A 144,179-nucleotide genomic window follows, 5' to 3' on the forward strand; every position below is an offset into this window, starting at 1 on the left:
ACTAAACAGTGCAACAGAAACACATACTTTCAAAAGTGCACCCCATAGGACACACCTATAAATACTCCACTAAGCCCCTTAGGAATGAAGCTGATGCTCCAAAATCCCCATTCATATACAATGCTATGCAATTTAACATATACAGTACCTCTTCCTAGAAATAATTCCTTTTGCAAATGTAACTAATCTATTTGGCAAGTGAAATTACTGTGACATTAACACACATATGTACTATCTCCCTTCTTTCACAATTGCAGTGAAAACCACACTCCTGAAACCAGCAGTATCTGTAGTACAAGACAGAAACCAGAAGAAACCTACTAATTGTTTCCAACAAAGTAAGTGCAATGCTGTCATAATGTTCTAACTGTTACTCAAACACTATAAAAGTCTAATATTGTAGAACAAACAATTGTATCAACCCTACAGCATCAAATTTAGTATTACTAATTGCACCCCAACAGGTGCACACATTGTATTGTTATCTCAACACCAGTATAGTAATACACAAATACGAGAATAGCCTTCCCAAACCTGAAGTACCAGCCCATTCAACAATCACACACTTCTACATACATCCCTACCATCATACTCAGACACTCATGCACAATGCACACATACATTGCACAACGTCCCAACCCAGACTTTCTGTTTTTCTCCAACTGACACTAAAGAATGCCTACCAAAAAGCAACTATGTAGAAAGCAATGCAAAAATAGAGCAAATCAAAATAAAGTGTAAAAAATAGGCATCCACCTCTAGCAGAATGTATTCAAAAAATCAAACAAAACAGCTAATACAATCACTAAGCGAAACTAAAGCAGCTTGTAATAAAGACACTTTGACGCCTCTTTCAAAATGTAAAACTAAACAGAGAGTTGTTAAAAAGACTGCAGTAACCACTAGTGCTAACACTACACCTAGAAATCAAAAATGTTCTGCCACAGAGTCCTTCAGAACCTTATAAAAACAGGAGAGAAATCATGCTCAACCCTAAAAACCTATCACAGAAAACTAATCCTGGAAGCTCTCTTAGACAGTGAAATCCATCTCAAAGGGAAATTATTTATTATAGTTTCAAACAAAATTAAACCACTAACAAATCTAACTACTAAACTACAAGAAGGACCTTTCAACAAACGGATTATCAACAAAGATAGCTTCACAAACATTTGTGTGGAGTCACACCACCAGCACAGAACCATATTTAAATGAAGAAGCATACAAACAAAAGCAAACACACACAATTGCCATACATAGCAGTGGACAAGGGTATGAAAAGATTAATAATACCATCAAGGAACAAGAAATGCTGCTCACACAAATATCTCCAGCAAACTTAGCATCAACTCTCCATTCCTCTGAACCTATACGTCCAGTCTACAAATGGCCATGCACATCAATGTGTAACATAGGCTAAAAATCCTTCACATCTTTACGCCAGTTCCTCAATCAGTATGTGAAACGCAAAGACAAATTGCAAATAAAACTATTACAAACTATGGACTCCTGTCCATTGCGCAAATACACAGGACTACAAGGACATTCATTAGCCTGCATTTCTGGACCTATTTGCAAAAGCACCTTCCACCATATCAAAATGATAGCAACACACCATCCAACTGTAAGAAATCTCATTCATGAACTGTACTATGCCAATAGTCCTGCTTCAGCACTGTCCAATTTAAATAACAATCATCTACATGGTACAGTCAAAGAACTACTCGAAGAAATAGAGCACATCCAGAGAAAATATTTTGGAAGTGAATACCACTTAAAAAATCCAATATCTTTAGAACAGACTAGCAACAACTTTACAGATGGCAACCTTCTACTACACACATACAAAAAAGAAATAGTATAGTTTAAAAGCACATCTGTTGAAGTACCAAACCATGTGTGTGTGTGTGTTGCCGCAGGACTTTTTATGAAAAATAGCACACAAACTGTAGACATAATATAGAAAATAGAAGACAATGAAGATTCCAAATGGTTCCAATTGGCTCTCTATATTATTGCAGAAAACAAATATGAAATTACTAACTCCTGCACCGCAAAACGTGACAACAACCAAATACCTTCACGTGCTATCACTAATAACTTGGAACCATTCCCACTACCAAAACCACTGCAACAACTTAACTTGTATGAGAGCATTATAATTCAAACAGTGCACCAATTTCAAGCAGTAATACGCCTTCTACCAAAAACAGCAAAACTACCTCCCTCTGAATTACTAAAACACATTCATAGCAAAGTAGTTTATTGGCCATTAGATCTTAAAGAAAATGTACACACTCTGGGAGCAACAGCCAATAGAACAATCTTTGATTATCCTAGTAAATGGCATACCTACAAAAGTCAAATAAATTTGGCAGCAACTAGTGGACTGACATAAAAGTTAGAAAAGCCCTGCAATATCTAAAAGACAGCACTCAATACTACACAGAAATAGAGATTGAAGAAAGCCTGAGGGAAACCACCGAAATAATTCACGACTCATCAGAAACTGGCCGATTTCAACTTTTAGATCTTACGACAGAATCCAATATTTTAGACCATTATACAATTCACCCATTGCACTCTAAAGACACCATAGATGATGCACTGGAAACTTACCAAATGTGGCAAGCCAAAGGATCTCCAATCGGCATATGGGAATAAAAGTGTAGAAGCACAAGCCTTCCCTCTTCTCTATCCGACTGGAAAAGGAGGAAGGTATGATGAAAGACCCACATAAATAACAGCATCAGAATACCGCTCTTTACGAATATATTCCGAAGACCCCAGATTCAGACAAAACATGGAATACATATTCCACCTTCTCTTTGAAAGTGAACCAGCAACTCTATGCTGGGGAGTTGCACACACATTGAAATCAGGTACCCATTTTCAAAATATATCTGCTAGGCAATTACTACAAAAAGTGCAAGACAAAGACAAAGTTTTACAATCAAGCATTACAAACCTTTCAGCAAACATGCTTGGTGCAAAGGAATACTGGTTCCGATGACACGCAGAAGTACAGTGTATGATAAGAAAACTTGGCCCACCCACATGGTTTGTGACATTAAGTTGTGCAGAATATGCATGGGACGATTTGCACGATTTCCTACGCATAGCAAACAAAACCAAAACAAATACATATATAAAAACACCTGTAGAACTCTGCTCTCTAGATCCTGTAAATGTATCAAGATATTCCCATCGTCGCTTTATTGCCATGCTACACTTCATTTGTAATAAAACGGTGCCTCCCCTGGGAGAAGTGCAGCACTTCTTTTGGAGAAAAGAACACCAAGCCAGAGGAGGACCACACATCCGCATGCGTTTGTGGATTAAAGATGCTCCTAAATTTGGTCAGGACAGTGATGCCACTGTTTTGCAGTTCATTCAGAAACATGTCACTTGTGAAATCCCTTCACAAATTACACATAGTGACCCACATGAACACATTTTACAATTTCAAAGAGACAAGTGTGGGAAGTATTGTAGGTATACATATTTAAACAAAGGGAAATACTATACCCAATTGTCGCTTTGGTTTCTCTAGAACAGTTTCAACAAGAGGTCAAGTGAACAACTTCATGTCTTCAGTTAGACATAGTGTCAAAGGTAAATCACCTTAGAACACCTACTGCATAAAAAGAACAGAATGATCAAAGTACATCAATGATTACAATGCAATCACTGGAATGCAACTATAGATGTGCAATACATTGCAGACAATTCCACTGCAGTTGCACGATATGTCACAGCCTACTTAACCAAAGCAGAAAAAACAGAGCTCAAAGACCTCTGGGACGACATATCATCTGACAAAACACTGTCACAGAAATTGTACAGCTTAGGCATAAAAATGCTCTCCCATAGAGCATGTGGCTTCTACGAAGCCGCAGGCCGTTTAACCCGTACTACCTTGTATGGAAAATCTGAAAACATATTATGGCTAAGCCTTGGTCCTGCTAAAACCAGAAAAAGAGTTCTCAAATCATATGAAGACATAGAAACAATAGCCAGAAATGATCCCAACAGCCAAGACATTTTGAATAACAATTTACTAGACACATACTACCCAAACAGGAGTATCACTTTGGAAACCATGTGTCTATACCACGTAGCCCAAAGTTCACAAACAAAAATAATAATAAACCAGATGTAAAAGAAAGGTAGATACAAAGCCAAAAATTGTGAAGGCAGTCTAGTGAAACTTACCAAGTGAAGCTTAATGTAACGCTCATCCACGGGGACGTCACTCAGCCTGTTCTGACCTCTTACGACCTCAAACCCTTCCCTGGAGTCTACTCAACTGGAGACTGGGCCTAAAACACAGGATTGGTAGAGTGTAACTTCCTATTGTCTCTGTGTGCTTGAACCCTTCTTCCCCGGGGTCCAACCCTTCCCTTTGATCCACAGCTCACCTTGTTTTCTTGGAAAGTGTGCTCTCCGTCCTGCTTTCAGCGCAGGGGCACGTTGAGTGATGCGGGCTCGTTGCTGCCTATTTACTTTACTGGCAAGAGTCCGACAGGTAAGTATAATGAGTCTTTTGAACAGTTCTCTAACTTCTTTCCTTTCCTTCCTTAGATGATGGCCGGCGTCTGGGGATGGCGACCTGCTCCTGAGATGAGTAGCGCTGAAGGTGAGTGAGAGCGCGATGCGACCCTTTCGTATTTGTGTTGAACTGAGTTCTTTTTCTGTGTCTTTTAGGTGCCGCGACGTTTTCAGCGTGGATGCCGGTTATGAAGAAGAAATGCGGTGAGTAAGCGGGGTATGTGGCGCCTCTAGATGTTTCCACGCTAACCTGGAGTGTCTTTTCCCTCTTGCAGATGGATGAGAAGTTCCAGAGACAGAGTTCCACCAGAGCGGCTGGGATTCAGGTAAGCGTTTGAAACTCGTACAGTCTTTAGAAATAAGCGAAGATTTGCTGAATGCTTACTAATGCCTTTTTTTCTGTTCTTTTCCCTTTTCCTTAGGAAGCGGCGTGCTGGGATGGGAATGACACAGCTGAAGATGCCTGCAGAACAGAAGGAGAGATGAATGATGGGCAGAATTGTCGCAAGGTAAGGCTGTTCCTAACGGTGTTCTTGTTCTTGCAGGAGCTGAGCGCAGAAGAAAGATGCAGGCCTACTGGAGACTGATCCGAACATGGTGAGTGTCCACTGCATGTGCAGAAAACACAAAGCATGTTTCTCAGCCTGGGCGTGGCTTAAATAGTCTCTGGGTATCCCAGGTGTCTCTGGGCTGAAAAACACCCAAAAGACTAGACTGCACATGCAGTTCTGGGAACCGAAATATGTGGAGGCATCCATCTTGTCCCCATCAATGCACTACAAGTCCAATCCCCAATGTTATCCTATGGGAGTGAGTGAGTCTGGTGCCACAAGCGCCAAGTCTGACTCCAAGTGGGTCTTTTGGAGGGATGGAGAGGCCCTTGAGGGCCATGTAGGTGATTGTGGCCTGGCTCCAGCCTGACATCTTGGAGGGCTGGGGACATGAGGGGCAGGAATCATGACACTTAATTTAATCATATGAAATTTTCATTAAAAAGTCCTCAACATAAAGAACTGTATTACATGTCTCTACTACAACTTTTTAAACCATGGAGAAAAGAACATTTATTAGATATCCATGTCTCCTATGAAGATGCTTTCAAAGCAAATGCAAGCACTATAACAGACATAAACTTTACGCAATACAAAACCATCTTAGGCAATGAACAGCAACAAGAAGAACTCCAAGCACAACAAAATATAGACACTCCTGACAGCAGTCTACCTTCTGTAACAGGAAGCCAAGAACCACTTCTACAACCACTCATAGCAAATGAGGCTGAATTAGCCATGACTGAAGTAGAAAACACCATGTACCAGTTTGAAGAGTCTACAGAAGACTTTGCTATACTCAAATCACAATTAAACAATGAACAGCATAGCATTTTCCTAGAAATAACAAATCAAATTGAACATGGTATGCAGCACAAAACTAAAACTTGTACCTGCCAAGACTACAAACCTATACTTCTATATGTGAGTGGTCAAGCTGGTTCAGGGAAAACATTCTTAATAAAAATCATCAGCAAGTTCCTCCAACAATTGACAAACAACAAACTGTCAGCTGTTGTAAATGCCCCCACAGGTTTAGCTGCCTACAACATAGGCAGTGTCACTTTACACCAGGGGTGCACAACTGATTTTGACAGAGGGCCGAAAGTACCTTACATGAGGGCTATAGTGGGCCGAAAAGTAAAAGTGGGCGGGGCGGTAGGCGGGACATGTCGGGAGGCTTTTTCAACCCCCAATTTGTATTAAACACATGGAAAAACATATGTTTTTGAGGGGTAACGATTTTTATTGCATTTCAAACTTACATTTTGTACTACACATTTTCCATTGCTATCATTTATTTCGATTTAGTTATTGTATATCGTCTGTTTAATTAAATTATATATATTTTATTGACCCTTGATTGGACATTCTGTTATTTTGGACTGCTATAGTTTGCTGTTTGGGTTATCCAAGAGGAGTATGGCCTTCGTTGAGTCAGGTTTCCTCAAAAAAGCAAAGGATGTACATCTCCTAACTGTGCCTGTTTTAGCTTTATTATTGAGTTCACTCTTGGAGTGCAACACTATGCCCCATGGCCCCCTCACCTCCAACCAAACACTATGCCCCATGGCCCCCTCACCCCCAACCAAACACTATGCCCCAGGGGCCCCTCGCCCCCAACCAAACACTATGCCCCATGGCTCCCACCCCAACCAAATACTATGCCCCATGGCCCCCACCCCCAACCAAACACTATGCCCCCTGTCCCTCACCCCCAAGCAAACACTATGCCCCCTGTCCCTCACCCCCAACCAAACACTATGCCCCATGGCCCCCTCACCCCAACCAAACACTATGCCCCATGGCCCCCTCACCCCCAACCAAACACTATGCCCCATGGCCCCCTCACTCCCAACCAAACACTATGCCCCCTGTCCCTCACCGCCAACCAAACACTATGCCCCATGGCCCCCTCACCCCCAACCAAACACTATGCCCTATGGCCCCCTCACCCCCCTAATCCCCAACCAAACACTATGCCCCATGGCTCCCACCTCCAACCAAACACTATGCCCCCTGTCCCTCACCCCCCAAGCAAACACTATGCCCCCTGTCTCTCACCGCCAACCAAACACTATGCCCCATGGCCCCCACCCCCAACCAAACACTATGCCCCCTGTCCCTCACCGCCAACCAAACACTATGCCCCATGGCTCCCAACCCCAAACAAACACTATGCCCCATGGCTCCCACCCCACCCAAACACTATGCCCCATGGCTCCCAACCCCAAACAAACACTATGCCCTGTGGCCCCCTCACCCCCAACCAAACACTATGCCCCATGGCCCCCTCACCCCCAACCAAACACTATGCCCCCTGTCCCTCACCGCCAACCAAACACTATGCCCCATGGCCCCCTCACTCCCAAACACTATGCCCCATGGCTCCCAACCCCAAACAAACACTATGCCCCGTGGCCCCCTCACCCCCAACCAAACACTATGCCCCATGGCCCCCTAACCCCCAACCAAACACTATGCCTCATGGCTCCCACCCCAACCAAACACTATGCCCCATGGCCCCCACCCCCAACCAAACACTATGCCCCCTGTCCCTCACCCCCCAAGCAAACACTATGCCCCCTGTCTCTCACCGCCAACCAAACACTATGCCCCATGGCCCCCTCACCCCCAACCAAACACTATGCCCCATGGCCCCCACCCCCAACCAAACACTATGCTCCATGTCCCTCACCGCCAACCAAACACTATGCCCCATGGCTCCCAACCCCAAACAAACACTATGCCCCATGGCCCCCTCACCCCCAACCAAACACTATGCCCCATGGCTCCCACCCCAACCAAACACTATGCCCCATGGCCCCCACCCCCAACCAAACACTATGCCCCCGTCCCTCACCCCCCAAGCAAACACTATGCCCCCTGTCCCTCACCCCCCAAGCAAACACTATGCCCCCTGTCCCTCACCCCCAACCAAACACTATGCCCCATGGCCCCCTCACCCCCAACCAAACACTATGCCCCCTGTCCCTCATCGCCAACCAAACACTATGCCCCATGGCCCCCTCACCCCCAACCAAACACTATGCCCCATGGCCCCCTCACCCCACTAACCCCCAACCAAACACTCTGCCCCATGGCCCCCTCACCCCCAACCAAACACTATGCCCCAAACACACTCAAGCATGCACCCATACAGACCTGAACCCCCCACCCCCCAAATCAACACACACACAAACATGCACCCATACAGCCCCGAATCCCCCACCCCCAACTCAGCACACACACACACTCAAGCATGCACCCATACAGACCCGAACCCCCCACCCCCCAAATCAACACACACACAAACATGCACCCATACAGACCCGAACCCCCCACCCCCAACTCAGCACACACACACACTCAAGCATGCACCCATACAGACCCGAACCCCCACCCCCCAACTCAGCACACACACAAACATGCACCCATACAGACCCGAACCCCCACCCCCAACTCAGCACACACACACTCAAGCATGCACCCATACAGACCCGAACCCCCCACACCCCCAACTCAGCACACACACAAACATGCAACCATACAGACCCGAACCCCCACCCCCCAACTCAGCACACACACAAACATGCACCCATACAGACCCGAAACCCCCACCCCCCCAACTCCAAACCCCCACCCCCAACTCAGCACACACACACTCAAGCATGCACCCATACAGACCCGAACCCCCCACCCCCCCAACTCAGCACACACACACAAACATGCACCCATACAGACCCGAACCCCCCACCCCCCCAAATCAGCAAACTCTCAAACAAGCACCCATACAGACCCGAACCCCCACCCCCCAACTCAGCACACAAAAAACATTCAAATCAAAACATTCATACACATCCGACACCCCCCGACCCCCGCATCTCAACATACACACAAAATACATTCAAATACAAACATTCACACCCCCCCACATCTCAACATACACACAAAATACATTCAAATACAAACATTCATACACATCCGACACACCCCCCCACCCCCGCATCTCAACATACACACAAAATACATTCAAACACAAACATTCATACACATCCGACACCCCCCACCCCGCATCTCAACATACACTCAAAATCAAAATACATTCAAACACAAACATTCATACACATCCGACACACCCCCCCACCTCAACATACACTCAAAATACATTCAAACACAAACATTCATACAAATCCGACACACCCCCCACCCCCGCATCTCAACATACACTCAAAATACATTCAAACACAAACATCCATACACATCCGACACACCCCCTCACCCCCGCATCTCAACATACACTCAAAATACATTCAAACACAAACATTCATACACATCCGACACACCCCCCCACCCCCGCATCTCAACATATACACAAAATACATTCAAACGCAAACATTCATACACACAAACATAAAGCAAAACAAACCCGACACACAAACACAAACAGACCACTTACCGGAGACGTGCTGGAAGGCAGGCAGGCAGGCAGGCAGGTAAGCTGGAAGTCGCTGGAATCGCACTACGGCTGGCATGGTCCAAGGCTGAAATGCCTTCCAGCATCAAGCCTTATGGGCCACGCCAGCCGTAGTGCTGGCCCTCCATTGGTGCAGCACACACGCATTACGTGGCTCGTAGGAGCGACGTGATGCTTGTGTGTGCTGAGCCAATGAGGGCCAGTGTTTTCACCGGCCCGGAAGACAACAAAGACTTTCCTAATGGAGATGCCAACTCTTGCAAGCTCTGCACAATTTAATGAAACAATGTTGAACAAAGAAATGCAACCAATAGTTCAAATTTGCTCCACAGACAAACTGGACATGCATGATATGACACTACCCATGTGTGAACAAGCCACAGCATGACTAAATACCATAGAAAACTCTATCTCTAACGCAGCTGGTTTAGGGAAAATATTAAAATTATCTTTAAACTGTAGAGTAATGCTCAAACGTAACCTTGACGTGGAGCAAGGACTAATTAGTGGAGCACTTGGTACAGTTGTTGGCTTTCAAACATACCCACGCGACAACATTCAGTTTGTCAATATTCACTTCGATAAACTAGGATAGGATGCTCAACAGCCCGATTCCTTCTTTTCAAAGACATGTATGTACGCAGAGAACAATTTCTCTATCTCTAGCATATTCAGTCACCATTCATAAATCACAAGGTCTTACCCTATATCAAGCATTGATAGATATTAGCAGCACAGTGTTTAAAGAAGGCATGAGCTGTATAGCACAATCACACCTATGTACACTTGAAGGACTATTTCTAGTCAACTTTGATGCAAGTAAAGTAAATGCTGATATTCCTTGCATTCTAGAATACAACAGACTACGTGCACTCTACGCACCCCATCTCAAAACCTGTCCCATTCCCCAAAAAGCAAAGGTTTGTAAAAGAAAACTAGTTCAGACTCAAATTATACAGGATCTAACAACCATACTTCCAAATAAATTGGAAGAAGCTCCACAACCAAAGAAGGATCTAGTTCACAAACAAAACCAACATCTGTAAAGAAACAAGGCACAGTTCCAATAAATGACTTAGACACTGGACTGCCTGGTCCATTCAAATTTACCATGAAGCATGGTTGCACCAACACTGTTTATAACGGTGCTGGTGCAATCACGAGTTCTGCTTGCGGGTGCCGCTCTGCACACCTGGTCTGGCCAGGCGTGCAGAGCGGCACCCGCAAGCAGAACTCATAATATTGCAGTATGGTAATAATGGTGCCGGTAGCACTACCGGCGCCGTTGTTGCCTTACTGCCACATTCGTAATGAGGCCCAATGGCTGCTCCAATTTCCCATACCATGAAAAAACTACATACAACGTCAACAAACTAAACAGTAAGCATACAATGATTGGAGTCACAAACATCGCAACATAACACAGCCATAACAGCAAACACCTATCCATTCACCATAACCCAAAATGCTTGCTTGAATGGGTGTTTTATGCTGCAATAGTTGTGACCAGTGCCTACAGTCTTGGGTTCATTGCGTGACAAAAAACTGCATAAGCCTAAACAAAGCAAACAGGAAGTATACAATGATTGGAGCCACAACCACTACAACATAAAACCCCCATGCAAGCAAACACCTGACCACTAACTACAATCCAAAAAGCCTAGAGTCTTAGATACCAAAATTCTAAACACAGTCCAATAAACCAACTACCACACAACATGTCCACTGTCCTATAAATACTATTACAGTGCTGGCAACCAATACACAAATGTGTGAAAACATACCCCCTATGCAGCCCACATACCACTGTCAAAATATTTCCTTGCATGGGTGTTTTATTCTGTGGTGGTTGTGGGCAGGGCCTAGTGTCTTGGTGCATGGATGGAGGCTCTGGCCACAACCACCACAGCATAACACACCTATGCAAGCAAACACCTGCCAATTTACCACAGCCCAAAAACATAACACAAGCACCTCAAACCCTATCTACTTCACTTAACACACTGATATAGTACTTGCAGCCAATGCACAAACTCTTCAATGCATGCCCTTTCCACCCAATCCTCAACTAACTTCCCAAAACCAATACATCAGAGCATAATAAAATACCCAGTAGTGCAGTTAATGGTTTGCCAGTATGATCTTTTTAAGCCTGTGTACCCCCTCCTCCCCAATTTATTGAAGTAAAAGCTGGAGAGGGGGAGAGAAAGAAAGAGACAGTGTGGGTGTGTAAGAGAGAGTGAAAGAGAATGTCTTTGTGTGATAGAGTGAGAGAGAGAGTGTGTGTGTGTGTGTATGTGTGTGTGCTAGTGAGAAAGTGAGAATGTGAGAAAAAGAATGACTAGTTGTACGGCACTGCCCTGTTTGGCTAATAAGTGAGAACTCACAACAATAAAGATTCAAACCAATATCTAGAGGGAGGGGGATAACGGCCCAGAGAAATGATGCCTAGGAAAGTGCAGCAAAAGAAGGAGCCAGTGGGAGCATGAAGAAGACCTAGAACTGAGAAACGTACTCACAGGACACAGGTTCAAATGCCAAGATCCTCTCTGCACCCCTGCTGCATCTCACACTGCTCACCCAGCCCCCAGCAGACTGCTGGGCCCTTCTCAGCATGTCCATGAACAGCCGTGGTGACCACGGACACCGCGATCACAACACAGCCTTTTCCCACCTAAACAAATACAGCAGTTAGCCCATCTCTCACTTCCCAACCCTCTGCAGCCATTCTTCCACACCAACACACTGCCCAAAATTTAATTCCAGCTCTGTTCCATGCTGCGCTGTCTGCGGATGTCTGCAGATCCAACATGGTGGGTGCATCGAGAAAATGTGACGCTCCTCACGCTTCACTCCAACCAATCACCGAACACATTGCCTGTCCGCGGACATGACACACACCCACCAACCAATTGGTGTGGGTCCACAGACTGGACACAGATATCCCTCATTTCTTTGCACCTACTCTTTTGTCTTTTTTTTAAAAAACTACTGGACGGATTTCCACCAAATTTACAAAAGCGTTCTTTCGAGACCAAGCTGCCGCTCCTGTAGCAAATTTGGTGAAAATCCGTCCAAGGTTTCAGATGTAGGCGTGAGCAAAGTTTTTCTCCATTCAGTCTATGGGAAAAAAAGAAATTTTGGGACCCTCCTATAACTTTGCCCCCCCCCTAACGAAACCTCACCAAAGAAATTCAGAGCCGGCCATGTCATTTTTTTTTGCAAAGTTTGGTGTGGATTCATCCAGATGGAGCAAAGTTATAAGCCACCCAAAAAGTGCTCTTCCTATTAGATGAGCAACTTAACCATAACTACTGGGCCGCTACTGCAGGCCCAGTAATTTATCTATCTATATCTATATCCATATCTATATCCATATCTATATCTATATCTATATCTATATATATTCAGTAAAAAAAATCTTTGTTAAAGGGACGTTACGGTTAAGTTGTGCTACTAAAAACCTATGAAATTCAGTAAAAAAACATTGTTAAAGGGACGTTACTGTTCCAAGTAAAACCGAAAACCCCCTGAAATTCGCCAGTTATGGTAAGGTAAACAACCATAACTCGCGCCACCACTGTGCACTGCTAAGACTAACACCCAGGACATCAAAGATGACATCACAAATGTCCCTGATAACATCACTGATGACATCACATGTCTGGCTCCCCTTTTTTCCTTTACTGACATATCTAGGACACATGGTTTTCTTCACTAACAGTCGTCAAATAAAAATTGAAAAGTTACTGTATTTGTAGAGTTATCCCTCAAGTATGTTCTTACAGTAATTCTCTTAGGGTCCAGTCATATCATATGAAACATATACATAAGGGAAGACACAGGCTTGAAAGACAGCAATGGTTTCTGTGCATGAAGATACTCAGTAGGGTTATCAGCACTTTCTGATAGTTCATTTTTTTTATTACTGTACTTTCCCCTTATATATTCATATTTGTATACATTGTACTCACACTACTTTCCTTAGGGTGCAGTCACAGCATGTGATACATATACATAGGGTAAGTAGCTCCTTTGAAACAGAGCAATCATTTCTCTGCATAAAGATAATCAGTTAGGTTATGAACACTTTCTGCTACTACTGCTGCTTTTTTTGCTTACATCACTTTCCCTGTATATACTCATATTTGTATTTGTTGTTATCTTTTTGTGTTTTGTCTGTAATAATGCAATTATGTAGTAAGTAGGTTTTATTAGCTACTTATTACATGCTTGACAGTATGCAAAACTGTAATAAGAAAGTAGTTATCATTTCAGTATTCAATATGGCAAATTTATGAATATTGCACCTCCATCATATATGCTGCATGCAATGCCTATGTTTCTACATGAGTAGTTCAGTATACTTGATAGAATGTCATAATAGAATGCTATTTATATCAATGTTTTGATTAATGCACTAAGTAGCTCATGATATTTATTCCAATGATCCTTGACACTTTATTGTGAACATTATAATAAGAAACCATTGGAAAGACTTTTTATGAAAAGTAAATGAACATGTGATGTCATCAGTGATGTCATCAATGGCATTTGTGAGGTCATATTTGATGTCCTGGGTGTTAGTCTTAGCAGTGCACAGTGGTGGGGCGAGTTATGGTTGTTTACCTTACCATAACTGGCGAATTTCAGGGGTTTTTCGGTTTTTTTTTTACTGAATTTCATAGGTTTTTAGTAGCACAGCTTAACTATAACGTCCCTTTAACAATGTTTTTTTTACTGAATTTCATAGGTTTTTAGTAGCACAACTTAACCATAATATCCCTTACTTTATATACATGTAACATAGAACATACTGAACCCCTGCTACTGAATTTGATGTCCGCGGACACTTTGTATGTCCGCGGACAGACGCGGACAACAGCAACAGTACCCAAAAAGTCAGGGGTATCTTAAATTGTTATATCATTCTATATGAACACTGCACAAGCTCACAAACCAGCACACATACACATTATATGTAGTTATAAATAAGAAGTATAATCTATATATGTAACACATCAACCATTCAATTAAATACAATATGTACTAAAATGGGATATACCAAAAGAAGAAAGATAGGCTTCCAACATAATTACCTCACAGAAACTGCACAACTAAGAGCAACAGCAGAGCTACAAACCAGTAAGAACACTATTTACCAGAAGCTAGTAAGTGTACTTTATTTTTATTATATATGTGTACAATTTCTGTATTAGATATAAAAAAAGTGATATAATTTTCTTTTCTCACAGAAATGTCCAGTACTTTGGAGTGGCTTGAGGAGAATTTCCCACGTGAGGAAATGTCTGAAGGTAGTGAACCTAATGGTAGAATTACTAAGCATTACTTTATATACACTTAACATATATATTTTTTTTTTGTACAGACCGTACAAACATTGAAAATAGTACACCAAAAGATATATTGGATAAGACTCTCCAGCGCATGGAAGAAAAAATTGACATGCTCTTGGCAAACTTCAACAATTTGAAAAACTTTGTGGAGGATCACTTGAAAGAAAACATTAGATAACATTGTCCCACATGTACCTGTCCCCCCTCTCCATTTCCTAGTCATTTATCCCCAAACCCTCTCCATGAACAAAAACATTTGGATGAAACTGCCATCCCTTCTTCACCTATCAATCCTCTTGAAACCCCCAATTCTCCTGTGTTTGTCTCAGTTTCTGCTTCTCCTTCTCTTTCATAAATTTTACATCTATATATAATAAAGCAAAATTATAATTTTGTGTCCTAATTCAGTTCTTCTTTTTCTTTTTTGGTTTTTGAAAAGCAGTTGAGGTGTCCGCGGACAGCGCAGGTGTCCGGAATGTCCGTAATCAAACGAAAATGGGGGCGTCCTAAGGACACTATACCTGTCTGTACAGTTTGCAGGCAAGTTGAAACTGTTCTAAGAACACACAAGGTGTCCGGGATGTCCGCAATTAACCAAAATGGAGGTGTTCTAAGAACATGATGCCTGTCCGTAATGTTCGCAAGCAAGTCAACACTGTTCTAAGAACACTCTCGGTGTCCGAGATGCCCACAACTAATCAAAATAGATGTGTCCTAAGGACACTATACCTGTCCGTACTGTTCGCAGGAAGTTGAAACTGTTCTAAGAACACACAGTGTCTGGGATGTCCGCAATTAACCAAAATGGAGGTGTTCTAAGAACATTATGCCTGTCCGTAATGTTTGCAAGCAAGTCGAAACTGTTCTAACAAAACTCTCAGTGTCCGGAATGTCCACAATTAATCAAAATGGAGGTGTCCTAAGGACACTATACCTGTCCGAAATGTTCGCAGGCAAGTTGAAACTGTTCTAAGAACACACTCAGTGTCCGGGATGTCCGCAATTAATCAAAATGGAGGTGTCCTAAGGACACTATACCAGTCCGTACTGTTTGCAGGCAAGTTGAAACTGTTCTAAGAACACACTCGGTGTCTGGGATGTCTGCAATTAACCAAAATGGAAGTGTTCTAAGAACATTATGCCTGGCCGTAATGTTCACAAGCAAGTCGAAACTGTTCTAAGAACACTCTCAGTGTCCGGGATGTCTGCAATTAACCAAAATGGAGGTGTTGTAAGAACACTATACCTGTCCGCACTGTTCGCAGGCAAGTTGAAACTGTTCTAAGAACACACTCGGTGTCCGGGATGTCCGCAATTAATCAAAATGGAGGTGTCCTAAGGGCACTATACCTGTCCGTACTGTTCGCAGGCAAGTTGAAACTGTTCTAAGAACACACTCAGTGTCTGGGTTGTCCGCAATTAATCAAAATGGAGGTGTCCTAAGGACACTATACCTGTCCGTACTGTTCGCAGTCAAGTTGAAACTGTTCTAAGAATACACTCGATGTCCGGGATGTCCAATTAACCAAAGTGTAGATGTTCTAAGGACACTATACCTGTCCGTACTGCCTAAAGAACATCTACGCACATGCGCATCACACCCGTAAATTCTCCGAACATTGCGGCTGTCCGTTAGTGTTCGCGTTGCTTGTGTCACACTTTTAATTAATTTCAGGACTCGAACACTGTCCGTAGAACACCTGCGTGCATGCGCACAACCGTTCCCGTGCATTTGATGTCCTGCAAAAACCTCTTCCGTTCGCGGACATGTTCGCAACACCATCATGTGACCGCACCCACGCTGAGCGTGTGTCCTGAATTGCGGACACTGTCCGGGTCCCCAAACATTTTAAAAGTACCTTTTCGGGCAATCCACAGTATTTTATACTAAAAATGCATCATAGCACATGTCCCAGACAATAACCCTGACTTTCTACATATTTTTTAGAACTTTTTGAGCACTTTTGGGGTGTCCGTCCTGTCTGTGGACAGCACGGGTGTCCGCGAAACCGCACACCATCACCCCTATAAAAGGCCACACCCCAGAGCTCATCCTCATTGTGTTTCTGGCTACCTTACAGAACACAGGGCATTTTGCTGCCAATTTTCCAGATATTCTTCTGAAACTTGATATCATCCACGGCTCCTCTACTGCCACTTGGTGCTACATCTGCCTCAGCACCACCCCCACCGCCTCCACCACCACCACCTCCCCAAGGGCCTGAAGAGGGGAACAGGCGTGATGATGCAGAGGAGGATGAAGAGGATGACGAGGATGAGGTAGTGGAAGTCTCTACTACTAGCACTCGCTGTGAGTCTTGGGTGTGGCGGTTATTTACCATTCATGGTAAGGTATCCAAGGCACTTGCGAACAAAGTCACCTGCAACGAGTGCAAAATGGTACTGAGTCACGGGAGGCTTGGTTTGTACAGCTTTGGTACGACTACTATGAAGCAACACCTAAAATCATTCCACGGTGGGGCCGTTCGTAGGATGTACCTTGCAATGAGCGTAGTAGGTTGAGTTCCTCTACTTCATCCTCTGTTCCTGCTCCTCTCACCACAAGAGACACTCCTGTGGGAGAGTGCATCGCTCCAGCTGCCTCACAGGCCATTCACAATGCTCATGAACCTTACCTTTCAAGGGTCACAGTTTTGTGTATGTACTGCGACACAGTACTCTGCTGGGGGGAGAGACTTCGAAGTGCTTTTGAGACTCTGGTCTCAGAGCACGAGAAGACCTGCTCACTACCTAAGTAAGGCCCACCCTACATCTTCCTCTCTCCACCCGCCCTTTCTTATCCCTGTGGTTGGTGTCCCCCCTTACTCTCCTTTCCCCTCGTCTCCTAGTGTGTCGTGTGTAAAAAAACAAAAAAACACAAAACAACAAAAATAAAGGCTCTTTTCAGAGCCGCCTTTCACAGTCAAAAAAATAGAAGTGGGAAATAAATTGAGCAGGCTTCTGTGTTTCTTTTTTTTTTTAGAAGTCTGCGGACAGTTCGCCAACATCAAAAAGTTTGGGGTGTTGCCCTATCAAAATTATTGCACTTTTCTCTGGGAGGAAGTGGTGGCTCTGAAAAGAGCCTTTTGTGGTATTTTTTTGTATTTGAAAAACTTAAATAAATCAACACCTACTGCAAAAAAGCTGACTGTAATTTCACAAAAGGACGCAATGCATTTTGTACATTTCTCAGAAAAGTTTGATTACCAGCATAAGTAAAATGGACTCCATCTCTACCAGAAATATTTGTGCTGCGAAACATAATATTTTCATTGTGAAAAGTGGACATGCCAACATCTTTTAGAAAGGCACTAACAGCCTTATAGATATTGTGCCCCGCTTTCTCCATTTGTGGACCAAAAGAAGAAGCACACAGCCACATTTGTCAAGTTCTTCTTTCATCGCAAATTGTAAAGATATTCCTGACACATGTCCCAAACTCTTTCCTCCACAATGAATTATAATTATGTCTGGATGATGCTCTGTCTCAAAGCTAGCACAGATAGGTAGCAAGTCTAGCCACTTCATTCTACATACTCCATGCCAGTGCACTTCCACATGAGGGAATCCAAGATCTGCAGCTACTCCACAGCGTTGTGCATGCACCTCCAACCAATGTATCCATGAGTCTCCCAAAATCCAGACAATCTGTTTTCTGAAACACACAGCCATAGCTAACTGTTCTTCTCTCAGGAAAAAGACCTTCTGACAAACTGTCTTCTTACACAACACACCCACCAAACTTTACTGACCAATCAATTCCTCTGCTCATACCCATTTGCATGCCTCTCCACCCCAAAATCCACGTATGTAATACGCGGTGTCCGCGGACTTCCGTTATGTCCGCGGACATATCGTAACCTAGACAGCCCTTCTACCATTTCCACTTCAATCTCTGTGCCATTCCCTCATTGGATAAAGCTGAACAGCCACACAACCATCCACCAAACACATTCAAGACCTCTACATCTAACTGCATCATTAGAGTTCAGCACTTCAAATGTACTGTAGATTACTCTGAGTACAAGTCTCATATCACTGGAAAGCACCTACTACAAAAAATACTCTACACGTCTTCAAGATTTCTACTTGCAGCTGCATGCATATCCATATGCATGAATACAAACTACAGGTATGCATATTTTCTGCACAGTACAAGTACAACTATTATGAATGCATATAAACAGAGTAACTGTCACTTAATCTGTATAACCTATAAAAATTAATTTACTGTCATTTTACCCTTCTGTTATAATCAACTGTAACATCCAAACATGTCTGCTATCTAAACAAATTTTTACACACACAGCTATCTAAACAATTATAATATTAGAAGATGGGAGAAATATCAGTATAATTGTAGAAAAACACTAAGTAGTGTATTATAACATTACACACAGCCAGGATAAGGTGAAGCACCTTCATACACTCACACATATAGACACTAACATTGAAAAACTCCCGACTGCAATAACACCACTACCTGTAAATCACATCCTTCTGATTTATGACCCACACCTTTACAAATGTATACATTCCATGCTTTTCTATACAGTATCTGCCATTTACATTATAAAAATTGCAAAATAAGTATATCATTATTTCTTCTGTCTCCTAACATCCAATAACACAGCCTTAAGAAACCAAACATGTTTCATACACTTTCTAGTCTACTCATTTGCATAGCATGCTGAACTAACATATTTTAAATAAAATATAAAGACTGCACATAGTCAAAGGAAACTACATACTATATACACACAAAATTGCTAACTTATTTCCTTTACAATTACAGTGAAGACCACACTCCTGAAAAGCAGCAGAATCCAAAGTACAAACAACAACTCAGAAGAAACCTAATCTTTCCACACAAAAAAGTAAGTACAATACTACCATAATATTCTTACTGTTACTGAAACACGCTGTGCGGTTGATTCATGATATTTGTGCACCAAAAAAAAAAAAGATTATTGCACCATTCTGTCCACAAATCCCCATTTGTTAAATAGGGATTCACAGGCAGAATGCCACACAAATCCCTGTTTTTCGGTGCACAAATGACATAACTCAGCCTCTAGAATGTTAGTATTGCAGAACAAAGAACTATTTTAATTCTATACCATTAGATTTAGTATCTGTGCTTCTCCTCACTACTAGCTTAATTTTTACTGTCATCTGAACCCCAGTATAATAACACACAAATTTGAAGAATAGCCTTCCCAACCAGGTGTAGCTACCCAATACACAACCACACACCATCACATACATCTCTACCATCATACTCAGACACTCATGCACACAGCACACATGCATCGCAAAACAACCCAACCCATGCCTTCTTTATTTTTTTCAACAGACTCCAAAGAATGCCTACCAAAAAACAAGTCCATAGAAAATAACGTAGAAATAGAGCAAATGAAAAAAGAAGTATCCAAAATAAGCATCCATCTCTAGCAGAATTTGTACAAAAAGTTCAAACAAAACAGCTAATATAGTCATTTAGCAAAACAAAACATGCTTCAAGTACAGAAACTTTGCCTCCTCTATCAAAATGTAAAACGAAACAAAAAACGACTATCAAGAATTCAGCTACCAATACTGCTAAAACTGCTCCTATAAATCTTGATATAATGGCAAGTAAGCATACCAAAAAAAAAACATTTTAGCAAAAATGTTCCGCCACAGAGTCCTTCAAAATCTTATAAAAATCCTACTCAAAAGAAAATTATTTATTTTAGTGTTAAAAAGAATGAAACCACTAACAAAACAAATTACTAAATTACAAAAAAGTCTTCTCAATAAAAAGAATGTCAACAAAAATAACTTCTTAAATATCTGTGGAGGTGAATGGAGTCACACCACAAACACAGAACCATATTTTAATGAAGAAGCATACAAATACAATTACATACAATACATAGCAGTGGACGAGGTTATGAAAAAAATAATAATACAATAATGGAACAAGAAATACTGCTTACAAAAATATCTCCTGAAAACTCAAAATTACCTCTCCATTCGACTGGACCAAAACATCCAGTATACAAATGGTCATGCACGTCAATGTGTGACAGTCCCAAAAAATGTTTCAAATCTTTACGCCAATTCCTCAATCAATATGTTAAAGGCAAGGACAAAATCAAAATGAAACTGCTGCAAAATATGGATACCTGTCCAGTGCGTAAATACACAGGGCTACAAGGACATTTGTTAGCCTGCATTTCAGGACCAAGTTGCAAAAGCACCTTCCATCATATCAAAATGATATCAACACATCATCCAAATATAAGAAATATAGTCTATAAACTGTACTATTCATTTGTGATGTCATCTTTGATGTAGTGGGTGTTAGTCTTAGCAGTGCACGGTGGTGGCGTGAGTTATGGTTGCTTAGCTTACCATAACTGGCGAATTTCAAGGGTTTTTCAGTTTTACTTGGAACCATAACGTCCCTTTAACAAAGTTGTTTCACTGAATTTCATAGGTTTTTAGTAGCGCAACTTAACCATAACGTCCCTTTAACAAAGTTTTTTCATTGAATTTCATAGGTTTTTAGTAGCGCAACTTAACCATAACGTCCCTTTAACAAAGTTATGTCATTGAATTTCATAGGCTTTTATTAGTGCAACGTCACCATAACATCCTTTTCAATAGATGAAGACCACTAGCATCTTAGGTCCTCAAAGTGGGAACCCCGGGTGGTAAAAAAAAAAGATTTTCCTTCCTACACAGAGAACACAACAGGGCATGAGCGGGGGTGGGGGGGAACAGGGGAGACACGTGGGCATGAGCGAGGGGTGGGGGGGAACAGGGCACACGGGGCGGGGGGGAATGGAGGTAGACACGGGGCATGAGCGGGGGTGGGGGGAAAAGGAAGGAAACACGGGGAATGAGCGGGGGTGGGGGGAACACGAGAGAAACACAGGGCATGAGCAGGGGGTGGAGGGGAACAGGGGAGACACGGGGCATGAGCGGGGGGTGGGGGGTAACACGAGGGAAACACAGGGCATGAGCGGGGGGTGGGGGGAACATGAGGGAGACATGGGGCATGAGCGGGGGGGTGGGGGCAACAGGGGAGACACGGGGCAAGAACGGGGGTGGGGGGAATGGAGGGAGATGCGGGGCATGAGCAGGGGGTGGGGTGAAACAGGGGAGACAAGGGGCATGAGCGAGGGGTGGGGAGAACAGGGAAAACACGGGGCATGAGCAGGGAGAGGGGGGAACAGGGGAGACACGGAGCATGAGCGGGGGGTGGGGGGTAACACGAGGGAAACACAGGGCATGAGCGGGGGTTGGGGGGAACATGAGGGAGACATGGGGCATGAGCGGGGAGGTGGGGGCAACAGGGGAGACACGGGGCATGAGCAGTGGTGGGGGGGAATGGAGGAAGACACGGGGCATGAGCAGGGGGTGGGGTGAAACAGGGGAGACAAGGGGCATGAGCGAGGGGTGGGGAGAACAGGGAAAACACGGGGCATGAGCAGGAAGTGGGGGGAATGGAGGGAGGCACGGGGCATGAGCAGGGGGTGGGGTGAAACAGGGAAGACAAGGGGCATGAGCGAGGGGTGGGGAGAACAGGGAAAACACGGGGCATGAGCAGGGGGTGGGGGGAACAGGGGAGACACGGAGCATGAGCGGAGGGTGGGGGGGAAAAGGAGAGAGACACAGGGCATGAGCAGGGGGTGGGGTGGAACAGGGGAGACACAGGGCATGAGCAGGGGGTGGGGGAACAGGCAAAACACGGGGCATGAGCAGGGGGTGGGGGGAACGGGAGGGAGACACAGGGCATGAGTGGAGGGTAGGGGGGAACAGTGCCGACACGGGGCATGAGAGGGGGTGGGGGGAAAAGGATGGAGACACGGGGCATGAGCGGGGGGTGCGGGGAACATGGGAGACACAGGGCATGAGCGGAGGGGTGGGGGCAACAAGGGAGACACAGGACATGAGCGGGGGTGGGGGGAAAGGAGGGAGACACGGGGCATGAGCAGGAGGTTGGGTGGACAGGGGAGACAAGGGGCATGAGCGAGGGGTGGGGAGAACAAGGAAAACACGGGGCATGAGCAGGGGGTGGGGGGGAACAGGGGAGACACGGAGCATGAGTGGGGGGGTGGCGGCGAAAAGGAGAGAGACACGGGGCATGAGCGGGGGGTGGGGTGGAACAGGCGAGACACAGGGCATGAGCAGGGGGTGGGGGGAACATGCAAAACACGGGGCATGAGCAGGGGGTGGGGGGAACAAGATGGAGACACGGGGCATGAGCGGGGTGGGGGGGAAAGGAGGGAGACATGTGGCATGAGCGGGGGGTGGGGGGTAAAGGAGGGAGACATGGGGCATGAGCAGGGGGTGGGGGGAAAAGGAGGGGCACACAGGGCATGAGCGGGGGGTGTAACGGGGGAGACACGGGGCATGAGCAGGGGCTGGAGGGAACAGGGAAAACACGGGGCATGAGCGGGGGGTCGGGGGTAACACGAGGGAAACACAGGGCATGAGCAGGGGGTGGGGGGTACATGAGGGAGACATGGGGCATGAGCGGGGAGGTGGGGGCAACAGGGGAGACATGGGGCATGAGCGGGGGTGGGGGGGGAATGGAGGGAGACACGGGACATGAGCAGGGGGTGGGGTGAAACAGGGGAGACAATTGGCATGAGCGAGGGGTGGGGAGAACAGGGAAAACACGGGGCATGAGCAGGAAGTGGGGGGAACAGGGGAGACACGGAGCATGAGCGGAGGGTGGGGGGGAAAAGGAGAGAGACACAGGGCATGAGCAGGGGGTGGGGTGGAACAGGGGAGACACAGGGCATGAGCAGGGGGTGGGGGGAACAGGCAAAACACGGGGCATGAGCAGGGGGTGGGGGAACGGGAGGGAGACACAGGGCATGAGTGGGGGGTAGGGGAGAATAGTGCAGACACGGGGCATGAGCGGGGGGTGTGGGGAACATGGGAGACACGGGGCATGAGCGGGGGGGTGGGGGCAACAGGGGAGACACAGGGCATGAGCGGGGGTGGGGGGAAAGGAGGGAGACACGGGGCATGAGCAGGGGGTTGGGTGGACAGGGGAGACAAGGGGCATGAGCGAGGGGTGGGGAGAACAAGGAAAACACAGGGCATGAGCAGGGGGTGGGTGGGAACAGGGGAGACACGGAGCATGAGTGGGGGGTGGCAGGGAAAAGGAGAGAGACACGGGGCATGAGCGAGGGTGGGGGGAAAGGAGGGGGACATGTGGCATGAGCGGGGGGTGGGGGAGAAAGGAGGGAGACATGGGGCATGAGCACGGGGTGGGGGGAAGGAGGGAGACATGGGGCATGAGCGGGGGTGGGGGGAAAGGAGGGAGACATGGGGCATGAGCAGGGGGTTGGGGGTAACACAAGGGAGACAAGGGGCATGAGCGGGGAGTGGGGGGTAACAGGGGTGACAGGGCATGAGCGGGGGTGGGGGGAAACAGGGCACACACGGGGCATAAGCGGGGGGTGGGGGGAACAGGGCACACACGGGGCATGAGCGGGGGTGGGGGGGAACAGGGCACACATGGGGCATGAGTGGGGGTGGGGGAACAGGGCACACAGGGCAACAGAGGGGGTGGGGGCAACAGGGGAAGGACACAGGGCATGAGCGGGGGGTGGTGGTACAGGAGGGAGACATGGGGCATGAGCGGAGGGTGGGGGAGTAACACGAGGGAGACACGGGGCATAAGCAGGGGGTGGGGTGGAACAGTAGACACACGGGGCATGAGCGGGTGGTGGGGGGTAACACAGGAGACACGGGGCATGAGCGGGGGGTGGAGGGTAACACAAGGGAGACACAGGCATGGGGGTGGGGATAACACAAAAGAGAAACAGGGCATGAGCGGGGGGTGGGGGGAACAGGAGAAGGACACGGGGCATGAGCGGGGGGTGGGGGGGAAAGGAGGGAGACACAGAGCATGAGCGGGGGGTGGGGGGAACAGGGGAGACACAGCGCATGAGCGGGGGTGGGGTAACACAAGGGAGACATGATGCATGAGCGGGGGGAACAGGGGAGACACAGGGTGTCGGGGTGGTTATCCCGGGGTCGGCTGAGCCGTCCGCGGACCTCCGGGCTGGGAGGCCCCAACTCCTCCCGTGCTTCCCAAAAATGAGTATAAGACACACACAAGAAGCAAGGCGGTTCTGCTGTTTATTAAAACAATGGCAGGGATGGGTCTAGGATCATTCGCGTCCGTCCAGACTCTCAAAATTCATGGGGCTCGCAGGCCCTTTTTACCGTAGTATGACGCGCTACTTGCGTCACCTGGGAAAGGTAGCGAAAAAACCTATTGCCACTTTGGATTGGTTCCTCGAGTGGTAGGGTTAGTATAGTATACATATAGAGAGCAACATTAGTGGTTAAGGATGAGTCAGGTGGTATACTTGGGTTGTCCCTTCTATTAGATACTTGAAAATTGTTACACGAAGACCCCTAATGATTGGCTAATGTTAGTGACGTCAGTGATGAGTCCCCTCATGTTCTGATTGGTCCTCCCGCGAGCCCCCAAGTCTGGGACCATCGTCGTTCCCAGCTCGCGGTGTACCTGTCACTAGTAACAATGTGTAACTATGTGTTTGTGCAGACAATGTGCGGGTTTGCTCACAGGCCTGAGAGCAGGCCAATTCCATCGCCGTAGGTGTCCATCTTGTCATTTCACTGTTGCAACCTGTGTTCCAGACGTGGGATCCAGGCGACTTCTTCCGCGTGGGTCTGGCACCTTGTCAGGTCGGCTTGGTCACGTGTGGAGAGACAGGAGTTGGGGCGGTATTCTGCACATTGAAAGTTGTGTTTTGCTTCTGTGTGCTTGGCTTTGCTTACAGGTGTGACCTTGGTGCCGGCTGGTAGCATACAAGTTGCAACATCGCGCCCTTGGCTATGAGCTCTCGCTGGGCTCGTTCTGCGTGATCAGCACTTGTACTCTCATTCATGCAGTGTTCATGGCAGTTCTTGCTTGCGGCCTACTTGGGCCTGGTTCATGGGTGGGGATGTGTAATGCACAGCACCTGTGTTGCGGTTTGACATGGCTTCATAAGCAATATTACGTCTTCTTTATGTTCTCATCACGATGCGAGGGGTGGGAGAAGCGTCAGCAAGCATATACACGAGTGCTTTAGGCGTCTTGCGTTTTTGCATTACTATAAAGGGGCCTATGTGAAGAATAATAAAGATGCGCGTCAGTGGGTGTATCCGTCACCTAGGTCATAGCACTGAATGTATTCTTCGTGTAGGCTGGTGCGTGAGTGACCAGTGTGCATGGTGGCATGTGTGTTCTTGGCAGTTGGCTAAGTCGTTATGGCATCTCTAACAATGTGGGTGCTCGTTGTTAAAGTCTTAGTCGAGTTCATCCATGCCGCATGTGTCGGCTTGAGTAGGACAGGCTGGTGGGCATATCCTTATGTTCTTGAACCAGGGTATTTTGTCATCTGGTAGATAGACAAACTCATCTTGTGGTGGATGTCTGGGCCGCGATCCTCTAGGCCAGGGGTGCACAACTGATTTTGACAGACGGCCGAAAGTACCTTACATGAGGGCTATAGTGGGCCGAAAAGTAAATGTGGGCGGGGCGGTAGGCGGGGCGTGGCAGGAGGCTTTTTAAACCCCCAATTTGTACTAAATACATGGAAAAATAATGTTTTGAGGGGTAACGATTTTTATTTGCATTTCAAACTTACATTTTGTACTACACATTTTCCATTGTTATAATTTATTTCTATTTAGTTATTGTATCTTGCCTGTTTAATTAACTTATATATATTTTATTGACCCTAGATACACTATGCCCCATGGCCTCCTCACCCCAACCAAACACTATGCCCCATGGCCCCCTCACCCCCAACCAAACACTATGCCCCATGGCCCCCTCACCCCCAACCAAACACTATGCCCCATGGCCCCCTCATCCCCAACCAAAAACTATGCCCCATGGCCCCCTCACCCCCAACCAAACACTATGCCCCATGTCCCTCTCACCCCCAAACAAACACTATGCCCCATGGCCCCCTCACCCCCAACCAAACACTATGCCCCATGGCCCCCTCACCCTCAACCAAACACTATGCCCCATGGCCCCCTCACCCCCAACCAAACACTATGCCCCATGGCCCCCTCACCCCCAACCAAACACTATGCCACATGGCCCCCTCACCCCCAACCAAATCCCCCAACTCAGCACACACACAAATATGCACCAATACAGACCCGAACCCCCACCTCCCAACTCAGCACATACACAAACATGCACCCATACAGACCCGAACCCCCCACGCCAGCACACAAACATGAACCCATACAGACCCGAACCCCCCACCCCCCAACTCAGCACACACACAAACATGCACCCATACAGACCCAAACCCCCCACCCCCCAACTCAGCACACACACAAACATGCACCCATACAGACCCGAACCCCACACCCCCCAAATCAGCACACACTCAAGCATGCACCCATACAGACCCGAACCCCCACCCCCCCAACTCAGCACTCACACAAACATGCACCCATACAGACCCGAACCCCCATCCCCCCAAATCAGCAAACTCTCAAACAAGCGCCCATATAGACCCGAACCCCCACCCCCCAACTCAGCACACAAAAAACATTCAAATCAAAACATTCATACAAATCCGACACACATCCGACACCCCCCCACCCCGCATCTCAACATACACACAAAATACATTCAAATACAAACATTCATACACATCCGACACCCCCCTACCCCCGCATCTCAACATACACACAAAATACATTCAAACACAAACATTCATACACATCCGACACACCCCCCCACCCCTGCATCTCAACATACACACAAAATACATTCAAATACAAACATTCATACACATCCGACACACACCCCACCCCCGCATCTCAACATACACACAAAATACATTCAAACACAAACATTCATACACATCCGACACCCTCCCACCCCCGCATCTCAACCTACACACAAAATACATTCAAACACAAAAATTCATACACATCCGACACCCCCCCGCCCCTGCATCTCAACATACACACAAAATACATTCAAATACAAACATTCACCCCCCCCACATCTCAACATACATACAAAATACATTCAAATACAAACATTCACACACACCCCCACATCTCAACATACACACAAAATACATTCAAATACATTCATACACATCCGACACCCCCCCACCCCCGCATCTCAACATACACACAAAATACATTCAAACACAAACATTCATACACATCCGACACACACCCCCACCCCCGCATCTCAACATACACACAAAATACATTCAAATACAAACATTCATACACATCCGACACCCCCCACCCCCGCATCTCAACATACACACAAAATACATTCAAACACAAACATTCATACACATCCGACACACCCCCCCACCCCCGCATCTCAACATACACACAAAATACATTCAAATACAAACATTCATACACATCCGACACACAACCCCCCCCGCAACATACACACACAAACATAAAGCAAAACAAACCCGACACACAAACACAAACAGACCAATTACCGGAGACGTGCTGGAAGGCAGGCAGGTAAGCGGTAGGTAAGCTGGAACGCTGGAATCGCACTACGACTGGCGTGGTCCAAGGCTGAAATGCCTTCCGGCATCAAGCCTTATGGACCACGCCAGCCGTAGTGCTTGCCCTCCATTGGTGCAGCACACACGCATTACGTGGCTCGTAGGAGCGATGTGATGCGTGTGTGTGCTGAGCCAATGAGGGCCAGTGTTTTCACCGGCCCGGAAGACAACAAAGACTTTCTTAATGGAGGGCGGCCAGAGGCCGCCCTCCATTAGGAAAGTGTTTGTGCCTCGCGGGCCGGTCAAAAGGGCATGGCGGCCCGCAACTGGCCCACAGGCCGTATGTTGTGCACCCATGCTCTAGGCCATGGTCGCGAAGAGATTGGGGGGGAGCTTTTTCTCCCATTCTCCCACTTCAGTCCCCCCTCTAGTCGACTTGTCGACCACAAACATATTCTTCTCTTTATCTCCTCTTACTCTCCATATTTTAGTTATTCCTCCCAGGTGTCCATAGTGGTTGACATGGTCTTCAAATGACCAATACATATAATCACAGCTCACTCCCGGTTTGCAGTGTGCCCATCCTCCACCATAGCTCCTCGGGTTTCTTGGGTTCTCCAGCTTTACAGATGGTGGGTCTAAGTGATTGGTGATGATCTGTTTGCGCAGTTTCTCTCTTTCCTTTATTATCACGTCGGTGTGCTGGTCATCATCTGTTGGCATCAAGGGGTGCATGCCAACCATTTCGATCATTTCGTCTGTAGTGCGTGCCTTCCTGGCCTTCCAGAACCTTATTACAATCAATACTGCTGCAGCCAGTATTATGCATCCAACAATTACCTTCAGCCCATCTGACAGCCATGATGGCATCCATGACCATAATAATGAAAAACAGCTATTATCCTTCTTTACTCCTTTACTTCCTTCCATCATTTTGGAGTGCATCTGGGCCAGTTGTGATACTGCTTCAGTAAGTGTTCCATTATCTGCATCGTTAGCAGGAATAAATGTGTAGCATGATTGTCCTATTTTTGCACAAACTCCTCCTTCCATTGCTGTGAGAAGATCCAGTACATATCTGTTCTGCAGTGCTAAAATTCTTACCGCTCGCAGCTCCTCTTTTATGACATTGAATCCGTTTACTGTTGAATTAATCGTCATCATTAGTTCCCATCGGGTGATCTGGAGCCATTTCGCATTCGCATTTGCTTGTAGTCCTGGGTGTATTATTGACGAGAAGAACATTGCAGCCCTGCTGAATAATCTATGTTCTGGTGGAGTGGAAGTGAATGCTGTTTCCGACCTTCCCCACAGATAGTTTCCTGTCAGGGGTTCTCCTTGTCTCTTGTTAGGACGTTATTGTTGTTGTTGTTCTCTCCCTCTTGTGATTGTACGGATCTCCTCTTGTTTCCTTCATCCATTTTGGGGAAATTGGCCATGTTCACATGTTTTTGGGACACCACTAGTGATGGTACATTGATGTGTACCATTGTGCATATACCATTCCACAACGGAGGCAAGGTGTGGTATGCCTTATCTCCGCAGGCCCAATAGTGATCCATTATTACTGCCGTTCCAGCACCCCCCTCTGATAGTTCTAACACGCTTCCGCAGTTGGTGTTATATCCCTCTTCCACATCTCCTCTGTGTTGGTAGCATAACTTGGGTGCAGTCAGCGGTAGTATGCTTATTGGGTCTTCATCCTTCTCCATCCATGTCAGCATGGGTACGTATTTGCCCCATGTCGTCCAACATCTGTCGTTGTGTTCCTGTATGGTGGTAATATTTTCCCTTGTTATCATGTTGCTACCGACCACTCCTATTTCCCATTTATTGTTCATGTATACCTTCCCTGTTATTGTTATCAGTGGCCTTTCCCAACTTCAGTGGCGTACCAATCACATGGTAGGTATTGTAGTGTTATCCTTTTTGTTTCACCCTTGTCAGGGCCATTCGTCATGTATCTGAATGCTTCAGCGTGTTAGCTGCTCTTATGGTAACTCAAATATGACTTGAGGAAATTGTTTTCGTATGGGTATGTGTCTCTTGTTTCCCACTGCATTCTCACCACCGTTCCTTGAAATCGTCCTCTCGTTTGAAATAGTGCCAGATGTACTATACATCGCGCCGTCTTTTCCTATATTTCTGTGGCGACGAATGTCCGTGAAGCGCTCATGGCGTACGGGATCAATGAGCACACATAACAGCTATCTTCTGTTGTCTGCTTACCAATTTGGGTCATGTGCTGGTACCACATGTTGTATGAGACGTGTGCTGAACCTGTTATGTAATTATCAATACCTTTGTTATCAGTATATGTGCTGCGTTTAACTCTACTTCCCTTATCCTTAGGGTTGCTAGTACCACCTGACGTCATACCTGTTGCAGCCGTGGGAGGGGGCATGTTTGTTTTGGGTGCAGCCATAATATTGATAGCATAACTTTTCTGCCATACAGAGGCAGCCAGCAGACCAGTGATGACCAATACTCCTATCATTTTTATTACAAGAGCTAGTCTCACCGGCATTTTGCTCTTACCTTGCTGCAGTCCGGCAGCTTATTCTTGCAACGTTAAAGGTGCCCGCCTGAAAATCCTCAAACAACCAATTGGTGTGTGTCCACAGACTGGATATCACTCATTTCTTTGCACCTACTCTTTTGTCTTTTTTTTTAAAAACTACTGGACGGATTTCCACCAAATTTACAAAAGCGTTCTTTCGAGACCAAGCTGCCGCTCCTGTAGCAAATTTGGTGAAAATCCGTCCAAGGTTTCAGATGTAGGCGTGAGCAAAGTTTTTCTCCATTCAGTCTATGGGAAAAAAATAAATTTTGGGACCCTCCTATAACTTTGCCCCCCCCTTAACGAAACCTCACCAAAGAAATTCAGAGCCGGCCATGTCATTTATTTTTGCAAAGTTTGGTGTGGATTCATCCAGAGGGAGCAAAGTTATAAGCCACCCAAAAAGTGCTCTTCCTATTAGATGAGCAACTTAACCATAACTACTGGGCCGCTACTGCAGGCCCAGTAATATATCTATCTATATCTATATCCATATCTATATCTATATCTATATCTATATCTATATATATTCAGTAAAAAAACTTTGTTAAAGGGACGTTACGGTTAAGTTGTGCTACTAAAAACCTATGAAATTCAGTAAAAAAATATTGTTAAAGGGACGTTACGGTTCCAAGTAAAACCGAAAAACCCCTGAAATTCGCCAGTTATGGTAAGGTAAACAACCATAACTCGCGCCACCACTGTGCACTGCTAAGACTAACACCCAGGACATCAAAGATGACATCACAAATGTCCCTGATAACATCACTGATGACATTACATGTCTGGCTCCCCCTTTTTTCCTTTACTGACATATCTAGGACACATGGTTTTCTTCACTAACAGTCGTCAAATAAAAATTGAAAAGTTACTGTATTTGTAGAGTTATCCCTCAAGTATGTTCTTACAGTAATTCTCTTAGGGTCCAGTCATATCATATGAAACATATACATAAAGGAAGACACAGGCTTGAAAGACAGCAATGGTTTCTGTGCATGAAGATACTCAGTAGGGTTATCAGCACTTTCTGATAGTTCGTTTTTTTTATTACTGTACTTTCCCCTTATATATTCATATTTGTATACATTGTACTCACACTACTTTCCTTAGGGTGCAGTCACAGCATGTGATACATATACATAGGGTAAGTAGCTCCTTTGAAACAGAGCAATCATTTCTCTGCATAAAGATAATCAGTTAGGTTATGAACACTTTCTGCTACTACTGCTGCTTTTTTGCTTACATCACTTTCCCTGTATATACTCATATTTGTATTTGTTGTTATCTTTTTGTGTTTTGTCTCTAATAATGCAATTATGTAGTAAGTAGGTTTTATTAGCTACTTATTACATGCTTGACAGTATGCAAAACTGTAATAAGAAAGTAGTTATCATTTCAGTATTCAATATGGCAAATTTATGAATATTGCACCTCCATCATGTATGCTGCATGCAATGCCTATGTTTCTACATGAGTAGTTCAGTATACTTGATAGAATGTCATAATAGAATGCTATTTATATCAATGTTTTGATTAATGCACTAAGCAGCTCATGATATTTATTCCAATGATCCTTGACACTTTATTGTGAACATTATAATAAGAATCCATTGGAAAGACTTTTTATGAAAAGTAAATGAACATGTGATGTCATCAGTGATGTCATCAATGACATTTGTGATGTCATATTTGATGTCCTGAGTGTTAGTCTTAGCAGTGCACAGTGGTGGGGCGAGTTATGGTTGTTTACCTTACCAAAACTGGCGGATTTCAGGGGTTTTTCGGTTTTACTTGGAACCGTAATATCTCTTTAACAAAGTTTTTTTTACTGAATTTCATAGGTTTTTAGTAGCACAACTTAACTATAACGTCCCTTTAACAATGTTTTTTTTACTGAATTTCATAGGTTTTTAGTAGCACAACTTAACCATAATATCCCTTACTTTATATACATGTAACATAGAACATACTGAACCCCTGCTACTGAATTTGATGTCCGCGGACACTTCGTATGTTCGCGGACAGACGCGGACAACAGCAACAGTACCCAAAAAGTCAGGGGTATCTTAAATTGTTATATCATTCTATATGAACACTGCACAAGCTCACAAACCAGCACACATACACATTATATGTACTTATAAATAAGAAGTATAATCTATATATGTAACACATCAACCATTCATTTAAATACAATATGTACTAAAATGGAATATACCAAAAGAAGAAAGATAGGCTTCCAACATAATTACCTCACAGAAACTGCACAACTAAGAGCAACAGCAGAGCTACAAACCAGTAAGAACACAATTTACCAGAAGCTAGTAAGTGTACTTTATTTTTATTATATATGTGTACAATTTCTGTATTAGATATAAAAAAACTGATATAATTTTCTTTTCTCACAGAAATGTCCAGTACTTTGGAGTGGCTTGAGGAGAATTTCCCACGTGAGGAAATGTCTGAAGGTAGTGAACCTAATGGTAGAATTACTAAGCATTACTTTATATACACTTAACATATATTTTTTTTTTGTACAGACCGTACAAACATTGAAAATAGTACACCAAAAGATATATTGGATAAGACTCTCCAGCGCATGGAAGAAAAAATTGACATGCTCATGGCAAACTTCAACAATTTCAAAAACTTTGTGGAGGATCACTTGAAAGAAAACATTAGATACCATTGTCCCACATGTACCTGTCCCCCCCTCTCCATTTCCTAGTCAATTATCCTCAAACCCTCTCCATGAACAAAAACATTTTGATGAAACTGCCATCCCTTCTTCACCTATCAATCCTCTTGAAACCCCCAATTCTCCTGTGTTTGTCTCAGTTTCTGCTTCTCCTTCTCTTTCATAAATTTTACATCGATATATAATAAAGCAAAATTATAATTTTGTGTCCTAATTCAGGTCTTCTTTTTCTTTTTTGGTTTTTGAAAAGCAGTTGAGGTGTCTGCGGACAGCGCAGGTGTCCGGAATGTCCGTAATCAAACGAAAATGGGGGCGTCCTAAGGACACTATACCTGTCTGTACTGTTTGCAGGCAAGTTGAAGCTGTTCTAAGAACACACAAGGTGTCCGGGATGTCCGCAATTAACCAAAATTGAGGTGTTCTAAGAACATGATGCCTGTCCATAATGTTCGCAAGCAAGTCAACACTGTTCTAAGAACACTCTCGGTGTCCGAGATGTCCACAACTAATCAAAATGGATGTGTCCTAAGGACACTATACCTGTCCGTACTGTTCGCAGGAAGTTGAAACTGTTATAAGAACACACAAGGTGTCTGGGATGTCCGCAATTAACCAAAATGGAGGTGTTCTAAGAACATTATGCCTGTCCGTAATGTTTGCAAGCAAGTCGAAACTGTTCTAACAAAACTCTCAGTGTCCGGAATGTCCACAATTAATCAAAATGGAGGTGTCCTAAGGACACTATACCTGTCCGAAATGTTCGCAGGCAAGTTGAAACTGTTCTAAGAACACACTCAGTGTCCGGGATGTCCGCAATTAATCAAAATGGAGGTGTCTTAAGGACACTATACCAGTCCGTACTGTTTGCAGGCAAGTTGAAACTGTTCTAAGAACACACTCAGTGTCTGGGATGTCCGCAATTAACCAAAATGGAAGTGTTCTAAGAACATTATGCCTGGCCGTACTGTTCGCAGGCAAGTTGAAACTGTTCTAAGAACACACTCGGTGTCCGGGATGTCCGCAATTAATCAAAGTGGAGGTGTCCTAAGGACACTATACCTGTCCGTACTGTTCGCAGGCAAGTTGAAACTGTTCTAAGAACACACTCAGTGTCTGGGTTGTCTGCAATTAATCAAAATGGAGGTGTCCTAAGGACACTATACCTGTCAGTACTGTTCGCAGGCAAGTTGAAACTGTTCTAAGAATACACTCGATGTCCGGGATGTCCAATTAACCAAAGTGTAGGTGTTCTAAGGACACTATACCTGTCCGTACTGCCTAAAGAACATCTACGCACATGCGCATCACACCCGTAAGTTCTCCGAACATTGCGGCTGTCCGTTAGTGTTCGCATCGCACTTTTAATTAATTTCAGGACTCGAACACTGTCCGTAGAACACCTACGTGCATGCGCACAACCGTTCCCGTGCATTTGATGTCCTGCAAACACCTCTTCCGTTCGCGGACATGTTCGCAACACCATCATGTGACCGCACCCACGCTGAGCGTGTGTCATGAATTGCGGACACTGTCCGGGTCCCCAAACATTTTAAAAGTACCTTTTCGGGCAATCCACAGTATTTTATACTAGAAAATGCATCATAGCACATGTCCCAGACAATAACCCTGACTTTCTACATATTTTTTAGAACTTTTTGAGCACTTTTGGGGTGTCCGTCCTGTCCGTGGACAGCGCGGGTGTCCGTGAAACCGCACACCATCACCCCTATAAAAGGCCACACCCCAGAGCTCATCCTCATTGTGTTTCTGGCTACCTTACAGAACACAGTGCATTTTGCTGCCAATTTTCCAGATATTCTTCTGAAACTTGATATCATCCACGGCTCCTCTACTGCCACTTGGTGCTACATCTGCCTCAGCACCACCCCCACCGCCTCCACCACCACCACCTCCCCAAGGGCCTGAAGAGGGGAACAGGCGTGATGATGCAGAGGAGGATGAAGAGGATGACGAGGATGAGGTAGTGGAAGTCTCTACTACTAGCACTCGCTGTGAGTCTTGGGTGTGGCGGTTATTTACCATTCATGGTAAGGTATCCAAGGCACTTGCGAACAAAGTCACCTGCAACGAGTGCAAAATGGTACTGAGTCACGGGAGGCTTGGTTCGTACAGCTTTGGTACGACTACTATGAAGCAACACCTAAAATCATTCCACGGTGGGGCAGTTCGTAGGATGTACCTTGCAATGAGCGTAGTAGGTTGAGTTCCTCTACTTCATCCTCTGTTCCCGCTCCTCTCACCACAAGAGACACTCCTGTGGGAGAGTGCATCCCTCCAGCTGCCTCACAGGCCATTCAGAATGCTGATGAACCTTACCTTTCAAGGGTCACAGTTTTGTGTATGTACTGCGACGCAGTACTCTGCTGGGGGGAGAGACTTCGAAGTGCTTTTGAGACTCTGGTTTCAGAGCACGAGAAGACCTGCTCACTACCTAAGTAAGGCCCACCCTACATCTTCCTCTCTCCACCCGCCCTTTCTTATCCCTGTGGTTGGTGTCCCCTCTTACTCTCCTTTCCCCTCGTCTCCTAGTGTGCCGTGTGTAAAAAAACAAAAAAACACAAAACAACAAAAATAAAGGCTCTTTTCAGAGCCGCCTTTCACAGTCAAAAAATAGAAGTGGGAAATAAATTGAGCAGGCTTCTGTGTTTCTTTTTTTTTTAGAAGTTAGAAGTCTGCGGACAGCTCGCCAACATCAAAAAGTTTGGGGTGTTGCCCTTTCAAAATTATTGCACTTTTCTCTGGAAGGAAGAGGTCGCTCTGAAAAGAGCCTTTTGTGGTATTCTTTTGTATTTGAAAAACTTAAAAAAAATCAACACCTACTGCAAAAAAGCTGACTGTAATTTCACAAAAGGAAGCAATGCATTTTGTACATTTCTCAGAAAAATCTGATTACCAGCATAAGTAAAATGGACTCCATCTCTGCCAAAAATATTTGTTCTGCGAAACATAATATTTTCATTGTGAAAAGTGGACATGCCAACATCTTTTAGAAAGGCACTAACAGCCTTATAGACATTGTGCCCCGCTTTCTCCATTTGTGGACCAAATGAAGAAGCACGCAGCCACATTTGTCAAGTTCTTCTTTCATCGCAAATTGTAAAGATATTCCTGACACATGTCCCAAACTGTTTCCTCCACAATGAATTATAATTATGTCTGGATGATGCTCTGTCTCAAAGCTAGCACAGATAGGTAGCAAGTCTAGCCACTTCATTCTACATACTCCATGCCAGTGCACTTCCACATGAGGCAATCCAAGATCTGCAGCTACTCCACAGCGTTGTGCATGCACCTCCAACCAATGTATCCATGAGTCTCCCAAAATCCAGACAATCTGTTTTCTGAAACACACAGCCATAGCTAACTGTTCTTCTCTCAGGAAAAAGACCTTCTGACAAACTGTCTTCTTACACAACACACCCACCAAACTTTACCGACCAATCAATTCCTCTGCTCATACCCATTTGCATGCCTCTCCACCCCAAAATCCACGTATGTAATACGCGGTGTCCGCGGACTTCCGTTATGTCCGCGGACGTATCGTAACCTAGACAGCCCTTCTACCATTTCCACTTCAATCTCTGTGCCATTCCCTCATTGGATAAAGCTGAACAGTCACACAACCATCCACCAAACACATTCAAGACCTCTACATCTAACTGCATCATCAGAGTTCAGCACTTCAAATGTACTGTAGATTACTCTGAGTACAAGTCTCATATCACTGGAAAGCACCTACTACAAAAAATACTCTACACGTCTCCAAGATTTCTACTTGCAGCTGCATGCATATCCGCATGAATACAAACTACAGGTATGCATATTTTCTGCACAGTACAAGTACAACTCTTATGAATGCATATAAACAGAGTAACTCTCACTTAATCTGTATAACCTATAAAAATGAATTTACTGTCATTTTACCCTTCTGTTATAATCAACTGTAACTTCCAAACATGTCTGCTATCTAAACAAATTTTTACACACACAGCTATCTAAACAATTATAATATTAGAAGATGGGAGAAATAACAGTATAATTGTAGAAAAACACTAAGTAGTGTATTATAACATTACACACAGCCAGGATAAGGTCATGCACCTTCATACACTCACACATATAGACACTAACATTGAAAAACTCCTGACTGCAATAACACCACTACCTGTAAATCACATCCTTCTGATTTATGACCCACACCTTTACAAATGTATACATCCCATGCTTTTCTATACAGTATCTGCCATTTACCTTATAAAAATTGCAAAATAAGTATATCATTATTTCTTCTGTCTCCTAACATCCAATAACACAGCCTTAAGAAACCAAACGTGTTTCATACACTTTCTAGTCTACTCATTTGCATAGCATGCTGAACTAACATATTTTAAATAAAATATAAAGACTGCACATAGTCAAAGGAAACTACATACTATATACACACAAAATTGCTAACTTCTTTCCTTTACAATTACAGTGAAGACCACACTCCTGAAAAGCAGCAGAATCCAAAGTACAAACAACAACTCAGAAGAAACCTAATCTTTCCACACAGAAAAGTAAGTACAATACTACCATAATATTCTTACTGTTACTGAAACACGCTGTGCGGTTGATTCATGGTAATTGTGCACCAAAAAAAAGATTATTGCACCATTCTGTCCACAAATCCCCATTTGTTAAATAGGGATTCACAGGCAGAATGCCACACAAATCCCTGTTTTTCGGTGCACAAATGACATAACTCAGCCTCTAGAATGTTAGTATTGCAGAACAAAGAACTATTTTAATTCTATACCATTAGATTTAGTATCTGTGCTTCTCCTCACTACTAGCTTAATTTTTACTGTCATCTGAACCCCAGTATAATAACACACAAATTTGAAGAATAGCCTTCCCAACCAGTTGTAGCTACCCAATACACAACCACACACCATCACATACATCTCTACCATCATACTCAGACACTCATGCACACAGCACACATGCATCGCAAAACAACCCAACCCATGCCTTCTTTATTTTTTTCAACAGACTCCAAAGAATGCCTACCAAAAAGCAAGTCCATAGAAAATAACGTAGAAATAGAGCAAATGAAAAAAGAAGTATCCAAAATAAGCATCCATCTCTAGCAGAATTTGCACAAAAAGTTCAAACAAAACAGCTAATATAGTCATTTAGCAAAACAAAACATGCTTCAAGTACAGAAACTTTGCCTCCTCTATCAAAATGTAAAACGAAACAAAAAACGACTATCAAGAATTCAGCTACCAATACTGCTAAAACTGCTCCTATAAATCTTGATATAATGGCAAGTAAGCATACCAAAAAAAACTATTTTAGCAAAAATGTTCCGCCACAGAGTCCTTCAAAATCTTATAAAAATCCTACTCAAAAGAAAATTATTTATTTTAGTGTTAAAAAGAATGAAACCGCTAACAAAACAAATTACTAAATTACAAAAAAGACTTCTCAATAAAAAGAATGTCAACAAAAATAACTTCTTAAATATCTGTGGAGGTGAATGGAGTCACACCACAAACACAGAACCATATTTTAATGAAGAAGCATACAAATACAATTACATACAATACATAACAGTGGACGAGGTTATGAAAAAATAATAATACAATAATGGAACAAGAAATACTGCTTACAAAAATATCTCCTGAAAACTCAAAATTACCTCTCCATTCGACTGGACCAAAACATCCAGTATACAAATGGTCATGCACGTCAATGTGTGACATTCCCAAAAAATCTTTCAAATCTTTACGCCAATTCCTCAATCAATATGTTAAAGGCAAGGACAAAATCAAAATGAAACTGCTGCAAAATATGGATACCTGTCCAGTGCGTAAATACACAGGGCTACAAGGACATTTATTAGCCTGCATTTCAGGACCAAGTTGCAAAAGCACCTTCCATCATATCAAAATGATATCAACACATCATCCAAATATAAGAAATATAGTCTATAAACTGTACTATTCATTTGTGATGTCATCTTTGATGTAGTGGGTGTTAGTCTTAGTAGTGCACGGTGGTGGCGTGAGTTATGGTTGCTTAGCTTACCATAACTGGCGAATTTCAAGGGTTTTTCAGTTTTACTTGGAACCATAACGTCCCTTTAACAAAGTTTTTTCACTGAATTTCATAGGTTTTTAGTAGCGCAACTTAACCATAACGTCCCTTTAACAAAGTTTTTTCATTGAATTTCATAGGTTTTTAGTAGCGCAACTTAACCATAACGTCCCTTTAACAAGGTTTTGTCATTGAATTTCATAGGTTTTTATTAGTGCAACGTCACCATAACATCCTTTTCAATAGATGAAGACCACTAGCATCTTAGGTCCTCAAAGTGGGAACCCCGGGTGGTAAAAAAAAAAGATTTTCCTTCCTACACAGAGAACACAACAGGGCATGAGCGGGGGTCGGGGGGAACAGGGGAGACACGTGGGCATGAGCGAGGGGTGGGGAGAACAGGGAAAACACGGGGCATGAGCAGGGAGTGGGGGGAACAGGGGAGACATGGAGCATGAGCGGGGGGTGGGGGGTAACACGAGGGAAACACAGGGCATGAGCGGGGGTTGGGGGGAACATGAGGGAGACATGGGGCATGAGCGGGGAGGTGGGGGCAACAGGGGAGACACGGGGCATGAGCGGGGGTGGGGGGGATGGAGGGAGACATGGGGCATGAGCAGGGGGTGGGGTGAAACAGGGGAGACAAGGGGCAAGAGCGAGGGGTGGGGAGAACAGGGAAAACACGGGGCATGAGCAGGAAGTGGGGGGAATGGAGGGAGGCACGGGGCATGAGCAGGGGGTGGGGTGAAACAGAGAAGACAAGGGGCATGAGCGAGGGGTGGGGAGAACAGGGAAAACACGGGGCATGAGCAGGGAGTGGGGGGAACAGGGGAGACACGGAGCATGAGCGGGGGGTGGGGGGTAACACGAGGGAAACACAGGGCATGAGCGGGGGTTGGGGGAACATGAGGGAGACATGGGGCATGAGCGGGGAGGTGGTGGCAACAGGGGAGACACGGGGCATGAGCGGGGGTGGGGGGGAATGGAGGGAGACACGGGGCATGAGCAGGGGGTGGGGTGAAACAGGGGAGACAAGGGGCATGAGCGAGGGGTGGGGAGAACAGGGAAAACACGGGGCATGAGCAGGAAGTGGGGGGAATGGAGGGAGGCACGGGGCATGAGCAGGGGGTGGGGTGAAACAGGGAAGACCAGGGGCATGAGCGAGGGGTGGGGAGAACAGGGAAAACACGGGGCATGAGCAGGGGTTGGGGGAACAGGGGAGACACGGAGCATGAGCAGAGGGTGGGGGGGAAAAGGAGTGAGACACAGGGCATGAGCAGGGGGTGGGGTGGAACAGGGGAGACACAGGGCATGAGCAGGGGGTGGGGGAACAGGCAAAACACGGGGCATGAGCAGGGAGTGGGGGGAACGGGAGGGAGACACAGGGCATGAGTGGGGGGTAGGGGGGAACAGTGCAGACACGGGGCATGAGAGGGGGGTGGGGGGAAAAGGATGGAGACACGGGGCATGAGCGCGGGGTGCGGGGAACATGGGAGACACAGGGCATGAGCGGGGGGGTGGGGGCAACAGGGGAGACACAGGGCATGAGCGGGGGTGGGGGGAAAGGAGGGAGACACAGGGCATGAGCAGGGGGTTGGGTGGACAGGGGAGACAAGGGGCATGAGCGAGGGGTGGGGGGAACAGGGGAGACACGGAGCATGAGTGGGGGGTGGCGGGGAAAAGGAGAGAGCAACGGGGCATGAGCAGGGGGTGGGGTGGAACAGGCGAGACACAGGGCATGAGCAGGGGGTGGGGGGAACATGCAAAACACGGGGCATAAGCAGGGGGTGGGGGGAACAGGATGGTGACACGGGGCATGAGCGGGGTGGGGGGGAAAGGAGGGAGACATGTGGCATGAGCGGGGGGTGGGGGGGAAGGAGGGAGACATGGGGAATGAGCAGGGGGTGGGGGGAAAAGGAGGGGCACATAGGGCATGAGCGGGGGGTGTAACAGGGGAGACACGGGGCATGAGCAGGGGGTGGAGGGAACAGGGAAAACACGGGGCATGAGCGGGGGGTCGGGGGTAACACGAGAGAAACACAGGGCATGAGCGGGGGGTGGGGGGAACATGAGGGAGACATGGGGCATGAGCGGGGAGGTGGGGGCAACAGGGGAGACACGGGGCATGAGCGGGGGTGGGGGGGAATGGAGGGAGACACGGGACATGAGCAGGCGGTGGGGTGAAACAGGGGAGACAAGGGGCATGAGCGAGGGGTGGGGAGAACAGGGAAAACACGGGCATGAGCAGGAAGTGGGGGAACAGGGGAGACACGGAGCATGAGCGGAGGGTGGGGGGGGAAAGGAGAGACACACAGGGCATGAGCAGGGGGTGGGGTGGAACAGGGGAGACACAGGGCATGAGCAGGGGGTGGGGGGAACAAGCAAAACACGGGGCATGAGCAGGGGGTGGGGGAACGGGAGGGAGACACAGGGCATGAGTGGGGGGTAGGGGGGAACAGTGCAGACATGGGGCATGAGCGGGGGGTGCGGGGAACATGGGAGACACGGGGCATGAGCGGGGGGTGGGGGCAACAGGGGAGACACAGGGCATGAGCGGGGTGGGGGAAAGGAGGGAGACACAGGGCATGAGCAGGGGGTTGGGTGGACAGGGGAGACAAGCGGCATGAGCGAGGGGTGGGGAGAACAAGGAAAACACAGGGCATGAGCAGGGGGTGGGTGGGAACAGGGGAGACACGGAGCATGAGTGGGGGGTTGGCAGGGAAAAGGAGAGAGACACGGGGCATGAGCGAGGGTGGGGGGAAAGGAGGGGGACACGTGGCATGAGCAGGGGTGGGGGGGAAAGGAGGGAGACATGGGGCATGAGCAGGGGGTGGGGGGGAAGGAGGGAGACATGGGGCATGAGCGGGGGTGGGGGGAAAGGAGGGAGACATGGGGCATGAGCAGGGGGCTGGGGGGTAACACAAGGGAGACAAGGGGCATGAGCGGGGAGTGGGGGGTAACAGGGGAGACAGTGCATTAGCGGGGGTGGGGGGGGAACAGGGCACACACGGGGCATAAGCGGGGGTGGGGGGAACAGGGCACACACGGGGCATGAGCGGGGGTGGGGGGAACAGGGCACACATGGGGCATGAGTGGGGGTGGGGGAACAGGGCACACGGGCAACAGAGGGGGTGGGGGAACATGGGAAGGACACGGGGCATGAGCGGGGGTGGTGGTACAGGAGGGAGACATGGGGCATGAGCGGAGGGTGGGGGAGTAACACGAGGGAGACACGGGGCATAAGCAGGGGGTGGGGTGGAACAGTAGACACACGGGGCATGAGCGGGTGGTGGGGGGTAACACAGGAGACACGGGGCATGAGCGGGGGGTGGAGGGTAACACAAGGGAGACACAGGCATGGGGGTGGGGATAACACAAAAGAGACACAGGGCATGAGCGGGGTGGGGGAAAGGAGGGAGACACGGGGCATGAGCGGGGGGTGGAGGGGAAAGGAGGGAGACACGGGGCATGAGCGGGGGGTGGGGGGAACAGGGGAGACACAGCGCATGAGCGGGGGTGGGGGTAACACAAGGGAGACACGGGGCATGAGCAGGGGGTGGGGGGAACAGGGGAGACACAGGGTGTCGGGGTGGTTATCCCGGGGTCGGCTGAGCCGTCCGCAGACCTCTGGACTGGGAGGCCCCAACTCCTCCCGTGCTTCCCAAAAATGAGTATGAGACACACACAAGAAGCAAGGCGGTTCTGCTGTTTATTAAAACAATGGCAGGGATGGGTCTAGGATCATACGCGTCCGTCCAGACTCTCAAAATTCATGGGGCTCGCAGGCCCTTTTTACCGTAGTATGACGCGCTACTTGCGTCACCTGGGAAAGGTAGCGAAAAAACCTATTGCCACTTTGGATTGGTTCCTCGAGTGGTAGGGTTAGTATAGTATACATATAGAGAGCAACATTAGTGGTTAAGGATGAGTCAGGTGGTATACTTGGGTTGTCCCTTCTATTAGATACTTGAAAATTGTTACACGAAGACCCCTAATGATTGGCTAATGTTAGTGACGTCAGTGATGAGTCCCCTCATGTTCTGATTGGTCCTCCCGCGAGCCCCCAAGTCTGGGACCATCGTCGTTCCCAGCTCGCGGTGTACCTGTCACTAGTAACAATGTGTAACTATGTGTTTGTGCAGACAATGTGCGGGTTTGCTCACAGGCCTGAGAGCAGGCCATTCCCATCGCCGTAGGTGTCCATCTTGTCATTTCACTGTTGCAACCTGTGTTCCAGACGTGGGATCCAGGCGACTTCTTCCGCGTAGGTCTGGCACCTTGTCAGGTCGGCTTGGTCACGTGTGGAGAGACAGGAGTTGGGGCGGTATTCTGCACATTTAAAGTTGTGTTTTGCTTCTGTGTGCTTGGCTTTGCTTACAGGTGTGACCTTGGTGCCGGCTGGTAGCATACAAGTTGCAACATCGCGCCCTTGGCTATGAGCTCTCGCTGGGCTCGTTCTGCGTGATCAGCCCTTGTACTCTCATTCATGCAGTGTTCATGGCAGTTCTTGCTTGCGGCCTACTTGGGCCTGGTTCATGGGTGGGGATGTGTAATGCACGGCACCTGTGTTGCGGTTTGACATGGCTTCATAAGCAATATTACGTCTTCTTTATGTTCTCATCACGATGTGAGGGGTGGGAGAAGCGTCAGCAAGCATATACACGAGTGCTTTAGGCGTCTTGCGTTTCTGCTTTACTATAAAGGGGCCTATGTGAAAAATAATAAAGATGCGCGTCAGTGGGTGTATCCGTCACCTACGTCATAGCACTGAATATATTCTTCGTGTAGGCTGGTGCGTGAGTGACCAGTGTGCATGGTGGCATGTGTGTTCTTGGCAGTTGGCTAAGTCGTTATGGCATCTCTAACAATGTGGGTGCTCGTTGTTAAAGTCTTAGTCGAGTTCATCCATGCCGCCTGTGTCGGCTTGAGTAGGACAGGCTGGTGGGCATATCCTTATGTTCTTGAACCAGGGTATTTTGTCATCTGGTAGATAGACAAACTCATCTCGTGGTGGATGTCTGGGCCGCGATCCTCTAGGCCAGGGGTGCACAACTGATTTTGACAGACGGCCGAAAGTACCTTACATGAGGGCTATAGTGGGCCGAAAAGTAAATGTGGGCGGGGCGGTAGGCGGGGCGTGGCAGGAGGCTTTTTAAACCCCCAATTTGTACTAAATACATGGAAAAAGAATGTTTTGAGGGGTAACGATTTTTATTTGCATTTCAAACTTACATTTTGTACTACACATTTTCCATTGTTATAATTTATTTCTATTTAGTTATTGTATCTCGGCTGTTTAATTAACTTATATATATTTTATTGACCCTAGATACACTATGCCCCATGGCCCCCTCACCCCAACCAAACACTATGCCCCATGGCCCCCTCACCCCCAACCAAACACTATGCCCCATGGCCCCCTCACCCCCAACCAAACACTATGCCCCATGGCCCTCTCACCCCCAACCAAACACTATGCCCCATGTCCCTCTGACCCCCCAAACAAACACTATGCCCCATGGCCCCCTCACCCCCAACCAAACACTATGCCCCATGGCCCCCTCACCCCCAACCAAACACTATGCCCCATGGCCCCCTCACCCCCAACCAAACCCCCCAACTCAGCACACACACAAACATGCACCAATACAGACCCGAACCCCCACCCCCCAACTCAGCACATACACAAACATGCACCAATACAGACCCGAACCCCCCACGCCAGCACACAAACATGAACCCATACAGACCCAAACCCCCCACCCCCCAACTCAGCACACACACAAACATGCACCCATACAGACCCGAACCCCCCACCCCCCAACTCAGCACACACACAAACATGCACCCATACAGTCCCGAACCCCACACCCCCCAAATCAGCACACACACAAACATGCACCCATACAGACCCAAACCCCCCACCCCCCCAACTCCAAACCCCCACCCCCAACTCAGCACACACACAATCAAGCATGCACCCATACAGACCCGAACCCCCCACCCCCCCAACTCAGCACACACACAAACATGCACCCATACAGACCCGAACCCCCCATCCCCCCAAATCAGCAAACTCTCAAACAAGCACCCATATAGACCCGAACCCCCACCCCCAACTCAGCACACAAAAAACATTCAAATCAAAACATTCATACACATCCGACACACATCCGACACCCCTCCACCCCTGCATCTCAACATACACACAAAATACATTCAAATACAAACATTCACACCCCCCCACATCTCAACATACATACAAAATACATTCAAATACAAACATTCACATACCCCCCCACATCTCAACATACACACAAAATACATTCAAATACATTCATACACATCCGACACCCCCCCACCCCCGCATCTCAACATACACACAAAATACATTCAAACACAAACATTCATACACATCCGACACACACCCCCACCCCCGCATCTCAACATACACACAAAATACATTAAAATACAAACATTGATACACATCCTACACCCCCCACCCCCGCATCTCAACATACACACAAAATACATTCAAACACAAACATTCATACACATCCGACACCCCCCCACCCCCGCATCTCAACATACACACAAAATACATTCAAATACAAACATTCATACACATCCGACACACAACCCCCCCGCAACATACACACACAATCATAAAGCAAAACAAACCCGACACACAAACACAAACAGACCACTTACCGGAGACGTGCTGGAAGGCAGGCAGGTAAGCGGTAGGTAAGCTGGAACGCTGGAATCGCACTACGACTGGCGTGGTCCAAGGCTGAAATGCCTTCCGGCATCAAGCCTTATGGACCACGCCAGCCGTAGTGCTGGCCCTCCATTGGTGCAGCACACACGCATTACGTGGCTCGTAGGAGCGATGTGATGTGTGTGTGTGCTGAGCCAATGAGGGCCAGTGTTTTCACCGGCCCGGAAGACAACAAAGACTTTCTTAATGGAGGGAGGCCAGAGGCCGCCCTCCATTAGGAAAGTCTTTGTGCCTCGCGGGCCGGTCAAAAGGGAATGGCGGCCCGCAACTGGCCCACAGGCCGTATGTTGTGCACCCATGCTCTAGGCCATGGTCGCGAAGAGATTGGGGGGAGCTTTTTCTCCCATTCTCCCACTTCAGTCCCCCCTCTAGTCAACTTGTCGACCACAAACATATCCTTCTCTTTATCTCCTCTTACTCTCCATATTTTAGTTATTCCTCCCAGGTGTCCATAGTGGTTGACATGGTCTTCAAATTACCAGTACATATAATCACAGCTCCCTCCCGGTTTGCAGTATGCCCATCCTCCAACATAGCTCCTTGGGTTTCTTGGGTTCTCCAGCTTTACAGATGGTGGGTCTAAGTGATTGGTGATGATCTGTTTGCGCAGTTTCTCTCTTTCCTTTATTATCACGTCGGTGTGCTGGTCATCATCTGTTGGCATCAAGGGGTGCATGCCAACCATTTCGATCATTTCGTCTGTAGTGCGTGCCTTCCTGGCCTTCCAGAACCTTATTACAATCAATACTGCTGCAGCCAGTATTATGCATCCAACAATTACCTTCAGCCCGTCTGACAGCCATGATGGCATCCATGACCATAATAATGAAAACCAGCTATTATCCTTCTTTACTCCTTTACTTTCTTCCATCATTTTGGAGTGCATCTGGGCCAGTTGTGATACTGCTTCAGTAAGTGTTCCATTATCTGCATCGTTAGCAGGAATAAATGTGCAGCATGATTGTCCTATTTTTGCACAAACTCCTCCTTCCATTGCTGTGAGAAGATCCAGTACATATCTGTTCTGCAGTGCTAAAATTCTTACCGCTCGCAGCTCCTCTTTTATGACATTGAATCCGTTTACTGTTGAATTAATCGTCATCATTAGTTCCCATCGGGTGATCTGGAGCCATTTCGCATTCGCATTTGCTTGTAGTCCTGGGTGTATTATTGACGAGAAGAACATTGCAGCCCTGCTGAATAATCTATGTTCTGGTGGAGTGGAAGTGAATGCTGTTTCCGACCTTCCCCACAGATAGTTTCCTGTCAGGGGTTCTCCTTGTATCTTTTTAGGACGTTATTGTTGTTGTTGTTCTCTCCCTCTTGTGATTGTACGGATCTCCTCTTCCTCTTGTTTCCTTCATCCATTTTGGGGAAATTGGCCATGTTCACATGTTTTTGGGACACCACTAGTGATGGTACATTGATGTGTACCATTGTGCATATACCATTCCACAACGGAGGCAAGGTGTGGTATGCCTTATCTCCGCAGGCCCAATAGTGATCCATTATTACTGCCGTTCCAGCACCCCCCTCTGGTAGTTCTAACACGCTTCCGCAGTTGGTGTTATATCCCTCTTCCACATCTCCTCTGTGTTGGTAGCATAACTTGGGTGCAGTCAGCTGTAGTATGCTTATTGGGTCTTCATCCTTCTCCATTCATGTCAGCATGGGTACGTATTTGCCCCATGTCGTCCAACATCTGTCGTTGTGTTCCTGTATAGTGGTAATATTTTCCCTTGTTATCATGTTGCTACCGACCACTCCTATTTCCCATTTATTGTTCATGTATACCTTCCCTGTTATTGTTATCAGTGGCCTTTCCCAACTTCAGTGGCGTACCAATCACATGGTAGGTATTGTAGTGTTATCCTTTTCGTTTCACCCTTGTCAGGGCCGTTCGTCATGTATCTGAATGCTTCAGCGTGTAAGCTGCTCTTATGGTAACTCAAATATGAGTTGAGGAAATTGTTTTCGTATGGGTATGTGTCTCTTGTTTCCCACTGCATTCTCACCACCGTTCCTTGAAATCGTCCTCTCGTTTGAAATAGTGCCAGATGTACTATACATCGCGCCGTCTTTTCCTGTATTTCTGTGGCGACGAATGTCCGTGAAGCGCTCATGGCGTACGGGATCAATGAGCACACATAACAGCTATCTTCTGTTGTCTGCTTACCAATTTGGGTCATGTGCTGGTACCACATGTTGTATGAGACGTGTGATGAACCTGTTATGTAATTATCAATACCTTTGTTATCAGTATATGTGCTGCGTTTAACTCTACTTCCCTTATCCTTAGGGTTGCTAGTACCACCTGACGTCATACCTGTTGCAGCCGTGGGAGGGGGCATGTTAGTTTTGGGTGCAGCCATAATATTGATAGCATAACTTTTCTGCCATACAGAGGCAGCCAGCAGACCAGTGATGACCAATACTCCTATCATTTTTATTACAAGAGCTAGTCTCACCGGCATTTTGCTCTTACCTTGCTGCAGTCCGGCAGCTTATTCTTGCGACATTAAAGGTGCCCGCCTGAAAATCCTCAAACAACCAATTGGTGTGTGTCCACAGACTGGACACAGATATCACTCATTTCTTTGCACCTACTCTTTTGTCTTTTTTTTTTAAAACTACTGGACGGATTTCCACCAAATTTACAAAAGCGTTCTTTCGAGACCAAGCTACCGCTCCTGTAGCAAATTTGGTGAAAATCCGTCCAAGGTTTCAGATGTAGGCATGAGCAAAGTTTTTCTCCATTCAGTCTATGGGAAAAAAAGAAATTTTGGGACCCTCCTATAACTTAGCCCCCCCCCCCCTTAACGAAACCTCACCAAAGAAATTCAGAGCCGGCCATGTCATTTTTTTTTTGTTGCAAAGTTTGGTGTGGATTCATCCAGAGGGAGCAAAGTTATAAGCCACCCAAAAAGTGCTCTTCCTATTAGATGAGCAACTTAACCATAACTACTGGGCCGCTACTGCAGGCCCAGTAATATATCTATCTATATCTATATCCATATCTATATCTATATCTATATCTATATCTATATCTATATATATTCAGTAAAAAAACTTTGTTAAAGGGACGTTACGGTTAAGTTGTGCTACTAAAAACCTATGAAATTCAGTAAAAAAACATTGTTAAAGGGACGTTACGGTTCCAAGTAAAACCGAAAAACCCCTGAAATTCGCCAGTTATGGTAAGGTAAACAACCATAACTCGCGCCACCACTGTGCACTGCTAAGGCTAACACCCAGGACATCAAAGATGACATCACAAATGTCCCTGATAACATCACTGATGACATCACATGTCTGGCTCCCCTTTTTTCCTTTACTGACATATCTAGGACACATGGTTTTCTTCACTAACAGTCGTCAAATAAAAATTGAAAAGTTACTGTATTTGTAGAGTTATCCCTCAAGTATGTTCTTACAGTAATTCTCTTAGGGTCCAGTCATATCATATGAAACATATACATAAGGGAAGACACAGGCTTGAAAGACAGCAATGGTTTCTGTGCATGAAGATACTCAGTAGGGTTATCAGCACTTTCTGATAGTTCATTTTTTTTATTACTGTACTTTCCCCTTATATATTCATATTTGTATACATTGTACTCACACTACTTTCCTTAGGGTGCAGTCACAGCATGTGATACATATACATAGGGTAAGTAGCTCCTTTGAAACTGTTACACTCACGAAGCGCTGGTCCCTTTGGTCTAGAAGCCGGCTCTGCGGTTCCGTTCGGAATGGTACCACCAAGATGGTGGATCGCAGTACGAACGGTTCCGCTATTGCCGTTCCAGTCCTCTCACGTTCGCCAGAGGTACGGCGTACCGCTCACGTGACTCTTCATAGGCCATGGAGACTTCCAGCTCTTCGCGTCGCTACTGTGCTAGCGGATGCTCCGTGAGTTCGCAACTAGGCAATCTCAATCCTTCGTAAAGCCTCTACCTCTACCGTTACTAACCCCTCTTCTCTTGACCTTCCAGATCCTCTATCCAGCATTCTTGGCAGATACATATTCCCCGGATTCATCTAGCGTCTCATTCTGATACGCTGCCTCAGAGTTCTCGAGTTACTGCATTCTGGGTATTAACAAAAACTCTCGTCCAAGTCCCTTCCTTCTTCGAGTATTTTAGGATCTGATTCTACTTACCTTTACTTTCTTCTTACAGACTAGTGTTCCAGTTACCACTCTCTGTGTCCCGTATTCTCGGCTTCTCTCCTGGTATTTCTAATCCGGCTGGTTAAGAGGTCAGGGAAATCAGTCTCCTGCCTGTTTTTACCCATTTCCCTTCCTGTACTGCTACTATTCATCTCTTCGCTTCTCATCTCTCCCCTCTCCAGAAGCAGTCTTCCGATACTCAACGCCATGATCGAATAGGAGTCATCAGCCTGCGAACCACACTCAAACCACACTCCAATCTTCGGATCCTGCGCTCGACCAGGGTTTTCTTCCCCAGAGGGTTTCCCTGACTGGTGCGTACCTCTCACGCTGAGTTTCCCTACCGGTTGAGAGGTTGACGCATTGGTCGGGGAGATTCTTGAGCTCCGCATTTGCTTTCCCGTTGAACATATCAGTCTGCTCAGGTAAGACCTCCAAACCTATTCAATCGGGAGTTATTGTAACTAGCCTAAGGTTCTAGTATTGCATAACAGTTAGCGACGCCCAAAATAAAAATATAAAATAAGGCTACGGCAGACTGTGATTCAATGGAACAGCAAATGCAACAACTAATTGCCGCCATGCAATCAATGTCCCTAGAGATACAAGCTCTTAAACAGGATAATGCCCAATTACGACAACAGGTTACTCGTGCCTTCTCAGACTCTCCTCCAGTATGTTTGAATACAGGCAAGTTTGACGGAGACCCACACAAACTCAAGGAGTTTCTTGATAGCTGCACGGTGCAATTTACCTTCAAGTCCCGCTTCTTTCCAACAGACAAAGATAAGATTGGCTTTGTGATTTCTCATTTGGCCGGACCTGCTTTGGCCTGGGCTACACCTTTAGTGACCTCTAATAATGTGATCTTGGACTCTTATTCTGCTTTCACCAACAGTTTGAAAGCAATGTTTAGTAGACAAGAGATCTCGGTATCCACGCAAGAAAGACTGTTAGATCTTAGACAAGGTAACAAAGACCTACTTACCTATATCACTCTCTTCAAACAGCTTTCCTCTGAGTCAGGATGGCCAGACGATGGGTTGCTCACCTTATTCCGACGAGGACTTTCAGACGAATTAAAGGATGAGGTAGCTAAGGTTCCGCGTCCGGCAAATCTAGCGGATATGATCACACTCATCATGCAAATCGATTACCGCTTACATGAACGTTCTTTTGAAAAGAAGAAAACTAGAGGCATACGATCTCAACTCGATTATCCCCCCGTAACAAATAAAGCTATCACTTCAGACGAGCCTATGCAAATAGGAACAGTGAGAGGGCCCCTATCGATAGGTGAGAAAGAGAGAAGGAAGAGTATGGGACTATGCATGTATTGCGGAGCTTCGTCTCATAAGTTACGAGATTGTCCTTTAGTTCCCCCCCGACGCACTCCAGCCAAGGGGTCGGGAAACTTCAAAGCCCTACCGCAGGGGGAACAACGGTAGGGGCGCAAGATTCTGATTCCCCGAAGAGAATCCCTGTAAATCTGGACTCAGTAGCAACCACTCAAAACATGGTTATTATTTCTGTTACTCTTGTTTTTCACACTCAGATGGTACAGAACATACCTGCTCTGATAGATTGCGGTGCTGCAGGGAATTTCATTGATGACCAATGGGCCAATAAACATGGAATTAACTGTATACCCAAAGCGATGGTCACTCCTATTCAAGGAGTGGACGGACATCCACTAAGTTCTGGTCCTATCCGAGAACAGACAGAACCTGTGGTCTGTCAAATTGCCTCTCATAAAGAGACCTTATCTTTCGATTTAATCAAGGCAGCCCATTTCCCCATTATATTGGGTCTCCCCTGGTTAAGGAGACATAACCCCTTTATAAATTGGACAGCAGGTACTCTTTTCCTCGGCTCGGAATACTGTGTCAGCCATTGTTTAGCCAAGGAATCAGTTGGCATCTACATCCCGACTGAAAACTCGATCCCTTCACCAGTATCCTCAATAAACAACTTGGAGATTGTTCCGGAATGCTATTCTAAGTATCAGTCTGTCTTTTCCAATCCCCAGTTCCCTACTCTACCGCCTCATAGAAGAGATGACTGTCACATTGAACTTCTTCCGGACAAACCTATCCCGTTTGGGAGGATGTATGTCCTTTCCCAACAAGAAAAGGTAGTCCTCAAAGAATATCTCCAAACCAATTTAAGGAACGGGCTCATTACTGAGTCGGTTTCCCCGGCCGGAGCCTCTCTCTTCTTCATTCCAAAGAAGGAGACTAATGAACTTCGACCTTGTATTGACTACAGGGGTCTTAACAAAATCACAGTGGCAGATAAATATCCTATGCCTTTAATCCCTGACATCTTGGAGGCAGTCCGAGGAGCTTCCTTTTATACTAAACTGGACCTTCGCGGAGCATACCATCTCATCCGGATTGCCCCTGGAGACGAATGGAAGACAGCATTTCGAACCCCATTTGGGCATTTTGAGTATCACGTCATGCCTTTTGGATTGGTGAACGCACCTGCTGTGTTCCAGCGTTTCATGGACCATCTGTTCGCAGATATTCTATTCCATTTTGTAATCATCTACTTAGACGACATCTTAGTATACTCCTACTCTCAAGAAGAACACCTGATACATGTAGAAACTGTACTCAAACGACTGCAGTCAAATCAGCTGTACTGTAAAGCATCTAAATGTGAATTTCACCAAAGACAGGTAACCTATCTCGGGTTTGTGATGTCAGCCCAAGGCATTTCCATGGATCCAAAAAAGATCTCCGCTGTGGTTGATTGGCCCATACCTTCTAACGTTAAGGAGATCCAACGGTTTTTAGGTTTTGCTAATTTCTATAGGAAATTCATCCCTAACTTTTCGGATATTATTCTGCCCCTGACTCGACTGTTAAAGAAGGGAATTCCGTTTGTTTGGGATAAATCCACCGATTCTGCATTTCAAACACTTAAATCCTTGTTCACTTCTGCATCCTGTTTGATTACCCCCGACCAGAATAAACAGTTTTTTGTGGAAACTGATGCATCTCATCATGCTCTGGGCGCGGTCTTACTCCAACAAACCGACCAAAGAGATGAAAGACCAGTTGCATATCTTTCTAAAACCTTCAATGCTTCGGAACAGAACTACTCTGTGCTCGAAAAAGAATTGTTGGCTATAAAAAGGGCGTTTGAAGAGTGGAGACACTTGTTACTAGGTTCACCCTTTCCTGTAGTGGTACGAACAGATCATCAAAATCTCAGGGTCCTACAGAATGCACATACAACCAACAGCCGACAAGCACGTTGGGCGTATTTCTTCCTTCCCTTCCGGATCGAATTCACTATTCTTCCAGGAAAACAAAACCAGAGGGCGGATGCTCTCTCTCGTAAGGACGTTCCTGTCTCCCAATTCAGCTCTGAACAATTGTTCCCCAAAGCAAGATTCATCGCTGTCATCACCGACTTCTTAAGCGAATTGAGGACTGCATCGGTTTCTAACCTTGACGCCTGCAAGAAGACAGCCAGTACTTACCATCTTTCCCAGGACGATTCCTTTTTCTTTCACAAATCGCAAGTCTTCATCCCTACTTCAGAGTTGCAGCATGAAGTATTACGAATGTGTCACGACTCTCGGGCCGCTGGGCATCGAGGCGTTCAAGGCACTTTGAACCTAGTGCTAAGATATTTTTGGTGGCCGGAAGTCCGCAAGGATGTACAGGACTATGTAGCAGCCTGCATCGTTTGTTCCCAATCCAAGAATCCCAGAACTCCACCTTTGGGGCTGCTCACCCGGATGCCGATTCCAGAGAAACCTTGGCAAGTGATCTCTACCGACTTTATAGTAGATCTTCCTCCCTCACGCAACAAGACCGCCATAATGGTCACCATTGATTATCTTACGAAATTGGCACATTTTACTCCCATGAACAAGCTGCCTGGGGCTGGGGAAATGTCTAAGATTTTCCTTTCTGAAATTTTCTCCAGACATGGCCTACCGGACACAGTGGTCTCCGATAGGGGCCCTCAATACACCTCCAAGTTTTGGGAAAAGGTTTGCCAAGTCTTAGAAATCAAGCGGGCTCTCAGCTCGGGATATCACCCACAGACGAACGGACAGACGGAACGCCTTAACCAAACCTTGGAGGCCTATCTACGGTGTTTCACATCAGCCGCCCAAGACAATTGGTTGGACTTGTTGCCTTTAGCCGAATTTGCATATAACAATGCCCTTCATTCGGCCCTTCATACTAGCCCTTTCCATTGTACTTATGGATTCCATCCTTCCTTTGTTCCTTCTGTCCCTTTATCCCCTTCTAGTTGTCCAGGAGTGGATGGCCTTATTTCCGAAATACAAGAAGGACATAAATCGGCTAGAGTCTCATTACGAATGGCTCAAGATAGGGCCAAGCGGACTGCTGATAAACATCGCCAAGACGTCCCACCTTTGAGCCCGGGAGATACTGTTTGGTTGGCTTCTCGCTTTCTTCCCCGGCATCTGGTCCCTTCCAAGTTATCCCCTAGGTTCTTCGGTCCATTCAGGATCTTATCGATGGTGGGTTCTGCGGCAGTCAAGCTCGATTTGCCCTCGTCATGGTCCCGGATTCATCCTGTTTTTCACCTCTCCCAGATTCGGTTGACAGTACCGGATCGATTTCACCGGTCGGATTGTACCCCTCCTCCTCCTATCTCTACCGATACTGGTCCAGAATATGAAGTCGCCAGTATCTGTGATTCCCGTTATCGGAGGGGGAGGCTACAGTTCTTGGTGGACTGGAAGGGGTACTCCCCTGCAGAAAGAACGTGGGAGCCGGCCTCTGGAGTTCATGCTCCACGTCTGGTCCGACGATTCTTTAGGTTGCATCCAGGGAAACCAGGGTCGCCCCCCAGGAGAAGGGGGCATACTGTTACACTCACGAAGCGCTGGTCCCTTTGGTCTAGAAGCCGGCTCTGCGGTTCCGTTCGGAATGGTACCACCAAGATGGTGGATCGCAGTACGAACGGTTCCGCTATTGCCGTTCCAGTCCTCTCACGTTCGCCAGAGGTACGGCGTACCGCTCACGTGACTCTTCATAGGCCATGGAGACTTCCAGCTCTTCGCGTCGCTACTGTGCTAGCGGATGCTCCGTGAGTTCGCAACTAGGCAATCTCAATCCTTCGTAAAGCCTCTACCTCTACCGTTACTAACCCCTCTTCTCTTGACCTTCCAGATCCTCTATCCAGCATTCTTGGCAGATACATATTCCCCGGATTCATCTAGCGTCTCATTCTGATACGCTGCCTCAGAGTTCTCGAGTTACTGCATTCTGGGTATTAACAAAAACTCTCGTCCAAGTCCCTTCCTTCTTCGAGTATTTTAGGATCTGATTCTACTTACCTTTACTTTCTTCTTACAGACTAGTGTTCCAGTTACCACTCTCTGTGTCCCGTATTCTCGGCTTCTCTCCTGGTATTTCTAATCCGGCTGGTTAAGAGGTCAGGGAAATCAGTCTCCTGCCTGTTTTTACCCATTTCCCTTCCTGTACTGCTACTATTCATCTCTTCGCTTCTCATCTCTCCCCTCTCCAGAAGCAGTCTTCCGATACTCAACGCCATGATCGAATAGGAGTCATCAGCCTGCGAACCACACTCAAACCACACTCCAATCTTCGGATCCTGCGCTCGACCAGGGTTTTCTTCCCCAGAGGGTTTCCCTGACTGGTGCGTACCTCTCACGCTGAGTTTCCCTACCGGTTGAGAGGTTGACGCATTGGTCGGGGAGATTCTTGAGCTCCGCATTTGCTTTCCCGTTGAACATATCAGTCTGCTCAGGTAAGACCTCCAAACCTATTCAATCGGGAGTTATTGTAACTAGCCTAAGGTTCTAGTATTGCATAACAGAAACAGAGCAATCATTTCTCTGCGTAAAGATAATCAGTTAGGTTATGAACACTTTCTGCTACTACTGCTGCTTTTTTTGCTTACATCACTTTCCCTGTATATACTCATATTTGTATTTGTTGTTATCTTTTTGTGTTTTGTCTGTAATAATGCAATTATGTAGTAAGTAGGTTTTATTAGCTACTTATTACATGCTTGACAGTATGCAAAACTGTAATAAGAAAGTAGTTATCATTTCAGTATTCAATATGGCAAATTTATGAATATTGCACCTCCATCATATATGCTGCATGCAATGCCTATGTTTCTACATGAGTAGTTCAGTATACTTGATAGAATGTCATAATAGAATGCTATTTATATCAATGTTTTGATTAATGCACTAAGTAGCTCATGATATTTATTCCAATGATCCTTGACACTTTATTGTGAACATTATAATAAGAATCCATTGGAAAGACTTTTTATGAAAAGTAAATGAACATGTGATGTCATCAGTGATGTCATCAATGGCATTTGTGAGGTCATATTTGATGTCCTGGGTGTTAGTCTTAGCAGTGCACAGTGGTGGGGCGAGTTATGGTTGTTTACCTTACCATAACTGGCGAATTTCAGGGGTTTTTCGGTTTTTTTTTTACTGAATTTCATAGGTTTTTAGTAGCACAGCTTAACTATAACGTCCCTTTAACAATGTTTTTTTTACTGAATTTCATAGGTTTTTAGTAGCACAACTTAACCATAATATCCCTTACGTTATATACATGTAACATAGAACATACTGAACCCCTGCTACTGAATTTGATGTCCGCGGACACTTTGTATGTCCACGGACAGACGCGGACAACAGCAACAGTACCCAAAAAGTCAGGGGTATCTTATATTGTTATATCATTCTATATGAACACTGCACAAGCTCACAAACCAGCACACATACACATTATATGTAGTTATAAATAAGAAGTATAATCTATATATGTAACACATCAACCATTCAATTAAATACAATATGTACTAAAATGGGATATACCAAAAGAAGAAAGATAGGCTTCCAACATAATTACCTCACAGAAACTGCACAACTAAGAGCAACAGCAGAGCTACAAACCAGTAAGAACACTATTTACCAGAAGCTAGTAAGTGTACTTTATTTTTATTATATATGTGTACAATTTCTGTATTAGATATAAAAAAAGTGATATAATTTTCTTTTCTCACAGAAATGTCCAGTACTTTGGAGTGGCTTGAGGAGAATTTCCCACGTGAGGAAATGTCTGAAGGTAGTGAACCTAATGGTAGAATTACTAAGCATTACTTTATATACACTTAACATATATATATATTTTTTTGTACAGACCGTACAAACATTGAAAATAGTACACCAAAAGATATATTGGATAAGACTCTCCAGCGCATGGAAGAAAAAATTGACATGCTCATGGCAAACTTCAACAATTTGAAAAACTTTGTGGAGGATCACTTGAAAGAAAACATTAGATACCATTGTCCCACATGTACCTGTCCCCCCCTCTCCATTTCCTAGTCAATTATCCCCAATCCCTCTCCATGAACAAAAACATTTTGATGAAACTGCCATCCCTTCTTCACCTATCAATCCTCTTGAAACCCCCAATTCTCCTGTGTTTGTCTCAGTTTCTGCTTCTCCTTCTCTTTCATAAATTTTACATCTATATATAATAAAGCAAAATTATAATTTTGTGTCCTAATTCAGTTCTTCTTTTTCTTTTTTGGTTTTTGAAAAGCAGTTGAGGTGTCCGCGGACAGCGCAGGTGTCTGGAATGTCTGTAATCAAACGAAAATGGGGGCGTCCTAAGGACACTATACCTGTCTGTACTGTTTGCAGGCAAGTTGAAACTGTTCTAAGAACACACAAGGTGTCCGGGATGTCCGCAATTAACCAAAATGGAGGTGTTCTAAGAACATGATGCCTGTCCGTAATGTTCGCAAGCAAGTCAACACTGTTCTAAGAAAACTCTGGGTGTCCGAGATGTCCACAACTAATCAAAATGGATGTGTCCTAAGGACACTATACCTGTCCGTACTGTTCGCAGGAAGTTGAAACTGTTCTAAGAACACACAAGGTGTCCAGGATGTCCGCAATTAACCAAAATGGAGGTGTTCTAAGAACATTATGCCTGTCCGTAATGTTTGCAAGCAAGTCGAAACTGTTCTAACAAAACTCTCAGTGTCCGGAATGTCCACAATTAACCAAAATGGAGGTGTCCTAAGGACACTATACCTGTCCGAAATGTTCGCAGGCAAGTTGAAACTGTTCTGAGAACACACTCAGTGTCTGGGATGTCCGCAATTAATCAAAATGGAGGTGTCCTAAGGACACTATACCTGTCCGTACTGTTTGCAGGCAAGTTGAAACTGTTCTAAGAACACACTCAGTGTCTGGGATGTCCGCAATTAACCAAAATGGAAGTGTTCTAAGAACATTATGCCTGGCCGTAATGTTCACAAGCAAGCCAAAACTGTTCTAAGAACACTCTCAGTGTCCGGGATGTCTGCAATTAACCAAAATGGAGGTGTTGTAAGAACACTATACCTGACCGTACTGTTCGCAGGCAAGTTGAAACTGTTCTAAGAACACACTCGGTGTTCGGGATGTCCGCAATTAATCAAAATGGAGGTGTCCTAAGGACACTATACCTGTCCGTAATGTTCGCAGGCAAGTTGAAACTGTTCTAAGAACACACTCAGTGTCTGGGATGTCTGCAATTAATCAAAATGGAGGTGTCCTAAGGACACTATACCTGTCCATACTGTTCGCAGGCAAGTTGAAACTGTTCTAAGAATACACTCGATGTCCGGGATGTCCAATTAACCAAAGTGTAGGTGTTCTAAGGACACTATACCTGTCCGTACTGCCTAAAGAACATCTACGAACATGCGCATCACACCCGTAAGTTCTCTGAACATTGCAGCTGTCCGTTAGTGTTCGCGTCGCTTGTGTCGCACTTTTAATTAATTTCAGGACTCGAACTCTGTCCGTAGAACACCTGCGCGCATGCGCACAACCGTTCGCATGCATTTGATGTCCTGCAAACACCTCTTCCGTTCGCGGACATGTTCGCAACACCATCATGTGACCGCACCCACGCTGAGCGTGTGTCCTGAATTGCGGACACTGTCCGGGTCCCCAAACATTTTAAAAGTACCTTTCCGGACAATCCACAGTATTTTATACTAAAAATGCATCATAGCACATGTCCCAGACAATAACCCTGACTTTCTACATATTTTTTAGAACTTTTTGAGCACTTTTGGGGTGTCCGTCCTGTCCGTGGACAGCGCGGGTGTCCGCGAAACCGCACACCATCACCCCTATAAAAGGCCACACCCCAGAGCTCATCCTCATTGTGTTTCTGGCTACCTTACATAACACAGTGCATTTTGCTGCCAATTTTCCAGATATTCTTCTGAAACTTGATATCATCCACGGCTCCTCTACTGCCACTTGGTGCTACATCTGCCTCAGCACCACCCCCACCGCCTCCACCACCACCACTCCCAAAGGGCCTGAAGAGGGGAACAGGCGTGATGATGCAGAGGAGGATGAAGAGGATGATGAGGATGAGGTAGTGGAAATCTCTACTACTAGCACTCGCTGTGAGTCTTGGGTGTGGCGGTTATTTACCATTCATGGTAAGGTATCCAAGGCACTTGCGAACAAAGTCACCTGCAACGAGTGCAAAATGGTACTGAGTCACGAGAGGCTTGGTTCGTACAGCTTTGGTATGACTAGTATGAAGCAACACCTAAAGTCATTCCACGGTGGGGCCGTTCGTAGGTTGTACCTTGCAATGAGCGTAGTAGGTTGAGTTCCTCTACTTCATCCTCTGTTCCCGCTCCTCTCACCACAAGAGACACTCCTGTGGGAGAGTGCATCCCTCCAGCTACCTCACAGGCCATTCACAATGCTGATGAACCTTACCTTTCAAGGGTCACAGTTTTGTGTATGTACTGAGACGCAGTACTCTGCTGGGGGGAGAGACTTTGAAGTGCTTTTGAGACTCTGGTCTCAGAGCACGAGAAGACCTGCTCACTACCTAAGTAAGGCCCACCCTACATCTTCCTCTCTCCACCCACCCTTTCTTATCCCTGTGGTTGGTGTCCCCCCTTACTCTCCTTTCCCCTCGTCTCCTAGTGTGTCGTGTGTAAAAAAACAAAGAAACACAAAACAACAAAAATAAAGGCTCTTTTCAGAGCCGCCTCTCACAGTCCAAAAATAGAAGTGGGAAATAAATTGAGCAGGCTTCTGTGTTTCTTTTTTTTTTTAGAAGTCTGCGGACAGTTCGCCAACATCAAAAATGTTGGGGTGTTGCCCTATCAAAATTATTGCACTTTTCTCTGGGAGGAAGAGGTGGCTCTGAAAAGAGCCTTTTGTGTTATTTTTTTGTGTTTGAAAAACTTAAAAAAATCAACACCTACTGCAAAAAAGCTGACTGTAATTTCACAAAAGGACGCAATGCATTTTGTACATTTCTCAGAAAAATCTGATTACCAGCATAAGTAAAATGGACTCCATCTCTACCAAAAATATTTGTGCTGCGAAACATAATATTTTCATTATGAAAAGAGGACATGCCAACATCTTTTAGAAAGGCACTAACAGCCTTATAGACAACGCGCCCGCTTTCTCCATTTGTGGACCAAATGAAGAAGCACGCAGCCACATTTGTCAAGTTCTTCTTTCATCACAAATTGTAAAGAAATTCCTGACACATGTCCCAAACTGTTTCCTCCACAATGAATTATAATTATGTCTGGATGATGCTCTGTCTCAAAGCTAGCACAGAGAGGTAGCAAGTCTAGCCACTTCATTCTACATACTCCATGCCAGTGCACTTCCACATGAGGGAATCCAAGATCTGCAGCTACTCAACAGCGTTGTGCATGTACCTCCAACCAATGTATCCATGACTCTCCCAAAATCCAGACAATCTGTTTTCTGAAACACACAGCCATAGCTAACTGTTCTTCTCTCAGGAAAAAGACCTTCTGACTAACTGTCTTCTTACACAACACACCCACCAAACTTTACTGACCAATCAATTCCTCTGCTCATACCCATTTGCATGCCTCTCCACCCCAAAATCCACGTATGAAATACGCGGTGTCCGCGGACTTCCGTTATGTCTGCGGACATATCGTAACCTAGACAGCCCTTCTACCATTTCCACTTCAATCTCTGTGCCATTCCCTCATTGGATAAAGCTGAACAGTCACACAACCATCCACCAAACACATTCAAGACCTCTACATCTAACTGCATCATCAGAGTTCAGCACTTCAAATGTACTGTAGATTACTCTGAGTACAAGTCTCATATCACTGGAAAGCACCTACTACAAAAAATACTCTACACGTCTCCAAGATTTCTACTTGCAGCTGCATGCATATCCATATGCATGAATACAAACTACAGGTATGCATATTTTCTGCACAGTACAAGTACAACTCTTATGAATGCATATAAACAGAGTAACTGTCACTTAATCTGTATAACCTATAAAAATGAATTTACTGTCATTTTACCCTCCTGTTATAATCAACTGTAACTTCCAAACATGTCTGCTATCTAAACAAATGTTTACACACACAGCTATCTAAACAATTATAATATTAGAAGATGGGAGAAATAACAGTATAATTGTAGAAAAACACTAAGTAGTGTATTATAACATTACACACAGACAGGATAAGGTCATGCACCTTTATACACTCACACATATAGACACTAACATTGAAAAACTCCCGACTGCAATAACACCACTACCTGTAAATCACATCCATCTGATTTATGACCCACACCTTTACAAATGTATACATTCCATGCTTTTCTATACAGTATCTGCCATTTACCTTATAAAAATTGCAAAATAAGTATATCATTATTTCTTCTGTCTCCTAACATCCAATAACACAGCCTTAAGAAACCAAACGTGTTTCATACACTTTCTAGTCTACTCATTTGCATAGCATGCTGAACTAACATATTTTAAATAAAATATAAAGACTGCACATAGTCAAAGGAAACTACATACTATATACACACACAATTTCTAACTTCTTTCCTTTACAATTACAGTGAAGACCACACTCCTGAAAAGCAGCAGAATCCAAAGTACAAACAACAACTCAGAAGAAACCTAATCTTTCCACACAAAAAAGTAAGTACAATACTACCATGATATTCTTACTGTTACTGAAACACGCTGTGCGGTTGATTCATGGTATTTGTGCACCAAAAAAAAAATGATTATTGCACCATTCTGTCCACAAATCCCCATTTGTTAAATAGGGAGTCACAGGCAGAATGCCACACAAATCCCTGTTTTTCGGTGCACAAATGACATAACTCAGCCTCTAGAATGTTAGTATTGCAGAACAAAGAACTATTTTAATTCTATACCATTAGATTTAGTATCTGTGCTTCTCCTCACTACCAGCTTAATTTTTACTGTCATCTGAACCCCAGTATAATAACACACAAATTTGAAGAATAGCCTTCCCAACCAGTTGTAGCTACCCAATACACAACCACACACCATCACATACATCTCTACCATCATACTCAGACACTCATGAACACAGCACACATGCATCGCAAAACAACCCAACCCATGCCTTCTTTATTTTTTTCAACAGACTCCAAAGAATGCCTACCAAAAAGCAAGTCCATAGAAAATAACGTAGAAATAGAGCAAATGAAAAAAGAAGTATCCAAAATAAGCATCCATCTCTAGCAGAATCTGTACAAAAAGTTCAAACAAAACAGCTAATATAGTCATTTAGCAAAACAAAACATGCTTCAAGTACAGAAACTTTGCCTCCTCTATCAAAATGTAAAACGAAACAAAAAACGACTATCAAGAATTCAGCTACCAATACTGCTAAAACTGCTCCTATAAATCTTGATATAATGGCAAATAAGCATACCAAAAAAAAAACATTTTAGCAAAAATGTTCCGCCACAGAGTCCTTCAAAATCTTACAAAAATCCTACTCAAAAGAAAATTATTTATTTTAGTGTTAAAAAGAATGAAACCACTAACAAAACAAATTACTAAATTACAAAAAAGACTTCTCAATAAAAATAATGTCAACAAAAATAACTTCTTAAATATCTGTGGAGGTGAATGGAGTCACACCACAAACACAGAACCATATTTTAATGAAGAAGCATACAAATACAATTACATACAATACATAGCAGTGGACGAGGTTATGTAAAAAATAATAATACAATAATGGAACAAGAAATACTGCTTACAAAAATATCTCCTGAAAACTCAAAATTAACTCTCCATTCGACTGGACCAAAACATCCAGTATACAAAAAGTCATGCACGTCAGTGTGTGACATTCCCAAAAAATCTTTCAAATCTTTACGCCAATTCCTCAATCAATATGTTAAAGGCAAGGACAAAATCAAAATTAAACTGCTGCAAAATATGGATACCTGTCAAGTGCGTAAATACACAGGGCTACAAGGACATTCGTTAGCCTGCATTTCAGGACCAAGTTGCAAAAGCACCTTCCATCATATCAAAATGATATCAACACATCATCCAAATATAAGAAATATAGTCTATAAACTGTACTATTCATTTGTGATGTCATCTTTGATGTAGTGGGTGTTAGTCTTAGCAGTGCACGGTGGTGGCGTGAGTTATGGTTGCTTAGCTTACCATAACTGGCGAATTTCAAGGGTTTTTCAGTTTTACTTGGAACCATAGCGTCCCTTTAACAAAGTTTTTTCACTGAATTTCATACGTTTTTAGTAGCGCAACTTAACCATAACGTCCCTTTAACAAAGTTTTTTCATTGAATTTCATAGGTTTTTAGTAGCGCAACTTAACCATAACGTCCCTTTAACAAAGTTTTGTCATTGAATTTCATAGGTTTTTATTAGTGCAACGTCACCATAACATCCTTTTCAATAGATGAAGACCACTAGCATCTTAGGTCCTCAAAGTGGGAACCCCGGGTGGTAAAAAAAAAAGATTTTCCTTCCTACACAGAGAACACAACAGGGCATGAGCGGGGGTGGGGGGGAACAGGGGAGACACGTGGGCATGAGAGAGGGGTGGGGGGGAACAGGGCACACAGGGCTGGGGGGAACGGAGGTAGACACGGGGCATGAGCGGGGGTGGGGGGAAAAGGAAGGAAACACGGGGAATGAGCGGGGGTGGGGGGAACACGAGAGAAACACGGGGCATGAGCAGGGGGTGGAGGGGAACAGGGGAGACACGGGGCATGAGCGGGGGGTGGGGGGTAACACGAGGGAAACACAGGGCATGAGCGGGGGGTGGAAGGAACATGAGGGAGACATGGGGCATGAGCGGGGGGTGGGGGGGAAAGGAGGGAGACATGGGGCATGAGCAGGGGGTGGGGGGAAAAGGAGGGGCACACAGGGCATGAGCGGGGGGTGTAACAGGGGAGACACGGGGTATGAGCAGGGGGTGGGGGGAATGGAGGGAGACATGGGGCATGAGCAGGGGGTGGGGTGAAACAGGGGAGACAAGGGGCATGAGCGAGGGGTGGGGGGGAATGGAGGGAGACACAGGGCATGAGCAGGGGGTGGGTGAAACAGGGGAGACAAGGGGCATGAGCGAGGGGTGGGGAGAACAGGGAAAACACGGGGCATGAGCAGGGAGTGGGGGGAACAGGGGAGACATGGAGCATGAGCGGAGGGTGGGGGGGGAAAGGAGAGAGACACAGGTCATGAGCAGGGGGTGGGGTGGAACAGGGGAGACACAGGGCATGAGCAGGGGGTGGGGGAACAGCCAAAACACGGGGCATGAGCAGGGGGTGGGGGGAACGGGAGGGAGACACAGGGCATGAGTGGGGGTAGGGGTGAACAGTGCGCACACGGGGCATGAGAGGGGGGTGGGGGAAAAGGATGGAGACACGGGGCATGAGCGGGGGGTGCGGGGAACATGGGAGACACAGGGCGTGAGCGGGGGGGTGGGGGCAACAGGGGAGACACAGGGCATGAGCGGGGGTGGGGGGAAAGGAGGGAGACACGGGGCATGAGCAGGGGGTTGGGTGGACAGGGGAGACAAGGGGCATGAGCGAGGGGTGGGGAGAACAAGGAAAACACGGGGCATGAGCAGGGGGTGGGGGGAAACAGGGGAGACACGGAGCATGAGTGGGGGGGTGGCGGGGAAAAGGAGAGAGACACGGGGCATGAGCGGGGGGTGGAACAGGCGAGACACAGGGCATGAGCAGGGGGTGGGGGGGACAGGCAAAACACGGGGCATGTGCAGGGCGTGGGGGGAACAGGATGGAGACACGGGGCATGAGCGGGGGTGGGGGGGAAAGGAGGGAGACATGTGGCATGAGCGGGGAGTGGGGGGGAAAGGAGGGAGACATGGGGCATGAGCAGGGGGTGGGGGGAAAAGGAGGGGCAGACAGGGCATGAGCGGGGGGTGTAACAGGGGAGACACGGGCATGAGCAGGGGGTGGAGGGTAGCACGAGGGAAACACAGGGCATGAGCGGGGGTTGGGGGGAACATGAGGGAGACATGGGGCATGAGCGGGGAGGTGGGGGCAACAGGGGAGACACGGGGCATGAGCGGGAGTGGGGGGAATGGAGGGAGACACGGGGCATGAGCAGGGGGTGGGGTGAAACGGGAGACAAGGGGCATGAGCGAGGGGTGGGGAGAACAGGGAAAACACGGGGCATGAGCAGGAAGTGGGGGGAATGGAGGGAGACACGGGGCATGAGCAGGGGGTCGGGTGAAACAGGGGAGACAAGGGGCATGAGCGAGGGGTGGAGAGAACAGGGAAAACACGGGGTATGAGCAGGGGGTGGGGGGAACAGGGGAGACACGGAGCATGAGCGGAGGGTCGGGGGGAAAAGGAGAGAGACACAGGGCATGAGCAGGGGGTGGGGTGGAACAGGGGAGACACAGGGCATGAGCAGGGGGTGGGGGAACAGGCAAAACACGGGGCATGAGCAGGGGGTGGGGGGAACGGGACGGAGACACAGGGCATGAGTGGGGGGTAAGGGGGAACAGTGCAGACACGGGGCATGAGAGGGGGTGGGGGGAATAGGATGGAGACACGGGGCATGAGCGGGGGGTGCGGGGGAACATGGGAGACACAGGGCATGAGCGGGGGGGTGGGGGCAACAGGGGAGACACAGGGCATGAGCGGGGGTGGGGGGAAAGGAGGGAGACACGGGGCATAAGCAGGGGGTTGGGTGGACAGGGGAGACAAGGGGCATGAGCGAGGGGTGGGGAGAACAAGGAAAACACGGGGCATGAGCAGGGGGTGGGGGGGAACAGGGGAGACACGGAGCATGAATGGGGGGGTGTCGGGGAAAAGGAGAGAGACACGGGGCATGAGCGGGGGGTGGGGTGGAACAGGCGAGACACAGGGCATGAGCAGGGGGTGGGGGGAACAGGCAAAACACGGGGCATGAGCAGGGGGTGGGGGGAACAGAATGGAGACACGGGGCATGAGCAGGGGGTGGGGGAGGAAAGGAGGGAGACATGTGGCATGAGCGGGGGGTGGGGGGGAAAGGAGGGAGACATGGGGCATGAGCAGGGGGTGGGGGGAAAAGGAGGGGCACACAGGGCATGAGCGGGGGGTGTAACAGGGGAGACACGGGGCATGAGCAGGGGGTGGGGGGAATGGAGGGAGACATGGGGCATGAGCAGGGGGTGGGGTGAAACAGGGGAGACAAGGGGCATGAGCGAGGGGTGGGGAGAACAGGGAAAACACGGGGCATGAGCAGGGAGTGGGGGGAACAGGGGAGACACAGAGCATGAGCGGAGGGTGGGGGGGAAAAGGAGAGAGACACAGGGCATGAGCAGGGGGTGGGGTGGAACAGGGGAGACACAGGGCATGAGCAGGGGGTGGGGGAACAGGCAAAACACGGGGCATGAGCAGGGGGTGGGGGGAATTGGAGGGAGACACAGGGCATGAGTGGGGGGTAGGGGTGAACATTGCAGACACGGGGCATGAGAGGGGGTGGGGGGAACAGGGGAGACACGGAGCATGAGCAGAGGGTGGGGGGGGAAAAGGAGAGAGACACAGGGCATGAGCAGGGGGTGGGGTGGAACAGGGGAGACACAGGGCATGAGCAGGGGGTGGGGAAACAGGCAAAACACAGGGCATGAGCAGGGGGTGGGGGGAACGGGAGGGCGGCACAGGGCATGAGTGGGGGGTAGGGGTGAACAGTGCAGACACGGGGCATGAGAGGGGGTGGGGGGAAAAGGATGGAGATACGGGGCATGAGCGGGGGGTGCGGGGAACATGGGAGACACAGGGCATGAGCGGGGGGGTGGGGGCAACAGGGGAGACGCAGGGCATGAGCGGGGGTGGGGGGAAAGGAGGGAGACACGAGGCATGAGCAGGGGGTTGGGTGGACAGGGGAGACAAGGGGCATGAGCGAGGGGTGGGGAGAACAAGGAAAACACGGGGCATGAGCAGGGGGTGGAGGGGAACAGGGGAGACATGGAGCATAAGTGGGGGGGTGGCAGGGAAAAGGAGAGAGACACGGGGCATGAGCGGGGGGTGGGGTGGAACAGGCGAGACACAGGGCATGAGCAGGGGGTGGGGGGAACAGGCAAAACACGGGGCATGAGCAGGGGGTGGGGGAACAGGATGGAGACACGGGGCATGAGCGGGGGTGGGGGGGAAAGGAGGGAGACATGTGGCATGAGCGGGGGGTGGGAGGGAAAGGAGGGAGACATGGGGCATGAGCAGGGGGTGTGGGGAAAAGGAGGGGCACACAGGGCATGAGCGGGGCGTGTAACAGGGGAGACACGGGGCATGAGCAGGGGGTGGAGGGAACAGGGAAAACACGGGGCATGAGCGGAGGGTGGGGGGTAACACGAGGGAAACACAGGGCATGAGCGGGGGTTGGGGGAACATGAGGGAGACATGGGGCATGAGCGGGGAGGTGGGGGCAACAGGGGAGACACAGGGCATGAGCGGGGGTGGGGGGGAATGGAGGGAGACACGGGGCATGAGCAGGGGGTGGGGTGAAACAGGGGAGACAAGGGGCATGAGCGAGGGGTGGGGAGAACAGGGAAAACACGGGGCATGAGCAGGAAGTGGGGGGAATGGAGGGAGACACGGGGCATGAGCAGGGGGTGGGGTGAAACAGGGGAGACAAGGGGCATGAGCGAGGGGTGGGGAGAACAGGGAAAACACAGGGCATGAGCAGGGGGTGGGGGGAACAGGGGAGACACGGAGCATGAGCGGAGGGTGGGGGGGGAAGGAGAGAGACACAGGGCATGATCAGGGGGTGGGGTGGAACAGGGGAGACACAGAGCATGAGCAGGGGGTGGGGGAACAGGCAAAACACGGGGCATGAGCAGGGGGTGGGGGGAACGGGAGGGAGACACATGGCATGAGTGGGGGGTGGGGGGAACAGTGCAGACACGGGGCATGAGCGGGGGGTGCGGGGAACATGGGAGACACAGGGCATGAGTGGGGGGGTGGGGGCAACAGGGGAGACACAGGGCATGAGCGGGGGTGGGGGGAAAGGAGGGAGACACGGGGCATGAGCAGGGGGTTGGGTGGACAGGGGAGACAAGGGGCATGAGCGAGGGGTGGGGAGAACAAGGAAAACACGGGGCATGAGCAGGGGGTGGGGGGGAACAGGGGAGACACGGAGCATGAGTGGGGGGTGGCGGCAAAAAGGAGAGAGACACGGGGCATGAGCGGGGGGTGGGGTGGAACAGGCGAGACACAGGGCATGAGCAGGGGGTGGGGGGAACAGGCAAAACACGGGGCATGAGCAGGGGGTGGGGGGAACAGGATGGAGACACGGGGCATGAGCGGGGGTGGGGGGGAAAGGAGGGAGACATGTGGCATGAGCGGGGGCTGGGGGGGAAAGGAGGGAGACATGGGGCATGAGCAGGGGGTGGGGGGAAAAGGAGGGGCACACAGGGCATGAACGGGGGGTGTAACAGGGGAGACACGGGGCATGAGCAGGGGGTGGGTGGGAATGGAGGGTGACACGGGGCATGAGCAGGGGGTGGGGTGAAACAGGGGAGACAAGGGGCATGAGCGAGGGGTGGGGAGAACAGGGAAAACATAGGGCATGAGCAGGAAGTGGGGGGAACAGGGGAGACACGGAGCATGAGCGGAGGGTGGGGGGAAAAGGAGAGAGACACAGGGCATGAGCAGGGGGTGGGGTGGAACAGGGGAGACACAGGGCATGAGCAGGGAGTGGGGGAACAGGCAAAACACGGGGCATGAGCAGGGGGTGGTGGAACGGGAGGGAGACACAGGGCATGAGTGGGGGGTCGGGGGGAACAGTGCAGACAAGGGGCATGAGCGGGGGGTGCGGGGAACATGGGAGACACTGGGCATGAGCGGGGGGTGGGGGCAACAGGGGAGACACAGGGCATGAGCGGGGGTGGGGGGAAAGGAGGGAGACACGGGGCATGAGCAGGGGGTTGGGTGGACAGGGGAAACAAGGGGCATGAGCGAGGGGTGGGGAGAACAAGGAAAACACAGGGCATGAGCAGGGGGTGGGTGGGAACAGAGGAGACACGGAGCATGAGTGGGGGGGTGGCAGGGAAAAGGAGAGAGACACGGGGCATTAGCAAGGGTGGGGGGAAAGGAGGGGGACATGTGGCATGAGCGGGGGGTGGGGGGAAAGGAGGGAGACATGGGGCATGAGCAGGGGGTGGGAGGGAAGGAGGGAGACATGGGGCATGAGCGGGGTGGGGGGAAAGGAGGGAGACATGGGGCATGAGCAGGGGGGTGGGGGGTAACACAAGGGAGACAAGGGGCATGAGCGGGGAGTGGGGGGTAATAGGGGAGACAGGGCATGAGCGGAGTGGGGGGGAAACAGGGCACACATGGGGCATAAGTGGGGGGTGGGGGGAACAGGGCACACACGGGGCATGAGCGGGGGTGGGGGGGAACAGGGCACACATGGGGCATGAGTGGGGGTGGGCGAACAGGGCACATGGGGCAACAGAGGGGGTGGGGGCAACAGGGGAAGGACACGGGGCATGAGCGGGGGGTGGTGGTACAGGAGGGAGACATGGGGCATGAGCGGAGGGTGGGGGAGTAACACGAGGGAGACACGGGGCATAAGCAGGGGGTGGGGTGGAACAGGAGACACACGGGGCATGAGCGGGTGGTGGGGGGTAACACAGGAGACACGGGGCATGAGCGGGGGGTGGAGGGTAACACAAGGGAGACACAGGCATGGGGGTGGGGATAACACAAAGGAGAAACAGGGCATGAGTGGGGGGTGGGGGAACAGGAGAAGGACACGGGGCATGAGCGGGGGGCGGGGGGGAAAGGAGGGAGACACGGGGCATGAGCGGGGGGTGGGGGGGAACAGGGGAGACACAGCGCATGAGCAAGCAGGGGTGGGGGGTAACACAAGGGAGACACGGGGCATGAGCGGGGGGTGGGGGGAACAGGGGAGACACAGGGTGTCGGGTGGTTATCTGGGGGTCGGCTGAGCCGTCCGCGGACCTCCGGGCTGGGAGGCCCCAATTCCTCCCATGCTTCCCAAAAATGAGTATGAGACACACACAAGAAGCAAGGCGGTTCTGCTGTTTATTAAAACAATGGCAGGGATGGGACTAGGATCATACTCGTCCGTCCAGACTCTCAAAATTCATGGGGCTCACAGGCCCTTTTTACCGTAGTATGACGCGCTACTTGCGTCACCTGGGAAAGTTAGCAAAAAAACCTATTGCCACTTTGGATTGGTTCCTCGAGTGTTAGGGTTAGTATAGTATACATATAGAGAGCAACATTAGTGGTTAAGGATGAGTCAGGTGGTATACTTGGGTTGTCCCTTCTATTAGATACTTGAAAATTGTTACACGAAGACCCCTAATGATTGGCTAATGTTAGTGACGTCAGTGATGAGTCCCCTCATGTTCTGATTGGTCCTCCCGCGAGCCCCCAAGTCTGGGACCATCGTCGTTCCCAGCTCGCGGTGTACCTGTCACTAGTAACAATGTGTAACTATGTGTTTGTGCAGACAATGTGCGGGTTTGCTCACAGGCCTGAGAGCAGGCCATTCCCATCGCCGTAGGTGTCCATCTTGTCATTTCACTGTTGCAACCTGTGTTCCAGACGTGGGATCCAGGCGACTTCTTCCGCGTGGGTCTGGCACCTTGTCAGGTCGGCTTGGTCACGTGTGGAGAGACAGGAGCTGGGGCGGTATTCTGCACTTTTAAAGTTGTGTTTTGCTTCTGTGTGCTTGGCTTTGCTTACAGGTGTGACCTTGGTGCCGGCTGGTAGCATACAAGTTGCAACATCGCGCCCTTGGCTATGAGCTCTCGCTGGGCTCGTTCTGCGTGATCAGCACTTGTACTCTCATTCATGCAGTGTTCATGGCAGTTCTTGCTTGCGGCCTACTTGGGCCTGGTTCATGGGTGGGGATGTGTAATGCACGGCACCTGTGTTGCGGTTTGACATGGCTTCATAAGCAATACTACGTCTTCTTTATGTTCTCATCATGATGCGAGGGGTGGGAGAAGCGTCAGCAAGCATATACACGAGTGCTTTAGGCGTCTTGTGTTTCTGCATTACTATAAAGGGGCCTATGTGAAAAATAATAAAGATGCGCGTCAGTGGGTGTATCCGTCACCTACGTCATAGCACTGAATATATTCTTTGTGTAGGCTGGTGCGTAAGTGACCAGTGTGCATGGTGGCATGTGTGTTCTTGGCAGTTGGATAAGTCGTTATGGCATCTCTAACAATGTGGGTGCTCGTTGTTAAAGTCTTAGTCGAGTTCATCCATGCCGCATGTGTCGGCTTGAGTAGGACAGGCTGGTGGGCATATCCTTATGTTCTTGAACCAGGGTATTTTGTCATCTGGTAGATAGACAAACTCATCTCGTGGTGGATGTCTGGGCCGCGATCCTCTAGGCCAGGGGTGCACAACTGATTTTGACAGACGGGCGAAAGTACCTTACATGAGGGCTATAGTGGGCCGAAAAGTAAATGTGGGCGGGGCGGTAGGCGGGGCGTGGCAGGAGGCTTTTTAAACCCCCAATTTGTACTAAATACATGGAAAAAGAATGTTTTGAGGGGTAACGATTTTTATTTGCATTTCAAACGTACATTTTGTACTACACATTTTCCATTGTTATAATTTATTTCTATTTAGTTATTGTATCTCGCCTGTTTAATTAACTTATATATATTTTATTGACCCTAGATACACTATGCCCCATGGCCCCCTCACCCCAACCAAACACTACGCCCCATGGCCCCCTCACCCCCAACCAAACACTATGCCCCATGGCCCCCTCACCCCCAACCAAACACTATGCCCCATGGCCCCCTCACCCCCAACCAAACACTATCCCCCATGGCCCCCTCACCCCCAACTAAACACTATGCCCCATGTCCCTCTCACCCCCAAACAAACACTATGCCCCATGGCCCCCTCACCCCCAACCAAACACTATGCCCCATGGCCCCCTCACCCCCAACCAAACACTATGCCCCATGGCCCCCTCACCCCCAACCAAACACTATGCCCCATGGCCCCCTCACCCCAACCAAACACTATGCCCCATGGCCCCCTCACCCCCAACCAAACACTATGCCCCATGGCCCCCTCGCCCCCAACTAAGCCCGCCAACTCAGCACACACACACAAACATGCACCAATACAGACCCGAACCCCCACCCCCAACTCAGCACATACACAAACATGCACCCATACAGACCCGAACCCCCCACGCCAGCACACAAACATGAACCCATACAGACGCGAACCCCCCACCCCCCAACTCAGCACACACACAAACATGCACCCATACAGACCCGAACCCCCCACCCCCCAAATCAGCACACACACAAACATGCACCCATACAGACCCGAACCCCCCACCCCCCAACTCAGCACACACACAAACATGCACCCATACAGACCCGAACCCCACACCCCCCAAATCAGCACACACACAAACATGCACCCATACAGACCCGAACCCCCCACCACCCCAACTCCAAACCCCCACCCCCAACTCAGCACACACACACTCAAGCATGCACCCATACAGACCCGAACCCCCCACCCCCCAACTCAGCACACACACAAACATGCACCCATACAGACCCGAACCCCCCATCCCCCCAAATCAGCAAACTCTCAAACAAGCACCCATAGAGACCCGAACCCCCACCCCCAACTCAGCACACAAAAAACATTCAAATCAAACATTCATACACATCCGACACACATCCGACACCCCCCAACCCCGCATCTCAACATACACACAAAATACATTTAAATACAAACATTCATACACATCCGACACCCCCCACCCCCGCATCTCAACATACACACAAAATACATTCAAACACAAACATTCATACACATCCGACACCCCCCCCACCCCCGCATCTCAACATACACACAAAATACATTAAAATACAAACATTCATACACATTCGACACACCCCCCACCACCACATCTCAACATACACACAAAATACATTCAAACACAAACATTCATACAGATCCGACACACCCCCCCACCCCCGCATCTCAACATACACACAAAATACATTCAAACACAAACATTCATACACATCCGATACACCCCCCCACCCCCGCATCTCAACATACACACAAAATACATTCAAATACAAACATTCATACACATCCGACACACAACCCCCCCCGCAACATACACACACAAACATAAAGCAAAACAAACCCGACACACAAACACAAACAGACCACTTACCGGAGACGTGCTGGAAGGCAGGCAGGTAAGCGGTAGGTAAGCTGGAACGCTGGAATCGCACTATGACTGGCGTGTTCCAAGGCTCAAATGCCTTCCGGCATCAAGCCTTATGGACCACGCCAGCCGTAGTGCTGGCCCTCCATTGGTGCAGCACACACGCATTACGTGGCTCGTAGGAGCGATGTGATGCGTGTGTGTGCTGAGCCAATGAGGGCCAGTGTTTTCACCGGCCCTGAAGACAACAAAGACTTTCTTAATGGAGGGAGGCCAGAGGCCGCCCTCCATTAGGAAAGTCTTTGTGCCTCGCGGGCCGGTCAAAAGGGCATGGCGGCCCGCAACTGGCCCACTGGCAGTATGTTGTGCACCCATGCTCTAGGCCAAGGTCGCGAAGAGATTGGGGGGAGCTTTTTCTCCCATTCTCCCACTTCAGTCCCCCCTCTAGTCGACTTGTCGACCACAAACATATCCTTCTCTTTATCTCCTCTTACTCTCCATATTTTAGTTATTCCTCCCAGGTGTCCATAGTGGTTGACCAGTACATATAATCACAGCTCCCTCCCGGTTTGCAGTATGCCCATCCTCCAACATAGCTCCTCGGGTTTCTTGGGTTCTCCAGCTTTACAGATGGTGGGTCTAAGTGATTGGTGATGATCTGTTTGCGCAGTTTCTCCCTTTCCTTTATTATCACGTCGGTGTGCTGGTCATCATCTGTTGGCATCAAGGGGTGCATGCCAACCATTTCGATCATTTCGTCTGTAGTGCGTGCCTTCCTGGACTTCCAGAACCTTATTACAATCAATACTGCTGCAGCCAGTATTATGCATCCAAAAATTACCTTCAGTCTGTCTGACAGCCATGATGGCATCCATGACCATAATAATGAAAACCAGCTATTATCCTTCTTTACTCCTTTACTTTCTTCCATCATTTTGGAGTGCATCTGGGCTTGTTGTGATACTGCTTCAGTAAGTGTTCCATTATCTGCATCGTTAGCAGGAATAAATGTGCAGCATGATTGTCCTATTTTTGCACAAACTCCTCCTTCCATTGCTGTGAGAAGATCCAGTACATATCTGTTCTGCAGTGCTAAAATTCTTACCGCTCGCAGCTCCTCTTTTATGACATTGAATCCGTTTACTGTTGAATTAATCGTCATCATTAGTTCCCATTGGGTGATCTGAAGCCATTTCGCATTCGCATTTGCTTGTAGTCCTGGGTGTATTATTGACGAGAAGAACATTGCAGCCCTGCTGAATAATCTATGTTCTAGTGGAGTGGAAGTGAATGCTGTTTCCGACCTTCCCCACAGATAGTTTCCTGTCAGGGGTTCTCCTTGTCTCTTGTTAGGATGTTATTGTTGTTGTTGTTCTCTCCCTCTTGTGATTGTACGGATCTCCTCTTCCTCTTGTTTCCTTCATCCATTTTGGGGAAATTGGCCATGTTCACATGTTTTTGGGACACCACTAGTGATGGTACATTGATGTGTACCATTGTGCATATACCATTCCACAACGGAGGCAAGGTGTGGTATGCCTTATCTCCGCAGGCCCAATAGTGATCCATTATTACTGCCGTTCCAGCACCCCCCTCTGGTAGTTCTAACACGCTTCCGCAGTTGGTGTTATATCCCTCTTCCACATCTCCTCTGTGTTGGTAGCATAACTTGGGTGCAGTCAGCGGTAGTATGCTTATTGGGTCTTCATCCTTCTCCATCCATGTCAGCATGGGTACGTATTTGCCCCATGTCGTCCAACATCTGTCGTTGTGTTCCTGTATGGTGGTAATATTTTGCCTTGTTATCATGTTGCTACCGACCACTCCTATTTCCCATTCATTGTTCATGTATACCTTCCCTGTTATTGTTATCAGTGGCCTTTCCCAACTTCAGTGGCGTACCAATCACATGGTAGGTATTGTAGTGTTATCCTTTTCGTTTCACCCTTGTCAGGGCCATTCGTCATGTATCTGAATGCTTCAGCGTGTAAGCTGCTCTTATGGTAACTCAAATATGACTTGAGGAAATTGTTTTCGTATGGGTATGTGTCTCTTGTTTCCCACTGCATTCTCACCACCGTTCCTTGAAATCGTCCTCTTGTTTGAAATAGTGCCAGATGTACTATACATTGCGCCGTCTTTTCCTGTATTTCTGTGGCGACGAATGTCCGTGAAGCGCTCATGGCGTATGGGATCAATGAGCACACATAACAGCTATCTTCTGTTGTCTGCTTACCAATTTGGGTCATGTGCTGGTACCACATGTTGTATGAGACGTGTGCTGAACCTGTTATGTAATTATCGATACCTTTGTTATCAGTATATGTGCTGCGTTTAACACTACTTCCCTTATCCTTAGGCTTGCTAGTACCACCTGACGTCATACCTGTTGCAGCCGTGGGAGGGGGCATGTTAGTTTTGGGTGCAGCCATAATATTGATAGCATAACTTTTCTGCCATACAGAGGCAGCCAGCAGACCAGTGATGACCAATACTCCTATCATTTTTATTACAAGAGCTAGTCTCACCGGCATTTTGCTCTTACCTTGCTGCAGTCCGGCAGCTTATTCTTGCGACGTTAAAGGTGCCCGCCTGAAAATCCTCAATATGCTTGTTATTATTGTTAGTTGTTATTAAGCTCTCCCTACCAAATAATTGTTCAGTGCCCAGGCGAAGAGCTGTTCCCACGCTAATCTTAGTGATCTATCTCTTAGAGCCGGTAAGTGCTCGTGTAGATGGGGAAATGATTGTTCTATGGCCAAAACAAATGCGGTGTAATATACGCGTACCCTTCTTCTTTTTAGGTACTTTGGTCTTCTTATATGATATACAAATTGGTATGATAGGGCTTCATGGGTGTTATCATCCGTGGGCAGCATCTACTCCTGGGCAGAGCACACTGTTACTTATTTTCTAAACAATACAATTATACACGGTACCTGCATGTGCGAGAGAAAAAATAGAGAAAACATACAAGTGTTTTATATGTGTGTGCAATACCCAAGTTTGTTATACAACGTCCTTCAATCGGGGGTGACCTTAGAGGGGAGGGGGCTGGGGCTCGATTGGGCAGACGTTTGTTTACTTTGTGATCTCGTGACCATGGGATGTGCTGTGGGCAAGCGTCCAATGTCTATGGCAGTAGTTGCTTCTGGTGAATCTGGGGGGGTGATCAAGTTTATTCACACTATTATCGTCAGTTGTGGTCGATATCTCCTTCTCTGTAGCCGATGCTATTGATGTTGTTGTTCTTCCAATGGCCCTGTCGTTAACCTTTTCCTGCAACTTCACCGCTCTGGTAGCTACCTCTTCTACCAAAATGAGGGCCGGTAAAGCGTGGGCCGTTCCACTCTCTATTAAAGTTGCTGAGTAGCACATGGTCACCTTTAGCAATTGTGCATAGTCCTTTCTTTCCCAGTTCTTTGTTGGTGTTTTCTTGTTGAGAACTCTTCAACCCGCCCCACGTGCGCTCGAGCTGTTGAGATACAAAGGATACACTAGTAATCAAAGAAGACACATATTGATACATTCCGTCACCAAGAACAGTTGCAGTGTTTTCATGGTCCGTGAATGCTCTTGATGTAGGTGTTAGAGGAAGGTGCATTTGACGTCCTGTCACCAGCTCGTGGGGAGTGAGGTGGTGATCAGACCCTGGCCTATTCCTTAGCTCAAATAGAGCCAGCGGAAGACAGTACAACCAGCTCTACTTGGTTGTCTGCTGAATTTTTGCGATTTCTTCTTTCAATAGGCCGTTCAGGTGTTCACATATACCGTTGGCCTGCGGGTGGTATGCACATGCAAATTTATGTTTAATACCCAGCTAAGATGTGATGTGCTGAAACATTTCATTAGCAAAGTGTGGGCCGTTATCCGACCGCAGCACTTCGCACACACCCCACCTGGGCAAGACCTCTCTCACTAAAAATGTAGCTGCTCTGAACGCATCCACGTGTGAGCAGGGTCCGGCCTCGATCCACCTGGAGAATGGACATACCACTACAATCATATACCTATGTCCTTGACATACATTGATCATATCAACGTAGTCAATATGAATGTGTAGGAAGGGTCCCCCTGGCCGGGGTATAGTACCTTTTATCACTTGCAGCATATGACTGGCCATAAACTGTTGGCATGTGAGGCAATTGCTGATGAAATTGGTCACATGAGAATTTAACTCGGGGCAGAACCAATCTTCCTTAATTCGTGCTGCAATTACTTCTTTTCCTGTATGTTCTGGATGATGGAGCTGGGCCAGGGCAGTGTTGAACAGTGCCAATGGCATGACCACCTTTCCGGTGTTATTTTGACGCCACAGTGCGTCAGTTGGGGACATCGTACATCCTCGTTTTACCCATAGTTCCTTTTCTGTCATTGGTGCGGCTGCCTGTAATTCCATTATCAGTGTTGCGGGGAGATGAGTGTACCCTTCTTTCATCATCATCTGCTTTGCCATTCCCCTCCCTCTCCCTCTCTCTGATTCTGGGGGGTTCCATATTTCACCAAAGTATGCCGCATGCTTGGCATGTGCATCTGCTGTTTCATTCCCTTTTGAGATATGGTCGTCTCCATTAGTGTGTGCTGGGCATTTAACCAAAGCTATCTCTTGGGGATCATTAATTACTTCAATTAATTCTGCTAATAAAAGAGCATGTTGCACTGGTGTGCCATCAGCTCTCCTAAACCCTGTTCTCTCCCATTTTATCAGCCCCGAGTGGACGGTTGACGTGACATATGTGCTATCAGAATATATGGTAACTTTTTTGCCAACGCTTTCCTTCAAAGCCAAGATCAGTGCAACCAATTCCGCTGCTTGAGCCGAATAATGCTGTGGTAACTGCACGCATTTCACCAGGAAATACATCAAATCTTCTGTCATTTTTACAACTGCTGACCCAGTTCTCCTTATTCCATCACTTTGGTCTATTGTTGATGAACCATCAATGTACAAAATCTCTCCACCTTTAAGTGCATCCTCCTCAACTTTTCTAGTGCATGAGTATGTTTCGATAGTCAGTGTACAATCGTGAGCATAATCACCTTCCTCAATAACCTCCGCTATAAATCTGGCTGGGTTAACTGTACTGCATCTGACAATTGACAATTTGGGTCTAGACAAGATGATCTCATAGCCTGACGCCCTCTGTGTGGTTAGTGTGGATTTAGGCTTATTCAATATTGCAAATAGCGCATGCTCCACAAATAGTGTGGTGGTGCACCCCATTGTAATCGATGATGATTTCTCCACTGCAAATGCAGCTGCGGCGAGACTCTGTTCGCAAGGGAAATGTCCTAGCATGACAGGGTCCAAGTGACCACTGTAGAACGCTATTGGCTTGTGTCCCATGCTGGTTTTCTGAGTCAATACTGCTTTCATTACTGCTGAGTCGCAATGTGAAAAGATGAAGAACTGTCGTTCATAATCTGGGGTGGCTAGTACCGGAGCTATGGATATGGCGTGTTTCAACTCATCAAACGCCTCCTTCATTTCTCTTGTCCATCCCAATGTTTTGTCCCCTTTGTTTGCTTCTCTCAATGCCTCAAGTAGGGGTCCTATGTATGAGCTGTAGTCAAAAACCCATGCTCTACAGTAGTTGCATAAGCCCAGGAACTGCTGCAGTTCCCTCACCGTTTGTGGTAGTGGCGTGTTGGATATAGCTTGTGCTCTTTGTGGTGCAATCTTTCTTCCGTGCTGGGATATTAGTTGACCAATGTATAGTACCTGCTCCTGACAGTACTGTAACTTTTCCTTGTCTACCTTGTACCCCTTTTCAGCCAACACTGTCAACATTTTCATTGAGTCCTCCCTGCACCTTTTCTCGGTTGTGCTGCTAATTATTATATCGTCAACATATTGCAGCACTGTACTTTCTAATTCAATGTTTCCCAAATCCATCTGTATTACTCTGTTGAAAATTGAGGGTGACTCGCAGTACCCTTGTGGTAACCTGGTGTGTTTCCATTTTGTGTTCCTGTATGTGAAGCTTGTCAAGTCTTGTGAATATGGGTGCAGAGGTATTGAGAAAAAGGCATTTTTGAGGTCAATCACGGTGAACCGTGAGGCATCTGCCAGAATTCCACATAATATTGTGGCTGGGTTTGCTGCTATGGGGTATTCTGCCTCTAGAATGTTATTCAAGGGACTGAGGTCCTGGATAAAACGCCAAGACCCTCCTTTAGCTTTGCGCACTGGGTACACGGCCGTGTTACATGGTGATTCTGATGGTACCAATATGGCATTATTTATCAGGGCCGTTATGGTTTCGTATATGCCCTCATCTGCCTCTTTTGATAGTGGGTATTGCTTTACTCTAGGTAGTATTGCACCCTTTTTCAGCTTTATTCTTACTCCTCCGATACTCTTTATGCAGCCCACGTCATAGGGACTGGTGGTCCACAGTGATGCTGGAACCTTAGCCATATCTTCCTCGTAGAATGGAACTGGGGTAGATGCAGGTGCCTCGAGTGCCATGGCCATTTTCTGTGCCACTTGCTCATACGTCACTCTTAGCCAGATATCTACACTCATCATAAATACCATCTCTCCTTCTTCCCTGTCTTCTGAAAAGAGCTCTTCATCGGACACCTGGGTGAGCCTGCATCCCTCAGCCAGGGCTATCAATGCCCTCCATGCTCTTCCTTCCCTGTCTTGGGCATGTACTGCGATATAATCAGCAGTTGCTATAATACTCACGATGCTCACCGAAATCACCTTCCCTTCTGGTTCACTGGCTGGAGTCTCGGGCCTGAACAAATATGCTGCTGGCCTCCTCCAGATCCTTCCTTCTATTCCTGGCATCCATGCAAATGCCATGTCTGTTCCCTACTGGAACAGTTCGCCATCCACCGGCTCAGCTCGAGCTACTGTCTGGCCACAGTATGCTTGCAGTATTTGTCGTGCAGTAAGCATGTTTATTCCTGGTGTGGAACAAATTATGCCATTCTCCGTGAAGCAGATTGTCATATTTAACCTGCTCATTATGTCCATCCCAAGTATGTTCACTGGCGACTCCCTTGAGTACAGGAGTGGGACAGACATGTCATAATCTCGTATAGATAAGGAGATGTTATCAGTAAAGGGAACCAACCCCCTAGCCTAGTGTTCATGGTCTCACCTGACATTTTAAATCTACCCTCCCTTATGCAAGACCTGGTTGCCCCAGTGTCAACAAGGAATGATAATTTTTTGTCTCCTTTCGTTACCTCAATGCGTGGTTCCTCCGCACTATTAGGTGTTATCGACAGGATGGGACACACCAAGGACGTCTGTGGGCTGTCCTATTGTGGGTATAATGACTGACCGCTTCCTGTGTAAGGGTTGTGTCCCAGGATAGTCACCCTTCCCAATTGTGTTTGTTGTAGCTGTGTATCGGTGGGGGTTAACTTACGGTCCTGTATTTGTCTGAGCTGTTGCACTGGCTGTACTTGGTGCTGTTGTGTTATTGCCACCTGTTGTTGCGGTAGTGAGTATGTCTGCAACTGTTGTTGTGTTGCTAATTGCTGCTGTGTGCTGCTCTGTTGTATTCCCTGTGGTTGTTGGTAACCCTGCTGCTCCCTCATAGGCCCTTGTTGTCCTTGTTCCCCCCATGCTGGTGGGGAGGGTCTACACGTACGCGACATGTGTCCTAACATCCCACAAACCCAACATACAGGTGGTTCCCTTGTCTGCCATGGGAAACTTCCTGCATTATCTTGTTACCCTGGTTGCCCATTGGGGTAGAAACTCCGAAATCCTCCCCCTTGCTGTTGTGCAGGTTGGCCATATCCCCTCCCCCTCATCATTCCTCCCCTTCCCCTGATGTTGTTATACTATCCATTTCCTGGTACCATATACCCTCCTCCTATGTTAGCCGTGTATGGTGGGGGTGGTGGCATCTGTTGTGTTATAATTCGTGGTGATTGTGGTAGTGGTGCTATTTATAGTTGTGAGGGATCCTGTGCAGCCACTACTTGCATGGGGTTTGGTGTCATTGTTGTTGGTGTAGTTATTAGTGCTCCTTCCATGGTGTACTTAGTCAGTTTTTTCTGCACTAATTTAGCCTCTTCCGCTTTTCTATCTTCTTCCTTTTGTTTCATCTTTTCTTGCCACATCCTACAATGGTGTACTATTGTTAATTGTATTTCCGGCCAGGCCTTGGCTTCCATCCCCACTATCTTCTTCAATTGTTTTTGCACTGTTTCCGGAAGCCCTTGTATTAGTATATGGTAAAAGATTGCCGGTTTCTTGTCCCATTGCTCTCTAGTTTCCATGTGCCACTTCTCCTGAATCTCCTGGATATAATCAATAGGATCTTCGTTCTCACGCATCTTGCGTGACGTAATTGCTCCTATATCTGAGGTGTCTGGGTATTGTATCCTCAGAGCTTGCCATAATGCATGCCTGCAATTCGCAAATGGCGCCCCGTCATGTGATGTGTTTGTTATTATAACCCCGGGGAATCCCGCCCTCTTCCATATGTCATCTGCCGCATCCCCTAATATTGATATTAATAGGCCCTTCACGTCTCCTACTGCTAGTTTCTGTCCTGCAGTGTGCTTTTCCATCTCGTATATCCATTTTCTCGCTCCTCCACTTAGTGATGGGAGCCTGCACTTTATATTTTCCTTATCGGCATGCTTCCAAGGGACGTATTGTGGTCTAATCCCCCCTCTCCAATAGCGGCATTACATTGTGCCCCATCTGTCCCCCCAGTTGTCGCGGTGTGGAGTCTGTATACCCCTCCTCTTCTTCTGTGTCAACTAGATCATCTGTCATGTCCATATTACCGCTGCTTGTTGTAGCTTCCCCTTCATTTCTCCCCTTCTCTTATTACTTTCTTTATTTAATGCAGGTGTGTGTGTCCGTTCTTCCTGCCTATGTCCCGGGAGATCTCTAAGCCTGCCGGCGTAGGGGGTGTGTTCAGGAGCGGGTGTGGGCGGGCATGTTGGGCGGAATGATGCGGGTGTAACTGTACGTGTTTGCCCTCCCGCCACTTCTCGTTCTTTCTCCTCACTTCCCTCCACTTCGTCCTTCTTTCTGCATGCCCATGGTGATTCCCGGTTGGTGCGTGTGATGTACAATTTGTCTAAGCTTTCCCTACCGCCGCTTCTTCCTTCTCCGCCCATTCCCTCTTCTTCTTTGTTGCAGAATTCATCCAGGAGCGACAACCCCCAATCTGTCCTTTTCCCCCTAATCGTCACCGTTTTTAAGTCTATTAAATCCGTTCCTTCCTCTTCTCCTTTACCAATTGCTCCCCTTTGCGCTGATGTTGTGGCTACTTCTGCATCCCGACGTACATATGTTCTTACCCCACTCCCCCCTTTCCTCTCTCTTCTTTCCTCTTCCCTCTTCTCCACTATTTCACCACCTATTTCTTCTCTTTTCTTTTTCAATTCCTCCATCACCTCATTGCTTACCTTCTCTAATATCCTTTCTTCCTCTCTCCTCCTTTCCCATTTCTCTCTCTCCCTTTCTAATATGCTTTCTATTACATTACCTTCTTCGTATTTCCTGGTGCTCTCGGAGAGTATTTTCTTCTTCCATAGTTCCATTTCCTTTTCTTTCTCTTCTTCCTCTCTTTTCCTGTCACGCTGTGCTGCTCGAGATACCCTTTCTGCTATTGCCTTCATTCTCTCAGCTTCCCTCTTCCGTTCTTCAGTTCGTTCCCTCATTTTCTCTAACTCATCCCTACTTTCCTTCCTTTCCCGCCTTCTCCCTTGTGCCTCTTTCTCCAGCTGTTTGATCAGTGCATTTTGCTCATTCCTTAATTCTGCCAATCGTTCCTCCAACATCTTCTCCTCTTCTCGTGACAGCTCCCCTTCTCTCGTTTTACCTTCCTCCCCTCTTATTTCAGTGCTACCCTCGTTGTCCTTGTTCATTCTCCGTACCACCTCCTTTTCTTCTCACGTTGGTGTACCTCGCAATTTTAACAGCACCTGCTCTGCTAACAACTCGTTGTGTCCTATATTTGGGATGGGTTCTTCACTGTTCTTCCCTTCCCTTGCATGCACCTTCGTACAAGTTGGGCCTACCGTGCTTGTCACCTCCCCCCCCGTGTAGCTACCTGTGGCTGTATATGGTGGTGGGCTGTACGCGGGGGTTCGAATATCCCTCAGCTGCCGTTAGTTGTTGCCTTGCTGCTTCTCGTAGTTCCGTCACAGGATATAACCCCCCCTTCTTCCTTCTTCACTACTTTCGCTAGGGGCATGTCGTCGGTCCCTTCCTTCTTTACTTCTACTTCACTTACGATGCCAAGCTTTTCATCCCCCTTTCTGTCTCTTCCCGTGCACTGTGCGCTACCAACCTCCTGTTCCCTGTTTCCCTCTTCCTCCTTGATCTTCTTCCCCTCCTTCGTTTCCTCCACAGTGAACATCCCGGTTGGCCCTGGTCGGGACCCCTGGAACATCCTCCATAAGTTAAACACCTCCACGTGATGCGCCAACTTCTTCCCTTTGTACGTGCTATGTATGTGTGTCAGTAGTGAGTGTTGGACGTACGGGTCGAAACTGCCATTAGGCGGCCAGGGTGTCGTCATTTTGTTGTCTGTCCCTTGTGTCCAATCTATGCTGTATTTGATCAGTTTTTCCCTATGGGGCGATAGTGTTTTACAAATATGCTGTAGTGGGGTAGTCAGGGTATTCCCCCACCCTCCCGATTCTACCCCGTATGACATGGTTACACTGTGTTTTTAGCTCCCTTCAGTATAGTTGTCGTTACCTGGCCCCGTAGTGTGGGGACTTGCGACTGTCCGCTAAAGAAAACAGCCAAATATAACAATTGCAAATATACTGTCTTTACCTGTGTTTGTTTTTTTCCTTAATACCTTTACGGCCCCTTGCGGCCACGGCGTACGAAGCCCCATGCGGCTGCGTGTCCTGTCTGACGTACTGATACAGCCGTCCCACTTTGGCTTCTCCCCTCCTCCTTCCACCTCACTCAGCGTGGCCGGCGTTCTCCGTGTGCGGTCACTTCCCCCTCTCCACCTGTCCCGTATCTGGGGTGGCCGGCGACCTCCGTGCGCACCCCTTGCCCTCTATTCACTTCCCTACTTCAAGAGGGCACGCAATAAGTTTTAACTGTTTGTCCCCGTTATCCCCAGAGCTGTCCTCTTGTTTTGCCTGGAACAAGGTAACCAACAATACACTCGTATAATCGGACTGCGCACACTGCGTCGCTTCACGTGTGACACGCCCCTCACCGGGAGGGCTTAACCAGCCAATTATCTTCCGTACTTGGCAACAATTTAGCTACCACCTACAGGAAAACGTGATCTATCTATTGAGCTACACTGCTCGATCAATAGGGATCCTCATCTACTAATTGATAAAAAACCGCCAATTCGTAGGAAAGCCACACACACACACACACGCCCTTTATAGGTGGCCACGACCTAGGCCAATCAGTGTCTACGAGCAACTTCTGGCTCCACCCACCCTTCTTCCGTGAAGTGGTAGCGGACGGCTCTCGTGCCTGTCCCGTTACCACTCACTTCTCCGTCAACACTGATTGATCAAATCTTCTCCGCACACCTTAGTAACACCTCCCACCGCCCTTATTACAACTCCCCCCTCCCTCACAATCTCACATTGCCTGTTGGGTGTGACATACTCACCAAGTTCTCTTGATGCGGGGCCGCTCGACTGCGTGCACCCCTCCAAGCGGCTCGCCACCTCCCATCATCTGGACACTCGCCAACCGCGGGCGGGATACTGCTCAACCGGCTCCTGAGGGCCAATATCCGGATTGCGCTGTCCGGTCTTCTCGCAGTTCCGTGATGGTCCTGTAGTCCTCAAAAAGGGGGCAGCGGCAGAGGGGGCCGCGCCGCCGGGCCTCCTCCCAACGAGAGGCCTTGGAAAAATAAAAATGAAAGGTAGATCTTAAACAGATCTCAGCAGTGCCTCCAACTTGTCGAGGTGGTTATCCCGGGGTCAGCTGAGCCGTCCGCGGCCCTCCGGGCTGGGAGGCCCCAACTCCTCCCGTGCTTCCCAAATATGAGTATGAGACACACACAAGAAGCAAGGCGGTTCTGCTGTTTATTAAAACAACAGCAGGGATGGGTCTAGGATTGTACGCGTCCATCCAGACTCTCAAAATTCGTGGGGCTGGCAGGCCCTTTTTACCGTAGTATGACGCGCTACTTGCGTCACCTGGGAAAGTTAGAAAAAAAACCTATTGACACTTGGATTGGTTCCTCGAGTGGTAGGGTTAGTATAGTATACATACAGAGAGCAACATTAGTGGTTAAGGATGAGTCAGGTGGTATACTTGGGTTGTCCCTTCTATTAGATACTTGAAAATTGTTACACGAAGTCCCCTAATGATTGGCTAATGTTAGTGGTGTCAGTGATGAGTCCCCTCATGTTCTGATTGGTCCTCCCGTGAGCCCCCAAGTCTGGGATCATCGTCGTTCCCAGCTCGCGGTGTACCTGTCACTAGTAACAATGTGTAACTATGTGTTTGTGCAGACAATGTGCGGGTTTGCTCACAGGCCTGAGAGCAGGCCATTCCCATCGCTGTAGGTGTCCATCTTGTCATTTCACTGTTGCAACCTGTGTCCCAGACGTGGGATCCAGGCGACTTCTTCCTCGTGGGTCTGGCACCTTGTCAGGTCGGCTTGGTCACGTGTGGAGAGACCATAGCTGGGGCGGAATTCTGCACATTTAAAGTTGTATTTTGCTTCTGTGTGCTTGGCTTTGCTTACAGGTGTGACCTTGGCGCCGGCTGGTAGCATACGAGTTGCAACATCGCGCCCTTGGCTATGAGCTCTCGCTGGGCTCATTCTGCGTGATCAGCACTTGTACTCTCGTTCATGCAGTGTTCATGGCGGTTCTTGCTTGCGGCCTACTTGGGCCTGGTTCATGGGTGGGGATGTGTAATGCACGGCACCTGTGTTGAGGTTTGACATGGCTTCATAAGCAATATTACGTCTTCTTTATATTCTCATCACGATGCGAGGGGTGGGAGAAGCGTCAGCACGCATATACGTGAGTGCTTTAGGCGTCTTGCGTTTCTGCATTACTATGAAGGGGCCTATGTGAAAAATAATAAAGATGCGCGTCAGTGGGTGTATCCGTCACATACGTCATAGCACTGAATATATTCTTTGTGTAGGCTGGTGCGTGAGTGACCAGTGTGCATGGTGGCACGTGTGTTCTTGGCAGTTGGCTAGGTCGTTATGGCATCTCTAACGATGTGGGTGCTCGTTGCTAAAGTCTTAGTCGAGTTCATCCATGCCGCAGGTGTCGGCTTGAGTAGGACAGGCTGGTGGGCATATCCTTATGTTCTTGAACCAGGGTATTCATCTGGTAGATACACAAACTCATCTCGTGGTGGATGTCTGGGCCACGATCCTCTAGGCCATGGTCGCGAGGAGATTGGGGGGAGCTTTTTCTCCCATTCTCCCACTTCAGGGGGGTGGGGGAGTAACACGAGGGAGACACGGGGCATGAGCAGGGGGTGGGGTGGAACAGGGGAGACACAGGGCATGAGCGGGGGGTGGGGGTAACACAAGGGAGACACGGGGCATGAGTGGGGGTGGGGGGTAACAAGGGAGACACGGCACATGAGTGGGGGGTGGGGGGCAACACAAGGGAGACACGGGGCATGAGCGCGGGGTGAGGGGAACAGGGGAGACACAGGGCATGAGCAGGGGGTGGGGGTAACACAAGGGAGACACGGAGCATGAACGGGGGTGGGGGAACAGGGGAGACACAGCGCATGAGTGGAGGGGGTGGGGGATAACACAAGGGAGACATGGGGCATGAGCGGGGGTGAGGGGAACAGGGGAGACACAGGGCATGAGCGGGGGGTGGGGGAGTAACACGAGGAAGACACGGGGCATGAGCAGAGGGTGGGGTGGAACAGGGGAGACACAGGGCATGAGCGGGGGGTGGGGGTAACACAAGGGAGGCACGGGGCATGAGTGGGGGTGGGGGTTAACAAGGGAGACACGTGGCATGAGCGGGGGGTGGGGGGCAACACAAGGGAGACACGGGGCATGAGCGGGGGTGGGGTGTAACACAAGGGAGACACGGGGCATGAGCGGGGGGTAACAAGGGAGACACGGGGCATGAGCAGGGGGTGGGGGGTAACACAAGGGAGACACGGGGCATGAGCGGGGGGTGGGGGGTAACAGGGAGACACATGGTATGAGCAGGGGGTGGGAGGGAACAGGGCACACATGGGGCATGAGCAGGGGGTGGGGGAAAAGGAGGGAGACACGGGGCTTGAGCGGGGGATGGGGGAACAGGGGAGACACGGGGCATGAGTGGGGGGAAAGGAGGGGGACACGGGGCATGAGCGGGGGGTGAGGGTGAAAGGAAGGGGACACAGGACATGAGTGGGGGTAACAAGGGAGACACGGGGCATGAGCGGGGGGTGGGGGGGTAACACAAGGGAGACACGGGGCATGAGCGGGTGGTGGGGAGTAACACGGGAGACACGGGGCATGAGCGGGTGGTGGGGAGTAACACGGGAGACACGGGGCATGAGCGGGTGGTGGGGAGTAACACGGGAGACACGGGGCATGAGCGGGGGGCGGGGGTAACAGGGGAGACACAGGGCATGAGCAGGGGGTGGGGGGAACAGGGCACACATGGGGCATGAGCAGGGGGTGGGGGGGGGAAGGAGGGAGACACAGGGCATGAGCGGGGGATGGGGGAACAGGGGAGACACGGGGCATGAGCGGGGGGTGGGGGGAAAGGAGGGGGACACGGGGCATGAGCAGGGGGTGGGGGGGTGGAGGGAGACACAGGGCATGAGCGGGGGGGTGGGGGAACAGGGCAGACATGGGCCATAAGCAGGGGGGTGGGGGGACAGGGGAGACAAGGGGCATGAGCAGAGGGTGGGAGAGAACAGGGGAGACACGGGGCATGAGCGGGGGGTGGGGGGAAGGGGAAAGAGACACGGGGCATGAGCGGGGGTGGGGGGAACACGAGGGAGACACGGGGCATGAGCGGGGGGGTGGGAGGGAACAGTAGGGAAACACGGGGCATGAGTGGGGGTAGGGGGAAGGGGAGAGACACACGGGGCATGAGCAGGGGGTGGGGGGAAGGGGAGAGACACACGGGGCATGAGCGGGGGGTGGGGGGAAGGGGAGAGAGACACGGGGCATGAGCGAGGGGGTGGGGTAACACAAGGGAGACACGGGACATGAGCGGGGGTGGGGGGAGCAGGGGAGACACATGGCATGAGCGGGGAGTGGGGGAGTAAGACGAGGGAGATACGGGTCATGAGCAGGGGGTGGGGTGGAACAGGGGAGACACAGGGCATGAGCATGGGATGGGGGTAACACAAGGGAGACACGGGGCATGAGTGGGGGTCGGGGGGTAACAAGGGAGACACGGGGCATGAGCGGGGGATGGGGGGTAACACAAGGGAGACACAAGGCATGAGCGGGGGGTGGGGGGTAACAAGGGAGACACGGGGCATGAGTGGGGGGTGGGGGTAACACAAGGGAGGCACAGGGCATGAGCGGGGTTGGGGGGTAACACAAGGGAGACACAGGGCATGAGCGGGGGGTGGGTGGTAACACAAGGGAGACATGGGGCATGAGCAGGGGGTGGGGGGTAACAAGGGAGACAAGGGGCATGAGCGGGGGTGGAGGGTAACACAAGGGAGACACGGGAAATGAGCGGGGGGAAACAGGGGAGACACAGGGCATGAGCGGGGGCTGGGGGGAACAGGGCACACAAAGGGCATGAGCGGGGGTGGGGGAAAGGAGGGAGACACGGGGCATGAGCGAGGGGGTGGGGTAACACAAGGGAGACACGGGGCATGAGCGGGGGTGGGGGGAACAGGGGAGACACAGGGCATGAGCGGGGAGTGGGGGAGTAAGACAAGGGAGATACGGGTCATGAGCAGGGGGTGGGGTGGAACAGGGGAGACACAGGGCATGAGCATGGGATGGGGGTGACACAAGGGAGACACGGGGCATGAGTGGGGGTCGGGGGTAACAAGGGAGACACGGGGCATGAGCGGGGGGTGGGGGGTAACACAAGGGAGACACAAGGCATGAGCGGGGGGTGGGGGGTAACAAGGGAGACACGGGGCATGAGTGGGGGGTGGGGGTAACACAAGGGAGGCACAGGGCATGAGCGGGGTTGGGGGGTAACACAAGGGAGACACAGGGCATGAGCGGGGGGTGGGTGGTAACACAAGGGAGACATGGGGCATGAGCAGGGGGTGGGGGTAACAAGGGAGACAAGGGGCATGAGCGGGGGTGGAGGGTAACACAAGGGAGACACAGGAAATGAGCGGGGGGGAAACAGGGGAGACACAGGGCATGAGCGGGGGCTGGGGGGAACAGGGCACACACAGGGCATGAGCGGGGGTGGGGGAAAGGAGGGAGACACGGGGCATGAGCGGGGGTGGGGGGTACAGGGGAGACACGGGGCATGAGCGGGGGGGTGGGGGGGAAAGGAGGGGGACACGGGGCATGAGCAGGTGGTGGGGGGAAGGAGGGGGACACGGGGCATGAGTGGGGGTGGGGGGAACATGAGGGAGACACGGGGCATGAGCAGGCGGCTGGGGGGAACAGGGGAGACATGTGGCATGAGCGGGGGGGTGGTGGGAACATGGCATACACGGGGCATGAGCGGGGGGGTGGGGGGAACACGAGGGAGACACAGTCCATGAGGGGGGTGGGGGGACAGGGGATACATGGACAATGAGTGGGGGGTGGGGTGAAGGGGAGAGACACATGGGGCATGAGCGGGGGGCGGGGGGAAAGGAGGGAGACACGGGGCATAAGCAGGGGTGGGGAACACGAGAGTGACACGGGGCATGAGTGGGGGTAGGAGGGAACAGTAGGGAAACATGGGGCATGAGCGGGGGTGGGGGAAGGGGAGAGAGACACAGGGCATAAGCAGGGGGTGGGGGGAAAGGAGGGAGACACAGGGCATGAGCGGGTGGTGGGGGGGAACAGGGGAGACCCGGGGCATGAACGGGGAGACACGGGACATGAGCGGGGGAACGGGAAGGAGAAACGGAGCATGAGCGGGGGTGGGGGGAAAAGGAGGGAGACACGGGGCATGAGCGGGTGGTGGAGGGAACGGGAGGAACACACAGAGCATCAGCGGGGGTGGGGGGAACAGGGGAGACACGAGCCATGAGCGGGGGGTGGGGGGAAGGGGAGAGAGACATGAGGGCCTGCGCCTCACCACCTTGAAAGAAACATTACTGCCTACAGGTACACTCGTGGCCGATGCAGAGCCAGGCAGCCCACGTCTACACTGTGCAGGGCTGCAGGCAGCAGATCCCGCTCCTATTGACAAAGCCTCTCATGTGATAAACAAAGATGGCGGGCGTCTCTGAAAATAGATGCACTGCACGCTTCACGGCAGCAAATAGAAAAGCACATCAGATGTCTGTGGAAATCACGCAAGCCGCTTGCCCAATCCCTGTCCTGTCCGCGGAGCGAACAGGGAAGGGTGTCCGCGAAGCAAACACAGATATCACAATTTTTTTCTGACCTACTTTTTGGTCATTTAAAAAAAAAGCTACTGGACGGATTTTCACCAAATTTGCAAAAGTACGCTTTCGGGACCAAGCTGTGGCTCCTGGTCCGAATTTGGTTAAAATCCATCCAGTGGATTGAGCTGTAGGCCCGAGCAAAGTAGACTGAATGGGAAAAAAACTTTGCTCGCACCTACAGCTCAAACCGCTGGACGGATTTTCACCAAATTTGGACCAGGAGCAGCAGTTTGGTCCCGAAAGCGTGCTTTTGCAAATTTGGTGAAAATCCGTTCAGTAGTTTTTTTTAAATGACCCGAAAGTGATGTCATCAATGACATTCGTGATGTCATCTTTGATGTCCTGGGTGTTAGGCTTAGCAGTGCACAGTGGTGGCGTGAGTTATGGTTGCTTAGCTTACCATAACTGGTGAATTTCAGGGGTTTTTCGGTTTTACTTGGAACCATAACGTCCCCTTAACAACATTTTTTCACTGAATTTCATAGGTTTTTAGTTGCGCAACTTAACCATAACGTCCCGTTAACAATGTTTTTTTACTGAATTTCATAGGTTTTTAGTAGCGCAACTTAACCTTAATGTCCCGTTAACAAAGTATTTTTACTGAATCTATATTACATGGACGCAGTAGCGTCAATGTAGTTATGGTTAAGTTGGTGTTTCCATAGGAAGAGCATTTTTTGGGTGGCTTATAACTTCGCTCCCTCTGGACGAATCCTCACCAAACTTTGCAAAGAAAGTATATGGCCCACTCTGAATTGCTTTGCAAAGTTTGGAGAGGTTTTTTCCATGGGGGCAAAGTTATAGGGGGGGTCACAAAACTTTTGTTTTTTCCCGTAGACATAATGGGAAAAAACTTTGCGCATGCCTACAGCCCAAACCGCTGGACGGATTTATACCAAATTTGCGGTAGGAGTGGGGGCTTGGTCCTGAAAGCGTGCTTTTGCAAATTTGGTGTAAATCCGTCCAGTAGTTTTTTTTAAAATGATCAAAATGTAAGGCAAAAAAATGTGTGATATCTCCGTTCGCTCCGCGGACGGACTTCTGGGTTCGCTCCGCGGACAGTGCCCTGATTGGCCGAGCCGCTTGCGTGATGTCCGCGGACATGCGACGTGTTCACTGATTGGACCGCGTGGTGCGTGAAGCGCGTCAGTTTTTCTGTGGCGCCCGCCATCTTGCATTTGCGGACGACCGCAGACAGCGCGGTGGAACTTGGATTAAAATTTGTATTCAGTGGAGTGTGTTGGTGTGTAAGAGTTTTTGGGGAGGGTGGGGGAGTGTGAGATAGGTTCAATGTTCTATTTTTTTTATGTGCTAGACACTTTTGTTGTCTTTGATTTTTCTGCGGACAACATGGCTGTTCTGAAATGTTCGTAAATAAACAGAATGGATTCAGTGTCAAGTTGAAAGTGTTCTAAGAAGACTCGTGGGGTCCTGTAATGTTCGCAGGGGGTGTCCTGAAGATGTTGTCTGTATTGTTCGTTTTCAAGCTGAAAGTGTTCTAAGAACACTCGCGGTGTCCTGAAATGTTCGTATATAAAGAAAATGGGGGTGTTCTGAGGACTTTGTCCGTATTGTTCACTGGCAAGTTGAATGTGTTCTAAGAACACTTGTGGTGTCCTGAAATGTTCAAAAATAAACAAAATTGGGGTGTTCTGAGGATGTTCTCCGTATTGTGTGCCTGCTTAGCTGTATTCAATGAGGGAATGGCACAGAGAATGAAGTGGAAATGGTAGAAGGGCTGTCTAAGAGTTATGCGGTCCGCGGACAGGGCGTGCTACATCCGGGGCTTTCCAGCAAATCCAGCATGGAAAGAAGACTGTAGGGATCAGCCAATCAGATGTTGAGTTTGTGGATTTGTGTTCAAAGAGACTGTGTGTAGTGAAGATGGCAGAAGTGGAGAAAGTCAGGGTGTTGGTGCTTGGAGATATGTTTGTGCATGGTTTACAACAGTATGCTCAATGCAGGCATGTTGCAAAGAATTTCGATGTTAAAGGAGTGGAGGTGGTGTGGAGCACTGTGCCTGATTACAATGTACAGGGAATTGTACAAGTTTGTGAAGATATGGGTAGGATCAACAGTCCCCATGTGGTAGTTTTGCACTATGGTGCTTTCCATTTGGGCTATGTCAGTGCCCCTACTTTGTTGGCAGATTTGGAACACTTGGTTCAAGCAGTAATGAACATCCTTCCAAATGCCAAAGTAATTTTTTCTGGATTAGTACCTAGGGCAATATGGGACAATAGTTCAGTTTTTTTTCCTCAGCAAAACAATGCTAGGTGTGTAATCAACCAAGGCATGCGTGCCTTCATGCTTAGAGCTGGTATGTTCTTCTGTAATAATGAGAATATTGATTCCAGTAATGCTGTTTATTTTAAAGAAGATGGCATTTCCTTATCTTTTATGGGAAATGCCATTCTGTTTTGGAATGTAAGGGTTGCTTTGGAGAAGGTTATGTGAAGATTTTAGGAGTAAAGTAAAAAAAAAAAATACAAAATAACAGGTGTCTGTCAAGCATCTGCAAACCCCCCCCCCCCAAAAAACGGATCTTTTCAGAGCCAACCTCAAAGGGGAAATGGGAAACACTATTTAAAATTTACATTCACCACGCTCAGATTTCCAATATGTCCGCGGACATGGCGGTAGTCCACGGACATCGAAATCACTAGCTAGGGGTTCAGTATGTTCTATGTTACATGTATATAAAGTCAGGGATATTATGGTTAAGTTGTGCTACTAAAAACATATGAAATTCAGTAAAAAAACTTTGTTAAAGGGACGTTTTGGTTAAGTTGCGCTACTAAAAACCTATCAAATTCAGTAAAAAAAACTTTGTTAAAGGGACGTTATGGTTCAAAGTAAAACCGAAAAAAACCCTGAAATTCGGCAGTTATGGTAAGATAAGCAACCATAACTCGCGCCACCGTGCACTGCTAACACTAACACCCAGGACATCAAAGATGACATCACAAATGGTTGCTTATCTTACCATAACTGCCGAATTTCAGGGGTTTTTCGGTTTTACTTTGAACCATAATGTCCCTTTAACAAAGTTTTTTTACTGAATATATATATATATAGATATGTAAGCGTTTTTATATATATATATATACATATATATAGTACACGCCCGCGGTAGCAGTCATGTAATTATGGTTAAGTTGCTAAATCCATAGAAAGACCTCTTTTTGGGCGGCTTATAACTTCGCTCCCCCTGGACGATTCCTCACCACACTTTGCAAGTATATGGGCTGCTCTTAATTTTTTTGCAAAGTTTGGTGAGGTTTCATTAAGAGGGGCAACGTTATAGAGGGTCCTAATTCTTTTTTTTGGCATAGACTGAATGGAGAAAAACTTTGCTCATGCCTACATCCCAAACCAAATTTGCGGCAGGAGCTGCGGCTTGGTTGCAAAAGCGTGCTTTTGTAAATTTGGTGGAAATATGTCCAGTAGCTTTCTTTAAAACGACTAAAAAGTAGACCCAAAAAGCAAGTGGTGTCCGCAGACATTGGCTGCGCCCACTGATTGGATGGTGAAAAGTGTCAAGTGCGTCAGATTTTTGGAAACTCCCGCCATCTTGGATTCGCAGACAGCGATCGGTGTCCGCGGACATCGTGGTAAAAACATATTAAAAACCACAACATTGCACTTGTCAAACATATCAAATCATTTCTGGGGAGGTGAAGGGTGATGAGGATGGGATGGGATATGGCTGCAAGAAGCAAAAAAACAGGTGTGTAAAAGTCTGCAAACAGTCCTGTGAAGTTCGCGGACACCTCTGCGTTACAGGGTTGGTGAAAAGCAGTTCTTGGATGGCTTATAACTTTGGCGCCACTTAATGGAACTGCATGTCATTTTGCAATTATATTCTTGACCTGATTCCAAATGTGTTTGCAAAGGGGATTCTGTCAATAGGGTGCAAAATTAGAGGGGGGTCCCAAAATAATGTAAAGGCTTATAAATGAGGTGCCATTTGACGGATCTAGACTTAAGTTGGCAAATTGATAATAGATCTAGATATAAATGTTTTTGCAAAGTCTGGTGGGATTCTGTCAAGAGGGGGCAAAATTATAGGGGGATCCAAAAATATTGTAAAGGGTTATAAATGTGGTGCAATTTGACAAATCTACACAAAAGTTTGCAAAAGATTTTAGATCTAGATATAAATGTTTTTGTAAAGCCTGACTGGATTTTGTCAAGTGGGGGCTAAGTATTGTACATTTGACACTTTTGAAAAAATAAAACATGGGTGTATTTCCAGGAAACGTGTTTAAGGAGCATTGGCCAGGACCTTAAAACATGGTTTTGCAAATGTGACTGTGTTTTATTTTTTGCCAAGTGTCATAATGTAGGTACAAAAAACAGTGATATACCTTTGGTGACTGAGGTGTAGCGTGTGGCCATGGGCAGTGGCCACATTGTCTGGAGCATGGAATAAGGTCATGATCTGGACAATCTGGCTACTGGCCATGACCACGAGGGGCAACACATGGGGTTAACTTGCACATGTACACCTGGGACTGGCTTTGTGGTAAAGTTATTCAAAAGTGGGATAGCTTTGAAAGGAAAGAAAAATGTGCTTGTGGTAATATGGCCATAGGGTTCACTCTTCAACTTCTGCAGGCTGCCATGGAAAGCAAAGAGGGGCCCTGTATGCGACCCCGCCTTCCCTTTCCATGGTGGCCATCTTGGAAAGGGATTTTTGTTCCTAAATCGGGGGAAGAAAAATCATTTTTTTAGCACCCAGAGTTCCCGCTTTGAGAACCTGGGGTGCTAATGGTCTTCATCCCCCATTGCAGGGGCTGGAATGGGGGGATAATGGTCCGGAGACCTTGTTATCCACCCTCGCTTTGCTTGGGCTGATAACTTGGGCTGCCGGGCTGGTATCCATTGTGCCAGTCCCTGGAATGGGGGATGAACACCACAATATTCCCATTAGCATAACACAACATGCTAATGGAAATGTTGGAAAATCTTATTGAGTCTATGTACTTTACTGAGAAATGTAAAGTAGATTATGTTTTTTTAGTTCTATTTTTTAACTGTGAAAGGTGGTTCCTAAAGGAAGATTTCTTTTGTTGTTTTTTGATGTATTTATTTTTTTGGCAGGAGAGCTTAGAACGAAAGGTGCGGAGGGAAAAGAGGGAAGAGGCACCAATCACTAATATGGAGGGGCAGGTGGACAAGGGAAGATGTTGCACATGTCTTACTTCTAAGGTAGGGGGCAGTGTTTCTCATGCTCCTTTATTACCACTTCAAAAGCACTTCTAAATTGCTTCACTCTGCAAAATGATGTGTTGTAGTATATACAGAGGACTGTTGTCCTAAAAAAATATGGATCAACAGCATCTTTTATTGCTTGCAAGGTAGCTGGTGGGATTTTGTGTCCCACAGAAGTAGGCTGTGTGGTTACAGTATTGGTTGAGGAAGATGAGGCGGAGGAAGATAGCTTCTACTTGCTAAGAAAGGAACAAACTTTCTGAGAGCATTGTGGTCATTGGATTTGGCGTGGCAGCACATGGAGGTGGTCCTATAGGAGAACTGTCCGGGGAGTCTGCAACTGAGTGCAAGCGCATTTCCGAGTGAACTGCCACGCCCATGATTCTCTCTGGGTGCTAGAGGTTGGTACTTCCTCTACCTCATCTTCTTGGTCCTCTTCATTGGGCCTCATTCCGAGTATGGCGGTAAGGGATAGCGGCCACCGCTAACGAGAGCGGTGGCGGTAATCCCTTACCGCCATACTCCGAGTTCCCTTAGCGCCATGGTGCTTTTAACACCTGCTTTTAGCAGGCGTTAAATACCATGGCGCTAAGGGACCTTGATGTTAATTACGCCACCGTAATTTACGGTGGCGTAATTGACGCCTTCCCCACTCCCATTATGCCCTATGGGGCAAGAATGGGAATGGGGAAGGGTAAATGGGGATTGGGGAATTACCGCCCCGCCAACCTTGGAATGGGGCGGTAATTCCGCCAACCACCAAGGCGCTGCCGGTCCGGGTACGGCGTGAACCAAGGCGTTAATAGCGCCATTGGTTAGCGCCGTACTCGGAATGAGGCCCATTGTCTTTGGAAGTACTGCGCTTTTTTGTTGTGAATGTCCTCCAGCTGGTGGTGGTGGCTCTTGGGGACGATGGATGGTAAATGGTGATGCCATTTGTAAGATAAATAGCAGTTTTGCTAAAATTCTTCCAAGTTATACTGTGTACTAGATTGTTAATGGATAATGAGTAAGAATAGGTGTAGGAGCTGTGCAAGGGAAATTTTGAAGTTGAAAGTTCCTAGATCAATAGAAAATACAGTTCCGAACGGTCCACGAAGCACAGATCTGATCGCGAAGTGCAGACGTGTTCTCGGACACGTCATCATGCCACGCACCAGCGTATGGTCACGTGGCACTGTCCAGAATGTCCACAATGAAGTCAGATGTTCATGGACGTCTACGGACGCAAAAACAGTTGAAAAAGTTGCAAACAGTGTATAGAAGTGTTAAAAATAATATAATGCTAGAAGGCGGGAAATGGCAGAGTTTTATGGTGCAACTTTGTAAATTGCACACAAATGTTGCTATATTGGGTAAGTATGATATTAGTCAGTTGTAGGAAAATAGCATGCACTGATAAAAAGCCATGAAATTCACTAAAAAAACTTTGTTAAAGGGATGTTATGGTTAAGTTGCACTAATAAAAACCTATGAAATTCAATGAAAAAACTTTGTTAAAGGAACGTTATGGATAAGTTGTACTAATAAAAAACCTATGAAATTTGTTGAAAAAACTTGTGATGTCATCTTTGATGCTCTCAGTGTTGGGCTTAGCAGTGCACGGTGGTGGCGTGAGTTATGGTTGCTTAGCTTACCATAACTGGCGAATTTCTGAGGTTTTTCGGGTTTTACTTGTAACCATAACGTCCCATTAATAAAGTTTTTTCAACTAATTTCATATGTTTTTATTAGTGCAACTTAACCATAAAGTCTCTTTAACAAAGTGTTTTCATTGAATATATATATATAGCTATGTGAAAAGGATTCAATATAAGATACTTAAATAGTTTTGGGCTATTTCTTGTATTAGCTTGTTCAGTTCTCATATCGGATTTGTCCACATCTTTGGTTCCCCTCTTTCTTGGCTTTGCAGCCTTCTCCCCCTTGGCACTCTTGGCCTTAGATTTTCTCTTTTTATGTTTTTATCAAGTGTCTCTGGAAGTCTCACCTTTTCTGATATCTCGGGGTAACAAAGTTCCTCTTTATGTGATTCCTATTCTCTGTAATCCTTTGATTTACTATCTTCTCCTTGTATTGATTCACTTTCGTATCACTGAGGCAAGTCGGATAGGCTATATAATAAGTCTCACTCTCTTCGCCTTATCTTGTAATACTGTGACTAGTAGAATGTGTCCCTAGATGACTTTAAGTCTCTTGCTTTATTTCTGCATCACTGGGACTAGTAGGATTAGTTCCGCAGTATATTTCACCTTCTTTGCTATTTCTTGTATCACTGGCACAAGTAGGCTAAGCCCTGTGATGTATTTCACTATTTCAGTCCTTGCTCATATCACTGGGACGAGTAAGATGAATCACATGATGTATTTCACTCTCTTGGTTCTTTCTTGTATCACTGGGACAAGCATGATAAGTCCCGGGATGTATTTTACCATCTCAATTCTTTCTCATGTCACTGGGACGAGTATGATAAATCCTGTATGTATTTCACTCTCTCAGTTCTTTCTCGTGTTACTGGGATGAGTAGGATAAATCCTAAAATGTATTTCACTCTGTCTTATATGAGGATTAACTGGGACAAGTATGATGCAGGTACTCATTATTCCTGTGTTCCCTCATGGGTCTCCCGCCTCCCCTTTTATCTTGCTTTCATGGGGCTGGGTCACTGTGCCCGGCTTAAGGATAAGGATCTCTCTTTGGTTGTCCAGGACAGCTTGTGCTTGCACTCTGTGTCTCCCGGCAGCTCCTTCGCGGTTCAGCGGGGTCAGCGTTAATGCGATTTTGGCATTGTTGATGACTGCACAGTCCACCCTCGTCCCCTGGCCAGGACAACACTCACAACTGATTTTCACTCTTGTGGTTCTCGTCACCTGCGTTCTTCTTCCTTCAGCTCTTTTTTTGCCTCTTGCACACAAAACAACACAAACCAAACATTGTGTAGGTGTGTCTGTAACTGAACACCTAAATATTAGAACCAGATAATAAATAGAATAGATGTTCTAGGTTCTAGTAACATATTTCTACTGTTGAAGCAGAATACCAAACTCCAGAAAGATCATTTCTAAAATCAAAAACATTTTTTATATAAAAATGTAACAATATACACAATAATATTTTTTCCTAAACACTCAAGAAGAAAGTGACTTGTGCTCCCCTTTAAAGTGCTGTGTGCAATAATTTGACAGGAGCTAATATGTTATTTAACAGTCCTAAAAAATGTCATTCAACATTTGTTGCTAACCAATTTGCAAAGAAATTGTAGTTGTGACATGCAACACATGTGTGTCATACTATCCCAGTGTGACTCTTGAAGCGTCCTTGCTACTAATATGTAGCACACAATGCCTGTCCATGGTTTTTAAAGCAACTGTTTATGGACACAGTTAATATTGACCCAACATGTTTTGTTACACCTTGTCTTTTCATACAAATAACGGAACTTCATCAGAAGGTTAGCTTGACAAGAAATCACTCTGGTGTTAGATACATCTTTGTCATGTTGATAATTCAAATCTTTAGATATTGTTTCCTCAATTCAAATTGTGAAATTGACACCACCTCTGAGCAAGTATTCAGTTGGGGTGGGTCAAGTGCCTAACTAATAGGTATCTGCTTGGGCAGTAATCTTGTATCTATCGCTATGTTCTAACTACATGTAGGTATGCAATTCTTATTTCTTCCAATCTGTTTATGCTCTTGTAGTCATGCTTCTCTTGGAGCTATTCAAAGCCATAGGCTTGAATAAAAGCATAAGTATGATCTAATTTCAGACTGTTTGTAGCAGTACAACTATCATGACATTTATGCATCCACCTGTTATCACGGTATCCTTGACCTGGGAACTCACTAGCTCTGAAGGCAACCTGCTCGCACACACCAGCTGGTTGCTTCCTCGCTGTGGAGGATCTCCCGGTCTCTCTCAGCTTTCACCACATTGATGATTCGAAACTCCTGGGTTTCACATCTCCCTGACAGTAGTCATTCTTTCCTTTTTATGTTAAATTGCTGGGTCCTCCCCAGCAGAAAACTATAGTCTTCTTTCATTTCTAGTTGAATACTCTTCATTACTCACTCATTCCTCCTTGTCACAGTATTGTTGGCTTCCAACCACTGAGCAATCATTGTTACTAGCTCATTCTTCTTCTTCTTCTTCTTCACAGTGGTTCCACTAGACATTTCCTCAAATTGAATCTTGGAACAGTAGCAAATCGTCGATTGATCTGCGGAGTCTTTCTTAAGCCTTGATGTCACTATTGGTGCAAGAGAAAAGACCTTAGGAAGTTCCTCTGCAGAATGGGAGTCCTGTCCCCAAGCAGGGAGTCACTCCCTGTGAGGTCCCACTTGCTGCCACCCCTAGGGGGAATGTTGCGTAGTGGGCTCACCTCCCTAGCCTCACCAGGGAAGGCTCCCCTTGGAGAGAAGTGACTGAATCCTGTGATCTACATTAGCCAGTAAGAAGTCTGTCTTTATCTGATAGCTTCCTCTCCAGTGTGACTGTGTCAGGTCCAGGGGAACACCATGTAGAATGTGCAACTCTCACATATACACCCCAGTGGTACTTGCTTCCAGATTCTACATTCTACAGATTATCTGGGCTTCGGTTGAACAACATGAGGCAGAAGTGGGCATACAGCTACACATATGGTGGAGGCACATTTGAGTGACACTGCCAGTCCAGAAAGGATGCTGACTGACCACAGTATTGGATTGCCAAATCAAATCAAAGTCTGTCTGGCCAGAAGCACATGTCCATGTAGCCACTGACATCCTAAAATGCCCTCCCGCTAATGTGAAGTCAGCACACATTTTTAGTGCTGCTTGCACTAATGTCTGTGACTGCAGGAGAAGTCTCTCTGTAGCTAATGTGAAACAACTGACATGCATTGAAATGAATGAGCACCATATTGTAGTGGACTATGGCACGATATGGTTGGTTTTGCAAGCACAGGAACAGGATGCTCAAAGTCAGCAGCAGATCATAGGGATGATCGATTGTGTCCTAGTGGATAGTGAGGTGGGTCAGAAGAAGGACACTGACACTTGTTAGACATTTCTTAAGGTGTTTTTTTTATCTATCTTTCCCTACTTCTATGTGGCATTCCCTACCTAACAAACTTACTAAGATGCTTGTCAGTGGATGTACATGATTATTTAGAATATGAACATTATGAAGACGAAAATCTTGCATTCTAAATGTTCGTATTTTGTCTCCATCATTTTTGTTTATTAATATATATAAAGCCAAAAATGGCTTTATATATAGCAGATTAGCAAGTAACACACATCATCAACATCCACATATTACAGGAGGAACAACAACATGCTGTCCTTTCAACAAGATCATCTATTATTATCACAGAATCAAAATCTACCATCTAGATAGAGGAATGATTCATATTTATATGTAATCATAGTTAAAAAGAGAAAAGAAATTCATCAGTAGATTAATAAAGATAACTATAGTAAAAAACACAGTACTCACAATACATCATCCATAAAAACAAAGATACACATATTAATACAATGCATCTATGATTTCCAATTTTTTTTCGATAAATGTGATCATGTGAAAAATATAATTCAAATCTTTACCATCCATTAAAATAGTCCATAATTGATCTACTTTCCCAACAGGAAACATATTATTGGATTTAATTGCCTTATGTCTTGCATGATGATATGTTTAACAGATTCAATTTCCATGTTGCCACATAGGCGCCCTTGATTTCCAGTCCGCAGATATTGCCTTATAACAGTGCTATTAGGGTATTCCTCAATATAACGGGGCACATGACTTTGTTCTATCCACTAGTCATGGAAGGGGCCACTGCTTATACAGGATCCCAAATGGACCATGTCGGACTCTTTACTTTAGTCCTCGATGAGGTATCTAATTCTTCTCTTCACCATACAGCATACATGGCACTATCTTTGCTGAATATAGCCACAAGATAGTTTTAATGGAACATCCTCCTTGTCTTCTGATAAGTTTACATACATGTGCAATTCCCATACATTTGTCGTGTGTTTCTTTCCAGTGCATTTCCCATGTTAGTTTATTGTTCACCACTACACCTAGATACTTATAACTAGGCACAGTGTCGACTGTGTGATTATCTATGTGCCAGACTTTTGATTTATGGACAATAGACTTACCCGCAAATACCATAGTTTTTGTTTTACTTATGTTAATACGTAAGCCATTGGTCTTAGCAAATTGACTAAATGCTTCTAACATATGTTGCGGGCCACGAGGGGTGTGGCCCAAAAGTAACAAATCATCAGTATAACCCAGCCATCCAATGCGCATAGATCCAACTTTCACCGGACATGCCTCACATGCCATAAATTCTTCTGCTAGGTCTGCCAGGTTGAGATTAAACAGTGTTGCTGCCACTATTCAACCCTGTTTAACCCCCCCTAGAAGTGGCAATCTGTTTAGAAAGACGACCATCAGCATTAAGGTGAATTCTAACAGAGGACTCACAGTGTAACTGCCACAAGGAATCTTCCAGGCCACCAGTTTGGATCATAGTCGATTCCTCATGACCGTGTCAAAAGCAGCAGTGAAATCTATGTAGGCTCCGTATATTGGTAAAATGAGTCGGTGCCAGGCATATTCAACTGCAAATACTAATATGGGCAAATTATGCACTCTGCCGGAGAGGGCTCTAAAACCCTGCAGGAACGTGGAAGGATATTATTTGTGTTAATTCAGAGAGTGAGTTCATCTAACAATACTCTGGCAAATATCTTTGCTGGGATATCAAGCATTGCCAGCATTCTGTAGTTGCCTAGATCCATACGACTTCCTTTCTTGTATACTAGCAGGATATTACTTTCACGTCATGACATAGGCACTACACCAGTTTTACAAATAAGAAAATATAAGGTGAACAAAGCTTTAGACCAGAGGTTCAATGACATTCTAACTAACCTGTTACAAGTGCCATCGGGACGGGTCGCACGAGAAGAATGTAGTTTCTCAATAATCATCTGGATGTCTAACACAGAGTATTTACATATCCAAGTTTCTTTTATGCTCAGAGTGTCCATATCTATAGGGAATTTACATCCCAGAGTGTTTCCAATATGGGTCACCCAGTCCTGCTCAGGAACGTTATTTATCGATAGATCTTTTTTCACCATCCCCCTCAAAACTAGCCATATGCCGTTGTTATTTTTGATCGAGGCATGATATGCTAGCTGCGTTTATACTTCCTGTTCACATCTTAATTTGTGAGCTCTGAGCCATCTCCGATAGGCAAGTTTTAGCAGTTTAATTTTCTTAGCTATACCAAACTCTCACCTTCTATACTGTTTTTTATAAGAAGAATGGCAATGTGCTTGCGAAGACACCATTTAGTATCCTGAATTCGCTTGTCATATCATTTGCCCTTATAATTGTTTACGTGCCATCGTTCACTTGGACTCTTTATATGCCTTCTAGCATTAGTGGTGTCCTTAATCGAAATAGGCACCCCACTACTACATGGCCTTGCTTCACCCCGCTCCCCCAACGCCTTACTTAGCTTTTGGCAGTGCCTGCAGCACCCGTTCCCCTCACTTCCATGGATGGGAACGGGCGCTGCAGGATCCCTTTCTTTCTTTTTCTTTTTTTTTCTTTTTTCTCCAAAACTTTGTTTTGGATGCAGAGGACACTCCCACCACCCCTGATTCCATTATAGTGAACAAGGGTACAGGGGACACCCCCGCAACCTCTGTACTACCCTTGTTCGCTATAATGAAAACCGAATGGTTAAAATGTTCAGCATTTTCAGCTGTATATAATTTTTGTACAGCCGAAATCCTATCATTTCAACCTTTTGGTTTTTTATATACAATATTTCTGTGTGATACCCTGGTCAGTCATCAGTGAATATCTTAAAAGAATCTCTCCACTGTCTCAAACTAAGCCTAACTGACCCAACCACTATTTTAACAACTAAGGACAGGAGAATCGCTTCCTTCTCTCCTGGGTTCTTGCTCCTCGCAATATTATATTCGTTAACTGATCTTCAAATAGTTCTTTGTGACTTCTTTAATTAGTTCACACAGTTCTTTTAGCACTTCATTACACTTTTGGTTCTTCTCAACATGTGGCTTCTGTAAAGGGGTAGGTGCCTCGTCACAAACGTAGATGGAAGTATACGTTGCAGGAATATTATTGAAGTGAGCAGCGTTGCTACTTTGCTTGCCGCCAGTATTAAGCTTGGTGAGTAGAGAATTGTATTTCCACCCTCTTTATAGTGTTTCTAAGTCTTTCCTGCGGGTGGCTGTATGAGGGAGTATCATATGGTATGAGACAACTATCGGGGGGGTGGTGACTCCATGGGATGAAACACAGTATTTCCCCCTTTCCCCTAAGGAAGACCCTATAATACCTAAGTTCTTAATGGCTTGTTGTCACCTAAAGGTTTCCCCTTATAATAAAAGTCAGACAACTGTTCCTCTATATCACTCTAGTAAAGCCTCCATGTATGACTCAAACATTCACAACTCACACATAACATCTGCTGTTTCTGATATGTCTTTATGTGAGTTGTTTAAACAACACCATCCAAGAAATCCAGTAATATCTATGGACTTCAACTCCCATAAATCCTCAGGCACTGAGACGAGGAGGAGGAGGAGGAAGGAGTTTATACAAACCAAGAAAAGCCTGAAGCCTAACGTGCAGGCTACTTGTTTAACTGGACCTAAAGTGTGCGGGACATTTTAAAATGACATCCGTAATAATGGAAAAGGCAGTGCAGTAAAGAACCTTTCGTATGTACCTTTTGTTATTTTGTGTCTAGTGTGAGGGTCAACTTAGAGCATTTTGGACACAAGGACGATGTTTAAATGAATGACTTCTTGACACAGACAGATTCATAGTTTTAGTTTTCTAGGTAGGCAAATTCCTCTTTGGAATAGGGCTAAAGAGGTGTTTTTCCAACCCACTTTTTGTTTTATAAAATGTCTGACTTTGAGAACATCATATCTTTGTGTCTGGCTCTTATTTCTGACCCCTCACAGTTAGCAGGGCAAACAGGAGTTTGTTTCCACAGCTGCATCTCTCTGAGAAACCCTTGCCCCAGAAACTTGAATATACAAAGAAGCAATAGTTAGCACACTGTAGAATGATGGTTTATGCCCTTGGCATTGCCAGACGAGAAGCAATATTTACGAGGACAGGCTTCAGCATGGAGGTGTGCCACAGCTTGAGAACTGCAGAGGTTGGCAACATTTTTCATTGCAAGGTAAAAGACGTTGGCAACGGTTTGGTGGTGTTTGATCATCTAATAATTGATTGCGGCAAACTGTCAGAAAATAAACTGCCCACATGCGATCAATTATCAGATGATCAAACCACAAACCAAATCCGCTCACACCAACCCACACCCTCCCACCCATACACCACTGCCCTACATACCTGTTTCACCCCTGCACCATCAGATCTGTCCCTCTACCGTGTGTCAGATCCAACGAAGCAGGGTACCTTTTTCTTTTTCTTTCCCGGTTTTCCACCTCCCATGTTGAAGACGCAGGGGACAGCAACCTCTCAAGGCTAATACATATCGATCATAGGGAGCGGGGGACGCCCACGCATCCTCCGTTTCACATGTTCGGTATATATTAGCCTAATTGTATGTTTTTGATTGGTCGAATGGTACTGGCCAAATTAAATACGAACAATGATACTAATGCCGTTGGCGACAGGTGATTGGTTGGGATGAGGTGTGAATTTTGCTTCTCCCACTGCATGGAGAAAGGAGGCCATCTGCTGGGAGATGCACACAAAAAATGATATGTAAGATATTGATCAATTAGGATGGGACGATTTATACTGGTTTAGGGCTTACGTGGGTAGGAGCTAAAAGAATGGTTAGGATGGGATTATATCTGAGGTTTAGAAATGTATATTATTGTTTGACTGACATTGTAGCTTTTGTCTCTGGCTACCTTTTTTCTGATGGTACTGGGTTGAAACTTATAGGTCTTACATTACACATTGTGCCAGTGTAAGTAGACATAGACCTCATTCATGCCCCACAACATGATGGAAGGGCACAAGTATTACCCTGTCTTTAATTTGGACTTTTCTGCAGCAATCTAAGAGAGGTCTAGGTTGACAAGTACACGCCTGGTTTGCTGACAGTGTAAACATGAGTAATCGTCCCAGAACTATCCTTTAGTTACATTTTTGCTGAAGGAGGCCTCTGGTTTGTTCTCTCACGGAAGCTTGTCCAGGTAGGCAGAATGTGTGGTCACACGGGATGGAACTTTCCAATTATCTAGCTATTTTACCATGATGAGTGGATCTCACGTTTCTAGCCAAATGCTTTGCCTCATGAGAGACAATACCGCTGTATCTAGTATGTTGCCATGGGGCGGGGGCGTCACTCTCTTACCACTGACAGCACGATTACATCACCTTGGGTGGGTTGCACATTTAAGGTCATGTGCTGTTACTGACCAGTGTAGATAGAACAATGCATGTGTATGTTTAGGGTTGTATAGGTGATAATTCATCGAGAGGATGGAATGCTGCTTTTTATTTGATGTCTGCAATTAATCTAATTGTGTTATTTTTGCCATGAAATACTGTAACTTGATGTGGGCATGGTGAGTTCTCAGCTAACGAGATTAACTGATTCTCCCGGGCCATCTTTACTTTGCATTAATTTGCATTAAAACTGTGTTTTCTTGCAACTCGTGCATCTCATCATTGTTTCCTTAAAATCACTAAGGGTCTGCATTTGGTGACCCTGACATGCCCTCCAGTGACCCCCCAGGAGTGCCGCCAGAAAGTGGTTTGTGTGCGCACTGGAGCAGAGGTGAGAAGATGCTGTGTTCCCTAAAGGTCTTCTTTGTTTCTGGAGAGGGAGCGCCAGGCTGGGATGTGCAGGTGATTGATGGGAGCTCAGTGTTTGGAGGCCTCAGAGATTGCATAGTAAGTATAGCACATGTGAGGGGAAAGAAATAGTGTCTCTCTCTCTCTCTCTCTCTCTCTTTTTCTCTTTTTCGCTCTCTATCTCTTCTGGTGTTCTTTTTTAATTGCATGTGCATCAATGAGATATTGTGGGGAATCTCCTTTTAAACAGGGAAAGACAACGTTGTGATTTAAGTGATAGTCCTGTATATTGAAAGGACGGGATAACTCTGGGTACCGAGGGGCAAAATACCTTCAGGAGGTTTTGAGTACCCTCGTCCCAAGGTAAAGAGACAGAGGAATGAACTACATCGGTGTGTAAATAAATGTGTTTGTTTATTAGATGTTGGTACCGTTTGCGTTTATGTTCATTTACGGGTTGATAACAACTGCGGATAAAGGTGCTTGTTTTGTAGTATTGTTAATAATTGTGTAGACAAAGGGTTTTGGATTCAGATATTCAAGGCAATGAAGTTACTGAAGGTGTTTTTGCAGTTGATTCGATGTTGTTAGTAGATGTGTGAGTAAATTGGCTTTTTGTTAGGTTTTGAATATTGGAGATAGGAACTTTTTTTGATGTTTTGATAAAAGGTTGGCCATTAGGCTGGTGTGGGTACAGTTTTGTGTTAAAAATAGACATGCCAGTGGAGCACACCTGTAAATTGCTCCCGCAGTAAAAGGAAAATATTTTGAAGAATCACACAGAGTGGGTGCAGGGAACTGTGGGCAAAATATTTACACCATGGCCTGAATAAGGCACGCATGATCAAAGAATATTAGAACATGTGCACATGTATTTGCTGTACACCCATAAGGGGAAACAGTTGAAGAATCAGCAAAGTTTCTAGATTTATGGAAAATGTTTGGTGAAGATGAGAATGCTCTAACAAGAATGCCTCTGATAGTAGCAGGAGGGGGTACACCTTAGTGGTTGCGCAAGCAAGCACCCCACCATCCACACAAGCCAGTGCCCTGCCGCCCTCCTAAGGGGCTTATACCCTGCGACCTGCTGTAGGATATACCAACCCCCAATTTTCTCCCCCAGTTGAGGGGGGAAAGGCAAACCAGGGAAGCTGGGGAGAACGGCCGGGGATTCAATGATTGCAGAGATTAAAAATAAGACTTGCCGACAGTTAGAGGAGACCATTCAGAAGGCAAAGCGGGAGCTCTCATGAGCGGTGCATGTTAGGTAAGATTTTCATAAATGTGAATAATCTTCCTGGCCTGTATCTTCTGTACTTCAAAATAAGCATCCTTAGAGCGTAGAGTGACAACATTCCCTCAATAGTCTTTATTGTTAACACCGTCACCAGCATTTATGAAATTCCTAACGGTTAACCCTGTTAGGGTGCCACTCTGCCATAGTAACTGGTGGACATGGCAATTCACAGGCAATTAAGAGCTGGTTGAATCAAAGTGCACTCCTTGTTGGCATTTGGTTATTATAAGTGCTGCACAGATTAATAGTAGCTGCTTAGTCTCATCTGAGAATATATGACCTCAGAGATCATTCGAGGAAAATCAGGGTTAATGGTGCTACAGTCACCATGTTGTTCTGGGTGGTTCTTAGGTCATGGATTTGACTTTGTGTCAGGTCTCCCAACATCTGACTACTGACACAATGTGTGACTGACTAGAAAGAATGATGACTTAGACCAGAGAATACAGTTAAAGGACATTATTTACAATGTTCATTGCGTAAGGTGCCATGGAACGGTTTTCGACAACAATATTTTTTTGTCTCTGAATTTCAAGTCGCACTGTACAACATTTCTCTTCGTATTCCCTCTCATTATCGTTTGAGAACTTGGCCATCAAGCACTGCTGTGCAATGCTTATCTTGGTCTTCACTTGCTCAATGTTTTTTGGGTCCTTAGACTCAAGTCCCTCTGACCATTATGATTTTATATGATATTGCATTTATAACGCGCCTGTACATTAGTGTTTCTTGGCGTGACAAGACAAGGAGGGGGAAAAAGAGGGAGGACAAAACATTGATCTTACTAGGCCTTGTGTCATTCAGATCGTGCAAGTGCAGGGAAGAGGACAGAGAGAAGTGCTGCGTGGGGCTCGGAGAAGTGCAGGTAACTCAAATGCAGCCAACGGGTGGCTAAGTGCCGGCAACTCAATAAGTGCAGACAGCTGCTGGCTTGTAAGTGCGGAGGGGGGGACTGTAGGGTTGCAGATACAGGCCACGAGTGCTGGAGGAGTCAGGAGGCAGTGCAAAGGGCAACTGGACATGCAGGATCCTGGGCACAAGTTCAGAGGCTATCCAGGTGACCAGTGCGTGGGGAAGTCGGGGCATCAGCAGAGGAGAGGAAGAGAGAAAGCGGAAGCGAAAAGTTGCTTCAGGAACTGGAAGTGGTTCTGCTCAAGCTTGAGAAAGGCGTGGAAGCTGTTCCAGAAGGAGGGACCAGCCGAAGAGAGCGACCTGCGCCCAACTCTCTGCTTGGAAAAGCGACTGACCCTCAGAGAGTTGGAGGTGGGTGAGTGGAGGGCTCGAGAAGGGAGATGTTTAGGAAGTGAGAGTTGGAGGTAGTATGGTCCCAGGCCCAAGAAAGCCTTCTGGACGATGCAAAGGGTCTTGAAGTTGATCCTTGCCACCACAGGGTGCCAGTGAACAGTTTTCAGAGCTGGAGAGATATGATCCCTGGGCTTGAGGCCAAGGACAAGTCTTGCAGTCCTGTTCTGGATAAGTTGTAGAGGTCGGAGAGTAGAAGCAGGAAGATTGGAAAAGAGGCTGTTGCAGTAGTCCAGCCTAGAGAGGAACAGAGCTCTGGAGACAGTGAGTTTCTGGGGGAAAGTGAGGAAAGGAAGAATACCACTGAGCACCCAGTAACCCAGCTTAATATCCATCCAGAGACCCGGAAAATGGGCCCTATGAGTCCAACTACAAAGCGTCTGGAAAAGGACAGCCCAACCTAGATAACACAACATACCTCACCGATCAGTTTACATCTCTCTGAAAGCCACTACCATGAACCACCAGTGCAGACACGGGCAGCACACTGAGCACCTTAAACATCCCAAATAAGAGGGCCACCCACTGATAACCGAAGACACTAATTCCTACCAATATGCCCACTCTCCACTTTACATCAACAAACAATAGAACACAGCTACACCCCTCGATCAATTTGTCCTAGCTGCACACCTACCTACATCGCTCATAGAACACCTCATCTGCCAGGTAGAAGGCTGCTATACCCCATGAAACAATCAGCCTAGCGGCACACATAATCTCTTGCACATGCCCCAAGGCAGCCATAATGCAGACTCAGAAACCACCCTCCTTGCGGCTCACATTACATTGATCTCTGACATCCACCACACCTAGCATTAGTAAAAAGCCAACCCGCGCAAACCACTCTGGCTGCTCACATACCAAGTACACCAAGCACTACTTACTACATCAATCTCTCAACTGATATGGACCACAGTCTCCGAGGTCATTCAACCCACAGCACTTTGTGAGCATACCAGTAGTACAAAAGGCGCTATACAAATGCACTATAACATAACATTACATAACAGTGTCTGCTGGGACCTTGCACTTCAAGTATTTTGAAAACCAGGTTTCCGCAACCTGCTTTTATCAAGGTGGTGTAGCCTAAGACCTCTGTGGCCTCTCATCATTGACTATGCTAGTTAGGGCTGATGGGAGTTACAGGCCAAACCTTTTAGAGAGCTGCAAGCTGTGGACCTCTTTTTAAGGCCTTGGAAGTTAAGGCCCCATACTCAATGTTTTGTGTGGAATTCACTTACTCTGTATCCCTGATATTCTTGAGGGTTTGGTGTCTCCCTTTGTTAACCTTTATAGCTCTAGGAACCTCACACATCAAGGTCTAGCAGCCATTACTCTTTAGTGCCCACCGCTTCAGTATTGGCTCTAGTAACCTTGAACATCATATTCCAGCATGCAGCAGTTTTGAATGATTGATTTGATTGATTAGATAAAGTTATATAGCACTTCTAAACCTAAATGCTATCCAGTACCTGAGCATGGTCGCAATGCATTTCTGTTGACTCTAGGATCTTTGAACATTAAGTTCCAGCATGCAATACTCTTTATTACTCTCCATGTCTGTATTGGTTCTTGGTTCCTTGATACTACGGTGCAACATGTATCACGATGTATGGCATCCTATTTCAGAACTGGATCAACATGCAGCACTCTTTATAACGCTCCTTTTCTATGCTGGCTCTAGGAGCCTTAAGCCTCAACTTCCAGCATTTAAAACTCCTTGTTACACTGCATTTCTATATGCACTCAAACAATCTTAACCACCAGGTTCTAGCTTGCAGCACTTCTTGTTATCCTCTCAACCTCCTCACTACAGTTCCTCACTGGGCTTATGCTGTCAGGGTTCTTCCCGCTGTTGGCGCTTCTCCGCTGGTTCTTTCTCTCTGTGCCATTTATTGCCTGCAAGCTTCACTCTTGTCCTGGGTCTCTGCTCACCTCTCTTCTGACTGGTGCCCTGCAGACAATGGCTGTTCTCACCCTTGATTTCTGTGTGTGACTTCTCAAGGCTATGCAACTGACAATTTGCTTCCGCCTCCTGCGTTTAGCTCTTCTTTGTGGCACTCTGTCTTGACTCATTGTACCAACAGTCAAGGGGTTCTTTGTCAGGTGCTTATGGTCTTGCTTCATTTTTCCATTGTTTGCTCTCCCCCACGTGAAGTACCATTTGCAGGGCATCTCCATGCTGGTTGAGGTTTTACTTTCAATAAATTGGCGTCCTACACTTCTCATTATGAGTCACTCTTCTAGACCGCAGTCATGATCATGTGACCATGGCAATGGCAGACAGACTGTGGAATCGGTGCCGTTTTCCATCATCTGTGGGCCACTTCAGCAGATGCACTTATGGAAAATACAAAGGATTTTGTACACAAGAATCTTAACTTGACATATGAAGATAAGACCTTAGTAGATATAGGGACTGTGAGATCCTTCATCTCTGTCAACTCATTTGAGGTGGGTAAGGTTCAGAGGATTGCCATACATAGACTTTCAGAGAAGTGTTCATTCACCTGCGATGGTGTGCCTGACAGTGAACGTATATAGTATCTTGTGGTAGTGCAGCAAACTGCTGACAACCTGATGTTTCTAGTTTTACTGAAAATCAAATGATCCCAATGATATACATATAGTCAAGGCTATCATCTTGAAGCAAATGTAGACATTAAAGACACAAGAGCCTCTACCATATTAGATATGTAAAACGTCCGTACAGTTCATTTTGGCCATTAGTTATGCACCTTTTCACAATTTTCATTTTACACCCAGCTGGGCTCTACCTTTGAGCTAGGAGGTGGACCCATTCCGGATAGTTTGTCCTCAATGTTAAAAACCCCTCAGCTTCATTGCTCTTCTTCAGAGCCATTCTGCAGTATTACAAGCTGCTGGCTCCTCTTCACAAACATGTGAAGCGCCTGACCAACTGAGCCCAGTGAGGAAATTAGACATTAGTTACAGTAAATCATTGATCATAACTTTGATCTGTATGCATGATTAGAAGGGAAGACACATGGTGATCATTTAGTTACATTTTTTGTTTACAGTTTTCACACTCGTTTGTTTCAAGCAACAATCACTGCAGCAATCCGACCAATGCATAGACAATAACGGTTATTGTATCTCTGCCCTGATGCAGGCTTGTGGGTATTTGCTGATAGTCGAATCACATGCTCTGGCCGAAAAACAATGTGAAAACTTTGCTGCTCTTTGCAGCAGCTGGGGGTCCACTTGCCGTTATTCAACCCAAAGTGGGGATTATGTAGCTGTTTAAAGGAATTGCTTATCAGATAGGTACAGCCCAAGAAAAGGCCGATAAAATGTGGTCCTGTTAGTTTGTATTGGTAAGAATCCACTTTGATTAGTGTTTACATTGACATGGATATTGCTGTACCTTACTTATGTATTGCATTCACAATTTCTGTAACTGAATAGCATGTCATGTACATAAGTGTTGTTGCTTTTGTATTACATTAATCATTTATGTAACTGGATAACATTTCATGTACATAGGTGTTGCAGTAAAGCACATTTATTATTTATGAACATGGATACAATATGTGGTATATGTGTGGTGATGTGAATCAAATGATTATACTATTCCATTCACTGAGGTATAACATGTCTAGAATTAATTTTATGAGTATTTCATTGAAATGTAGGGATTCATTGTTTTGCCAGTGCACATCTGCTTTAATACTGGAGCTCTATTATAATATCTGAATTCAGTCCAACTAAATGTTTGCAGTTTTTGGCCCTTCTTGAGTGGCTCTACATGTTGAGACGCCTAGTAATGCTATGGATGTATCCTGGCCGGCTGTCCAACAAAATTGATGACTTGGAAAATGGCCCTTGATGAGCCATTCCGCGTGGGAGGAATGACTTGTGCAGCCTTGTCGTTTTCAAAACCGTCACATGAACATGCTAGGAAGTGGATGATATACTGGACATCTTTGTGATAGTTATTACAAGGCAAAGCCCTGGAACCCATTCAAGCACCAATCAGAAACCACATTGTTCTGGTAAATTGCTTTCAGATGGCATTTAGGATAGTAAAATGCAATTATTCCGAGTTATAAATACAATGTTCCTTTTTAATCTGCTCTGGCTGGAGTTCAGGCCTGTCAAAAATGATCTACATAAAGGCTTTATGCCGCCCCCCTTAATATTCTGTCGGGAAATTCTGGTGTAAACTTCAAGTGCCTGTCCAATAGATTTCTATTAACCATGCCTTCTAGAAAAGCGCAAAATTCGTGGGTGCAGAAAGGTTCTTTGTTTTTGTTTCTGTTCACTTATTGAAGCTGAAGAAAACCGAAGAACACACATGTGCAACATTGTGGCAGTCACACTTGAAGCTTGGAAAAAATAATGGAAACCGCCTTTCGTTGATTTGGATAGCTCTGCTACAACTTAAGTTACAAAAGTGTAAACAAAAAACTACTAATGCAAAGTCGTACTTATTTGTATTACATACATTTTCTTCAGAATGAGTGCGTTAGCAAGAAAGTCCGATGGAGATGCCTGCTTCAAAGCCCACCCCTCCCAATAAAGCAGTAGCAGCATTTCTTTGGACCCTCCCTTAATTCTGACACTCATAATGTTGCCTTTTTATATAACCAACTTACAAAAGGAGTTTTTAAAGATGGCTTTTTGGCCTAGTCACAACTGAGCTTTAGACTATGTCGTAGTACTTGACTGTGTAAATATCCAACTCTTTTACTATGTTTCCATCTCAAAAGTACTGGTTTTCTGTATTTTTCGTCTAATGTGAAAAAAAAGGAGGAACTCTTGTTTCCAGTGCCTCCACCAAAGAGTGTAATGCCCAAAAGGGCGGTCAGGAGCCAGTGTGGGACACATTTCCAACAATGGTAGCGCAAACTCTAACCAAACACAACCACAAGCCTAAAACGCAGCAAACCGCACAAACTTCACTACACTGCAACAACAAAACAAACCGCACCTAGACTTGCACAACAGCACACGACGACTATCGATCATATAACACCCCAAGCCCAGCCAACGGACCCACTGGGCTGAGGCTGCCAACAGCACATCACTGCTATCTAGCACTTTTCCAGCTCATTCCCACTCACCCCCTCCCCCCCCCCTCTCCCTCATTCAGAGCTGCCAGAGCGCCAGGGGACCACTCCGGTGGTGATAGTGCACGGTACAAATATCCTTTAACATTAACATTAACATAGGGAAAAAAGCAAAGGGTATAAAATAACACAGATTCAAAAGTGTTTAGACATTAAACAATTATTTGTCCTTATAATACATACATTTTCGGCATCAAAAGACCTGTTAGGGTTTTTACAAAATGGTGTCTTTTCCTGAATTTTAATTGTATTTCTCTATAAAACTATGGTGAGAGCGGGCATTGGAGGAAGAGGAAGAGTGAGGCAGAGAACTGGGGGACTGTGAACAGGAAGAAGGAGACGCAGTTGTAATGGGGAAGAGAAAGGCAGGGTAATGGGGACTGGGATGTGGAAGGGTGAGTATGGGGCTAACAGGGGGCTGGGTCCAGGAAGATTTAGATGAAGGTATCGGGTGACGGCATGAGGAAGATTACACATTATAATTCATGTGGTGACATTTTACTGAACTTACACTTGAATATTGTCACTTCTTTAATTATAACTTAATAGTTTCATTTTTGAAAATAGTGTATGTGTATTTATCAATAGAAAATGTACATTTCAAGTCACTCTGCATTTTACTACATCGAATCTCCAGAAATGTGTTAAGGTTTAAGAATTTCATGAAGCTTCAAGGTGATTCGAGGACGTTCAGAATAGACTGCGGGACACCGCCATCATTTAGAACTCCTGCCAGACACTTTGTGGGATGTTCACTCATCCATATTAAAAACCTACAATAAGGAATTAGACAAATTGGCCAATGCAAATGCCTTTAGCCTCTAAGGGGATCACAGCGGTTATTATGTCAAGGCACTTGTTTAGATCTACAAATCCATAGCAACTTGAAACACTTGTGTATAGGTGCCTTATAAATGCCCTATCATATCATATCATATCATAACTACAGAAACATAGAAAAATAATGCACATATGCCCGGTCTTCAATAGATATCAAGGCACAACAGTGGTACAACAAACATGAAGTTATATTTTGCTATTCATTGATGTTTACTATAGAAATGTCTTGAAGAAGGATATATGCTTCAAGCCCAGGTAAGTTGGCCATCTTGGTTCGGTGACATTACTTCTTGCGGCCATCTTGGATCAACCCCAGTTCTAGCTGAAAGTCACAAGAGGCTCTTCTGGGAACACCAATCAGGAAGAGACTGCCTCATCCCAGCAACACCAGGGACAATATTAGAGAGACCATCCACTGATGGACTAGGCGATCAGGTGACAAGAGCATGTGTCATCCCCAAGGCCGGTCTTACACCAGATTGCACCCCAGGTGGGAAGCCTCATTGGCGCCCCCTCCCAAAAATGACAATAAAAAACATTGTATGTTACAAATGTAGTAAATGGAGCACTCAATAAAGAACTCGCTCTACATAAACATATCATTTCAACATGATGGTTGGGGGCTACCTCCTTAGAGAGAAAACAGTCTGAAGCACCCTTGGGGTGCATTAATAGCCACTAATTATCACAAGACGGCCAGCCGCTAGGGAGCTTAAAGATAAAATGCCCACTGAAGAAACCCTTCTTTGTCAGCAAATGGCGCATGTGGAGGAACCAGTGTTAGAAGGCAATGAGGTGATAACACTTCTGTATATCCTGTGGGAAGAGAGAACGCAGCTGGCAATGCAAGCGCCGCAAAGCGCACACTTAAAGCCACAGAACGAAAATAGAGAAATTAATATATTGCAAGACCGATGTGTTCGAGAGAATTGATATACCCAATAGTCCCTTTAATCTTGTGTTATTAATTATAATGATACATAAATAGTCCATTTATGTATAGCGCTTCAGGCCCAATCACTTCCTGCCAAGCACTGGAATGACAGGCGATAGTTAGCAATTTGCTAGTACTCAATGTATTGACCCCTGAAGTATGAAGCATTGAGTAGGCCATATGCGATTCAAAGGTGTGACTGCAGGTTGGACTCAAAGGTGTGAATGCGGTTGGATTCAAAGGTGTGACTGCAGGTTCAACTTGGATGACTGTTATACTGTTAATCAACCCTGTGAACTGAGAGCTTGCTTACGTAGGGCCTTGCACAGGTATGACAGAAGCTGATGATTTCTGATTAATTGGCAATGATTATTCTTATTATGCGGATAATAATTTCAGGGTTCACTGACGTGTTCTCGGAATTTGATTGCTTCTGCTCGACTCCTTTGAATGGCAGCCAAGTGGACATGCTTCAGAGGGCAGTAGTAGTTATTAACAAAGAGCTATTGTGACCACACACACAAACTATTGTGGATTGACACACAAAACACCCTGTGTGCAGTCTCCAATTAAGGTATGAACCATATATAAACAGGTACTGGTAAAACCGGTAGTTTATGCTTTTCTATAGTTAAAGATTTTCTGTGCTGCCAAGAAGTGCTATTATATGCCTAAATATGACTAAATATTTATGCCATTTACCATATTTTTGCATCATAGGACAGGCACTCAGATCTTTTGTCAGCTATTGCAAGCATATGCCCGGGCACTATAATTTGATAGGTACTGCTATGGTATGCTCAAGTCCTCCAATTATATGGAATGTAATACCATCATATATGAGATATTGCCGTCATGTACGTATTACTCTGCCCTCTTAGGGATGCCATCATGTGCTTGCTCCGGTACTACTGGCATATGCCTGGCATTACTAGCAAAAATATCAAAATTACATGTTAACATCCCAAGATTGACAGGTATTTTCCATACATATTCTAGGTATTTTCATCATAAACCCAGGCATTCGCCATGTCTATTGCCAGCTATTGTCGGGTATTGCCAAGGTGAGCACATCATTAGCTAAGCATTGTCACCAAACCCCCGGGTACTCAAGTTGCACTGGTGCAAAGTTTCTGGAATGCTGCCTCTGATTCCACAGTTGGCAGCATAGCGCCAAGAGCATATGACTTTCATGGTTCGATCAGACCCACTCCTGCTGCACTGAGCCTGCAGGCCCCGCTTCAGTGGCAAGGCGCAGTGCTGATCGACGTACAGCAATGCACTGACTCCCTGAAAGGGCCTGGAAGTGGGCAGAGTTTCCTTAAGGCCCGGGCTCCAGGAATCACTTACTAGAGAGCATGATGGGAAGCCAGCTCTGGAATGGCCCTCCACTCATCATCATAGCTATCAACCATTTGTGTTTCAAAGGCGGGTGAAATCACCCGATTTTGTTTTTGGCGGGTGAGACGCCCATTTTGAATGAATGGGCGTGCAGGAGGCTTGGCGTGTGAGTCAGCCTTTTACAAGGCGGGTGACACCCGCCAAAAGCGTGTGAGTTGAGAGCTATGCATCATTAGCTGCAGCAGAAGGCCTGAGTGCTGGTCACACTTGCTTGCACCAATTCATAAGGTGAGTGCAGCAGGTCTGTGCAACGGATAAACTATGCGTGTAGCATAACGTAGCAATTCATTGCCCACTGCTGGGAAGTAAGGGCTCTATGTGCTGCCCAATATAAAGATGGGGATTCCTCGTTGGCCCTGTTGAACACGCTGTAAACTGAGAAATCTGAGCAGCTGTTAAAGTTGTTGTTTTTATGTTTTAAGTTAGTAGAGGAGGCGACCGACATCATCCGCCTGAATTATGCACTGTAATCACAGGTATGATGCGAGTACTAGGAAATAAAAAGATTGAAACCGGTGAGAAAAATGCATGTAAAAATAAATATACTTTCCCCACATTTCCTTACAGAACAATCACTGAAAAATCGTGTCGGTCTGGCGTTACTACATGCCACTTGCAGCGCGATATGTCCAGCTGCTCCCATTGCATATCCTGGGAGATTCTTGCATTTCCAAAAACTGCAGCCCATCATACGCCAGATGAAACTTGCTCAGATACTGCCATTATCTTCCAGCAGGCAATGCCATGTGTGCCCATATACAGCGTAAATGTGTTCAGATTGCAGGCCTAAATTAATAAAAAGGTCAGAGTGCATGACCATGCCACATACCGTGCACCGAAATGTAAGTAATATTACTGGAGAAGACAGGGTTAGATATGTAGACTGTAGAGTGATAACTACAATTATTTGGACAATTCAGATTACGGAAACTCAGTGGCCCTGAGGGATAATGACAGATTGTGGGTACAAAATCTTACTTACCCCATAAAGCGGTTAACACCGTTATGTCAATCTTGGAGGCACACGGGCGGCTTCTTCCTCACTGCTTGTCCACCACCTGAGTTCTGCCCTGAGCACCTGCCTGCCTCCTGGACCTGCTGCTCGTATGCCTGGAAGGCTGGGCGTTGATCCTTGGCTTCCTCCAAGCACATCGGCGATTCAGCAATGATGGCAATTAAAATTTAGTGTCCACCGACTCAACACACAGCCCAGCCGCAGCCAGCCCTATATCACCCCGCTGTCACTGCAGCGCTTGTGCTGAGAAGGGAGGCACGTGCAGTTTGACCTGGCCGCCGGGGGAAGTGAACTGATAAGCAACAAATGTTGCTACTTTCTGCCAGCATCATACAATCATGCACGCCTGGCTTTGCTGGACATCAGCAGGCATGCAGACTGTCAGTGCTCAGTCAGATTTTGAGGCGCTGTGTTAACGTACACCTATTAACTTAAATTAACCTTTTAAGTGCCAAGGGTATTTCCCCCCCAGTGCCAGGGCCTTTTTTGGTGATTTCAGTATGTGGCCATTCAATGCCTTTTGTTACATGAGATATCTCGGCCAAATTTGGCTCCTTTTTCCCCACATGTAGGAATCCTAGGTTGCTGTAGGGGGGTGAGAGAAAATAAGCAAAAACGGTGAAAATGTGGGTTTTTTTCAAAAAATGACAATAAAATAAAGTACAAAGAAGCCTGTGGTTTTTTTCCTTGTAAGAAAACGGTACCTCACATGTGTTGGTGCACCTACCTGGGCGCCAAGGGAAAAGCCTAAAACACAGGTAACCCCAAGTCTGTTTTGACACCTGAATTTCACACTTTCTCCAGACAAGCACAACATACAGATATGGGCCTCGGGTGTCCAGCCACCAAGGAAAACAGGGAACCCCATGCATTTCCGAAAAAAGGATACCGATGGGAATCCGCAGAGCTATGATTTGCGCAAATCGGCCCAGAATTTATTACCCAGACACCCCCGCAAAGTCCGAAATGTGGGAAAAGAAACACATTTTCTGCACATTTCACTCAGCTCACCCATCGAAACACACCGCCAACAACACATGGCCTACCGTCCCGCGTTCCCAGCGGTGTCCCGATGAAAACGGTACCTCACGTGTGTGGGTGCACCTACCTGAGCGCCAAGGGGAAAGCCTAAAACACAGGTAACCCCAAGTCTGTTTTGACACCTGAATTTCACACTTTCTCCAGACAAGCACAACATACAGATATGGGCCTCGGGTATCCAGCCACCAAGGAAAACAGGGAACCCCATGCATTTCCGAAAAAAGGATACCGATGGGAATCCGCAGAGCTATGATTTGCGCAAATTGGCCCAGAATGTATTACCCAGATACCCCTGCAAAGTCCGAAATGTGGAAACAAAACGCATTTTCCGCACATTTCACTCGGCTCACCCATCAAAACACGCTGCCAACAACACATGGCCTTCCGTCCCGTGTTCCCAAAGGTGTCCCAATGAAAACGGTACCTCACATGTGTGGGTCCACCTACCTGGGCGCAAGGGGAAAGCCTAAAACACAGGTAAACCCAAGTCTGTTTCACACCTAAATTTCACACTTTCACATCATACAGATATGGGCCTCGGGTGTCCAAGCCACCAAGGAAAACGGGGAACCCCATGCATTTCCGAAAAGAGGACCCCCGTGGGAATCCGCAGAGGTATGATTTGCCAAATGGGCCCAGAATTTATTACCCAGATACCCCCGCAAAGTCCGAAATGTGGGAAAAGAAACACATTTTCTGCACATTTCACTCAGCTCACCCATCGAAACACACCGCCAACAACACATGGCCTACCGTCCCGCGTTCCCAGCGGTGTCCCGATGAAAACGGTACCTCACGTGTGTGGGTGCACCTACCTGAGCGCCAAGGGGAAAGCCTAAAACACGGGTAACCCCAAGTCTGTTTTGACACCTGAATTTCACACTTTCTCCAGACAAGCACAACATACAGATATGGGCCTCGGGTATCCAGCCACCAAGGAAAACAGGGAACCCCATGCATTTCCGAAAAAAGGATACCGATGGGAATCCGCAGAGCTATGATTTGCGCAAATTGGCCCAGAATGTATTACCCAGATACCCCTGCAAAGTCCGAAATGTGGAAACAAAACACATTTTCCGCACATTTCACTCGGCTCACCCATCAAAACACGCTGCCAACAACACATGGCCTTCCGTCCCGTGTTCCCAAAGGTGTCCCAATGAAAACGGTACCTCACATGTGTGGGTCCACCTACCTGGGCGCAAGGGGAAAGCCTAAAACACAGGTAAACCCAAGTCTGTTTCACACCTGAATTTCACACTTTCACATCATACAGATATGGGCCTCGGGTGTCCAAGCCACCAAGGAAAACGGGGAACCCCATGCATTTCCGAAAAGAGGACCCCCGTGGGAATCCGCAGAGGTATGATTTGCCAAATGGGCCCAGAATTTATTACCCAGATACCCCCGCAAAGTCCAAAATGTGGGAAAAAAAATCAATTTTCCGCACATTTCACTCGCCTCACCCATCGAAACACACCGTCAACAACACAGGTGTCCCGATGAAAACGATACCTCACATGTGTGGGTGCACCTACCTGGGCACCAAGGGGAAAGCCTAAAACACAAGTAACCCCAAGTCTGTTTTCACACCTGAATTTCACACTCTCTGTAGAGGGGCACAACACTCGATATGGGCCTCGGGTGTCCAAGCCACCAAGGAAAACAGGGAACCCCATGCATTTCTGAAAAGAAGACACCCGTGGGAATCCGCAGAGGTATGATTTGTGCCAATCGGCCCAGAATTTATTACCCAGACACCCCTGCAAAGTCTGAAATGTTGGGGGAAAAACGGAAATTGTGTTTTTTACCCCCATATTTGGAATTTGCCTGGTGTTCTGGGTAGTAGATTCTGGACCGATTTGCGCAAGGCAGACCTATGTGGATTCCCACGGATGTCCTTTTTTGGGAAATGCATGGGGTTCCCATGGGGTTCCCTGTTTTCCTTGCTGGCTTCGACACTCTAGGCCCAAATCTGTAGGTTGCCCACATAAACAAAATGGTCAGTGGCGAAAGGCTTGGGGTTACCAGTGGGTTACCCTTTTCCTTTTGCGCCCCCAGTAGGTGCACCCACATATGTGAGGTACCTTTTTCATCGGGACACCTGTGGGAATGCGAGAAGGTATGACATCTGTTGTTGGTGACGTGTTTCGGTGAGTGGACACAGGGAAATGTCTCTGAAATTGGCTGGAAATGAAGACAATTCTCAGACATTTCGCTCTGGCGAAATGTGTTCCACCACTTTCCCTTTTTTCCTTTGGTAACCCAACTCCCCTTGGCGCAGAGGGGCACAGTGGTGTGCCAACGAGGGCCTGGGGTGCCCAAACCTTACCGCCCCACCCACTGGGGGGCCTGTCCCACCATTTCTGGGGTCCCTCTCCCCCCTCACCCCAAATGGGTGGCAGGGTCACCTCATGCAGGCCTCTCTGGGCCTCCTACAAACGGCTGCGTGAGGTACACCCCCCCTCCATTTGGGGTCGGGGGAGAGGGCCCCCAAAAATGGTGGGGCAGGTCCCCCAGTGGGTGGGGCAGTAAGGTTTGGGCACCCCGGGTCAGATTGGCACACCAATGTGCCTCTCTGCGCCAAGGCAAGTTTAGTAAACAAAGAAAATAATTCAAAATGCAAGGCTGCCATTTAGCGGGGGGCTGAGGGGCCCCCTACACCGCTGTGGAATTTTCTAATGTGAAGGGGGGTGCACCTCTCCACCCCCACCCCAATTGGAGGGGTGGCCCATCTCATATAGCCCTTCACAGGGGCAAATAATGGGGGGGCTGTCCTGCACTCCCCCCTGGGCTCAGGCGTCTGTGCCTAGGAGCAGATATCTGGTCCCATGGTCCCAGGGAGGGCTGCATGACATGGCACCCACTCCATTGCGGGTGGGGGAGCAGGGGGTCAATCCCATTAGAAAATTCACCGAGCCTTTGGGGTGCCCCACAGCGCCTCCGAAAAAGGGTGCCACCATTTTCACTTTTATCCTTTGGTAACCCAACTCCCCTTGGTGCAGAGAGGCACATTGATGTGCCAATCTGGCCCCAGGGTGCCCAAACCTTACTGCCCCACCCACTGGGGGGCCTGTCCCACCATTTTTGGGGGCCCTCTCCCCCTAACCCCAAATGAGTGGTGGGGGCACCTCATGCAGGCCTCCCTGGGCATCCTACAAACGGCTGCGTGAGGTACACCCCCTCGCCTTTTGGGGTGTGGGGGAGAGGGCCCCCAAAAATGGTGGGACAGGCCCCCCAGCGGGTGGGGCAGTACGTTTTGGGCACCCCGTCGCCAGGTTGGCACACCAATGTGCCCCTCTGCGCCAAGGCAGCTATAGTAAACAAAGAAAATAATTCAAAATGGCAGGCTGCCCTTTAGCGGGGGTGGAGGGGCCCCCTACACCACTGTGAAATTTTCTAATGTGAAGGTGGTGCACCTCTCCACCCCCACCCCAATTGGAGGGGCGGACCATCTCATGTAGCCCTCCGCAGGGGCAGATAAGGGGGGGGCTGTCCTGCACTCCTCCCTGGGCTCAGGCGTCCGTTCCTAGGAGCAGATATCTGGCCCCAGGGAGGGCTGCATGACATGGCACCCACTCCATTGCGGGTGGGAGGCAGGGGGTCAACGCCCCATCCCATTAGAAAATTCCCCGACCCTTTGGGGTGGCCCACAGCCCCCCTAAAAAGCGTTCCACCATTTTCACTTTTATCCTTCAGTAAACCAACTCCCCTTGGTGCAGAGAGGCACATTGATGTGCCAATCTGGCCCCGGGGTGCCCAAACCTTACTGCCCCACCCACTGGGGGGGCCTGTCCTACCATTTTTGGGGGCCCTCTCCCCCCTCACCCCAAATGGGTGGCGTGGGCACCTCATGAAGGCCTCCCTGGGCCTCCTACAACGGCTGCGTGAGGTACACCCCCCAACCTTTTCAGGTGGGGGGGCCCCCAAAAATGGTGGGACAGGCCCCCCGGTGGGTGGGGCAGTAAGGTTTGGGCACCCCGGCGCCAGATTGGCACACCAATGTCATACATGCCAACATTCTGTGACCACAAATCTGTAGGAATCTTAAAGGTTCAGAAATAGTAAGTAGCATAATGATGACACCCCCCACACCCTCCGTGAAGCTATGTTCTGTACATCCCATGATGATTTCCTCTCAGGTGGAGCAATGCAGAACTTGCTGTGCTCTCTATTATTTTTCCTTCTGTAGATATGGGCCATACAGATGGAGGGGGGTGTACCTCATGCAGGCCTCCCTGGGCCTCCTAGAAACGGCTGTGTGAGGTACACCCCCCTCCATTTGGGGTGGGGGGGAGAGGGCCCCCAAAAATGGTGGGACAGGCCCCCCAGTGGGTGGGACAGTAAGGTTTGGGCACCCCGGCGCCAGATTGGCACACCAATGTGCCCCTCGGCACCAAGGCAGGTATAGTAAACAATGAAAATAATTCATTTTGGCAGGCTGCCCTTTAGAGGGGGCAGAGGGGCCCCCCACACCGCTGTGGAATTTTCTAATATGAAGGTGGTGCACCTCTCCACCCCCACCCCAATTGGAGGGGTGGCCCATCTCATGTAGCCCTCCCCAGGGGCAGATAATGGGGGGGCTGTCCTGCACTCCTCCCTGGACTCAGGCGTCCGTTCCTAGGAGCAAATATCTGCTCCCGGGGGGTGCATGACACGGCACCAACTCCATTGCGGGTGGGGGGGTCAACGCCCCATCTCATTAGAAAATTCCCTGACCCTTTTGGGTGCCCCACAGCCCCCCTAAAAAGCGTTCCACCATTTTCACTTTTTTCCTTTGGTTACCCAACTCCTCTTGTTGCAGAGAGGCACATTGATGTGCCAATCTGGCCCCGGGGTGCCCAAACCTTACTGCCCCACCCACTGGGGCCCTGTCCCACCATTTCTGGGGCCCTCTCCCCCCTCACCCCAAATGGGTGGAGGGGGCACCTCATGCAGGCCTCCCTGGGCCTCCTACAAATGGCTGCGTGAGGTACACCTCCCTCCATTTGGAGTGGGGGGAGAGGGCCCCCAAAAATAGTGGGACAGGCCCCCCAGTGGGTGGGGCAGTAAGGTTTGGGCACCCCAGTGCCAGATTGGCACACCAATGTGCCCCTCGGCGCCAAGGCAAGTTTCGTAAACAACGAAAAAAATTGAAAAGGTAGACTACACTTTAGGGCGGGCTGAGGGGCACCCTAAACCAATGTAATGGGGGTGATCCTCTACCCCCCACACCAAATGCAGGGGGGGCATCTCATTCAGCCCTCCCTGGGGGCAGATAAGAGTGTGGCATCTCATGCAGCCCTCCCTGGAGTCAAATGCCCCTTCCTAGGAGCAGATATCTTCCTCCAGGGAGGGCTACAAGGGTTGCCCCCATTTCCCCTTGGGGTGAGGGGGAGAGGGCCATCCTCCTTTTCTGTAAAATATATCCCTGGTGGCTAGTGACCCCCCAATCCCACCCAAAATTCCCTTTTGTTATTGTCTTTGTTTTGCCCCTTCCCTGGGGCGAGATGATCAGCCATCTGCCCCCAGGGGGGCCTAACCTGCAGGCCCATCCTTTGGGGGGCCTGCACACTAATTCCTGGTGGCTCTCCCCCACCCCCCAATTGGATGGGGGCCACCACATGTGCTCCTGCCTGGGGGCATAAATCTTCCCCAGGGAGGGCTACAAGGGGTGGCCCCCCTTTCCACTTTGTGATGGAGGGGGAGGGCCACCACCATTTCAGGGGGTAAATAAATCCCAGGCCCCCTGACGCCCCATCCCCGTTGCTTTCTGTTTTTTTTGTTTGCCCCCTTCCTTCGGGGCAGATGATCAGCCATCTGCCCCCAGGGTTGTACACATATGTGCCCCCATGCTTTGGGGGCCGGGGGTGGCGAGGGCTCCTTACTGTAAGCAGCCCCCACCTCCCCCCGCATTCAAAGTCATCCCTGGTGTCTAGTGGCCATTGCTGCCCGCGCATTGAGTGCCTTGCGCCCGATCCACGGGCAGCAATGCTGACACCCTTTCCAAAAAAATCCCTGGTGGCTAGGGCCCCCAAAACACCCTCCCCCTTCTCATCACTTTTTTTTCCCAATTTTTTTTTATGCCCCCACCCGTGGGGGCAGATGGTCACCTGTCTGCCCCCAGGGGTCTTTATATATGGGCCCCCATGCTTTGGGGACCGGGGGGGTGAGGGCTGCTTACTGTAAGAGGGCTCTGCGCCCGATCCGCGGGCAGCAATGCTATCACACAGGGTGTCGTTGGAAAGGGGAGAATCTCCCCTTTCCAACGACACCTTCCTCGATCTCCGCCTTGAAATACAGCCGGAGATCGAGGGGGAGAAATGTGAACACTCACCTTTTATTTTCACTGCAGCAGCCCGAAATGGCTGCTGCGGTGAAAATTACTTTCACGTCGCCGTGCTTTACGCACGCCGACGTGAAACTGAAGGTAATCCAGCCCCCTGGCAGTGAGGGGGGACCTCCCCCTCACATAGCCCGGGGGTTGGATTACAGTTTTGTGTGATCCCTGCTTTGCAGGGATCACACAAAACAAGGTGCCAAAAAGGACGAGATATCTCGCCCTTGGCACTGAAGGGATTAACTAACTTTATGAGATTAAATGATGCAGGAGCATCATGACGGCAGAGGTGTTGGATCCTGAAGGAATCTTGGACTGCGGGTGGCGGCTCCCCCTAGAGGCTAGAACATCAGGCAGCCGCTTGCATGGCCTGATACAAAGGCCGGCCCTGGTCACCCCTTCTGACCTCCCTAGGGGCGTCCAGCCAGGGGGTTCCCAGTTGAGGGCAGAACAATGAAGGATGAAGACCACCTGTTGGCCAGCCTCTTTACCTCTTATCCTATGAGTCTTTGCTTTTACCTTTCTCATTGTTGCACCTGTGAGTACCCCAGGCTTTCTAATTACTGTACTCTCTCTCCACACTGTGCTACTCACCTATGATACATTCACCACTGCCACTCCTACTTTCCTCTCCCTATGCTTTCTCCAGTGACGCTACAACTTCCTCCTTCGCTATCCCTATTATAAAACTCACAGCTCGAAAACTACTACTCTAACTCTTTCCATCTCCTTCCATCAAACAAAGCCGAAGCGCTAACCATACCTCCCCTCACATCTATCCACCTTGCCTCTCTTCCCCTGAGACTAAACTTCTCTACTCTTCCTTCCCTCATCAACTGAACATTGCACTCTGAAATACTCAGTCTGCATGCAACAAAACTTCCTTTATCACTGATTACTTTCACTCCAGCTCTCCTCCCCTAGACCTTCTTGCTATCACTGAAACTTGGATTTCACTATCCGATGCTGCCACACTGGTGGACCTACATGACTCCAAACTATCCTTCGTGCACTCTCCTCGACTGACTGGCAGAGGGGGAGGTGTCGGAAACCTACTTTCTTCCCGCCTCATTGCCTCGCAAATCTTCAATGTGACATCCTCTCCGGCCACTTTTGAATTCACCATCTCTACTATTGTTCTGCCCACTCGTTCCACATAATCTCCATCTATCACCCACCTAATCCCACTGGACCATTCTTGGATGATCTTGGGAAACTCCTTGATTCTCTTTCCACTAAACATCACCTAATTCTTTTAGGTAACTTTAATCTTCCCTCTCCAACCACTTCCCAGAAATCTGAACTTCAGTCTTTTCTTAGTGACCACGCTCTCCACTCTAGCCATAACCTACCTACCCACACAGGGGGTAACATTTTGGATATCTTATTAATCTCTACCTCTCTCTCAGCCACTAATACTACTGTCACACTCAATTGTTTCCACCACCATCTCATTTTCACCCTCTGACCTTTCATCACCATTTGCTTCATTTCTTAGTAAAAGGAAATGTAAACATTATTCCATTCCCTTTTCTCTCTGACCTACAGTTCTCACTCTCCTCCTTCACAACTGATGTCTCTTCCACCAACACTGCCTTTCCCAGCTTCCAAATCCTACTATGTAACTAATTCTCCTCTCACTTCCCACTGCTTACTTTCACCCCTAAGTCTCAGCATCTTCAACCACCGGTCACCCCATTCATACACTCTCTCCACACAGACATGCACCGGCTGCTGCGCAAATAGAGGCATACCCACTCGCATAAGGCCCTGCAACTCTACCTCTCTGTCCTGAACTCTCTCTAGTCCACTCTTGATAGAGCGAAAAGGGAACTCTACCTAACCCTCATTGATTCTCACTCCAACCATCCTTGCCGGCTACAGGGCACCCTAAACTTACTCCTCACTGTTCCATGTAATAAAGTCTCCACGAAAAGGGCTGTTTAAAAAAGAATTGCAGCAAAAAGGCTGTGATGTGGCCCCCGCAATCCATGTAATGAATGTGGGGCACACCCCTACAACCACTGGACCCATTATACTGCACAAGGGGAGGGGGCATCCCTGCAACCCCCACTCTCCTTTTGTGATATAATGGAAACACTTTTATCGGGTCACACCACAGCCTTTTTGCCACGATTGTTTGTAAAAACTGCCATTTTTCGGGTACCATATTACTGGCTACCCTCCTCCTAAGTCTATGACTATCAGCTCCACTGACAGCTTTTTACCTAGCTGAATACTTTGCTGCAAACATTTCCAAAATTAGAGAGACTCTCTTGACCTTCATCACACACTCCCTGCTCCTACAGTTTACACTCTGCCTGCTCTACCATCATCCTCTGCCTCTATCTCGGACTTTACTCACACTAATATTGACAACCTCCTACCTCTACTGATGAAGACTAAGCCCTCTTGTGCCCCATCAGCCCCTCTTGCTCCTCAGCTAGTAAAGCCTATTGACCCTTTAGTGGCCTCTCACCTCGCTGAACTCTTCAGTATGGCCTTCGACTCCAATTGCTATCCTTCTGTTTACAAAACAGCCGCGGTCATCCATCTCCATAAAAAATAAGGGACTGACCCGAACCTACCGGCAAACTTACACCTCGTGTCCCTCTGTGTGCACTACTCTAAAGTGCTTGAAAGGGTTGTGTTTGTAAAGACGCCGGAGGGGGATGTCTGTACTTCCGCTCTCTATATGGTAGAGGAGAGGCACAGAGGACCCCAGCCAAGATTATCTATTATTGGTAACCTAGTCGAGCAATCAAGGCCTAGCTTCTCAGGAGGTGATGCAGGCTGGTTCTTAAGTACAGTATAGTCCCCAAGCACCCACAAAGGAATGTCCGCACACTGTATCGGTTAAAACACAGTCTTTATGTAATTAATATTCAAGGCTATGTACACTATCACAATAACTCACTTTGTGCTCTGAAAATCAACAATGGTAAATATATACAGTTCTACAGTGGTACCACAAATATTATCAGATCTCATTAAAGTGCATCAACTATACTGTCAAAATGTCACACAGATCAATACAGGGGAAACCAGCAGTAGAGAGAGGAAGGAAAGCAAGATGGTTGAACAATTGGCAGAATACTGGTCGCTAAACACAGCTCTGTGTGGAGATCCCCCCACCTGGGCAAACTGTAGAATAAAGATACAAGCCCAGTCCATATATTGTTCACACTAGACTTCCCAATAGTTCTGCAACCCCAAAGTACCTGGCGTTGTAGCGTTCCTTGTCGGGGAATCGACGGCCTTTTTGGAGTGCCCTCCCTTTAAGGCAGGAGTCAGGGGTCCTCGAACGTCCGACGGAGAACAAGTCGAGCTACGACGGTGAAGTGGCAGCTTCATTCCTAGCAGTGCTTGTTGATGGGGAAGCGTAAACATCCTGCAAGGAAGAGGCGTGCGGGGCACCTCGGTGTCGATAGTTCTGGACCGCAAATAGTTTGAAGAACTGTGGCCCAGCAAGGGCGTCGAGTCGTCGGCGTCTCTGTGGTATTTGGGTGGCGGGAAACCCACAGGCGGATGCTCCTCGGCGTGTTGACGGTCAGGCCTTCTCCAGCAGGATACAGAGGTGATGATGCGGACAAGAACATCCTTGGATTCGAAAGTTCTTACGCAAACGGGTGCACAGCGGCTTCGACAGTGGCGGACAACAGCCCGGGTGCTTCACTTTGTGATTCCACGGTGGTCTCCTTCTTGGGTCGGCAGCCTGTCGAAGGTCTGTCTACCAGGGAGCTGGCAAAGATCTGCTGGTGCACAATGGTCCCTCGTAGCTCGGGAAGATGGCGCCTTACCAGGTCCTCTCTGGGTCAGTCCTTGGAGGCACAGCAGCTTTCAGATTGTGAAGGAGAGCAACAGCAATTTTTCTCATCCAGCAGGGCTTCAAGGTCAAGCTTCAGTAACTCCAGTTACTCGTCATAGTGGACTTCAGCTTCTGAACATGATTCCTAGCAGTGAGAGGTCCCCAGATATACTGTTGATCTCCCATTCATTCTGCTGGGTCATACTCAAGCATCCAATCATGACTAAGGGAATTCATGCAGGCAGGCAGCCAATCAGGCACACAGTGCATTCAAGCCATTCACTTCTCTCCAGACACTCACAACAAGTTATGTGTATTGGGACAAGTACCAAGCCATTCAACACTCCACACTGCATTCATACTGGTTTCAGGCAGGGCTGTCTCAGTCATTGTGTCAAACACCAGATACTAGACACCCACAACATAGAATGCACATTCGTCACAATCTCCATTCACCCAGGTCCCACCCACAGACATACCCACAACATACGGTCATTGGGAAGGCTCCAGCCAGTCTGGTCAGCACTTCCTCCACACTACCATATATGGAACTTCCACCCAACAGCCAGTCAGGGGGAAAAGGACAGAGTCAGGGCTTCCCGGGACTTCGGGAAGATCAAGGTAACAGGCGATGGAAGGCAAGAGGCCATGGGGGCCATTTCGTCTCCATCAGGATTCTGCTGATTCCAATTACAGGGCCTGGGCATCCCAAATTGGAGGACGCTCAGGGCACTAGTCAATTCAGCACAGAGCTGCCACCAGCCCGTACCCTGCTCTGTGGGTCACACACAGGTGCCCAAAAAAATACACTAGGGGCACAGGGTTGCTCCCCTACCCATTGGTGTGATAAGGGTATCCCATGGGTATGTTCACCAAACCAAAAGAGAGAGCTGCACCGCCAGGAGTCCCACATGAACTCCTGTGTGGAAAACACGACAGAACACACGATAAAAAGCATTAAAGGACAAGGATACGGAGGCCCTGTCCCTCCGATGCATTTCCAGCATCACAGTCGCCCCCCCCAGACTGAGGTTAGGGTGCCTAATCTCCCACGAGATAGACACCCTCATCCAGACGGTCAATATACCTTCTGGAAAGGCCATTTGCATTATTGTGACTCTTCCCTGGTCTGTGCTCTATGGTGAAGTCTAGCCCTTGCAGGCTAATGGACCACCTGAGCAGTTTTGGGTTTTCACCCTTCATCTGCATAAGCCACTTCAGGGGCTTATGACCTGTTTGGACTTTGAAGGTAGACCCGGTAAGGCAGGGTCTAAAACGCCTAAGGCTCCAAATATACTAAAACATTCCTTTTCAACACTAGCCCACCTACGTTCCCTACCCTTAAGTTGTCTACTGATGAATATGATCGGATGTTCTCTTCCTTTGTCATCTAACTGGAACAAGACAGCTCCAATTCCGGTGTCGCAGGTGTCAGTTTGAACGATAAAGGGCTTGCTGTAAACGGGCGCACACAACACAGGTGCCCTACACAGATTTCCTTTCAAGCCATCAAAGGCCCTCTGACAGTCTTCAGTCCAATTAACCTTCCTAGGCTGTTTGGGTGAAGTCAGAGCTGTCAGGGGTGCAGCTATGGTTCCATAGTCTGCCATGAAATTGCAATAATACCCAGTGAGACCCAAAAAGGCTCTCACCTGGGTTTGAGTAGTGGGAGTCTCCCAGTCACGTACATCCTGTACCTTCCTTAGGAGAGGTTGGATTTGACCCCTCCTACCTCATGACCAAGATATGTGACTTTCCCCTAAGCTATCTGGCACTTGGTGGCCTTGATAGGGAGGTTAGCCCTTTTCAATGCCTGCAACATCTTATCCAGATGTGTCAAATGCTCTTCCCAGGTGGAACTGTAGACAGCAATGTCGTCTAAGTAAGCCACACAAAAGGCTTCCAGCCCACTGAGCGCATGGTTGACCAATCTCTGGAAAGTGGCAGGGGCATTCTTCAACCCAAAAGGCATGACCCTAAACTGGTAGAGTCCCTCTGGTGTTGAGAACGCCGTCTTTTCCTTGGCATGGTCCGTCAGAGCTATTTGTCAATAGCCTGAGGTAAGGTCGAAGGTGCTCAGAAATTTGGCAGCATCTATGGTGTCCACGAGCTCATCAGCCCGGGGCAATGGGTGCGCGTCAGTTTTTGTGAGGGCATTGACTCCTCGGTAGTCCACACAGAACCGCAAATCCTTGGTGCCTGCCTGGGAACTTGCCTTGGGGAAAAGGACCACTGGACTGGACCAGGGACTGGTTGAGGGTTCAATAACACCCAGATCCAACATCTTGGTGACCTCACGGGATGTCCAAAGAGTAACTCAAAGGGGCTGAAACCAACACCCTCTTGAGGTACCTCTCTGTAAGCAAACAGCAGGCATGGCAGGAGGAGATCCCATTTCCTCCTTAGCGACTCTTCCAAAGCGCCTAGCATGCCTTTGAGAGTTTTATTAAATCTCTCAACCAGACCATTGGTCTGGCGATGGTAAGAGGTGGAGAACTTGTAGGTTACCCCACACTCTTTCCACATGGTTTTCATGTAACTAGACATGAAGTTGGATCCTCTGTCAGAGACAACCTCCTTAAGGAATCCAATATGGGTGAAAATGCCCAGGAGAGCTCTGGCAACCACCTTGGCAGTTACAGTCCGAAGGGGTATAGCCTCAGGGTACCTGGTGGCATGATCGACCAAGACCAGGATGAACCGATGTCCACCTGAAGTGGGACGGTCAAGGGGACTGACAATGTCGATGCCCACCCTCTCAAACGGTGTGCCAACCACTGGCAATGGTTGCAGTGGGGCAATGACACTGCCTCCAGTCTTGCCAGACAACTGACAAGTTGGGCAGGTCCTGCAGTGCGACTCTACTTTTACTCCCATCCGGGGCCAGTAGAAATGGGCAGAGAGCCTCTGCTTAGTCTTCTTGGTACCAAGATGACCAGCTAAGGGCACCTCATGCGCCAACTGCAGCAGGAAGGGCCTGTAAACCTGGGGTAGCACCAACCTCTTGAGGGCACCAGGTTCAGGCATAGTGGGCTCACTAACAAGGAGCTCACCCTCCCAATAGATTCGCAATGTCCTAGGCACTTCTCCTTTTGCCTGGGACTGGGCCTGTTTTCTCAGACCCTCGAGAGAGTGGCACTCTCTCTGTCCCTTACAGAAGTCCACCCGAGAGGGTCCCCCTTCAGCTAACAAGCATTGAAGGTCGGGATGATCTTCCGGGTTGAGAGCCTCTCCCACAGGAAAGTCTTCTGGCTCTTTTCCCACAGGAGTTGAGACGGGATTCACCACTGGACCCAGCCCGTCCGGAGCATGGATCCCAATGGGTGCTGTCGGAACAGCAGGAAGAGCCGGTGCTCCCTCAACTGAGGTGGCCTTCTTACTCTTCCGTTTCCTTCGTTCCTTGGGTTTCCCCGTCGCCAAGGATACCGGGCTCGCAGCCGGACCCTGTGTGACCTGCGATCGGGTGACTGCCACAGCAGTCATGGGTAGACCATCCGTGATCATCCCCAACTCAACCAAATCGTTTCCTAACAAAATGTTCGCAGGCACGTTGTCCTGAACCAGGACTGGAAGCTTTGCTGTCGTGTCTCCAATCGTAACGTTGACTAAGGCTACAGGCGATAATTTGGGAGGCCCACCAGCTAACCTGGTGGTTCTCAGAGGAGCAACTACATAGTCCTCTGGCTTGAGCAGGGTCATGTCCACCACTATCATGCTTGCCCCAGTGTCTCTGAAACCAGTAGAAGGCTGGCCACTCAAGGGGACACTTCTCAAAAACCTACCAGTGTTCTGCGGGATAGTCGCCAGTACTTCTGCGTACTGGTCGCAGGCCCCAAGGGACACTAAGGAAATCTGTATGGGAGCACCAAAGGTGATTCCAGTAGAGGAGGGAAGGACAGTGGCCTCCACCTCAGGTACGGAGTAGGGATAGGTCAGGCTGACAGCCTGGACTCCAAGTGCCTTACCCTTACACTTGGCATCACCCTTTCGGTGATAGAGAGCCCCACAATCCCAACAAGTGCCGGGAGTGCGGGGTACGGTACTGGAACCACTGGGACCCTGCTTTGCAGCAGCTGGACCACTAGTCTTACTACTACCCACAACAGACTTATCCCCACTAGGTTTTTGGGTCTTCGGAGAGGAAGGTTTTGATTTATCCGACTGTGACTGCTTTTGGGACTCCTCAACTTTCTGAGAGGCCCCCTTTTCTTTGTCCTTGTCCTTCCCACTGGGGTTCTTAGGGGACACCCGGTGGGAGACCCACTTGTCAGCCAACCTAGCCAGCTTAAAGGGGTCCAAAATGTTCTGGTCAGCAACATACTGACGCAGCTCTGGTGAACAGGCTTCCGAAAAATGCTCAAAAAACAAAAGGTGGGACAATTCAACAAACGTTTTCACTTTGTAACCATCAATCCACCCCATCATGTTCATGTGCACAGCACTCACCCAGTCAATCCAAGACACATTCTCTCGTTTCGTAAAATCCCTGAACCGTTTAAGGTATTGGGTAGGCGTCTTGCCAAACTTGGCAGTTAAAGCAGACTTCATACGCTCATACTGACCCCTTTCTTCCACACTCAGTTTCAGAATACAGTCATATCCAGTTTGAGGCACCCTGCTTAACAAACACTTAGCCCAATCTCTCTTATCAACATCATGAATTGCACAAGGCATTTCAAACGCTTCAATCCATTGGAGGATATCAGAACCCTCTGCATACACACCAACCAACTCTTTCATAAACTTGGTTGCTGGAGACCTGACACTCTCAACTGGTTTAGCTGAAGTCTCCACTCAAGCTTTCTCTAACTGGATTCACTGACATTCAGTGTTCTTGTCTTTGAGTTCAAGATCCCTATTTTTGAGTTCAACTTGCTGTGCCCACTCCTCTTTCTTAAGCTCAGCATCTATTTCCAACTTGCGATATTCAAAGGCCTATTTCATCCTTAATAACTCAGGCTCCAAGGAATTGCTGGGGTTCGGAACAGAGGCAGCAGGAATGGTTGCATTCCCAGAATCAGATTCGGCGACAACCCTTAGGGTAGAGTCCTCATTGGTTGCATCCCCCCCTTCAAGAGCTTCACAATCAGTCTGATAGTAAACCAGAACAGCTATCAGCTCAGCCCTAGACTTATCCACAAAGTCTAACTCCCTGGCTTCACAAGCACTCTGGAGAGCCTCTAAGCTCATCCGAGTCAATTTACCATTCGCAATAGATTCCATTGCTTGTAATGCAGTTATCTTGTAAACAACTAAACCTTAATTTAACAAAGTGCAGATATCCTTCGTAGGTGGCACGTTATACACTGATTCTTAAAACCATAAGAATCCCACCGCTGCCACCAGTGTAAAGACGCCGGAGGGGGGTGTCTGTACTTCCACTCTCCATATGGTAAAAGAGAGGCACAGAGGACCCCAGGCAAGATTCTCTATTATTGGTAACGTAGTCGAGCAATCAAGGTCTAGCTTCTCAGGAGGTGATGCAGGCTTGTTCTTAAGTACAGTGTAGTACCCAAGCACCCACAAAGGAATGCCCGCACACTGTAATGGTTAAAACACAGTCTTTATATAATTAATATTCAAGGTTATGTACACTATCACAATAACTCACTTTGTGCTCCAAAAATCAACAATGGTTAATATATACAGTTCTACAGTGGTACCACAAATATTATCAGATCTCATTAAAGTGCATCAACTATACTGTCAAAATGTCACACAGATGGGGGAACCAGCAGTAGAGAGAGGAAGGAAAGCAAGATAGCTGAACAATTGGCAGAATACTGGTCGCTACCGTTAAACACAGCTCTGTGTGGAGATCCCCCCACCTGGGCAACCTGTAGAATAAAGATACAAGCCCAGTCCATATATTGTTCACACTAGACTTCCCAATAGTTCTGCAACCCTGAAGTACCTGGCGTTGTAGCGTTCCTCGTCAGGGAATCGACGGCCCTTCTTGAGTGCCCTCCCTTTAAGGCAGGAGTCATGGGTCATTGAACGTCCAACGGAGAACAGGTCGAGCTACAACGGTGAAGTGGCAGCTTCATTCCTAGCGGTGCTCATTGACGGGGAAGTGTAAATGTCCAGCAAGGAAGAGGCGTGCGGCGCAACCCAGTGTCAATAGTACTGGACCGCAAAGAGTTTGAAGAACTGTGGCCCAGCAATGGCTTCGAGTCGTCGGAGTCTCTGTGGTCTTTGGGTGGCGGGAAACCCACCGGCAGATGCACCTCGGTGCGTCGACGGTCAGGCCTTCTCCAGCAGGATACAGCGGCGACGTTGCGGACGAGAGCGTCCTTGGATTAGAAAGTTCTTACGCAAACGGGAGCACGGCAGCTCCAGTCAGCGACGGCGGTCGTCGACAGTGGCGGACAACAGTCCGGGTGCTTCTCTTTGTGATTCTGCGGCAGTCCCCTTCTCGGGTCGGCAGCCTGTCGAAGGTCTGTCTACCAGGGAGCTTTGGCAAAGATCTGCTGGTGTACAATGGTCCCTCATAACTCAGGAAGACGGCGCCTTACCAGGTCCTCTCTGGGTCAGTCCTTGGAGGCTTAGCAGTTTTCAGATTGTGAAGGAGAACAACAGCAATTCTTCTCGTCCAGCAGGGCTTCAAGGTCAAGCTTCAGGTACTCCAGTTACTCGTCGTAGTGGACTTCAGCTTCTGAACACGATTCCTAGCAGTGAGAGGTCCCCAGATATACTGTTGATCTCCCATTCATTCTGCTGGGTCATACTAAAGCATCCAATCACGACTAAGGGCATTCATGCAGGCAGGCAGCCAATCAGGCATACAGTGCATTCAGGCCATTCACTTCTCTCCAGACACTCACAACAAGTTATGTGTATTGGGACAAGTACCCAGCCATTCAACACCATTCATACCAGTTTCGGGCAGGGCTGTCTCAGTCATTGTGTGAAACACCAGATACTAGACACCCACAGCATAGAATGCGTATTCGTCACACACTCCATTCACCCAGGTCCCACCCACAGGCGTACCCACAACATACGCTCATTGGGAAGGCTCCAACCTGTCTGGTCAGCACTTCCCCACACTACCATATATGGAACTTGCACCCAACAGCCAGTCAGGGGGAAGGGACAGAGACAGGGCTTCCTGGGACTTCGGGAAGTTCAAGGTAACAGGTAATGGAAGGCAAGAGGCCATGGGGGCCATTTCGTCTCCATCAGGAATCTACCGATTCCAATTACAGGGCCTGGGCATCCCAAAATGGAGGACGCTCAGGGCACCAGTCAATTCAGTAAGTAGCTGCCACCAGCCCGTACCCTGCTCTGTGGGTCACACACAGGTGCCCAAAAACATACACTAGGGGCACAGGGTTGCACTCCTACCCATAGGTGCCTTAAGGGTATCCCATGGGTCTGTTCACCAAACCAAAAGAGAGAGCTGCATCACCAGGAGTCCCACATGAACTCCTGCGTGGAAAACATGACAGAACACACGATAAAAAGCAGTAAAGGACAAGGATACAGAGGCCCTGTCCCTCCGATGCATTTCCAGCATCACGTTGTTCAACTATTTTTCCAATTTCTTAGACATCCACAACCTTCAAGACACCCGACAAAAAGGTTTTCACTCCTGTCACCCCACAGAAACTGCTCTCAGGAAGGTCTCCAACTTCATCGCCTATGCTAAGCACTCCAATTTATCATATATCCTAATTCTGCTTGACCTGGCTGCTGCCTTTGACACTGTCAATCACGCTGATCTCCTTACTACTCTCTTTTTTTCTTGGGATTCATGATTGAGCCCTTGCCTGGATTGAATCCTACCTTGCACTGTGGTAATTCTCTGTTTCCTGGAGCAACAACACCTCTCAACTCACTCCTCTAACTGTTGATGTTCCTCAAGGCACTGTCTTTGGTCCACTCCTCTTCAAACTCCACACCTCTGCGCTTGGGGCACTAATCACCTGCTTTGGGTTCTAGTATCAACTCTTCTCAGATGACACCCAAATCTTCTTCTCTTTTCCTGAACTCTTCTATTATCTCTCTATCAAATGTTCAAACTCTCTCTCTGACATTAAATATTGGATGGCTTTGCACTCTGTGATATTAAACTCTACCAGAACAACAGTGTTCTTCTTTCTTGCCATCTTGTTCATCTCTTTCTGACACTCTCCTCAACTCTTCCTCAGCTAGAAACCTCGGTGTCATTTATGACTCTTGTCACACCAGCTCCAAAACTGTAGCAGCAGCCCACCCCTGCCTCCTAAATATTTGGAAAATCAGGCACCTCCTTCCTTTAAACACCACCAGGCGTCTCTTAACCACTCTTCTCTTTTCTAAACTGGACTACTTTGCCAGAATCCACTTTGGTCTCCAAAACTATGCTTTCTATCCTCCCAACAAGATCATTAACTTCCCTACCAGGGCTCCATTTGAACTCCCTCACGTCACACCCACTATCTACCAGGCTGAATGGCTGATGATGTAAAACAGGACCCATTTTCAATTTCTTCTCCTGGTTCACAAATCTATCCATGGTAAGGCAGCTCTGTATCTATCCTCCATTATCCAACACTACAAGCATTCTCATAATCTCTGCTGTGCCACATCGACTACACTTGTGGCTCCTCATCCTCCCTGTGCTGCCTCTTGCTTCTGTTCTTTCTCTGTTCTTGCTTCACTTGCATGAAATTCTCTTCCCACAGACATGCGCGAAACAGTCCACATGGACTTGTTCAGAGCCAAACTAAACGCCTAGCTCCTCATCTCCGAGTTACCCTCTTAGCCTACTTCTTATCTGCCTGCTAGCTAAAAATGTTCCCTCGCCTCTAACTTGCGTCTGCCCCTCACTTCCTCTGCCTCCACTCTAGCACTTCACCTATCACGGTCACATCCTGAGCACAGCTAGCCGTACCACCTACCTGCACTTAAAAATGTCCAATGTTGGTTCTCCTTAAAGTTTATCTGTGTATGCCCACTTATGAATTGTCCCCGGTGACTGTTCCATTTACTCCCCTCCACAATCTGGTCAGAATGTCCCTGAAACTCACCCCTTTGTAAGAATCTCACTGCTTCCTGTCAAATGTGATTTCGTATCTATTGTACATTCTTTTGTGATCAAAAAAGCATTGTTCCTGATGTATATAATATAAATAAATATAAATAGAAGTTATGCGTTGTTTCCACTTATGACTCGCATATCAGCCAATTTCTGGCAGAATGTGAAGATGTGTGCAATGTTCTTGAGAAGAAAGGGAAATGTGATGTTTGGATGAGTGCAATTGTTACCTAGAAATACAGTACCACACGGTACTAGCATTCAGAGTTATTAAACCTTCATTTAGAATATTAATTGTGTTATTAAAATGCATTCACATTGTTGACAAACACCAAGAATTGGGTTTATTGAAACGTTTCCAAAAAGTAGTGTGGAGTCCAAATTAATGTTGATGTGGGAGGCCTTTGCATAACTAATGACTTTACCCATTCTGTGTATGGACATATTGATATATTAATATGTCTAATATAAATCATTCTAAGCCAGCAGATGTGTTCTTTGGCACACGGGACGTTACAACTCAATCGAACCCTGACAGGAGGAATTTTATAAACAATGTAAACGTTAAAGCTTTGCCTGAAGGCTGCTGCTTTCTGCTCTTTTCTGGAATGAGGCAGTTCCGTTGGACTCCCACCAAACGTTCCCATGTACTCCTGAGTTGAGACCCTTGAATGTGAGTACATTTCAACAAAGACCATTAAGAGCCGCGTGAATGTACCCACTCTGTGGTTTGATCCATCTAAAAGTAGCCTGCAAGTGGTGGAGGAGTTTCCATGTATTCTTTCTGTTTGCTTACATGTTTTTAAGTATCACAAAAACGTTTCGTCATGACCAAATAAGCACTACACTCCATGCCAGGAACATAAGGCACAGGTACAAACAGGAGAAATACATACAGCTAGCCTTTGCAGTTGTAAAATAATCCAAGGAATAATAAGAATAATTAATAATCCAAGAGATTGCTAATATCTATAATGCATGCGATGAAACACTAACACACAAGCACTGTGAAACCCGAACTGCGTGGATCCAAATATACAATAACGTCATAACGTCATAATCAAAGCAAACAACTTAAGAAGAGTGTTGTCTAAGTTCCAAAATTCAATAGCAAGTGGAGGAAAAAGGAAAACAAAGATATTGGTATGCCTACTGGCACAGGGGAACATGCTGACAGCAGGTGAAACACTACAGATCATGAAATAAACGGTGAGTCTGGGATGACAAGGGGTAGCCCGACTAGTATTGTTATAGGCCCAGGAAAGGAGGACAGAGCTTTTCCGAGGTTCCTTTCTCTCCATGAAGAGTGCAGTTCAGGCGCTCCCATTGCGCCGACATAGACATATTGTGAGTCCAACTTTCTGCTTTTAGAGCTGAGGTGCAAGTCCAATTGCGCAGAATAAGTGACTGGCAGACACACCACAAATTATTCAATGTTTGTGAAATGTGCACTGAATTTTCATGTCAAGATGTCGAGGCTGTGGTCTGTGACCTAGCATCTTTTCTTGGAGTTCTCCTTCTACCGTTGCTTCGCCTTGGGGCAGTTGGGAGACATGCCATTATGTGTCTGTTGGGTCCTGTTACCGACCACGTGAAGCTAATTCCAGAGTCCTGACCTGCCAACTCTGCAGGCCATGGAGGGATTAATCTCCCCCTTCCTAAAGACATCCTATAAGATAACAAAACAATCTGGCCTCAGACCATTGCTTCCAGGGACTCTTTTTGCCCCCATCAGTGATGGAGCCATTATCCAAGATGGGTCCTACTAAGCCCATTTGAAATTACACATTCACCCTTTCATGTGTGCTCTAAAGACCAATCTTGCAACAAGGATTGTGGCCAAGGCACTCACAGTGTAGTCGATACAAGGCTTTCCCAAGGATTTCCCTGATATCAAGTGCCTTTCAATCTCTACCAGCTTGTGGGCAGAGTATCAGAGTGCTTCAGCGGGTAAGTTGCCTGTTGCATTGAAAATGCCTAATGGTAGGCCTTTAAGTCGGGGACTGTGTCTACTGATAATTTAGCCTTGACTGCAGAATGTTTGCCAAAATCCAGAAGGGTGCTTTCTATGTTTTCATAAGACCCAGTTAAACATGGTAGCCACTTATCATGGTCAAGACAATAAGACTGCACTTCGCCCCCCCTTCAACATCTCCAGATTTCTTTTTCCGTAGTGTTTTAGATGTGTACGCACAGTAATTGCAAGACTAGGGGACCTAGTAGAAACTACCCATATCATTCACCTCCTTTGTTACCATCAAATCAGCCACTGTTTATTTTACTGTCTGCTGATGGACCTTGAGACTGGAAGGGCCGGCGACTTCCATCAATTGGGTTACATCCTGAGAACAAGGATTTCCATCAGTGGCATGAGCACTAGAACAGACTGTGAGGGCAGGATAGTATGACAAGCATGTCCTCTACAAACAGGGAGCATGTTATGTCTAGGCTGTTTATCTCGATCCTGTTCATCACACAGCTTGCTTTTATTACAACTGTCAACAGTTGGTGGTGTAACAACGCAGTGGGGACAGGGCCGCCCCTGGCTTTGTGTCCTTGAGCAGCTTGATGACTCCTGATTGCAGGCCACTAGTAGTGACTTGGGCGATGAACATTAAGTAGAAGACTTGTGCTGAGCTGCAGAATGGGGCCCAATATTTCGTCATTTTTAAGATGTCAAATATGGACTGCCATCTGATATTGCCAATGCTTTCTCAGCAGACAACCTCAGTAATATGTGCTTGGATTGACCTATGGTCTGAAGAAGAATCGCTCGAGCTCTGGTCGGGTGAGAATCCCCCGAGCTCATGAGAAGTTGTTAGACACGTGGCAGTTTTGGACAAATCCTGTCTGTCTTCTGCCCAAGATTTCGGTTGGCCCCTAGCAAGAAGGCCCACCTAGATTTTGCTCTCAATCTTTGCACCACTGTCTATCAGGGAAATTGGGTAATGGTCGATACGTTCCTCGTGCATCATACCCGGCTACGCATGAGCTTTTCATTGAGTCAGGAAATAGCTTCTCCTCTGTTCCTGAATTGAATTGTTGCAACAATGTAGGGATGCAGAGAAATTAAAAAGAGAAAAGAAAATCACTCTCGTTAAGGAAGAAAATACCGTTGCTGCGGGTGAACACACCCTGAGATTTAGGAGCAAAATGATAAGGATTAAAATGTATCCCCACCCCTCAAACACCAAATGTATGCAATGTTATATGTACAACCCTTAATGAAACACATTCACCACAATGCTGCCACAGCAAAAAATAAATAATAATCATTGCAGCTGTGACTTGCATAGCACTCCTCCCACCTTGTGACGCCACATATTTCCAGAGGTAGTCAATTGTGTCAATCCTATGCACTCATTACATTCCAACGCAGTAAATAATTATACACGCCTTTTATATGCATGTGGCTTGCATAGTGCTATGAGTCTGAAGGATAGCGATTTTAGTTATTTTCCCCCAAGCAATAATTCATACTGTTAACGGCCTAACTTCTTCTGATTTGCACCAGAGAGCACCCTCCATTCAATAGGCATTCCCCTCAGTTCATTTAACGAGTATCACAAAGGGCTGCCTGTGTCATGTGAGTCAAGTGCGGCGGGATGGAGCATCACGTGGGCAGATATGCCAGCCAAAGGCCTGTCACCGGAAGGTCTAACTACATTCCATGGTGTGGTCTTTCCAATGTGCCTTTGCGCTGTCTGCAGAGTTAGCGTGCCAGCATGCGTGCTATGATGCCAAAGGAGCCTGCTCTTGCTCCCTGACATTGCACAAGCCCCACCCTCTGCCCCTCAAGTGCATTCTGCTCAATGGCTCCATAATCCCCCCATTCTGTCACATTACAGTAGATATACAATTACATTAAAATAACCAGCTGGGTAGTTTACCTGTGATCTGCTTATATAGAAATCAGAAGTGAATCCCCGTGTTGATAGAAGCCTGAATGTCCTAAGGCTGTGCACTTCAGCATCACAGAGAGGGACTGGACATGTAACATGAGAATCAGGCTACTGGACAGGGGTAGCCTCTGGCATTGACAGCAGGGATGGCCAAGCAAGGAGCCACAGTCAGGGACTTTACACCTCAGAAGGAGAACCTGCGGGGTCTTTTTCATTTCTTATGTTCATTTTGGAGTACAAAGTGCTTCTGAGGAGTGGACTAGGAGCCTGCCGTATCCGGGCATTTGTCCAATACCTGTCCTTACATTGTGCATAAGATGTTGTATTTATCT

This window comes from Ambystoma mexicanum, chromosome 1q, assembly GCF_040938575.1.
Source record: "Ambystoma mexicanum isolate Mex_15411 chromosome 1q, UKY_AmexF1_1, whole genome shotgun sequence".
Taxonomy (NCBI): domain Eukaryota; kingdom Metazoa; phylum Chordata; class Amphibia; order Caudata; family Ambystomatidae; genus Ambystoma; species Ambystoma mexicanum.